At 44.9% G+C, this 140,626-nt stretch overlaps 12 protein-coding genes across 13 annotated transcripts in view; 4 read left to right on the top strand and 8 right to left on the bottom strand.

Annotated features, from left to right (window-relative positions):
- Window positions 1-45,669, top strand: part of LOC128800286 (M1-specific T cell receptor alpha chain-like) — a 226,754-nt gene extending 181,085 nt beyond the window's left edge. The window contains exons 3-7 of the mRNA XM_053965404.1: window positions 21,013-21,074; window positions 41,475-41,738; window positions 42,696-42,743; window positions 44,169-44,278; window positions 44,752-45,669. Of these exons, the coding sequence (XP_053821379.1) occupies window positions 21,013-21,074; window positions 41,475-41,738; window positions 42,696-42,743; window positions 44,169-44,278; window positions 44,752-44,757 (490 nt within the window). The 3' untranslated portion in view covers window positions 44,758-45,669. The remainder of the gene's footprint in view (window positions 1-21,012; window positions 21,075-41,474; window positions 41,739-42,695; window positions 42,744-44,168; window positions 44,279-44,751) is intronic.
- A 6,845-nt stretch (window positions 45,670-52,514) lies between these two features.
- On the bottom strand, window positions 52,515-54,629 carry DAD1 (defender against cell death 1). Its single transcript, XM_053965437.1, has 3 exons — window positions 54,371-54,629; window positions 53,222-53,372; window positions 52,515-52,697 (listed from the first exon to the last, which is right to left on the bottom strand). The coding sequence occupies exons 1-2, from the start codon at window positions 54,579-54,581 to the stop codon at window positions 53,242-53,244; spliced, it is 342 nt and encodes a 113-aa protein (XP_053821412.1). The 5' UTR covers window positions 54,582-54,629; the 3' UTR covers window positions 52,515-52,697; window positions 53,222-53,241.
- A 7,251-nt stretch (window positions 54,630-61,880) lies between these two features.
- On the top strand, window positions 61,881-62,819 carry LOC128800026 (olfactory receptor 49-like). Its single transcript, XM_053964911.1, has one exon. The coding sequence runs from the start codon at window positions 61,881-61,883 to the stop codon at window positions 62,817-62,819; it is 939 nt and encodes a 312-aa protein (XP_053820886.1).
- Window positions 62,820-73,343: 10,524 nt separating this feature from the next.
- Window positions 73,344-75,566, bottom strand: LOC128800289 (cathepsin G-like). The gene is made up of 5 exons (XM_053965407.1): window positions 75,509-75,566; window positions 74,938-75,091; window positions 74,431-74,572; window positions 74,057-74,314; window positions 73,344-73,523 (listed from the first exon to the last, which is right to left on the bottom strand). The coding sequence occupies exons 1-5, from the start codon at window positions 75,564-75,566 to the stop codon at window positions 73,344-73,346; spliced, it is 792 nt and encodes a 263-aa protein (XP_053821382.1).
- Window positions 75,567-79,904: 4,338 nt separating this feature from the next.
- Window positions 79,905-80,887, top strand: LOC128800315 (olfactory receptor 10A5-like). Its single transcript, XM_053965430.1, has one exon. It carries the CDS (start codon window positions 79,937-79,939, stop codon window positions 80,885-80,887), a length of 951 nt encoding a protein of 316 aa, XP_053821405.1. The 5' UTR covers window positions 79,905-79,936.
- Window positions 80,888-83,619: 2,732 nt separating this feature from the next.
- Window positions 83,620-88,139, bottom strand: LOC128800281 (olfactory receptor 4D1-like). The gene is made up of 2 exons (XM_053965396.1): window positions 88,046-88,139; window positions 83,620-86,337 (listed from the first exon to the last, which is right to left on the bottom strand). Exon 2 carries the CDS (start codon window positions 86,327-86,329, stop codon window positions 85,340-85,342), a length of 990 nt encoding a protein of 329 aa, XP_053821371.1. The 5' UTR covers window positions 86,330-86,337; window positions 88,046-88,139; the 3' UTR covers window positions 83,620-85,339.
- A 5,789-nt stretch (window positions 88,140-93,928) lies between these two features.
- SDR39U1 (short chain dehydrogenase/reductase family 39U member 1) lies at window positions 93,929-99,381 on the bottom strand. 2 transcript variants are annotated; one of them, XM_053965401.1, is made up of 6 exons: window positions 99,345-99,381; window positions 98,806-98,912; window positions 98,380-98,462; window positions 97,670-97,791; window positions 96,483-96,626; window positions 93,929-96,281 (listed from the first exon to the last, which is right to left on the bottom strand). In XM_053965401.1, the coding sequence occupies exons 1-6, from the start codon at window positions 99,373-99,375 to the stop codon at window positions 95,866-95,868; spliced, it is 903 nt and encodes a 300-aa protein (XP_053821376.1). In that variant the 5' UTR covers window positions 99,376-99,381; the 3' UTR covers window positions 93,929-95,865. The 2 variants fall into 2 exon arrangements, with proteins under 2 accessions (XP_053821376.1, XP_053821377.1); XM_053965402.1 differs by having other exon boundaries at window positions 96,550-96,626; window positions 97,674-97,791.
- Window positions 99,382-101,563: 2,182 nt separating this feature from the next.
- Window positions 101,564-102,493, bottom strand: LOC128800323 (olfactory receptor 12-like). Its single transcript, XM_053965438.1, has one exon. The coding sequence runs from the start codon at window positions 102,485-102,487 to the stop codon at window positions 101,564-101,566; it is 924 nt and encodes a 307-aa protein (XP_053821413.1). The 5' UTR covers window positions 102,488-102,493.
- A 6,243-nt stretch (window positions 102,494-108,736) lies between these two features.
- LOC128800025 (olfactory receptor 6Y1-like) lies at window positions 108,737-109,684 on the bottom strand. Its single transcript, XM_053964910.1, has one exon. It carries the CDS (start codon window positions 109,682-109,684, stop codon window positions 108,737-108,739), a length of 948 nt encoding a protein of 315 aa, XP_053820885.1.
- Window positions 109,685-113,387: 3,703 nt separating this feature from the next.
- Window positions 113,388-114,347, bottom strand: LOC128800024 (olfactory receptor 6B1-like). The gene has a single exon (XM_053964909.1). It carries the CDS (start codon window positions 114,345-114,347, stop codon window positions 113,388-113,390), a length of 960 nt encoding a protein of 319 aa, XP_053820884.1.
- Window positions 114,348-119,104: 4,757 nt separating this feature from the next.
- LOC128800023 (histo-blood group ABO system transferase 2-like) lies at window positions 119,105-126,451 on the top strand. The gene is made up of 5 exons (XM_053964907.1): window positions 119,105-119,169; window positions 120,207-120,275; window positions 121,712-121,750; window positions 124,299-124,433; window positions 125,731-126,451. Exons 1-5 carry the CDS (start codon window positions 119,105-119,107, stop codon window positions 126,449-126,451), a joined length of 1,029 nt encoding a protein of 342 aa, XP_053820882.1.
- Window positions 126,452-139,395: 12,944 nt separating this feature from the next.
- On the bottom strand, window positions 139,396-140,334 carry LOC128800283 (olfactory receptor 10C1-like). The gene has a single exon (XM_053965400.1). The coding sequence runs from the start codon at window positions 140,332-140,334 to the stop codon at window positions 139,396-139,398; it is 939 nt and encodes a 312-aa protein (XP_053821375.1).
- Between the last annotated feature and the right edge of the window lie 292 nt (window positions 140,335-140,626).

Here is a 140,626-nt window from a genome sequence, read left to right as displayed (position 1 = left end):
AGTAGCCAATAGGAAAGCAAATACTTATAACTGTTGTCACAAACAGGGGTGTTTGAGATCGCTTAAAAAATCTTCATCAAGGGTATGAGCAAAAATCAGATTTAATATTAAGCAACAAGGCAGGGCAAGTTACTACTACTTACAGGACAACTAAGGCACAAGGGAAAACAAGCAACAAAAAACCCAAACAAAATCCATGCAATCAAAACAGAAATTAACTGACAACTCCCTAGGGTTGGGTGTGTGGGGGGCTGTGTGTGTGTGAAAAGACACTGCATGCAAATATAGAAAGGAACATGTCCAAAAAGCTTAATAACAGCACTCAAACTTAACAGTTGTTTGGCTTAACTGATACCTTTAGTCTACTTATTTAACACAGGGAAAGCACTTAACTTATACCCAACTTACCTTAAACTTATTTATAGCTTAACCTTAACCATCTAACAGGGAATAACACTTAACAGCATTTAACCTAACTTATCAATATAACTTCAGTTCAAACTTAGCAACTTAACAAAAGGATGCTTAGCAAAACTTAGCTTATGTTTAAAAACTAAACAAAAGACCGACACTTAGCAGCACTTAAGTAAACTTCTAACTTAACCTTACTTACAGGCCTGAATACTTAGATATCTGAGGTACTTAAATATATAAAAAAGAAGTATTTTTCTCAGATTTATTATAGCAAATGCACCCTGATAGAAACAGTCAGTGCAGCAAGGTACCTGTGAAAATTCCCCTCAAAGGTCAGTGAAATACTCACTTTTGCATCTCTGATGGCTGAAGAATTGGGCCTGGAGGAGTCAGGGTGTTGGCCCAGGACACGTTGTGGTTCCATGATCCTCCAGGTGCAGCAAACTCAAGGGTTTGCTGCTCTGAGAGGCCCCCTCAGGGGGAGACTGCTGCTCACAGCCCACTGCCCAAGAGAGCTCAACAGGCCCCATTGTGGAGCACTGTTTATGGGGTCACAAGAGAGTGGGCTTTAGTCATAACAATGTCTCATCCCGGCCACAGTTTTGCTCGGCACCTTCTTTGAAAATGTGAAAACAAGAATGTTGTGCCACTCAGGCCAGAGAAGTATTTTCCAAGGCTGGTCATAAGGAAACCAGCAGCTTGTTAGCAATTCCTGGGAGCAGACAGCATTTCTGATAATCTTGGAAAGAGCTGAGCCCAGGTGGTGTTTTCAAGGCCAAGGCCTAACAAGCATTTCTCAGATTTCTGCAGCCTGGAAAAGAGTAGGGGGGAGAATGCACCACCACAATTATGTAACTTAGGACCAATGAACATTGAACCAATGGATTGCCATGGGTTTTGACTCTATAAGTGTGTGAAAAATATAGTAAAAACCTTGTGCGATTGAAGGATTTTCTCTGCACACCCTGGCAATGTGTGAATGAAATTATTTATGTTGCACATCCTGGCCAGAACAACATCCTGGCCAGAATAAAGTAATACCTTAATTGTCTAACAGAAAATTGTTGTTGGAGAGTCTTCATTTTTTCCACAGTTTTGGCGACCCACACTAGGAACTTAAATAAAACTTTTGAAGTAATTTTAGGAAAATTTTCACCTTCAACACCTCATATGTATTTTTACTCCCCCTTGGTAAGTCTTTGTTGGGGGTTAGGGCTTTTCATTTTGTTTCTTTCTCTCATGGAATTTTGTCCCATTTGTTTTTAAGAGACAGGAAGGACCTGTATACTTAAGAGAGACAAAAGATGTAGCCAAGGGGAAGGGGGAGGAGTGCAGCTGGCTGCACTGTCTGAGGGGTATTCCCTTGGGAAGGGCAGAGATACCTCAAGATTTTGGGCTGTGGGCAAGGGGCTGGGCACAGCTTCTAGCTCTCTCTTGCTGTTGGCATTGGGGGATAACGGTCGAGCTGTTTCTTGTTGTGGGAAGAATTCACTGCCATTGCCGGAACCCAGCCCTGTACTGCTACTTCCCTACTGTGTGTGAGCTTTTGCTCATAAGAGTAGCTGTTGGACTGGGACATTAGCAACACCCTCCCTCACTAGAAAGGACCCTCACCATCCACGAGGGGTGAGGAGGAGAGGGGAGTACGGGACTCCAAGCCCCCGAGCCACCTCTGAGGGACCTTCTCCTGGCTGTGTTCGGGAGCCAGGCTGCCACTGCCCAGCCCCGATGCTTGTCTGCTGCAGCTCTGGGTTCTTCCCTGCACTGTAACCCCACACCCTGCCCGCCAGGACACCTCGAAGCTCCTGCTACAGTGCAGAGTTTTTGATATATTTTGTTTCCACTCCGCCCAGGGATCTGCTTGCCTCTGCCGTTCCAGCTGCCGCTCCAAGCTTCCTGCTACAGCTCCTTTTGCCATCCAGAAGGGCACCAGGACCACTATGGGCACATTTCGTCACCCATAGTGGCACTGAGACCAGCTGCTCCCTGTGGGTTTTGCAAAGGGAGCCACCTCCCCTCTCCTCCATCGCCTGAGCCGCCATTACCGTGTGAGGGAGACACGGCCGAGCCGCGCCACAGCGCCCCCTGCTGGCGCGGGGGAACCATCACAGCCACATTGCCCGGCCAGGAGCCAGCAGCGCCCCTGCTGGCTGTGACCGGAACTGCACCAAAGGGGAAAGTGCCTGCGGCCAGGAGAGGCTGGGACTGGGTGTCTGGTTCTGTTTGCTGCTGCTGCTGTTTGTTTGCCTTGTTATACACACACATACTAGTAAAGAACTGTTATTCCTTTTCTCATACCTCTGCCAGAAAGCCCCATAATTTCAAAAGTTGTAATAATTTGGAGGGAAGGGTGTAATATTCTCTATTCCAAGGGGGGTTCCACCCTCCTTGGCAGACAGCTGTCTTTCAAACCACGACAGTCTCACACACAGAGTGTGGCATCTGACATCTGTCCTGCTGAGCAAGTCAAAATGGTGAGAGCTCTCTCCTGTGGCAGAAAACATTAAAAGCATCCTGAAAGAACAAACCTCTTTCCAAGTGGTTACATGAGAAAGCAGTGTGAACAACAAGGAAATCTGAATAGCAGGGAGAATATTTTGCTCACTGGCAAACTGAAAACGGTATTTATAGTGAACAGTAAACCATCCATGTGTTATCTATATTATTCTTACACTATATCCAAAACACAGCACTGTTCCAGCTACTAAGAAGAATATTTTTCTCTCAAATTTTTATTTATATCCAGAGAGAGGAGTGTTTATGCTTTCAGTCTACACATTTCTTGCTTCTGCAGATAAGTATGAAAACGACCCAAGCAAGGTTCAATATGTGAAAGGTTTCTGTGCCCAAGACACAAAGGATGGAGCCAGAAAGGCTCTGGCAGCACCAGGCAGGATTCCCAGTCTCATTCCTTCAATGGATTGGCTTTCCCAGAGCCAGCAAGAATGTGACAGAAGGAGAAGTTCAGGACAATATCAACATTTCTTCATTACATGATCCCTTTACAGCTCAGCCCCTTGAATTCACACATATCAAAGACTCAGCCTTGCTCTTGCAGAAATCCTCAGGGTTTTTCCCATGTGGTGCCCCACAGTGTACCAGTGCCAGAATTCCTTACCCTCAGACCCTTGACCCCCTCTGGCCACAGCACAGCAACCTGACCTGGGCTTTATTTAGTACTTTCCTGCCGAAGTGGCACAGGGAAGGGTGCTGCCAGTTGCAGTTCAGGGGATGTCACTGATGCTGCCCCTTTCTTCTTGCTGTAAGGCCAGGCTGGGTGTCAGAGTTCTTCCTGTGCCCACCACTGCAGCTGCTGCAGCCCTGGCTGTAAGGCTTGTGTTAGGGAGGAAGGGTAGGCATGTATTTAAAAGGATACTCAAAGCAAACCTCAAAACTTCTCTGAGTTTTAATTTGCTAGAAGTAATTTAGGTACATGGAATGAGCCCCCCCCTTTTGACTTTTTAAATTGGATTTCCTCATAATATTCTTTTTAATTTCAACATTTTATTTGAGAGGGTAAACCATACTGTGTTTCACTTGCTCTTCACATAAACCTTTAGACATGTTTTGATAAGATGATAAATGCATTCTTTCCTTGTTTTTTACTTAAACAGTATCAAACTCCACAAGAATGGACAATATTAAATAGCTTGTTGTACCACTGAATCCTTCTGTTTTCTTTTATAGCATTAAAAATAAAATGCAATAATCATATTCCCACATCTGCTGGATATATTTTGGCCAGCGTGTTCTGTTTCCCCCAAATACTAAAAAGTTCCTGTTAAAATTAGATCTACTGATGCAAACTGAACTTCTTACCCTGATCTCTCCTGCTACCTTCTGGCCAAAGTGTTTATTGTTCTCACAACACTTTCAAATTCATGAAATCCAGCAAACCGCTCAAACAGGAGAGAAAAAAAAATGAAAAAAAAAAAAAAAACAACCAATCAAAAAAACCACCCAAACCCCACAAGAAGTGTTGTGCCTGCACATGCCACAAATTAAACTTCTCTGCTCTTCATTTGCATTCTGGCCTTGCCAGCAGATGCAGTTGGAAACTCTTGCTAAGTGATACAGAGGCTTTGGAAATCCCAGGATCAGGAAGCTGAAACAGCTGCATTTGAAGGTTCAAACTAAAGCAGAATTACAGCTGGAAGTGATTTGTAACAGAAGAAATGGAGTAGAATTCAGGCAGCACATGCAGCACTGCTTTCAAAAATCCTCAGTATTTCTAGAGGAGTTTTAAACAATAAACTAATCAAGAAACTTGGCGATCAAAATTTCCTGGGCTGGAGGAAAGATGTCTTGATGGGGTTAAGGAATGGCTTTGTGCCCCGAGAAGCTGTTACACCTAAGTAAGGTCTTCCAAAGGTTTGGATGCCTGGCTAAGCAAGCAGCAAGTCTGAACCAGCAAGGAATGCAGCCCAAGCTTCTGGCTTCAGGCAATGAAGAGGCTGATAAGAAAATGAGGGAATATAAGTGTCAAAGTGCCTGGTGCCCAGGATAAGGATATTGTGAGGAAGTTGTTTCCTGCACCTGGGGTGCCCTCAGGAGCTCCAGTGCTTGGATGAGGTATCTGCTGAGAGCTTTTTCACTGAGGCTTCTCACATCCAGTTCTGCTTGTGGACCTGGCTCTTTCTGCCAACAGGTGAGTCTGCTTGCATGGCACAATCCTGTGGATATAATACTACTTTAATCCAGCTGGGAATTTAGGGGGCTGTGCTTTGGAGCTGTGTCCTTTTTAGGCATCCCTGTACCAAGGGTGTGCTTTGAACAGCTGTAAGGGTCTAATGGAACAGGCAAGGAGGGGAGGGTGGTACTCAAAGGACAGCTTCAGACATGGTCACTTGCTGTGGGACTCTGGGAAAATCCAAATTATCCTTTGATGTATAACTCTGTGAAATAGGAGACAGCAATTAAATACCTTAAATCTTGTTCTGTAGCAAAGTGGTGCAGGGACTTGGAAGAGGATGGAATGGCCTGTTCTTGTCTTTAAATTAATTTGAATTAATAGAAGTTTTTCTATCTATTTTATAGACATATATAAAGTTTTCCAATTATATATATTTTAGTAGCATCAGTAGGAGAGTTCCCATTTGTTGAGCGAGTTTGTGTATTTGGAAGTCTGGGTGAGATGTTTAAAACTGTTCAGTGATGTCATCTGCTGCTTTTCAGCTCTTTTTCCTTCCTCATCTTAGCCAGCTTTTAGCTGAAAATATTGGTAGGGATTGCACATAGGGAATGGCTTGGAAAGGTAATGAATTTGTATAGAAATCATTTCTGCATGGGCAAGCCCAAAGGTTTCCCATCACTTAATTTGTAATTTGAACAATAATCATTCCTCCATCCCTCTTCCTTCCTTCCTTCCTTCCTTCCTTCCTTCCTTCCTTCCTTCCTTCCTTCCTTCCTTCCTTCCTTCCTTCCTTCCTTCCTTCCTTCCTTCCTTCCTTCCTTCCTTCCTTCCTTCCTTCCTTCCTTCCTTCCTTCCTTCCTTCCTTCCTTCCTTCCTTCCTTCCTTCCTTCCTTCCTTCCTTCCTTCCTTCCTTCCTTCCTTCCTTCCTTCCTTCCTTCCTTCCTTCCTTCCTTCCTTCCTTCCTTCCTTCCTTCCTTCCTTCCTTCCTTCCTTCCTTCCTTCCTTCCTTCCTTCCTTCCTTCCTTCCTTCCTTCCTTCCTTCCTTCCTTCCTTCCTTCCTTCCTTCCTTCCTTCCTTCCTTCCTTCCTTCCTTCCTTCCTTCCTTCCTTCCTTCCTTCCTTCCTTCCTTCCTTCCTTCCTTCGCCGTACAGTAATTTTGGGAATGGCACTTGGGAAAATTCCAAATGCCAGTTCTGCTGTGGCTGATCTACAGAGAAAAACTCACCTGGACATGGTGAGAAGGGATTATTTTGTGAAGTGCTGTTCCGCTGACACTGGGAGTTACTGCTGAGCAGGAACCACAAACACTTCAATTTACCAGGATAACCCTGAGTAAAGACAAAATCCTGGCTGTTCTTGCCAGCCAAGAAGAAAATATCATCAGCTGCTGGCTCTAATTTTTTCCTTTTTCTTATTAGATGCAAGTAAATGTACTTTGAGACTGTTTGACTGGAGTGGAAGTGATGGACTGAGCTATTCTGGAAGGGATGCCCAGATTTTTTTTCAGCTGATCCTGAATATCCATACAGAATGTTTTTCTCCTATATAGGGTGGGACACAGAAAGAGAGATTGCATTCCAGGGAAAAGTAAAATTTTTGAATTTTCTATTTGCTCTAAGGAAAATCTGCATGTATTCAGTTATTTTAGAAAGCAGCACAGAATTATTGACTTCATCACAATCACATCAGTTAGCATAGTTACCATACCAAGAAAAGTGTGGCAGTTTTTAGAGCTGCTGATATTTTCATGGATCTTACATGGCTTTAAATATTTAATCCCTGCATATAATTCCCAAATCACTTTAAAACAAATATTATCAATACTTCTATGTGATAAGGAATAGTTAAAAATCATCATGTGCAATGGAAACACCTTAAATTTCATGAGAGGAGGGAGGAGGAGTTTTTGTAAAGGGTGGAGCTGCTGTGGGCAAGCTCATTGAGACGCTCCAGTTTGTGACTGGATTTCGTCTGACAGTGGTTTCAGGTGAGCTGCTTCTCTTTGGCTGGAGGAATGTGGGGATGATATTTCCGTTTACTCCCATTTACAATTCCAAAATGGGAAAAAAAAATGACAGAAGCACAAATCATTTCCCTGCCAACTACAGCAGGCAGTTTGGAGAAGTAAAATGAGGATAATCTGTAAAATTCTGCATGCAGCAATTGCTTTCAAAGCTTCAGTCTAATATAGTAATGAGGTATCTTCCCCGGGATATCATTCAGAACAGAAAATGCAGCTGAGTAAGAAAGAGTGGAAAAAACACTGTAAATGGATGGATATAATCAAATTATATCACAATATTCCCTGTGCATTTAGATGAACTTAATACACAGAGATGGTCACACAGAGATTAAATTTTAGTTTAATTTGTATTACTTTATCTTTTATTTTACTTTAATTTTTTATTAATTTTAAAGTGCCTTTTTCTTTTTATTACTTACATTTTATTTTGATTCAAATTCATTGAATTTTTGAAAGCCGGTAGCAACTGAGATCCTTGCTAATAAACCAGATGTTTTCAGTTTGATGTCATTCTGCAAATTCAGACCTGTTTCTGGTTGGACAAACTGGTTGTGGTTGCCTGTCCAGTGTTACATGAGAAAGGGTTGGGAAGCTACTGCCTGATCAGAGACAGAGACACCATGTAGAATTGTTTGTCCTGTGTGGAAGGGTTTGAGGTTACATTTGAGAAAGGAAAGTTGGGATTAAAATCCTACTATACTCTTTCTTTCTATACATCAGCAATTTTAAAAAGATCTAGAAGCAGCGCATGAGATGAAAAATGAATGACATGCATCAGTCTGCTTTGATTAATTTATTTTTTAACTCAATTATTTTACAAACCTTTCTATGGTAGTGAAAACATTTGTGGTAAATACCAGCTTACTTTTTGTCAAGGGATTATAACTCACACTAAAACCCTGTTCTCAGCATAAGAACCTCTGAGCTTGTTTGGGTTTTTTGTGGGTTTTTTGTGTTTTTTTGGGTTTGTTTTTTTTTTTTTTTTGTGGGTTTTTTGTTTGTTTTTGGTTTGTTTTTTTTTTTTTTCTGAAAGGTTATTTCTCCTTAAATATGAGGAATACACAGACCAAGTCCAAATGTGGGAAAACATCTCCATGAAATGTCTTGATTTACAGCTAAACTAGACAGGAGAAAATCAGGTTTTGTCCTCAGCAGTAACTCAGTGTCCCTGAAGCCAAAGTGACCAATTCACACTGCTTTCAGCACAAGTTAGTGGTTTTTCTCTCAGCAGCTCTAGAGCAGCCCCTACAGCCCCGTCGGGTGAAAAACATGTGGTTTTGTAGTTTTATAGTGACATTCTAATGGAGAATTCTGAGAAGGAAAGTGGTTGGAGCAGAAGCGTGTGGTTGTCTCAAACAGCTGCTCTACATGGAGATCTTGGAATTAATACTCAGAAGTGCCTTAAAGAACAGGGTGTTTTACACCAGGCTGAAACAAGTGATTCTTCATGTTCAAGTTGTGAGAACTCAGCAAGTTTTGAGTTCAAATTTTTGCAAAATTTCTTCAGTTTTTGTGAAGTTTCTTACAGTTGTGATATACCACTTCTGAGAAAATAATTTTCTGTCAAGGAAGAGCTTAATAAAAAAATCAAGGAATTCTGAAGAACAGTAAAGAACCTGATAATTTCAGAATAGCTATGAAACAGTAAAAGGTTCCTGGAATTGTATGACTTCCACAGATTTTAAAATCGGAGTTCAGAGTGGCATTTTGAAATGCTCTTGTGATAACTTCCACAGCAGTGGGAATGTTGGAAATGGCAATGCACTCAGCTTTGGGACAAAGACTGCTCTGAAGGTAAATCCAAGTGAGTATAATAGAAGAGGAATAAGGAAAAACCAATGTGAAGGAAAAAGAATTTTCTGTGTATATTTCACTCTTCTGTTTGCATGTAAGTTGTCAGAGTTACTGGCGTGTAGCTGGTCTTGTGTAGGCTAGAAAAAGAAAATACTGAATTTGGGGGCTGCAGTGTCAGTTTCTAGAAATCTCTTTGCATTTGTTGGAATGCAAATAGGGACAGAAATAGAGGAGTTGCTCCATAGATTGCCTGTCTATAATTTTAGTTATACAAGAAGATTATAGAAGTGTTTGTGGTTTTGTTGTTGTTTGGTTTGGTTGGTTTTGGAGTTTACTGTTTCATTGTTTGGGTTTGGGTGTTTTTTCCCCCAAAACTGAAAATGTGAGGACAAAGGCAGATTCATATCTTAGAGAGGAATAAATCCTTAAGGCTTCATCATCATTTTGGTGCTGTTCAGGGAATGGGGACACTTGGATGAGGAGTTTAGACAGTTTTGATGTGAGATGCCTGATGTTGCAGGCTGGTGTAAGCTGCAATAAGACAAGCACCAACTGAGGTGGATGTACAAAGTGCTGTAGGAAAATTTCACTCCTGCCTTGCTTTTTCTTGTTCATCTTCTTGCTCACAATTAATTATTCTGATTTCTATAGTTGCTGCTATCACAGGAGGATGGACCACAATCTGTGATAGATGTGAGCTGGACTGGTGAGATAGGATCCCACAGCTCTGGGATTCACAGTATGGAATTGTCATGAGGATTTTTCCAAGCATTTCAATCACAGAATGGTTTGGGTTGGAAGGGACCTTAAAGACCACCTCACTCCAACCCCCTTCTCCAGAGCTCGTCACCTTCCCTAGGTTAGGTTTTGACCTAGGAAGCTTGAGAAGGAGCACCATGAGAGATCTATGAGCACACATCAAAGCTGAACATCTCCTTTTACTCAGAAGCTGCTGCCAGCAGTTTTGGTAAAGCTCTTTGTCACAGTGAAACTCCGGAGGTAGCTACAAGCTGACTTTGGGAAAAGGCACAAAACTCTCTGTTTATCCAAGTAAGTGCCAGAAAATTATCAAAAACTGAACTTTATAATACTGTCTCGGTTTGAACAAACGGGTGTCTGTTTAAGGAAGGCAGCAGCCTCTCTCTTGGAATGGAAAATTCCTTCATTCTGAATTATTATAATTTTGAAATTAAAAGGCTTTCAGGTAAAGATATGGGAATAGGAATTACAGTTTTTTATTAGGAAAACTAAGAACACAAATATAATGGTACAAACAACAACAACAACAACAAAAAACCCTACTGACAGAGTCAGAATACAACTTGACACCCTGTGGGTGAGGGAGGTGGTAGTAGTCTTATTAAATGGTGGTTGTAGTCTTCTTGGAGTGACAGGTGTGGCTCTGCTGAAGTAGATATCTTGTAGAAGAGTGGCATTTTTCTCTGAAGGTGTGGTGGTGGTGGTCTTTTTTTGGGAATTTAGTGGAGAACAAAGCTGTTCCTCTGGGAATTTAGTGGGAAAAGGCCGTTTCTGGTGTTCTAATCTCAGACTATTTCCGGGTAGGATTTTTTGGCTCTTCTCTTTGGGCAGAGCATCTCCCAATGGGATGATGGAATTTTCTCAGCCATGCAGGGACACTCACTGGCCCATGGACAGAAGAGATCTCCTGGAGGGAGGATTGGTTGTGGAAGAGATAAAGAAAACTGCCCAATGAACAGAGGATAACTGCCCCACCTCTAACAGATGGGAAATAGAATACCCCCAAACCATATTTTACAACCCAGAACAAATATTGAGATGAGCTTTGGCCCTGGCAGTGTTCAAGGCCAGCTTGGATGGGCCTTGAGCAACCCGGTCTAGTGAGTGACATCCCTGCCCATGGCAGGGGGTTGGAGTGAGATGACCTTTAAGGTCCATTTCAACCCAAACCATGCTATGTATCTGTGATTCAGGGGGTTAAAGATAATTTTTTCCCTAAATGGCAATCTTCCCAATACCAAGAGCAAGTGGATGTGTCACCTTTCAGATATAGAATAAGTGAATATTCATCTTGAAACTGTCAGACTTGTGAGTCTGGTTGACTCCCTTTCAGCAAAATATTCAAGGTCAAATCTACCATCCCAAGGGGATTTGGCTATAGTAAAAATGCGGTGAACCCCAGATGGTGGGAAGAAATGACGATGTCTGGCTCCAGATCAGAAGGCTGAAAGATAGCTTTATAAAAAATATACTATATTACATTAATATACTATTTAAAGAGATACTATACTATTTTACATACTTACTTTTTACTTACCTATCTAACTAACTCACAAAACTTGTGACTCTCTGCTGAGAGTCTGAGCCACAGCTGGATCCCACTGGTCACTGACCCCAAACAACTTTCACCAGAATCCAATCCAGCAATCACCTCAGGTGAACAATCTCCACACCACATTCCACATAGGGAAACAAAGGAGCAGAGATAAAGATTGTTTTCTCTTCTTCTCTCTGTGCTTCTCCTGAGAGACAGAATTCTGTCTCTCTGTCCAGAGAATGTGAATGTCACAGATTTGGCTTCCATCTTCTTCAGTGCTTTTTAAGGTGGTTTTTTTCAGAGTTAATATCCCCAAGATGAGACCTGTACTTGAAAAATGTCCATGTTTTCCTATTGGTTATAAGGGACACTAGGATTGTAGTAAATTTAGACAGCTCACAAGTGCGGGTCATGTTTCTGGTCTCTCAAGATACTTCATTTCTGTGAACATGTACTTCAGAAGGTCAGTTTCTTTTCAAATCAAGGTTTTTACAAGTTTTACCTTTAGAAATTGAAAACTGCATTTGATAATTATTCCTTTCTTAATAAGTAGGGATAAAGTCTGTCATAGATCAGAAATTTCCATGGCCAGGATTTTGTAAACATTTGCCAAGGTGTAACTTTGGAGGTGAAAATCAAGGGCTTAAATAAAGTAAAACCAGAAAGAATCATGAGAGGCTGTAGGAAGGAAGTGCCCGTGGTTCTGAGGATTTCAGGCAGGTAGATCTGGGCAAAGATGTCCAGTACTAGCTCCACATGGAGATTAACTGATAATTTGGGAACTTTCTTATTCTGAGTTTCCAGAATGGAAGTGGGGAATGCTATGTGAATACATATATTTCAATATTCCAAGAAATTTGATGTTTAATTTGTATCTAACATAGGCTTTAAAATCCCTGGGATAGCAAAGGCTGTGAAGAATTTTTGCATGTCCTCACCTGACCTTGATCACTGAAATCTATTGATGGAAATTTTCTTGAGTGTCTTCATCTTCCACCAAGTTTCCTAAGGTGTTTTTTTTTTTTTTTTCACAGCCTACAATTTTAGTGTTCAGAAAATATCAGTGTACATAGATTTTCATCCCAAGGTACTCTATCAGACTATCAGTAGGAGCAGGTAAGAACTTAGTGGTTTTAGAAATACCCAATTTTCATTTATCTGCAGGTGAAATAAATGCAAAGCAGCTTTCATTTCATCTAGAGTGGCTCAGTGTTTTGGATGAGACTATTCCTGCCTATGAGATTGGATGTGGTACAACCCTTTAACAGAAGGAGAAGGAAAAATACACTGCTGCAGTGTGTTTTGCCAGTGTTTACCAGGAGCAACTTCTTTTAATTTTAAGCCAGATGTGTTTGCCAGCAAATGAGGGACCAGTAGAAACTGAGTCCATTAAGGTTTTTATTACTGCACACATCATTATTCTAAGTTCTCCCTGCAACTGGTAATTCACCTTCACAAATGGAAATAAGCTACAGAAAAAAAATGGTTTTTTTTCCTCATCACTGATTGCCTTGTAATTGTTTTTATGGCTGAAAGTAGACATACAGTTAAGATGGAGTGATAATTACCAAATGGTGAAAAAAAATCAGTTTCCAGTTTAAAGGAGAAAGAAAAGGAAGGGCTACATACAATTGGGTGTAACAGGTTGATGGTGATGTCTCTAGCTAAGCCATGAGTCTTATTCCATAATAAACTATGGACATTATCATTTCCTACTCCCAATTTTGTTTAGTTGGCTTCTCTTCTAGGAAAGGAGGAGTTAAAAAGGCAAATATATTTCTTTGGATGGTTTTTGCAAAGCACTTTCTGGCTGTGTGAACACAGGAAACTTTGGGAAATTAACTTTTGGACAAGGAACAAGAATTATTGTAAAACCAAGTAAGTGAAGATGGATAATTTAATAATTACACGTCTGTGTTCTTTTTTTCTAAATATTTAATTTGTTTAATTTGAAGGTTTAGGAAATCTTGTCTCTGTTCTGGTGAGTGTCCATAAGACTGAAAACCTTTTCATTATTGGTTTTTCTTAACCCTTCTCAAATGTACTGTATTACCAGGGCAGTGGCATGGAATGATTCAGACTAATCTTTTTTGTTCTTTTATAATTGATATATTGACACAATAATGGTTGCAGAGAAATGTTGAAATACTAAATACTGTCTTTTTGTACCCATGAAATAGCTTAAAAGGGGAAAAAAGTGAAGACTTGTTTGCTTTTACAGACCCAAAATATATACAGAAATGGGCAGAAAAGTATTAAATACTGCCATGTATGATAAGATTTAGTTTAGCAAAATTTTAAGCAACAGAAATAAATTGCTGTGGATATCATCACCAGCAGAGCAAGACATTTTGCTTCCCATTGGCTTCCACAGTGGAACAGAGTCCACAGAATCTGCTCAGTTCATCTGCAGTGGTTTCTATAAAGACCTTTGTCACCGTGTGTCTGCTGGTGACAGGAAAGTCACTTTTGGTGGAGGAACTCATCTCTTTGTGCTTCCAAGTAAGTCTTCCAGAAAAAGCAGTGTTTCAGCATTTGTTTTCACTCAAAAATGGTGTTTTGTCACATGCCAGATCCAGTGAGAGCCCATTCCGTACTACTCCTGAGTACTCAGCAGAGCTGGATGCAGAAATGTTCTTGTGCTCTGCTCCTAGAGATCTTCTCCCAGATCCAGCTGGAATGATGAATTCAGATTCCTCCTAGAGCCTCACAGCAGTATAAACAGACAGGATAACTGCAAGTGTCTGTTCAATTCTGTTCTGCCCTTGCAATTTCTGTGAGGTGCTTTTTATAAAGGAGTTTGTATTCAAGTCTCCAGAGCCAGGTTTTCACCCAAGCCAATATCTGACAAAGTGCAAAGACTTTTTCAGGGGCTAGGACACATTTCCTACCCATTCACAGGTTTTGGCAGTGCAAGTTCAAAATTACTGCATTGTTTGGGCAAGTTCAATCAATATGGAATTGGAAGTCATTAGACTTCCAATCGGAAATTAGCTTGAATATCTAAGCCTCCCTCTGGAGCTCAGATAATCAAGCTAATGAAAAGTCACCTCATTCTACCAGGCTGTATGACTTTGTTGCCCACTGAGTATCTGGGATCAAATGAGCACTCGGGAGGCAGATATACCTGAGAAACAGAAATCAGTAAAGTAAAATGAACTTTCTTTTCACTTTGTAGAAAGAAATCTTGTAGAAACAAAAATCTCCAATTTGCAGTCAAAATTTAAACAAAATACCTGAGAAAGAAAGGAAGAAAACAAATCCAGACAGCATTTCCCATAAAATTTTTGTGTACATCTGACTGGTTGGTTCTAGGTATTTTTCCATTTTGACCTGTGAAAGGCCCAACTTTTTCTTTATAAGGCAGGTCCTGTGGCTCCCCAGTGTGCTTTTAGCTGAGTTCAAACTTCAGAGATTACTTTTGTAGGGAACCCTCAGGCAGTGCAGCTGCAGGAGGGAGAAAGCAGATATTTGGACAGGGGACACAGATAGTTGTGACAACAAGTAAGTGTAGCCTGGTTAAGGAAGCTGCTTTTTTTAACCTGTTTACCTTCCTATTCTGCCAGACACTTTGCAAACGTACTCAGCTCAAATTACTGTTCCATCATGCAGATCCACAGGGTGTAATTCTTCTTCACTTGTGATGATCTCAAATACTGCAGCAGTCTTACACTTGGTTTTGCTGCCTGTATTTTGTAGAGATCAGGCTAAATAATCTTAGTAAGTCCCCATTCCTGACTTGTGATCAGAATGGTGTTTCTGTCAGAATTTGCCTTGGATTCATAGGTGAGAAACTGTGTGTTTGCTGAATTCTGTGATAAGCATTTCTCTTTTCCAAATGCCAGGAAATACTCCCTCCAGGGGAGGAGAATGGTAGTAGTGAAAAGTGATATGTGGAAAATGACAGGAGGAAACCCAAGGCTCACCCAAGTGACACCACAACGTGTAGGTTAATTCAGCTACAGACTTGGTTTGATCCACATCTTAGTCAGGATGCAGTGGGTGATGTGTGCCCTGATTGGGTGCAGGAAGGAGAACTGCATGGGGTTGCATTAATGAAATCTTCATTTTTGCATTTCTGAAAAACTCCCATAAGCTAGTCATCCACTTGAATATGTGTGGAGCAACTCAGATATGCAAGGAAGAGCTGAAATGGGTATATTCATCACAGAAACTCGTTAGGAGGATGGTTAATTACCTGACTGCAAGGGCAAGTTCTCTTTCTCATCTTTATATTTCTGTCACCGTTGAGTCAGGAATGGAAAATAAATGACACAGACTCTAGGTCAGAAGGCTAAGGGGCCAGAAACCCCAACTTTATTGGAACCCCTTCTTTTATACATTGTTCCTATACAGGTGGACCTGATTGGTCATTTAATCAACACATTTCACATGATTGGATAATTAAGAAGGCACCCTTTCGTGAACATCTTATGAGAAAAACAACTTGTTATATACACCACCTGCAGATAGTTTACCATTTGTTTAGCATTCTTCCTCTCTGCCTCCCTAAAACTTCCCAGACCAATTCATGGGAAAGCTTATCTGGCTTTCTCTCTCTCTGACCAGACTGTCATATCCATATATTTCAGTGAGCAGATGTTGTCTGAATTCTTAGTGAGGAACAAGTAATGCAGGCTTGCAGTTAGGATGGAAGTGTTTTCCTGTCCGGGTAGCTTACAGAATGGAAATGTTTTATTGAATGCCAAATATATGCCTAGATTTTCTTTGCCAGGTTCAGTAAGTCTGGGAGGGGATTATCGGAGTTCAATCCTGTCCAGAAGCCATCACAGAGCAGGAGTTTCGTGGTTTGTGTGTATTTGCAGAACAGGAAGGGTTTTTGCAAAGGAATTGAATGATGTGTGAATTCAGGAAGCAACTATGAAAAGTTGCAGTTTGGCAAAGGGACGAGGCTCAGTGTTAAACCAAGTAAGTGCATGACCTGAACAAGAGTGTTTTGAAAAGTATTGGAGAATCAGAGGCTTGGAATTGATGGTATGTAATTACCCTGGGAGAGGAAAGGGTCCTTCCATATCTGCTGCTTCTGGGGCTGAAATGAGTGTAGCTGGAAGATTTAGTGGAAACAGAGCAGCAAGAAGTCTGGGGTTTTGTTGTGAAGTCTGAGAGTTCATGGAGAGTATCTGTTATGAGAGGAGTCCTTCCAGGAATTACAGTAAGTTTCTACTCACACAAAGGATGCACGGACTAAATTCCCAGCAACATGGAAATCATGTACATCAGTGTAGAGTGCCAGACAGATGACAAATCTTTCACCAAACTACTGAGCTGTCTCAATTCTCAAGTTGCTTGATCTTCATGGTATTCCTTGGTAGAAGGAGATACTGCAGACAGTGTAAAAGAATGATTTTCCTTGTGCTTTTCACATTTATCCCTTTTGAAGAGCACCACAAGGTCTCTCCACATGTGGAATTACATGTGCAGGAAAGGAGAAGATGGCTCTTCAGAGAACTGGCAAGTCTCTGTCCTATAAAAAAAAGTGATTTAATATGCGTTAACAGGTATAGAAAAGCCTGCAGAAGTTCTGCTAATGTGAAATACAGAGCCAGGTGTCCTTGACAGATTGTTCCCAGTCACATCTTCTCCTGCAAAACCACTCAGGATGGGGGAGTGCAGAGCTCCTGGGAATGTCTGTCTTGTCGTAGCACAGCTTTCAAAATAAATGGATTTATCAGATAAATAAATCCATTTCTTTCAAAATAAATGGATAAATAAATCCATTAATTATTATTTATTTATTGGATAAATAAATCCATTATTTCAAAACAAATGGGTTTTCAACTCTAGGATTTCTGTAGGGAGGATCTTAATTGATTCCTGACTATGACAAAGCCTCCCACAATTGGGGCACTTCATCATTCTTGACCTGTAAAAAGTATTGATACAAAACCTGCAAGGGGACACAGAAGAGGCACTCCAGCCTTCATTTTTTGGGGATCCCTAATAGGCATTTTGCACAGAGAGTTTTATGTTGATGACAATGGAGTCTCCTGCCCTGGAAGCTGAAATGTGCAGAAGAGCATAGGGGTTTTTGTAAGGGAGTGTTTGACTGTGTGTACTTAGGAAATGCAGACAGACTGACCTTTGGAAGAGGAACCAGGCTGCTGGTAAAGCCCAGTAGGTATCTCCTCACCAAGGGCAGACTGAATCTTTTCAGTTTTTTATTAGAATGCAGCAGGAAAAGCTTCTTTATAATTCGAAGGAAAGAGGGCATGGGGGAGGAGAGCACATTCTGAACAATTAGCTTCTAACTCTTTGCCAGGTTGCTGTGAGTGGAACAGCTCTGAAACTGCTGCTGTGCTAAAATCAGGGAACGTGTTTGTATTGTGGAGCACCTCAGTTAGAGGAACCTCTTGGGGAATGTATTTGAGATGAACATACATGAATAGCCTTTGTTTACTCAGAAGATTAGAGAGAGCTGCTTTCTGAGACTTGGGTTTGCATCCCTTATTGGAGCCATTGTCAACTAAACAAACAGGAAAAATGAGGACCTTAGATTGCTTTTCTCTGGAAGTTTCTGTCTGTTTAATTTTTCTTTGCTTCTTTCTCTAATGGGTCTGGTCCCTCGCTTAGCTTTTGAGATTGACTAACTGGCTGATCTGCCTGACTCCTTTTTTAGACCATGAGAAGTTTGAGAAACAGCTCTGTTAGTTGTTTAAACAAGTGGTTGAAATTTCATCCCCTTCTGAAATGTCAAACAGTGTGTTCTGGCTGTTAAAGGCTGAGGCTTTTCTGCTTTACCATTTTTGTAGAAAGGTTGATTACTGTGGGATAACTGAGTCTTCCTGGAAACTCACCTTTGGGAGAGGCACAAAACTAATTCTGAAATCAGGTACATCTGAAAACAAATAGTTGTTTCACATTATAAGGGCAAGGCTGAGATTCTTCTCTCTCCTGAACATTACAAAAATTGTCCAAGAACTTCAACTACGTTATGCTAATAGGGTTTGGATTTCTCCTGCACTCAGAATTGTTTCTGTCTGGAAAGATCAGAGGTATGCAGCTGACAAAACATCCTAATTTAGATTGAAATGTATGTGGCAAAGGTGGCATCTGTTGTCCCCCTTGATCTCTTTTGGAAAACACACATATGTGTGTGGACCCAAAGCTGTGTGTGGTTTTTGTAAGTGAGTGTGTCACTGTGTGAATTCAGCATCTGGCTGGAAAGTGACCTTTGGAAGTGGGACACAGCTGATAGTGAAACCAGGTAGGTGGAAAACCTGAAGGGAATTATGGATAGGAAAGCCTAATTCCTCTTTCCAGGAAAGTATTGAAACAGTCATTAAAATCCCATTGTTCTTTCCTTCTGAGAGCAACTGAAGTCCACAGCTTGACCTTGCACCAGAGGGAAAAAAATCATTATGAAGTTAAACACCTGCTTGTGGGGCTGGATTTTCCTGTGCCATATGTGTCACTGAGAGCTGTGACATTTTTCAGTCATTTTCTTCACTACTGCCTGTTCCCAGGAACCTCCCAGACCTGCAGACCTCTCATTGTTCTTTTATTTCCATTGTCCGGAACCCAGGCAAGGTCCTCATTAATTCCCAGAGGCTGCAGTTCCTTCTCTGCTGGGAAACCTCTTAGCCTTTGCTCTGTGTCTCCTACTTCTGGCTACAGAGAAGTTTCCATCCAGGTTTGCACTCCTTGACAAACAAACAAACAAAAAAAAAAAAAAAAAAAAAAACAAAAAAAAACAAAAAAACCACAAACCTGGACTGTAATGGAAAGAGGCTGGAACAGACATGGAATTTTTTGTTTAGGGAATCAAGAAATGTGTTTTTAAGCTGTGCAGGAAGGTCCAGGAGGAGAACTCTGCTTTTAATGCTGATCTAATGCTGAAGGAGGAATTTTGCTGTGGGATTTCTTTGCATGAATGAAGGAGAAATCTTTCAGTCAGTGCCATCTCTATCCAAACGGAACAAGACCATAAACTAGGAAAAATCTTTACAGGAAATATAGTTAAAACTTCCAAGGCGTTTACTTGGGTAGACTAAGTTAAAAAGAATGTCATGTAGGACCTAATTAAGTACTGGAGGAAAAAGGGTTTTGTTTTGACAGCAAACACTGTGTGAATAGCTATGGAAACAAATTCACCTTTGGAAGCGGAGTGCAGCTAAGGGTAAAACCAAGTACGGTTTAAACCAGTTTTTGCTCAATATTGTAGATCTAAAGAAGAAAGATTCAAGAAGTCATACTAGTGATATCATTGTCGTTGCTAGAAATGAAGGGATGGCATTTTTTAAGAATGATTTATTGCTTAGATGAACATTAATCTTAGAGGCTGTGAGATTTCAGAGGAGTATTTGGCTATAGTTCAAGAGTAGTCACAAATTTCTTTGTTACAAGGTAATACAGAACTTTCTAAACTAATAGGCAGTTGCCACAGAAATTATTTTACTTTTCTAACCTATTACTTTTACTTACTTTTGTTGTACTGCAGATACTTTTATTTAATGGGTTCTAACTCACATGCACACATTGGCTTCTATTATAGCTTCTAAACTTTTTGTTTACTTTATACAATTACATTACTATACTATAGACTCTTCACTATCTTAATATAGTTTCTCACTTACCTAGGGCACATTCTCACCTAAAACTATAGAAACATAAGTTTATTATTTTTCTGCTTAATTTCTGTGTATTGTATTTTTACATCAATCTAAGCTTCTTCTAAGGCTGCAGATCAAATCCTTCAGTGTCTGTAGAAGTTTCTATTTTTCTGATTCCCACATAAGCTGAAGAAAAGTCTACTAGAGAATGTCCTCAATTACCCTGTCAGTGATCTTTCCCTCCTTTCAGATACCCAGTGTGGAGCCCTGACCACATTTCGTGCCATGGCCATGCCAGCTGGGGTTGCTTTTCTGTCTCAGCTTGTGGATGAGCTTGTGCTCTGGCTGAGCTGAAAAATGCTGTGTGAGCTGTGGCACAAGCTCACATTGGCAGAGGGACACAGCTCCCAGTTTCAGCTGATAAATGCACCAATTTCTTGTTAACTCCTTCAGCATGGGTCAAAACTGCCCCATGCCCAGCGAGAATTTCAGGATACCCTTCCTGGGCAGGAGGTTCTTCAGTTATGGGGTTACATGTCACCTTCCCTTCCCTTCCCTTCCCTTCCCTTCCCTTCCCTTCCCTTCCCTTCCCTTCCCTTCCTCTCCTCTCACAGAAGGAGCAGTGCTCCCAAACAGGATTTGCACCCACAAATCCAAGAGTGCTCTTGACCCCACGGGCAGATCATGGCACTTTTCCCTTCAGGCTGTGGCTGAATCCTCCTGGCATTCAGCCCTGTCTGCTGGGCTGTGGGTTACCAGTGCTGCCAGGAGGTGGGGAAGGTTTTTGTTAGGAGAGGAAATGCTGTGTGAACTCGGCATCAGGTGCTTATGTACCCACCTTTGGCTCTGGAACCAGACTCACTGTTTGGCCACGTAAGTCCAGCCCTGCTGCTGTGCTTTCTGTGCTTTCTGCTGTGCTTGAGCTCATTCCTTGGGTGGCTGAGAGCAGCAGCCTGGCTGGGGTTTGGCCACCTCTGTGTGTCCCTAGCCAGGGGTGACTTTGCTTTCAGGGAGTGTCCAAGCCAGCCTCCTTGCTCTGCCTGTGACTTTGGGAGAACTTTGGGATGCACACAGTGGCCACACGCCTGCTCCTATGGGCACAGCTGCCCTGGCCAGGCTGTGCTGTGCCACTGCAGCCCAGGGAGGCACAGGAGCCAGGGCGAGGCTCTGTGTCCCCTCTGCTGCCCCTCTGAGCCAGGCCATGGCTGGACAAAGGCTGGGGGAGAGGTGCTGCTCTGCAGGGGCTGGCTGGGTTTTTGTTAGGGCAGGAAATGCTGTGTGATTCAGGCTCTGGCTACGGCAAGCTGACCTTTGGCTCAGGGACCAGGCTGTCCATCCAGCCCAGTGAGTGAGCAGCTTTCTGTGTGTCCTTTGTCCAAAGTCCTTGAGTGTCCACTGGAGAGTGTTCTACACGTGCTTGTTGTGTCTAAGCCACCTTTGTTAGGGGAGGGAGATTTCAGCTGTCATTTCATTTACTGCAGATGGTGCACAGGAGTCTCTGAGATGGCAACCAGCATGAGAAACCCACTCCTTTAGCCCAGAGCATGAACAGCAGGCACTCAGACAGGGGCTTGTCCTTGTAGGTCCAACAGTGCCCTTGATGCTGCAATGAGACCATGGCAGCTCTTCCCTTCAGGCTGCGGCTGCATCCTCCTGGCATTCAGCAGTGTCTGCTGGGCTGTGGATGAGCAGTGTGCTGGGAAGGTGGTGGAAGTGTGGTGGGGAAGGTTTTTGTTAGCAGAGGAAATGCTGTGTGACTTTGGATCAGGCTACGACAAGGTGACCTTTGGCTCGGGAACCCGCCTGTCCATCCAGCCCAGTGAGTGAGCAGCTTTCTGGGAAAGCCTTGCCAAGGCTGGGACTTGTCTCTCACAGCTGCTCCAAATTTGGAAAGGCAAAGGGAACTGCTGCTTCTCAGACAGCAGCTGGGGAACAGATGGTGCCTGGTGCAGGGAATGGAGCCTGTTGTGTCAGGGAGCTTTGCTGGTGCCTGCATTTTGCAGGTGCTTTGTGCTTGACATCAGGTGCAGGGCTGGCAGAGGAGTTTTTGCAATGGAATGTGTCAGGGTGTGAATGTGGCTGCCAGAGTCATTTTTGGCAAGGGGACGGTGCTTTCAGTCCTGCCAGGTGAGCGAGCCCTTGTCCTGGGCAGTGGAATTGCTTCATTTCTCTCTTGCCCTTGGTTGTTTGGAGGGGCACAGCTTTGGGAAGCACAATGTTTGCAGCCCTGCCATGGCCCTGGTGTCCCCTGGATTTGGGGTTCCCATGTGGCCCCTGCCCTCTGCTCTGTTCCAGCATCCAGAGCCTTTCTTCAAGGGACTCTGGTGCCTGGGAACATTTCCAGCAGGAGGATTTGCTCTTTAGACAATGAGCTGGGGGCATGGCAATGCCACGCTGACAGTGCCTGGGCCCAAAGGAGCTTTAGGAGAGAGAGACAGATGGAGAAACTTGTGCTCAGAGCCTGTGTGTGCCTGTGCAGGGGCCAGCTCTGGGATTGTGTCACGGGCTCTGCTCTGTGGCAGCAGCTCCAGCTGCCCTTGGGCTCAGGGCTCCAGTGCCCTCTGGCCAAGGCAGGGGCTCAGGGCCCGAGTGCTGCAATCTCTCTCCCCCAGCAATTCTGTCCTGGGGCTGGGCTGGGCTGGGCAATGCCAGGAATGGCCCAGCAGGAATGGAGAGCCGGGCTTTCCCTGCTGGAGCACCTCTGGCACTGCAAAGATGCCTCCTGCAGCTGCAGATCTGGGCTGCTGGGAAGGTGCCCTGTGCCAGGGATCCTGATCCAGGCTGCCTCCAGGGGGTTCTTCCCTTCCCTTTGCCATGGCAGGGTGAGCAGCCTTTGGGGCAGGGATCCCAAACTGCTCCCTGCTAACTGAGGGGGAGCTTCTTCCCACCTCTGACATCTTTGGTGAGCACAGTCCAGTGCTGTTAGCCCCAGGGACTGAGCAGAGAAATGGGGTTTGGGCCAAGAGAGGCCAGAGGAGATCTCTGGAAATCTGTGTGGGTGCTCAGAGCCTCTTGCAGGGGCAGCTCCAGGGCTGAGAGGATCCCAGCCCTGCAGCAGCCCCTGAGGGGCTGGATGGAGAGGCCCATTTTGTAATGAGCTGTCACACTGTGTGACTTATTCAAACTGGGGAAAAGTGACTTGGGGCAGTGGAACCAGACTTCTCGTTGTCCCAGGTGAGTTGTCTCCCCTCTGAGCTAAGCCGGACCCAGCACAGAGTGAGCTGAGCTCCAGCTGCACCAAGAGCAGTGCAGTGGCTTTGGGGAGAAATTTGGATGCAATTTCACCCAACAATTCTGTCTGGGGGCTGTGCTCCAGCAGCTGCAGCCCAGGACCAGCAGCCAGGAGAGGAAAGGTGAGCTGAGCTCGCAGGGAAAGGAAATCTTGGTGTTGAGCTGGAGAAGCCCTGGCCAGAGTGGGTTTCCCAGCAGAGCAAGAGGCAGCCCTTTGAGCACTGTGCTGGGAAGTCTCAGTGCCAGGAAGGGACAGGGATTTTACAAACTGCCTGAGAAAGAAAGTCCTGAGCTTTTTTTCTCTGCCTCCTCTCCGAGCTGCAGTTCCCGAGGCCAGGGGCATCTCCTGTCCAGGGCTCATCCCTGTCCTGCCAGCAGGAGCTCAGAGCAGCTGAGAGGCCACCTGAGCCCTGGGTTCCTCAGGAGTGTCTCACTCTGTGTGCCCCCAACACAGCCAAACTCCAGCTGGGCCAGGGACAAAGCTGCAGCTCCTGCCAAGGACCTTTGCTGCTGCTGCTGCTGCTTCCCTCCAGGCTGTCTCCTCCTGCTGCATTCCTGTATTCTGGTTGAGCCTGAGACAATACAAAGCAACACTCTCCATTTTCAGAAGGCTTCAAACTGGTTTTATTATAGCCTGCACGCTTTTTATACATTCTTACAGAACTCATAAGTTTGCACTTTACTCATTGGTCACCAAAGTGCTGATTGGAATAGGCAGCTGCAGGTTTCTCTTATTTATCCTTCTTTCTTGCTTGGTTTCTGTGTCAACGACCTTGGTAGGAAATTCTTTCAGGGGTAAACATGGATCCTCTTCTCAAACTCCTCTCTGGCTCCCAGAACTCACTGTAAAACCTCTCCCACAGCCCTGCTCCTCTGCACCTTCAGATCATGCAGAGCAGTCAGGGGTGTGGGATAGAGACACAGAGGATTTGTGTTTGCCCAGCTCTGGCTGGACTTTTTAATTATTAACTTAATTCTTGCAATTATTTTTAATTGCAGCAATCTGTTGAAGTATCCAGAACAAATAACCTGGGGATATGTTACTGTGAATTTTCTTCTCTGTTATAGCCAGGCAACTTCCATTGTTAAAATGGCCATTGCTAAAGAGCCCAGCATTTATCAGACATATATAAAACTGAATATATATATTCATATATAAAAATATATAACTAATTATATATAATAAAAATGTAAAATATGAATTATATATTATAAAATAGATAATATCATATATTATAAATATAAAATATATTAAATGCATATAGATAGATATATATATAAAGCTGAATAAATACGTATTTTAAAACTCCATGGCCTGTGCTTTTGAAGCACATGACCTGAATACACAAAACATTCCAAAATTATATATTATAAATATATAATATATTATATGTTATAAATATATAAATCATCTGAAAAAAATATATAAAAAGCTGAATAAATACATATTTTAAAACTCCATGGCCTGTCTAACACTTGACCTGAGAACACAAAACATTCCAAAATTATATATTATAAATATATAATATATTATATGTTATAAATATATAAATCATCTGAAAAAATATAGAAAAAGCTGAATAAATACATATTTTAAAATTCCATGGCCTGTCTAACACTTGCCCTGAGAACGCAAAACATTCCAAAGTCCTGCAGACTAAACTATTGAGGGAGAGCCTGTGGGACTAAGCCTGGGACTAAGGCAGGTTAAGCCTGGGCAGAGCTGCTGCTCTGAGGAGGCTCCTTGGGCTTTTTGTTAGGGCAGGAAATGCTGTGTGAATTCAGGCTACACCAGGGTGACCTTTGGCTCGGGGACCCGCCTGTCCATCCAGCCCAGTGAGTGCTCAGCTTTCCTGTGGCTCCTCTGTCCAAAATCCTTCCCTGTCCCCTGGGGCACCCTGTGGGCTCTGCTCTTGTGTGAATGGCAGAGCAGATTGGAAGGAGAGCAGAGAAGCTTCTTCATTTATTGCTGCTGAGGTGAGCCCTCAGCAGAGCTTCTGAGATGGTGGGAATTCACAGAAGCTCCCCCTTGCACAAGGAGCTGCACTGAAACAAGGGTTCAGCAGCGGATTTTCCCTTCTTCTGGGGACCAGCAGTGCCTGTTCAGTCTGACAGCTGTGCAAGGGCTTTGTCCAAAGGCATTTGCAGGGCTGACAGGGACATTTTGTGATCTAGTCGGTCCAAAATGATGCTGTGCAGAGAAAGCCTCCCTTTCCCTGTGGGAAGGGAGCTGTGCTTTCAGTGGGATCCCATAGTCAGCCAGTGTCTTGGGAAACTGGGGTGAAATCTTAAATGCAGTTTCTCTGTGGGTTGGAAAATTTCCTGGATACTTCATGCTTTGAATCTGTGCAAGGGACTGGACAAACCCAGAGGGAACACAATATGCTTTCCTTGCTTTGAGAATTTACCTTGCTTTTCTTTGGGGTTTATTTTTTCTTTAAATCCTGCAATGATTTTAGGTAATTATTTGATGAGAGGAATGCTGTGGTGCAATGACTGCTCTAGAAAGGCTTGAAAGACTGCCTGGCTTCTCTTTCCTTCCTCTGAACATCCCAGAGTGCAGAGCAGCTGATGCAGAAGTAAAAGCTGGATTAGGCACTGAAACCCCCACAGCCCCCTCTGTCCATTAAGCAAGTTCTGCATTTTGGGCTCTGTGTTCAGTGCCTGGCTCGCACAGCCTGTATTTGTGGATGTGTGGCTGCTGGCCTCCAGGCTGGTTTTTGTTGGCTCCTGTCTCACTGTGTGAATGATGGCTACAAAGTCACCTTTGGAAAAGGGACAAAGCTGCTGGTGAAACCAAGTAAGGAACAGGTTTATTTGTGTTTCCCTCCTTGATGGTGGGTGTGGGTTTGAACAGCAGGAGGGCTTTGAGCCCCATGGCTTGGGAAGCCAAGGAATCAGCCGGGTGAAATGCACCATCCTGACTGAAATTCCTCTAGTCCTTCTTGGGCTGTCTGCTTCTGGTGTGTGGTGGCAGCTGGAGACAACCCTCGGGGCTCTCCAAGGGGCTCTGCTGGCACAGGGGGAAATCTCAGCTGGGGCTCTGTGTGACCACTGCAAAAGTGTCCCCTGTGTCCCCTGGGACTGTCCTTGGCAGCCTCACCAAAGGCTGCCCTGCCACTGCTGCCTGGGGCACCACTGTGTGGATTTTTTGTTTCTTTTTTTCTGCTAAGGTTGGCGTTACACGTGTGAGATGCTATTTCTTGTTTGGACTTAGGTGTTTATTCGTTCTTACCTATATTGTAGTCTCACAAATTGTGAGTTTTATAGTACTTCTCTCTAACAAGTTAAAAATGGAGTTTTATCCCTCTTTCTTCAAGGTCTTTAAAAGATAAACTCTCTAATTAAGAAATGTCATCTAAATGATTTTTATTTTTAACTTCATAACTGACTAGTTGTGTCTTGTAACATGCGGTCCCTGCTGTGGTGCCTTTTGTTCTGGGATCCCCATGGGATCAGGTCCTCTCTTGGAGCTGGGACAAAGCCACTGTGAGACCTTGTGTCTCCTGCCAAAACCAGAGTTTAGCCCTCGAGGGCAGTGCAGAGATGTGCAAGGCAATAATGTGGGTGTCAATGTTGGGAAGCCTTTCTGTCAGCACAGAGAGCCCTGTGTCCCCTCTGTGGCCATGGAAAAGCTGTGAGCTGCTGGGGGAGGAGGGCTCTGGGCAGAAAATTCTCTTTGGCCAGGGGCAGAGCTCAGACACAGAAATCTGTCAGATGATGAGCAGTGCTTGTGCCCTGAGCAGCCCTGGCTGCTCCTGCAGGGCTCCAGGCCCTTGTGGGCAGCTCAGGGTGAGCCTGGGCTGTGGGGCAGGATGGCACAGCTCAGCAATTGCTGCTTTCCCTTCCTTTCACTGCTTCCTCCAGCCTCTGCTGGAGAGCCAATGTCCCTCTCTTCTGGCTCTTTGCTCTCTGCTGGTGCCTCTGGGCTTTTGCTAAAGCTGGCCCTGGCTGTGGCATTTGCAGGGCCAGGCCTGGGCAGACTCAGCTTTGGGGCTGGCAGCAGAGTTTCTGTGAAAGGCACTGACTAGGCCCAGCTTAAGTGTCCCGGGGGCTGAAACACGGGCGAGGAAGAGGGACCTGGGCACCCCTGGCATTGGGGGTGACTCTTTCTCATCTGCCCATGTGGGCACGGGCTTGGGATTCCATCTTCATGGATTTCTTGGTTGATTTTACAATCTGAGAGCTCAGAGCAATGAGACAGGAAGGACTTTGCTCTGTGGGGGCAGAGGCAGGTGACAAGAACACCCCTGGATCTCAGTGGGGAGCCTCGTGCTGTTTTCTGGGGGAGAAGGGGTGTGGGGGTTTGTCAGTGAGCGTGAATTGAGCATCCACTGGAAAATTGCCTCTGGGAATGGCACCAAACTGAAGGTGACACCTGCTAGGTGGAAATGCAGCTTGAAGGCGTGAGGAGAGCAAAGTGCCACCCCTCACCTGGAGAAAACCCCCTGGGTTTGTTGGAAAGGGCTGTGCCCAGGGATGGAGTTGGTGGCTGGGAGGGGTGAGGGACAGAGAGCACCAGGAAAGACATCCTGAGTGTGCAGGGTGTGCAGGAAGGCCCGAGAGAAATTCTCTCATTTGGGGCCAAGGTCCTTGTGCTGAGTGAGGAGCTGTGGTCATCACTGTGCATCCTCTCTGTGTGGGACAAAGATGCTGCCAGGGGTCACCTCTGCCAGGGCTGGAAGGGATGGCCAGCTGGGACTCTGCCAAAGAAATGCCCAGGCAGCAGAGCACAGCTCTCCTGGGAAGCAGCCCAGGAGGAGACTGACAGGGTTTTTGTTGAGAAGGCAAACACTGTGTGGGTTTGGTTATGGCAACAAGGTCACCTTTGGAGGTGGAACTCAGCTGAGAGTCAATCCCAGTAAGTTTGAAAGCTTATTCCTGCTTCACCCTGTGGAACAATTCTGCAGTCCCCAGTCAGTGAGAGGGAGGTGGAGGCAGATGGATTCAATCCGTGGGGAATTTTGCTGTTTTCTCTGGCTACAGAAGGGACCTGGCCTCAGCCAGGCCGTGAATTTCCGACTCCACTCGCCCCTGGCTGCCCCTGCTCTCTCCTTCACCCCAGCAGAGCTCTGAGCCCTCTTGCTCAGGGTGGGCAATTCCTGCAGAGCTCTGGCAATCAGGCTGGGATGCTGATGGCTCTGTCTGGCCCAGCCCAGGGAGCTGCTCCTTGGCCCCCCCAGAGGAAAGGATGAATGAACAATGCTCCTGTTGGCAGAACAATCCCAGCTGCCATCCCTGCTGCGGGAGCCATTCCCCAGAGCCTTCCTCCCCAGGCTGCAGGGATTCTTGGCTCCTGGAGGAGGAAGTGGCAGCAGAGCTGATGGTTTTTGTTGGGCTGTGAAGGACTGTGTGAGCTCAGGGAACTACAGACTGACCCTGGGGCCAGGGACACGCCTGCTTGTGCAGCCCAGTGAGTACAAGAGTTGCCCGGGGGGGAATTCCTGGGCCCTGCTGTCCCTGTCCTCCCTTCCCACCTCCCTGAGCACTTCCCTGGGGCTGACAGGAGCGGGCATCCCCGGGGCAGGAGCAGAATCTGCTGCCTTGGCCCTTCCTGCCCAGCCTGCTCTCCTCTTCCTCAGCCAGGGGATCTGGCTTTGGGCTGCACGAAGTGTGCCCAGCTCCAGGGGCACCCACGGCTCACTGAGCCGAATTGAAACCCCCCACACCCAGAGCTGGGGGTGCCCAGGAGGTCCCTGCACAGGAGCAGGTCCCCCTGGTTGTGGGAAAGCCTTGCCAAGGCTGGGACTTGTCTCTCATGGCTGCTCCAAATTTGGAAAGGCAAAGGGAACTGCTGCTTCTCAGACAGCAGCTGGGGAACAGATGGTGCCTGGTGCAGGGAATGGAGCCTGTTGTGTCAGGGAGCTTTGCTGGTGCCTGCATTTTGCAGGTGCTTTGTGCTTGACATCAGGTGCAGGGCTGGCAAAGGAGTTTTTGCAATGGAATGTGTCAGGGTGTGAATGTGGCTGCCAGAGTCATTTTTGGCAAGGGGACGGTGCTTTCAGTCCTGCCAGGTGAGCGAGCCCTTGTCCTGGGCAGTGGAATTGCTTCATTTCTCTCTTGCCCTTGGTTGTTTGGAGGGGCACAGCTTTGGGAAGCACAATGTTTGCAGCCCTGCCATGGCCCTGGTGTCCCCTGGATTTGGGGTTCCCACGGGGCCCCTGCCCTCTGCTCTGTTCCAGCATCCAGAGCCTTTCTTCAAGGGACTCTGGTGCCTGGGAACATTTCCAGCAGGAGGATTTGCTCTTTAGACAATGAGCTGGGGGCATGGCAATGCCACGCTGACAGTGCCTGGGCCCAAAGGAGCTTTAGGAGAGAGAGACAGATGGAGAAACTTGTGCTCAGAGCCTGTGTGTGCCTGTGCAGGGGACAGCTCTGGGACTGTGTCACGGGCTCTGCTCTGTGGCAGCAGCTCCAGCTGCCCTTGGGCTCAGGGCTCCAGTGCCCTCTGGCCAAGGCAGGGGCTCAGGGCCCGAGTGCTGCAATCTCTCTCCCCCAGCAATTCTGTCCTGGGGCTGGGCTGGGCTGGGCAATGCCAGGAATGGCCCAGCAGGAATGGAGAGCCGGGCTTTCCCTGCTGGAGCACCTCTGGCACTGCAAAGATGCCTCCTGCAGCTGCAGATCTGGGCTGCTGGGAAGGTGCCCTGTGCCAGGGACCCTGATCCAGGCTGCCTCCAGGGGGTTCTTCCCTTCCCTTTGCCATGGCAGGGTGAGCAGCCTTTGGGGCAGGGATCCCAAACTGCTCCCTGCTAACTGAGGGGGAGCTTCTTCCCACCTCTGACATCTTTGGTGAGCACAGTCCAGTGCTGTTAGCCCCAGGGACTGAGCAGAGAAATGGGGTTTGGGCCAAGAGAGGCCAGAGGAGATCTCTGGAAATCTGTGTGGGTGCTCAGATCCTCTTGCAGGGGCAGCTCCAGGGCTGAGAGGATCCCAGCCCTGCAGCAGCCCCTGAGGGGCTGGATGGAGAGGCCCATTTTGTAATGAGCTGTCACACTGTGTGACCTCTTTAGGCTGGGGAAAAGTGACCTGGGGGAGTGGAACCAGACTTCTCGTTGCCCCAGGTGAGTTGTCTCCCCTCTTAGGAGAGACAAGGTGGGCTTGACATAATGTTGAGCTCCAGCTACACCAAGAGCAGTGCAGTAGTTCTGGGGAGAAATTTGGGCTGGTTTTAGTGTTCTGAGGAAAGTGAGACTTTGTGCTTAACCTGTGTGTACTGTAAATGTGTTCATGCTGGGGAAATGAGGTATTGGAGAAATGACAATAAGTGAATTGCGAAAGCAGGGATGTGTAAGACTAAAGAAGATTAAGAAGATTTCTGAGATTTGGGATGCTGAACCCAAAACTTCAGTCCACTCAAAAACAGGGTTAATGTTTTCAAAGGAGGAGCAAAATGCAGTTCAGGCTGTTGCAGGAGCACTAGCAGAGATCTCTGAGTTACTGCTGGGAGCTGTGGAACTGGAGCCACAACCCAGAGAGCAGAAACGGGAGTGACATGAGCTGTGGATCCTTCCTATTCGTTGTGGGGATTGGGAGGATGTGTTTGGACACTCCCTGCTGAATTACACGGTTTAGGGGAGAACATGGCACTGCTGGGGTATGGGTTGGACTTAATGTTCTTGGAGGGCTTTTCCAATCTGAAAAATTCCATGTTGCTAAGATGCCAAGTATGAATCATTACAACATTAAGTGCAGCCTGCAAAGGAGGGTGGACATTGCAAGAGAAGAGAGCAGAAAGATGACACAGCCAGGTGGGACTCTACAGCAACAGTCAGGAGGCTCCAAACACAGCCTGGAGGTTGTGTGTGCACACAGGGATGGGCAGGTGCTGCTGCTGCTGCATGGAGAGAGAGGACAGAATATACAGATGATGAATTAACCAGGCAGAGGAATGGGGCTGAAGGAAATGCCTTTTTGTGCTGAGGTGATAGAGGTTCACCAGTAATGGTGAACATTACTGGATCACCAACCAGTAATGTTAGTGAGCATGTGTGGACCTGCTGGAGGGTGGAGTGGCTCTGCAGAGGGATCTGGACTGGCTGGATAGATGAGCCGAGTCCAACAAGGTGAGGTTTAACAAGGCCAAGTGCTGGGTCCTGCACTTTGGCCACAACAACCCCTGCAGTGCTGGGGACAGAGTGGCTGGACAGCAGCCAGGCACTCTGGGGGCACTGATGGACAGCAGGCTGGACATGAGCCAGCAGTGTGCCCAGGTGGCCAAGAAGGCCAATGGCTCCTGGCCTGGATCAGGAATGGTGTGGCCAGCAGGAGCAGAGCAGTGATTCTTCCCCTATGCTGGGCACTGGTTGGGCAGCACCTCGAGTGCTGTGTCCAGTTCTGGGCCCCCAGTTTAGGAAGGACATGGAGGGGCTGGAGCGTGTCCAGAGAAGGCTGGTGAGGGGTCTGGAACACAAGTCCTGTGAGGAACAGTGGAGGGACTTGTGTTTGTTTAGCCTGGAGAAGAGGAGGCTCAGGGGAGACCTCATCACTCTCTAAAACTCCCTGACAGGAGGGTGCAGCCAGGTGGGGGTCAGGCTCTGCTCCCAGGTGACCACTGACAGAAAGAGAGGACACAGCCTTAAGCTGCACCAGGAGAAGTTTAGGTTGGACATCAAAAGAAAATTCTTCACAGAAAGAGAGATTGGGCACTGGAATTGTCTGCCCAGGGAGGGGTGGAGTCACTGTCCCTGGAGGGTTTAACAAAGCCTGGACGGGCACCCAGTGCCAGGGTTTAGTCCATGAGGAGGTGTTGGGTCGTAGGTTGGACTTGATGATCTCAAAGGTCTTTTCCAACCTAATTTATTCAGTGATTCTGTGAGCTGCTTCCAATACAACCTTGCCCTGCCATGTTCTCCAGCCTTCACCCAGCACACACCCATCCCAGGGCACCATTTTGCAAAGGGCTGTGTCACAGTGCAATTCTGGCAGTTACGGCAAGCTTACCTTTGGAGCTGGAACCAAACTCCTGGTTTCTCCAGGTATGTCTGAATTCAGGTAGAATTCAGGTAGAAGGTAGATTCAGGTAGAAGTTCTTCTTTCAGCTCACAAGTTATTTTGCCTATTTTGCCACTCCCCAATATTTTAGCAACAGGACTGTGAATTTTCAGATGGTATTAAGAGCAAGTGATTTCCATGGCTGCAAGTATATTTTCCTCTCCCTGCTCCTGAGAATGAACATAGCAGAGGTTTTACATGTGCAAGAGGATTTGTCTTGGAAATTCAACAGGAACTGGGCTCCTACATCAATCTCCTCAAGCAGAGGAGAAGCAAAGTGAAATGGTGAAAGCCAGCAAAATGCAGAGGGGTGAAACTGGTTTCATAAAGCTGTATCAGGTAAAAAGGACTTTTCCTTTATGTGGATAGAAATAGTTGGAGATAACCAGACTCACAATTATATGTGGACACCAAAAAATGCACATATTGGGGCAGTGCTGTGGAGATCCATGAGCTGTAACCATGCGGGTGGGTTTCTGTTTATAAACAGAATATTAAAAAATATAATTCTATAAACACAAGGCAGTCAGGGAGCTCAGGGATGACACCAAGTTCATGTCACAGTCAGCTTGTGTTGATTTACCTTGCCCTGCAACATGCAGGTGAAGCTTGGAGCACATTAGAAGTGAGGATCTGGAACTGGTGGAGAACAGCGTGAGCAGCCTTAAAACTGAGGGTGGGAGAAATATTTGGAGAGAGGGGAAATAGGGCAAGAAGCAAAATTAATTACTGAATGGCTTTGGTGGAAGGATGGAAATGTGACCCTTGCCACAAAATATTTTTTCTGAAGAAAAAAGGATGAATAGGAAAGTGTGCTTTGACTGTTGCTGCCACAAATGTATGAAAAAAATCCCCCCAAAATCCTACACCTCTTCTCTTGTTTGAAACCCTTTGTAAAAGGGAAAGTAACACTTGCCAAGATATCAATATTTGTGGTAAATGCATCAAATTTTCCAAATTTCTTTAAAATATATTTAGGATTGTTTAATATCTAAATTGAGTCAGTTTACACCTGAAAAGTAATGTTTCCATTTCTTAAAATAGTAGTGATTCTTAAGATAATTTCAACATTATTTTATTATGAAAGTTAAAAAACAACAACATAGGGAAAGAATTCCTTCTGGAAACCTCTTAGAAAATAATTTTATTTTAAATGACCCCCCTGACCCTCTTCAAAAACACCTGAGAGAAATGAGAATCTCAAGTTTATATGGAGCCATCAGCAAGCTAAAGGAGCTATAAATCAGAGCTCTGAGTTCATGTAGGTATCTCCAGATTTACCATTATGGTAAATTTACCATAGATTTACCATTATTTACCATATCTGTGTGGAGCTGCTCCAGATCTTGCTCTGGTCACACTGGAAGAACATTCCTAACACATCCTGAAACCTCAGGGTTCAGTGGCAGAATGAGCAATGATCTCCCTGCCCCAAAGAAATTGCACACCAAAAAGAGCTTTCTACTCAAAAACTAAATGGCAGCTTGGTTCTGGAATCACTCTGGACTAATTCAGATGGCAAATCCAAGAGAATGGGTTGATGGAGGTTTCACTGCACCATCAATCCCTAGGGACTGATTTACTGCAGTAACAGTAAATAAATTAATTTTTGAGAGAGGAATCTGACTGGCAGAATAAATAAATGAGGAACAAGATGGAGAATAGAAGTTGTGGTGCAGGTGGCTTTCTGGAAACAATGGGACAAGTATGATTGAGGGGAATATTAAGGAGAGTGTATTTGGGAGTGCAAAATGCAAAATACCACATGAAAAGAAAGTCAGTAGTTGGAAGATCCCAGGAAAATGGATCTGTCTGTTCATAGAGAAAAACAGGATTTCTTTTGGTGGATTATTTAATTGCTGAAGGCTCCATTCAATGCTGCTCTGGATATTGTAGAGGCCTGTGCTATTGTGTCGCTCTGGATATAATTACAAATTCACATTTGGATCTGGGACGAGACTTCTGGTTTTGCCAGGTACATTTACCCTTATGTTTGTACTAATTTGCAAGTTGGTTACTACACACCAAGATCTGGGGAATGGCAGCTGCCAAGGGCATTGTAGCCCACCTCAAGCAGTGGCATTTAGCTCAGGGCAGCTGTCCAAGCTGGCAGGCTCAGGCTCCCAGTGCTCCTCCTCTGATCGCCCTCCTGGGATCAGCTGAGACCAAGCCTGGTTCTGCTCTTCTGCAAAGTCAGCCACGTGGATTTGTTCTCTCCTAAAGGGTCTATCCATGCCACTTGCATTGGCCTCAAGAAAACTCATGGATTATACAAGTCAGATGGAAGTGCATTGAGAAGCAAGGGTGTTTATAATATTTACACTGCTGGCCAAGAGCCAGCACCCACAGCCCAGAAAGCCAAATCCATCCTGGGCTGCATCCCCAGCAGCATTGCCCAGGAGACTGAGGGGTTGATTATCCCCCTCTGCTCTGCTCTGGTGAGACCCCACCTGCAGAGCTGTGCCCACCTCTGGGGTTCCAGGAAAGACAGGGACCTGCTGGATGGATTAACAGGAATGCCACAAAAATGCTCAGAGGGATGGAGCAGCTCTCTTGTGGGGACAGGCTGAGAGGGATGGGGTGGCCTAGCCTGGACAAAGCTCCAGAGAGAGACCTTATTTCAGCCTTTCAGAACTTAAAAGTATTTACAGACTTATAAGAAAGATGGATAACAAGTTTTGAAAGCAACCTGTAGTGACAGGACAGAGAGTAATGGTTTTAAGCCAAAAGAGGGTCGATTCAAACTGGAGTTAAAGAAGAATTTTTTTTTTTACTATGAGAGTGGTGAAACACCAGCACAGGTTGCCCAGAGAGGTGGTACATACCCCATTCATGGAAACATTCCAGGTCAGGCTGGATGGGACTCTGAGCAATTCTAGTTGAAGTTGTCCCTGGTCATTGCAGGAGAGTTGACTTCGGTGAGCTTTAAACTTCTCTCCAATCCAAACCACTCTGTGATTTAGAAAATACCCACTTAGGGTGATTATCACCATTTTAGCTGGTCTTTGTATCAGAATACCACTGAGGAGCATTGCACCACAACATTTTTAACATCAGTGTTGGAATGGGGAGTGACTGCTTTTAGCTGGGTTAGCTGATATGTGGACACTGTGTTATCCACAAATACTGCAAGGGCATTCTGCCTGTCACTGGGACTTGCAGCTTTGCTGAGCTGTTGCAGCTCCAGGGCCATTTGTGACACTCCAGGCACCACAGAGCTGAGAGACAGAGTGAGAATTCCCAAGAAATGGAGTTCTCAGACTGCCTGTGAGACCCAGACAGGGGCACAGTGTGCCACTGACACCTGTGAGGACACAGCTGCACCCAAGGCCAGCGGGGTCCTCACAAAAGTGTCCTGGGTCGTGTGAGTTATGGGGATGGAGAGGGAAAAACCTGACATTAGGAAAAAGAACCTTGTTGGTGATCAAGGCACGTGGGAAATGCATTTGTAGGGAATTCTCCAAGCCTGGCAGAAGGCTCACACAGTGTGCATCCGTGTGCAAACCTTGAGATAAGAAATGCTGGCTCAGAAATGCTGTGGAATAGGACAGACATTGCTGAGAGAGAAATGGAACCAGAAACAAGTTTCAAAGGATGGCCTTGCAAAAAAGGTTAGATACTTTGGGGAAATAGAACTAGGAAAGATGCATTGTAGTGGGACCCACGAGGGGTAATTTTAGAGGATTGGCTTTAAGGCATTTACAGCATGGGGTGGCAAAAGCTGATAGGCCAAGGAACACTTAGAGTGTGTTGTAATTAGGGAATAGTTGGCTTCTGATTGTGATGGGAGTGAATTATAACATCTGTATTGTCTCACCCTTCACATGAGACTGAAAAGGGAATAAAAGTTTTTAAAACACCTCTCAGTTTCCCCATTTCTGGGTCAGAAAAGGGATTAATCCAGTAGATAGTAAATACTGAGGAGAAAAGCTGGACTGAAAGGCTGTGGCCCCAACTGCAAGTCTCAGTGATCTGGAATTTTAGGTGATGTTACAGGTGGAAAAGCAGATCATTCCTTGTATTGCCCCAAAATATCTAACACCACACAACTGTTGCCAGTGAAGGAATGAGTAATTTTTAAATTTGATCCCTATGTTTCTGATCCTGATAATTTTCTAGTAGATTTATTTGGTACTTTGGTAGTGTCTTAAGTCAGCATGTTTCATCACTGTTCCCTGAAGTCACCCCTGCTCTGGTCTGCTGACCTGGCTGCCAGGATGCATGGCAAAAACCTGCCCACATTCTTGTAGAGGCTGGCACCAGTGTGCCAACCAGGGATACAACAAACCCACGTTTGGAACTGGGACCCAGCTTGTTGTTACCCCAAGTAAGCTTGAGTTTTCTGTTCCATATGAACACCAGGACTGGTACATCATTTATTTTTTGGGTGGATTGGGCCTTTTGCTCTGGTCCTTGAATTAAGAGCCAGACATGGTTACAGGATAAAAGGGTTTTTATCTCAGTATTTAATGGGGATCCTTAGGTGCAACAGTTCACCAGGGTGGAATACTCTGAAAAGCACACACACGGTAGATTGTGTACACAATTTTATAGACCCTGCCAATTAGCATGTCTGGCAAAGATTCCCCAATGAGAAGCTTAAATGAATGGTGTGACATTTCCCTATTCTAATGTATTCTCCCCAGATGAGCTTAATCTTGGTTTACAGAATGTGTTCTGGAGAGAACCTTGGTTTCCCAAGATAGTGTAGGGTTTTCCAGCTGTGAGGCCTTTGGGATGTTTGGTCTCCTGGCCTAACAGAATACCAGGACTCTGCTAAGCTATCAGGCTTAAAGAACTACAAGTATGCATGCTAAGAGTACTGAGAATACATAAAAGGTATACAAAAAGAAAAGGCAAAAAAAAATCATCATGGCATCAGATGGACCAGGGATTTCATGGAAGAATATTCCAACTTCTTTCCAGCTTCCCTTGGCAGAAGCCACTTGGGGTGGAGATGCTGCCATGGAGTGCCAGGAGGGCTTGGCTGTGGTGTGGCAGTGGTCACTGCAGGACAGAAGCTGGTGATGCCCACCCAGGTTTAATAGCCATGGCATGGTGGCTGGAGGTTCTTCTGACTAAGGGCACTGGGTGTTCTAAGCCTTAGCTTAAGAGAATATGTCATGATCTTTCTATTTTAAAATCCATAAGCATTGTATGATTCTAAGATTTTTTTCTTTCCCTGGAAACAAAATCTCTGCTATACAGAATAGAAAACTTGACCTGGCAATTGAAATTCAGTCTGATTTTGAAAGAAAAAGCATGGAAAAGCATTTTGGGAAAATGACAAAGGTTCTCAGGGGGATCATGAGCAGCCACTTGAAGTCTTTTTGTTTCCAGGAAATTGTCACACAGTTGGGTTAATCCATCTCAGTCACCTGCCAGAGAGTGGATTAGATAAGCAGAATTGCTCCTTCTGTCCCCCAAAAATATTTTCTTGACATTGTTGAAAGGAGCAGCAGAGGACATCACAGCAGTGTTCTCCTGAGGTTTAGGTGGTGCCTGAGTAGATCTGTACATGAACACACAGAGGGTATTGCTTCCCAATGAGAAAAAATTCAGAAAAAAATCATCTCATTTTTTTCTGAATGTGAACACATGCTAAAAGCCCAGGATTTGTCCTGGTTTGGTACTAGGGAAATATTCATTCCATTGAGCCCTTGATTTCTCCTCGCATGCTGGGTATCTTCCTTTATTAATTCACTGTTACTTTTGGTTCAGTGGGAAATCTTCCCCTTAAATGGTTTGTGAGAAGGTTTTGGTGGTTTGACTTCCCCAAGCATAATTACAGAGGGAAAAACAAACACATTTTTTGGAAGGAGACCAGAATCATGCCTGAACTCTGTCAGTGAAGCAGCATATTGATATTTGCAAACACTGAAAGTCTCCTCAGAGTTCTCTGCCCTTTGGATGACATGGGCTGATGCTGGACTAGGGCCTGCTTCTGCTACCTGGGTGTCTCCAGACAGAGTCTAGAAAGTCTAGGAAGGGTTCCAGTCCTAAATGTGTTCATCTGGTCTTGCTGCAGCCACCCCAGCATCCAGCTGGGAACAGAACAGATAAAGAACGTTTATTTCAGTGATAAGGAATATTTTGAGGCCCTTTCTAGACTTTCCCCATGGAAAGAAATTAAAATTTCTTCATCTGGGAGCTAGGCTGCCTTCAGTATTCCTACAATGTGACAGATTTCACAGAGCACCTCTGGCAGACCTTTTGGAACATGCACTGGAGGACAGACAGGAAACATCAAAAAGTGCTTCTTAACCCATTGGAGTTGCTCCTCTGGGGGCAAGATTGGCCTTCAGGAGTGGGCAGGGGGCACAGATGTTCCTGGAGTGGGGCACCAGCTCCAGCTTGACCCCAGCTGTGGAATATCATGTCTCAGGCTGAGGAGTGGTAAGAGCAGCAAAAATTCTGTCACACCAGTTGCAGTCTGACCAGAGATGCAGATGGTTTGCTTTGGAAGGAATGGAGAATGTGATCATTTTCTGCATGATACCAGCTGGGAATTAAACCAGTTCAGGATTTCTACTACAGCTTGTTTGGAAGGGGAAAAAGAAAGGGCCCAGGTCTCAGTGTGATGTTGGAACAGGGTTCAACTCCCTGAAATCAGCCTCTGGTTGGCTGTCTCTGTAGACTGGGCAGGAACAGCATTCCAACAGCTCCTGCTCTTCCACCTGGAAGACATCCTTCAGTAAAGATAAAATTGGGCAGCATGGAAAGCTCAGAGCATCATTATTTACTTCTCATTCTTTCCTGTAAATAGGGGTGATAAATATACAGCATCTCCAGCACAGGCACCAGCTCATCAAGACAGAATAACAGGTCACAGGGCTGTGGTTAGAGTAGCTGTTATTCACCAAAATTATCTCAAACCTTCATAGCAGTGGGCAAACAAACCAAGGAACTTACAGGAACTGAACTGCAGCACCAGAACAGAGGCAGCCACCACTCTGAGTGAGAACAGGAAACTAATATTTTGCAAAACTGCTGAAGCTTCCTGTAAAAAACAGACTTTATTGTTTTATGTGTTCAAGATCAAAGCATTGCACAGATTGAAAAGGAGAAAAACACCCTAATTTGGAGTGAGGCAGATATTTATCTCTTCAGAAAGAACAGTGCTGGTGATGAGAGAGAAGCTTGAGCAGCTTGACAAATTCCTCCTCTTCTCTTTCATCTCCATGTAGCTCATGGCAGTGGTCTATCCTGGCTCATCTGTATTTTATACAGGGATCTAACATCAAGCTTTTCCCAGCTCCTGCCTTCCTCTCCCTAACAAACAATCACTAACTGGGAGCAGGGGAGGTGGGGCAGTCCCAGCAGACATCAGGCTGTATTTCTGCATGGTTTACAAAGAGCCTCATCAGGGCCTTCAAAGCCAGGGCAAAGCTAGAATGGATGAATCACAATTCAGGAGATGGGTCAGAGAATGAACCCTTGGGCTTTGTGGATTTTTTCTTTTTTCTGAGATGGTACTAGCAGAGAAGTGTGGCTATTTCTCTGAGATAGCAACAGCTGGGAGCAGAACAGATGAAGAACATTTATTCCAGTGATAAAGAAGATTTTGAGACACTTTTCCCATGGGAAGAAATGAAAATTTCTTCATCTGGGAGCTAAGATGTCTTCAGTATTTCTACAATATTTATCAGTGAGGCATGTGAACAGGGAGAAGGCAAAGATTAAACTCAACTCTCAATCCTACACAGTAACACTTCATCAGTTTATAAATGTGAACTGCAGCTCTCATTGAAATCTGTGAAGGCCAATGGAAAATGCAGCCACAGGGCTGCTGAGAGCTCCAAACATGCATGGTGGCTACAGAATGTCTGAAATATTTCATTTAGTCATCATGAGAGCACTGCAGTGTCTGGAACATTTTACTGTGAGCCATGAGCAAGGATTTAGGAATTCATCTTCTCATAGAGCCAGATGAAATGTATGCTTAGAGGAGAAGTTTATAAAGCTAAATACACAAAAAAGGGTTTAACCACAGGCTGTGTTTCGATATGTGTGGAAAATCCCAGTATGACTGACTGGCTTAGCAGGGTTTGAAACAAGGAAAGAGTAAAGAGCTGTGAGCAGGGTTGGAGGAGAGCTGGCTGCTGGACTGGGCAGCAGCTCCCAGCTCCACTGTGGTCCTGTGGGAAATGGATTTGTAGGGAATTCTCCAAGCCTGGCAGAAGGCTCACACAGTGTGCATCTGTGTGCAAACCTTGAGATAAGAAATGCTGGCTCAGAAATGCTGTGGAATAGGACAGACATTGCTGAGAGGGAAATGGAACCAGAAACAAGTTTCAAAGGATGGCCTTGCAAAAAAGGTTAGATACTTTGGGGAAATAAAACTATGAGAGATGTATTGGAGTAGGACCTATGAGAGGTAATTTCAGATGATTGGCTTTAGAGCATTTACAGCATGGGGTGGCAAAAGCTGATAGGCCAAGGAACACTTAGAGTGTGTTGTAATTAGGGAATAGTTGGCTTCTGATTGTGATGAAGTGAATTATAACATCTGCAGTCTCACCCTTCACATGAGACTGAAAATGGAATAAAAGTTTAAAACACCTCTCAGTTTCCCCATCTCTGGGTCAGAAAAAGGCTTAATCTGACAAATGGTCCCACAAGACAGAGCAATGTTGCCCTGCTACCTCTGTTTTCTCTCTCCTTCCTCCTTAGTGGAAACAGGATTAAGGGTCAGTAGACTGGTGCAGAGAGATCTTAAATCAAGTGTCTTCTATCTGCAGCTTTTTGTGCCTCAAACTCCTGTCTGCAGGGTAAAATTTTGTAAAGAAATTTGGTACAAGAGGTGGAACATGATGAAACATTTGTTTGTTTCCCCCTTTTGTCCCTGAATGCAGCCCCGTGTTCCCACTTTGCAGTGGCTTTTTGAGCTCTCTGCTGTGGCAGCACCATCAGCAGACTGCTGGTAAATGTGGACACCTTGAAAGTTTAGTGGGTCATTCACTGCCCTCGGGACACAAGGAGGAAGTGGGATTTTTGCATTTGGTGAATTTGACCAAACATTTGGAGAAAAAGCAGAATGGGCCTGTGTTGTTTCAAGAATCACAAAAATCACAGAATAGTTTGGCTTGGGAGGGACCCAAAAGACCATGTTCCAGCCATGGGCAGGGACACCTGCTGCTGCCCAGGCTGCTCAGATGCTGTCTCCAGCCCTCACACATCTCTGGCTGCACCCAGCCATGGTGCCAGAGTCCAGCCAGTTGTCCCTGAGAGGAATGGCCAAGTCATGTATGGACACCAGGGTGTGGATGTCCACGAGCCTCTTCAGGTGCTCCAGGGATTCTGCCTGTGTCTCCCACACAACAGAAGTTAACAGAAGTAGCTTCTGCATCATCTGCTGTAGATGCTTTAGTTTTCTAAAAGTGTCCCGGCACAAGATCCCAATGACCAGGCAACTTCCCACTGGAATAATGGAGAAACCTGCATTTCCAAGTGGCTGTATGTAAGACTGAAGGAACTATGGATGTGTAATCTGACCTAAATCTTCTTTTCTCCACTTTGCAGAAGTTACTCCATCTCCCTCAGTCTACAGGCTAACCTCCAAAGATGACCAGGGTCTGGAAATGTGCCTTATCACAGATTACTCTCCTGAGAAGCTCACTCTGAACACGGCTGAGCAGCACACGTCTGCTGTTGTGGAGGTGGCAACCATGGAGAACAGCCAGGAGTCCAGCTACCTGTCCACCTACTGGGCCAAGAGAGATGAGCTGCACTGTGGTGCCAGCCACGAGGGCTTTGGAGAGCTGGAGGGCGAGGACCCTGAGAGTGGTAATGGCATTTCTGGGGCTGTGGGCAGGGTTGGGGGTGCTCTGGGTGCTGTTGGTGTGAGCAGGACTGGGCTGCAGCTCCCAGCCCTGCAGGCAGTGCTCCACTACAGTCCTGCAAGACAGAGAAATGTTGCCTCAGTCTTCTTGTCAGATTAATCCCTTTTCTGACCCAGACATGGGGCAACTGAGAGGTGTTTTAAAAGCTTTTATTCCATTTTCAGTCTCATGAGAAGGGTGAGACAATACAGATATTATAATTCAATCCAATAATTCAGAAGCCAACTATTCCCTAATTACAACACACTATAAGTGTTCCTTGGCCTATCAGCTTTTGCCACCCCATGCTGTAAATACCTTAAAGTCAATCATCTAAAATTACCCCTCGTGGGTCCTACTCCAATACATCTTTCATAGTTTTATTTCCCCAAAGTATCTAGTGTTATTTGCAAGGCCATCCTTTGAAACTTGTTTCTGGCTCCATTTCTCTCTCAGCAATGTCTGTTCTATTCAATGGCATTTCTGAGCCAGCATTTCTTATCTCAAGGTTTGCACACAGATGCACACTGTGTGAGCCTTCTGCCAGGCTTGGAGAATTCCCTACAAATCCATTTCCTACATTTCCCCCTCTCTCTTGAACAGAATAAACTTTTTTGATGGTTTTGTTTATTGTCTCTCCTTCCTCCTTGGTGGAAACAGGATTAAGGGTCAGTAGACTGGTACAGTCATAGCAGAACACACTGTGGGGGGATAGAAAGCTTGAAATTCCTTTATCCAAAGGGACACTGAAGTTTAATTAGATCATGTTTTATGCTTGCCCTGAGAAAAGGAGAAAAGAATGTTTGTGGGAGGGTTTGTTGGCCAGAAATCCTAATTTAATCCTTCTAAGCAGAGATATCTTCATAAACCTCTGAATAAGTAAATTATTGTTATTAATCAAATTTATTGTCACTCTCTGCAGGTGCCAGCGCTGTCTGTGTCACAGGGCTGTCCCTACACTTCAGGACAGGTATGTAACACAGCATTTTAGGAGAAAAGTTTGCCCTGACTAATGTAAATGTCTTCCCAAGTTTTTGCTGCTTGCAGAATTCTTTTTGAGGCAGCAAAAAGACAGAAAACTTCCAAAAGGGCTTCCACAGGCTTTAAACATCAAGGCTGAAAGGTGTGGTGTTAATGCAGCCTTCCTGATGCAAGCTGACAGTTTTCTGCAGTGCCCACATGCTCTTGCTCTGACTCAGCAGCGAGCTGCTGCCCACCCCCAGGTACTGCTGTGAGTCAGCACTGCTGCACTTCAGCCTGCAGAGGAGTTGGGTTATTTGGGGTGCACAAACACCTAATGGAACAGCAGCTAAGCAGGTGGTTTCTGTGCTCAGGGATCACTGCAGCTGGGGTGTGTGGATGCAACAGTCTGGTCAGAGAGAGAAAGCCAGATAAACTTTCCCAGGAATTGTTCTGGGGAGTTTTGAGAAGGCTGAAAGAATTAAAACAATCTTGCAGCCGGTGTTTTGAACAGTTGTTTTGTCAGAAGGTGTTTACCAATATGTGTCTTCTTAATTAGCAATGGTGTGAAGGGAGGTTGATTAAATGACCAAGCAGGTCCACCTGTATCCAGCTGTCCACCGTATACATCTTTTATACAGTGTATAAAAGAATGGGTTTCTAATGAAGAATGTATAAAAGAATGGATTTCTAATAAAACTCAATTCAGCCTTCTGATGAGACCCAGAGTCTGTGTTGCCTCACCCCATTCCTGACTCCACGCTGACAGGGGTGCACCTCAGCCAGCTCTGCCCCAGCTCTCTGGGGAGGGGTCAGGGCAGGGCTGCAGTGCAGGGATCTGCTGCTCTGCCACTTGAAAGAGCAGAGCCTGTGCCTGCCCTGCTCAGAGCAGCTGTGCTCTTGCAAATCTTTCCAAAACACCAGTTCAGGAAAATACTCAGCAGCAAACACGATCAGCCTTTCAGCTCTCTGAAAGGTTCTCAATATTAAACATGCAGTGAGTTTTTGCTGACAGCTCCCTCCTTCTCCATGATAGATCAATGTATTTTCAAATGCTAATTGCTTTGTAACTTCAGATTAATATAAAATTCAAATAAACTTATGTTCTATGATTAAAATCAAAATTGCTTTCCCCCTGCCCATCTTCAAAAACATTTAGGAGAGAGGAAGGAGGGCTGCCTCCAGCATCCTGGGTTCACAGCACACAGTATGTAAAAGCAGTCAGGGGGCTGGCAGACTGGCATACTGGATAATTAAGTGGTTATTGAGTGGAAGAAATTAAAGTCTCTGAGTCCTACTCCCTATCTCATTTCCTGCCTTACCAGCTGATTCCATGACACAATGGAGCAAATTTGCTAAAAAGGGCTTTGCAGTCTGAATGGGGCACGAGGATGTCTCAGTGCTCTTGTGACTCTCATTTTCTGTTTTTTTCCAGATGAACACTTGAACACAATGTCTTTGTCACAGCTGGGCCTCAAAATCGTTCTAATGAAAGCAATCATTTTTAATGTGCTGATGACGATGCTTATGTGGAAGAAAAAAAAGGTGAGGATGCTTGGGGGGGGTCTGAAAACATCTCGATTGGTTCTTCAGCTATGAATGCTCCTTCTCTCTGGAACAGCTGTTTATGCAGCCTATCCAGACCTCTTTTGTCTGCCAACAGTAAAACCCCTCCAGACCTCTTTTGTCTGCCAACAGTAAAATCCCTCCTTTCCTCTGGCCATACCATTTTCACCCACCTCTCAAGTGCTCTTCCTGGTCCATAAGAAAATTTTTTCCTTTCATGACATTTCACCCTTCTACATCCCTTCCCTTGCCTGCATTCATCCATCAGATTTCTCCCCTCACCTGTCTCCAGCTGGGAAAGTTTGATGGTTATTGACTTTAATATCAATCCTAATATATTCACTTATGCCCAGTGTCTGTTTCTTCTCTTTCTCTTCCCTGGACACTTCAGCTCTACAATTGTGCAGCTGTAACCCAAATAATGATTTAGCACACCTTTGTTTTTGTTGCAGGACTGAGAGTAACCAGGTGGTGCAGTCCAAACCCATCTGCTTTGAGAGATCATCGTGAGCAAGAGGGAGCTCAGGGATTATTCTTTGTGCAAGGGACATCCCTTGCTGCTCTTACACACCACACCAGCCATTATAGTCTAAATTGCTTTATTTGCATTGCTATAAAACTCCTCAAAATGAAACATTTCCAGCATTCTGCCCTCCAGATGTCTGGGCCATTTACCATACAGTGTCTCTTTTGCATGAAGCAGACTTTGCTATAATTATACATTGCCAAGTTGTTACTTGCATTAAAATGACAACTTCTGCCTGGAGCAGTGCTGTGTGTTAAAAACTGCCAGCTAAATATCATCTGAATGGGAATTTTTCCTATTTTGGTAGCTTTAGGGTATTCATATCTCTTAGGGTGCACCCCCAGAAACCTTTTCAGGTGCAAATGAAACACTTTGAAAAGCAAAGGGAGTCTGACTCAAGATGCACTGTCCTGCCACCCTTTGCTAGATTAGAGCAAGATATCCCATTTTTTCCCTAAAGGATGAGCTGCATGTCTCCCAGAAGTCCCAAATTCAGTGAAATTCTCACTTCAATATCACATAAAATAAATATAAAAAAAAAAATTTAAGTCTATCTGACCATAACACCTTCTTAATTTAAACCAGTTTAAGATTTGGTTTTGTGTTTAGTAAAAATACAAACCACTTTTGTTCTTTTTGTTTACTTCTAACAACCTGAGATCTCCCAAGTTCTTTTTTGTAACAATTGCATAAAAATGTACTGAAATATTTACCTGTCCATGTGTGCCCACCTTGGAAAAGTGCTTGCCTGTGGCATCTGCATGCTGCTAATTCATGAACTGTGCTGCCACCCCCAAGATGTCTTGGCATTTCTTTAGGCTGTTATTAAACAATTCTTACAAAAAATGGGAAACCTGTTTGTCTCTTGTATTTGTTGTTTGAGGCATTGCTTCACCCTTTCAGCTGAGCTTTGGGGTGCAGGGGGGAGGGGTTGGATCCACCATGGAGGGAGGGAACAAAGTCCTGCAGGACATCTGTGCTGTGTGAGGAGAGTAGGGAGAGAGAAGGGAGAGCCCCTCTGCCCCAAGGACAGACTGTGCTGGGTGGAGACAACAAAAACATGGCTTGGCCACACTCAGGGGACTGGCCACGGGCTCCTGGAGGCAGATTGCTGCTGCTGTGGGTACACAGGACCCTGCGGTGTGCTGTCCCCAAGCCCCCCACTCCTGAGTGTGACAGCAGCACAGGGCACCTGCTTTGCAGTGCTGACACCAATGGATCCCCTTTGCCTCCAGGTTCTGTCTGTCCCTGGCAAGTCTGGAAGGGAAATGTTCTCCCTTTGTGACATCAATTTCTCTAACATCTTCTGATGCCCCAGTGATGCCTTTCTGGGACAACCTAAAAACAGAGGCCAGACAAAATTAAGGGAATAAAAAGTGATTATATTTATTGAAGGGCCTTCAGGTACATTTTGGGCAAAACAAAAGCCTCCCCCAGGTGCTACACCCAAAAATGGACCACAGGTCACAGGTTTTCATACTTATATAAGTTTGGTCCAATTGCATATTGGGGGTTAATCTTCTAATTACAGCTTCAGGTAATGAAGTCATTTACCCCCAGTTTGTTCCCCACAAGTCACTTTTGTTTACATTTTTTGGGGCCTGAGGCAGTGAGGTGTCCTTGATTGCCAGGCCTGGAGAGGAATTGTTGTGTCTGACCAGAATGGGAAAGCAGCAGCTCCCACTGTATTTGGAGTTTAGAGTTATACACTAAAGAACTGCAGGATTACAAATAGATGAAAAATATACAAAAGCTAAAATCCTAAGGTAAGACAACACAAAGCAACACTCTTCATTTTCAGAAGGCTTCAAACTGGTTTTATTATAGCCTGCATGCTTTTTATATATTCTTACAGAACTTGTAATTTTGCACTTTACTCATTGGTCAAGAAAGACAAACTAAGTGCTGATTGGAATAGGCAGCTGCAGGTTTCTCTTATTTATCCCTCTTTCTTTCTTGGTTTCTGTGTCAACAACCTTGGTAGGAAATTCTTTCAGGGGTAAACATGGATCTTCTTATCCAGCTTCTCTGTGGCTCACAGAAGTTGCTGTAAAACCTCTTCCACACTGAGGCATCACCGGAGGTTCCTCTGTGGGGGTGAAATGAGAAGTGTGCTCTGACAGAAACCCGCTCTCCCTGCAAAGCTTGAACCTTGCCCGTACCTCCCAGCAGTTCCCAGAGTGGCAGGAAAAGCCTCTCTGGACCACTGGGGGTGGCTGTCCCTCACCCAGCTGGGCACACCCTGCACAAGGAGCTGGTTTTGGAAAGGGTCACAATTCAAACACTTTCAGGCAAAAGCCCTGCTGCTTCCTGCAGGAGGGCCATGCCAGGATCTGACCCCACTCTGCTGGGCAGCAACATGACACAGCCTCCCTGGGCTCCTGCCTTGGTCCCCTGCAGGTGCCAGGGCAGGTGACCTGTCACAGGGTGACAGAGCTACTGACCCCTCCTGACAAAGAGCAACTTTAAACCTTCCCTGTCTATTGCCCTGATTATTTTACAGTACACATGTTCAGGGACTTGTTCTTGTCTCTCCCTTGACTCAAGCATCATTCTCATCTCTCCAGCTGGAGGAAGTCCATGGTTGATTAAGTGCTGGATTCAGGCAGCTCTTGGAGCCTACATTCCACTCATGATGAAATCTGCTGTGTCACTGGGAAACAGCCTGAAGAAGCTGCCTAAAGTGTATTTGAACTATAAAGCAAGTCATAAGTCATTGCATTTCACAGATTTCCAACTGATTAACCTCATTCCAGAAACTTTCAGGGATGTGAAAGAAAACTTCCCATACTCATTTACCTTTAGCATCACTTTTTAAAATTAATAACCATCATAATTTTTTATGTTGCACTTCAAACTCACTCCCAGATGAAAGGGCAAGAGTTAAGGACTGTGCTGCTTCTGTTTTCACACCTGAGTCTTTCCTCTTCCAGGTTAAACTGACCCCAGGGGCAGGATTTGCCGAGTGGGAGATGAGTTAAATGTTTTGACTAAAATGGCTCCTGGCATGTGACCTGCAAAGCGCTGAATTTGCAAGGTCTGCTTCAAAGACTTTCAGATATCAGGCTGCCAATCTCCCACCACCACAATGTGCCCCCCTTTCCCTGCATTTTCTTGTTTATTTCGAGATACAAAAACCACAGAGCAAAGCAAAGCCAGGAAATAACACAGCAGGACAGGAGGTGGGAAGGGGCTCGTGGCCCAGCTGGGGCAGGAAGAGGCCACAGCACAAGTTCCATGACGCCACAATCGAGATCTGGGTCACCACTGATGCTTGTCTACACCTGCCCACAAAAACCACTTCCTCTGGAAAGTGCAGCACAAAGGGGGCAGGGGTGGCACGTGGCAGGAGGGGGAGAGGCTGTGGAAAAGAACAGCAGACGTTAGACCACAAGCCAAAGGGGAATGAGGTTAAGGTGTCCTCCCCTCCCAACCCTCACCACAGGCTGCACTTGGGGAGTTGTTTTGGGTACAGCAGGAAGGATTGAGCTATGTATAGAAGTGGGCAGGGAAAGGAGGGCAGAAATGCATTATAAACTGTGGTGGGGATGATGCCTCAGGTTTGAGCTTTTCTATTTTTCAGGTTCTGTGCTGCTTTAGTGGGTGGGTCTGGGCTTCATATGAGGGGATGGTGAGCTCTGCACAGAGTAGGGAGACAAAACAATTCCTTCTCCAGTTGGGGACCAAGGACAAATGATCCAAATCTCAGGCCCAAGAGCACAAACAGCATGGGCTGAAGAGAGAAAAACAAGCAGGATGGGACTGCATGGGCTGGAGCTGGAATTGGACAATGAACTCCAATGTGCAAATGGAGCAGAGCTTATAAAAGTGTGAGACCCTGTGACCTGTGGGGCATTTTGTGACCATTTTGGGTTCACCTGGGGTGTAGCCCTGGCTGGGCTCTGGTGCTGCCCAAGGTGGATCCATTGAGGCCTCCTAATAAATCCCTACTTTATTCTTTAGCTCCTCCAGTCTCTGTTCTAGGGCAGCCTTCACAAGGCAGCAGGGAGAGCTCCTAGAATTGTGTCAGATTTCTGAATTTGCTGATAGGTCTCTTCACAATTTTTACAGATTGAAAAATCCTTCCATTTCTCCTGACCCAGATGAGAAGGAAGATTGAAGGAACAGGCCAGGGTCCTCTCACACTGTCAGGGAAGGAGGTTTTGCATGGTCCACCTTTAGCATCCTCTTTGCTATGTTACCTCCTGTCCTGCTAGGGGTAGGAGATGGATTTGTGTGTTTTCTTGGGGTTTTGTTGGAGAAAATATCCTGGCCAATATTTGTCACCTCTCATCAAACATGGCCCTGTGCACAAACCATTCTCTCTTATTTTCATCCTCCTCCTTGTGTGACCAGAGACCTGAGTGTGGACTTTACAAGGACCAGAACTTGAATGTGTCAGTGGATTTGTTGAAGCTCATTCCAATGCAGGAAAAACTCTGACAGGACTTGGAAGGGACTTTAAAGATCACCCAGTCCCACCCCCTGCCATGACAGGGACACCTTCCACTATCCCAGGGTGCTCCAAGCCCTGTCCAGCCTGGCCTTGGACACTTCCAGGGATCCAGGGGCAGTCACAGCTTCTCTGGGCACCTCTGCCAGGGCCCTCCCACCCTCACAGGGTTCCCAATGTTATAGATACATATTGTACTATTGGCTTTTCACAAATATTAAAATGGATTTTATATGTGTGGTGTTCAAGTCACTTTGTTATAAAGATATAGTTTTTAATTGTTGTTAATGAAGCTTAGACATAGTAGTGAAATAGCTGATTTCAGTGTGCTTGTGTTAAAATGCCTGCTGGGATGGGATAACATCCAATGGACACAGGATGAGGACACCTGTACAGATCTGCCAGCCATCAGCACTCACTGTCTGAACAGAGTGTGCACCAAAGCTCAAAAACTGGAAGTGATGATAAAAAAGGACTAAAAGCACAACCCAGGAATGTGCCCGCTCTAAAAAGGTGAAACCGAGGAGGAGCCAGGCTAAACAATTCTTGGAACATGTAAAGTAGTGCGGGGATAAAGTTTACTATGCATAAGGGTATATGAATATGCAACAGGCTGATGTAATTAAAAGGTATTTAAGGGGCATCCCCGAAGATAAGCGTGCTCCTGGATGAGTGCCAAGAGGCACTCGGCCATAATAACCTTTGCTCTGTGCTCCTTGTCTCCTATTGTCCTTTATTAATTTTTTTTTTTACATTTTCACAGGAGAGTGAACGTGTTTTTCACACCAGTATCTCATCCAAGCTTGCCCTCTGGCAGTTTTAAACCATTCCACCTTTCCCTGTCACTACTTTGTGAAAAGTCCCTCTGGAATTCTACTTTCCCTCAAGAATTCTACTGTCCAGTTAATGGCGACTGGAGGAATCATAAGCAGGTAAGAAGGAGGAAAAAGGGGGAAAAAGAAAAACCTCCACAGCAAAGCCTCGCGTCTCCTCTGGCTCAGCCCCTGTGCAGTTCCGAGCAGCGGCCAGGGGAGGGCCGGGCCCGGCAGCGGCTCTGTGCCTGAGCTGAGCATCATCCCCATGGATGTGCTGCTGCTGCTGCTGCTGCTGCTGCTGCTGCTGCTGCTGCTGCTGCTGCTGCTGCTGCTGCTGCTGCTGCTGCTGCTGCTGCCCGGGCACGGCTCGGGGCCCTTCTCGCGGCAGCAGAGCAGCAGGGGTCAGCCAGCACCCCTGCAGCCCCTGAGTCCCTGCAGGCACACCGTCCGTGGTGACTGGGAGTGGGGCTGGCCCAGCCTCATCCCCACGGGTCCAGCTGTGAGAAGCAGGTGAGCAGCACTGACAGCAATGAGCCGTGGAGTGCCCAGGTGTGCTGAGCAACCACACAGGGACAGAGGGCACACAGGGGCACTGCATGAACAGGAGGGGATCAAAGACTGGGCTAAAGAATAAGAAGGGTCAACGTTTGAAGCCTTCTGAAGTGCTATGGTGTCACTCTGATGCTTTCTGATACTTTACCCTGATACTCTGTATCATGGCCATCTCAACTGTCACAATGTGCTGTGACAAGTCCCTGCCTGCTCTCCCAGCACTGCTCCATTGCAAACAACTCCAGGACTGCTGGTGCCCGAGCTGGCACGAGTTCTTTGTCCCTACACAGAGCCAGACCCATCATCCAGGACAGTGAAAACCCTGACCCCTCACACCTCACAGCCCGTGTCAGGCAAGAGATTTGGGAGCTCCAGGTTTCAGACTTTTACAGGCTTAATGGCTGCAGCACAGCTGGAAATGTTAAAAAGGTGATAAACAGGAGCCAGAATAGAATTCTGAGAGGGTCTGAAGCCATCAGAGAACCACAGTTCCATCTCTTCAGTGCAGCACACAAACATTTCCATGCCACGGAGTCTCAAGGCTCTCGAGGTTTTACCTCCCCAGCATTTCAGCTGCAGAGCAAACCAAACGAGCACGAAGCAGGATCAGCGTGAGGACAGAACCTCATGAAGGTTCTAGAGAGATCTGAACAGACTCGATCAGTGGGCAAAGCTCAAGGGCATGAGGTTCGAGTGCTGGTCCTGCACTGGGGTCACAGCAGCCCCCTGCAGCTCCAGGCTGGGGGAGGAGTGGCTCAAGAGCTGTTCAGCAGGAAAGGACCCGGCAGTGCTGGTTGCCAGCTGGCTCAATGTGAGCCAAGAGCGTGCCCAAGTGGCCAAGAAGGCCAATAGCACCCTGGCTTCTATCAAGGGTAGTGCAGTGATCACCCCTGTACTCGGTGTTGGTGAGGCTGCAGCTCCAGTGCTGCATTCAGTTCTGGACTCCTCACTTTAAAAAGGACTTTGAGGGGCTGGAGTGTGTCCAGTGAAAGAGCAACAAGGCTCACAAAAGGACTTAGAAAATATTTCTCTTCTGGGGAATGGCTGAGGGAGCTGGGGTTGTTCCGTGTGGAGAAGAGGTGGCTCAGAGGGGGTCACATCACACCTGAAAGGCTCTAGTGAGGTGGGGCCGGTCTCTTGTGCTGTGCCTGCAGTGAGAGGACCAGGGAATGGCCTTGAGCTGAGACAGGGGAGATTCAGATTAGACCAGGGTGCTCAGGCCTTGGAAGGAGCCACCACCCCTGGGGTGTTCAGGAGGTGTCAGGATCTGGCGCTGGGTGATGAGGTTTAATTACAGTGGCAGTGCTGGGTGGATGGCTGGACTGGACAATCTTCCAGCCTTGATTCTGAGGGGGGAGCTTCTCCCTGGCCCCAGAGCAGCTCCAGTGGCACTCCGAGGCCCTGCCAGCTGGGCAGTCCACCCCAACAGCCCTGCTGCCACCATGCATCACCCACAGGCCCCAGGGAGCCTCTAAGTCCAGCTGGGACATTCAGGTGTGGCCCCTGTGTCTCTGAGAGGTGTGGGAGGCTCTGGGGAACTGGGTACACCTGAGGATGTGCTGGAGGACACCTCCTTCCCTGTGTGACCACTAACCATAGCCTCACCTGAATTTTCCACAGCTTTGAAGCCCAGGGGCACATTGACAACAGACCCTGGGAGATCAAAAGGCAGGAAAGAGGAAGATGAAAAGGGTGGATGACAACTGAGTTTCCATGATCACTTGTTTCCTGCTCCACTCCAAAACTGGGGCACAGAAAAAAAGCCTGCTGAGTAGAAAGGAAGGGAGAAAGGTAAAACCATGGAGTCATGCCTGAGAGGGAACCTGGATGCAGGAGAAGCTCTGTATTTGTCACCAATATGGAAAAGGCTGCAGTGTCATAAAGGGTTTTATTGATGGAAAGGATCACAGTTACACAATGAGGCTGCAGACCCCTCCACAAGACACTCTGCGGGGGGAAATATTGAGCCCTGTGTCACCTTCCTCACAGGAAGGTGAGAGTGTGCTGGGCATTTCCCTGTGCCAGGCTTTGCCATCAGGAGCAGTTCAAGACCTGGAAAGAGAGCAGGCAACATCAGCAATGTTACTGCAGAGCAGAGGGGACAGAGCTCCCCCAAGCCCCAGCAATCCTGTGGCACCTTGCAAGAGTAACAACAGGGCATGTCCCCACTCCCCAACACCCAACTGCCCCTGTCCTCTGCTGCCCCATCTGCAAAGAACTCCAGACTTGAACCCCAGCCATGCCTCAGCCTCACAGAGCCCAGGGCCTGGAGCTCCCAAAGCTTCTCCTGCAAAGAAGAACGGGGAATCTCTCTCATAAAAGAGGAATGTGGGTAGGTTTCTGTAGCAGTCCTAGTTAATCTCTTTAATTATAAAAGCCAAAAAAGATAGGCTCAAAATCAGAAAGCCATAAATCCTCACTCTGTGCTAACCCAGACGACAACAGCTCAGCTATGCTAGGCCAGGAGGAGAAAGCTGGGAGCTCAGGGCACTCCTGGAATCACTCTCATTCTAGTTCTCCCCAACAGGAGAGCAGTCCTGTGGTTGCCCCTTTTGTGACCCCACACAGACCAGTACCTGTCAGCCTCTCCCAGAGCTCAGCCAACAAAATTGATGACGACGAGATGGAGAATGGTGTTGGCAAAGAGGAAATCAGCAAACGCCCGCTCCGGGGAAATGCCCTGGAACTCGCCCTTGTTCTGGGGGTTGATCTGGATCCGGAGGCAAACTGCACAGCAGAGCAAGAAGGAGCCATCAGTGAGCACAGGAGGAAGTCATGGTGGAAAGCACAGCCTTCCTGGGGCAGCCCAGCCCAGGACAGGTCACTGCTCCCCCAGGGAGAAGTTACTCCATCCTTACTACAGAGGAGCAGGACGCTGCCAGGGAATTTGGACAGGGCTGTCATGGAGTCAGTGCTCCCACAGCACCACACACACCACAGGGTGCCAGAGTCCCGAGGGGAACAGGCTCAGAGCAGGACTGGACTCACACAGAAGCATGGATATTCCTCTGTCCTCCACTGGGTGTGTCAGAAACACAGAATGATTTGGGCTGGAAGGGACCTTAGAGATCGTCTCACTCCAATCCCAGGGACACCTTCCACTATCCCAGGGCGCCCCAAGCCCCATCTAAACTCACCCGGGACATTTCCAGGAACTAGGGCAGTCTGGGCAACCTGGGCCAGGGCGTCCCCACCCTCACAGGGAACAATTCCTTCCCAATATCCCATTATCCCATCCATCCCTGCCCTCTGGCAGTGAGAAGCCATTCCCCCTTGTCCTGTCACTCCAGGCCCTTATCCAAAATCCCTCTCCAGCTTTCTTGGAGCCCCTCTAGGCCCTGGAAGGGGTTCTCAGGTCTCATTGCAACCTTCTCCCCTGAACACCCCTGCCCAGCAGCCCCTGTGCTGAGGAGGGCTGCACACACACAGGGCGCTTTGGGGTATTCCGGGGAGCAGAATACCCACAGGGCCGGCGGGACTCTCGCTCCCAGCGAGCTGCAAGGACAGCCGGGGGGACACGGCTGCGGGCCGGCCCCGCAGCTGCAGAGCTGCGGAACGGGGAGCTCGGCACAGGGCGGGGGGTCCCGGGGCTGCTGATTCCTGAGGGGGTCCCGGGGCTGCTGATTCCTGAGGCTGCCCCGGAACGCCCGCGGCCTCCCGGCGGAGGCGCAGGGAAAGCCCGACCCGCGCCACGGCTGTGAGGGCACGGCGGGGCCGGCACTGACCGCCCAGGATGAAGCTGCCGACGGCCGAGATGAAGCCGCTGAGGAAGGAGTTGAAGGGGAAGGTGCCAACGCCGAGGCAGTATCCGAACTGCAGCGCGCCCGTGAGCAGCACGTAGAGCAGGAAGGCGTCCAGCGCCTTGAGGCGCCCGGCGGTGCCGCCGCCGTACTCGGACAGGAAGCGCCGCGCCACGGCCCGCACCGAGCCCGCCATGGCCGCCGCCGCACCGCGCACGCGCCGCGCCGCAACGACGTGGCGGTGAGCGACAGGGGAAACCGCGCCTTCGGCCCGCGCATGCGCCGAGGGCTCCGCGGAGTCCGCACCCCTGGTGCTTGCCAAGAGCCAATAAGAGCGCAGAGCTGGCTGTTGCTGGGCAGATTAGAGAGCTGTTCCTTCCGATGGCCAATCAGAGCCCGGCGCCGCTGCTGGGGGCGGGGCCGTGCATGAGGCGGCTCGGCTGAGGGAGTGTCCGGGGTAATGGCCGAAGGAGCGTGAGGGGGCTCCTGGCCGAAGGGGTGGCCGAGGGTTTATGGCCGAAGGAGCGTGAGGGGGCTCCTGGCCGAAGGAGTGTCCAGGGGGTTTGTGGCTGAAGGAGTGTCCGGGATCTACCACGAAGGTGGTGAAGAACAGACCTGCGTCGCCCTGCTTGGGGCTGGGGAAAGGCAAACCATTGCTTTCCCTTTTTTATTTTTTTTTTCCCCTCAAAAACGATCATGGTGTCAACCTCATGGAGCCTTAACTGAGCAAAACAGCTGAGACCAAACCAGCTCTGCTGCTTTTGGGTTTCTGAAGCAGGGAGCGACTTTTCAATGAACCAGAGGAGAACTTTTCTCTGTACGCTCCTTCTGTTTAAATCATTCCAGCCTTCCCATCTCTCCAAACGGGAATGTGGGCAGTGCATCTCCCACTCAGGCTGTGCCGTGAGGGAAGGGCATTTTCCTATCATGGGCTGGTTTGGCTTGGAAGGGTTGTTACCCTCACCTTCTGCAGCCCAGTTTCTTGCTAATAGAGCCTTTAGGGTGGTTTAGAGTGAGATGACTCTGAAGGATGGGTGTTTGTAAATATACACATGTAGATTTATTTTAGAACAGTTTGGTTGCACAGAAAAAATGAGTATGTAGCCATTTTGGTAGTCATTTATAGTAATATGGCTTTTTATTGTAGTAGCCTAGTAATATATAATATTGTAGTATAGTAATATAGGAATATGTCATTTATAGCAATATGGTATAAAATCATAAAGATGTCACTTAAGAAAATGTATAAGAAAGGAAAGGATAAGGGAAGAAACAGTAAACATGAGGCAAATAATCACAGGGTGTGATTAGATCAGGTATTAACAACAGGACAAATGTAAACAATGCAGCAAAGAACTCTCCAGTCCTGTTGCTACTTCATATGGCCACATCATCTTTTTATGGAATACCTGTAAGAGAAGAAAACAATGTCCTATGTGGGACAGTTTTAAAAAGAAGGAAATATCAATTTTTACAATTCCTTTTCTTGTCTGGCATAATGCCAGTAAAGCAGCAATAATGGAGATGTGTGAAACATGTTTTCTCTAAATAAACAACAAACCTAAAGCATGCTGGAGCTCTTTACACTCCCCAGTATCTTTACTTGCTCTAGAGTGGTCAAGGTTTCAGAGGGAGCACACAGTGATCCTCCTTTCCAGCATATCCCCAGGAATTTAACCTTGGAGGAAGGAAGTTGTACTGATGCCTTGGAGTGGCTACTTGGAATGGAGGCTAGATAAGGTTGAAAGAATAAATATTTATTTATATTTATAATTTTTAAATTTTAATTTTATTTATAATTTTTTTTAAAATTATATTTATAAGTTTCTTAAAGGCCTTCAATAGACATACCTTGGGCAGTCAAAGGTGGACAATGGTCACAAGTTTTTCAGACAATTATAGGTTTGGTCCATTTACAAATCATGGGTTAATACTCCAATTACAGTTTCAGCTACTGAAGTAATTTACCCCCAGTTTGCTCCCCTCAACTCACTTTTGTTTATACTTTTTGGGTGTCCTTGAATTTCAGGCCTGGAGGGATTATTTTGTCTGCCCAAAATGGGAAGACAGTTAACACTCTATATGGAGTTTAGAGTTATACACAATGCAGTATTGGAAAATATAAAATACAGGATTTTATATACAGGATTTGAAAAATGTAAAAACTACGATCCTAAGGCACCAGCACCTTCTCTGTGGGGAGTCCCAGGCTCTCCAGGTGGGTGAAAATATTTGTCTGAGTGTGGCCCAGCGTGGTGAGATCGGAGCTGCCGATCAGTGTGTGATCAATATGTGGATATTCCTCAGATATTCCTCTCCAGGGGCGGTCTGTGGTGGGCTGGGGTCACGGAGGGTCGGTGTTCTTGAGGTGAGTGAGGAGACACTGATTTCCCTCCGGGGTAAAAGCAAAATGATCCCAGTCTGCCTCCTGCTGTTGGAAAACGATACAGAATTTAGAATGTTTTGTAACTGTAGTCTGGTTTGCCTTTGTCTCTGGGAAAAGGAGTTGAAGTTTGTTTTCAAAGGATCAACACTCAAGGTGTGATGAGCTTAACATCGCAGCAGACTGGGAGCAGCACAGAAAAGACACAAAAGATAACGACCATTAATGAACATCAACTCAAACATCACCCCCAGCATGGTCTGAGACACCTGGTCTGAGAAAAAGTTGAGGGAACCAAGGAATGAGGACCTAAATTAACACCGGAGCCCAAGAGATCCATAACCAATAGAAAACCAAATGCTAAGAGCTGTGTAACTTGAAACCAATGAACATTGAACAAAGAATTTCTATAGGTTTTTACCACATAAGAATCTGAAAAATCGAGTAAAGAGTGATGTGTGATGGAAGGAATTTCTCTGCACACCCAGGCAATGTGTTGTTGAGATGCTGGGACACAAGACAGATGATGGACTTTGGAGCTGGTTAGCACAAGAGATTTGATAACAGGATGCCTTGGCAAGAGCAAACACAACATTGAGGATTAAAAGAAGATTCAATCAGAGAGGTTTACCGGAAAAAGAAGATTTAATTAAACTCTGCAAGCAAAAGATGTTATAATATGCATGTTTGTGTATGTGATTTTAACCTAGTCTTCCTAAACCAGTAAATAAGCATTAGTAGTCCACAATAAATTTGGATTCTGATCACCGAATCAGTCTTCCCCATCTCTCTTCATTGCCAACAATGTGTGGATAAAATTATCTCTGTTGCAAATCCTGGTTACAACTTCCTGGCCAGAATAAAATAATGCATTCATTCTCTAACACTAAATATGTTGTTGGAGGGATTTGCTTTTCCCGTAGTTTCAGTGACACTGCAAGGGAACCATAAAAAACATGTCTTTGATACCAGCAGTCACAGGGATCTGATGGGCCCAGGCTGGGTTGTGGCAATCAGTCTGGCTGTGTGAGACACAGCAGCTCTTCCAGGCCAGTGTCAGCTCTGAGGCCTTGGTAATCCACTGTCAGCCACTGCTCCCTGCTGGGTTTATGCCAGATTAATCCCTTTATTGACCCAGGGATGGGGTAACTGAGAGGTGTTTTAAACTTTTATTCCATTTTCAGTCTCATGTGAAGGGTAAGACAGTACAGACGTTATAATTCACTCCATCACAATCAGAAGCCAACCATTTCCTAATTACAACACACTGTAAGTGTTCCTTGGCCTATCAGCTTTTGCCACCCCATGCTGTAAATGCTCTAAAGCCAATAATCTAAAATTACCTCTCATAGGTCCTACTCCAATACATCTCTCATAGTTTTATTTCCCCAAAGTATCTAGTGTTATTTGCAAGGCCATCCTTTGAAACTTGTTTCTGGCTCCATTTCTCTCTCAGCAATGTCTGTTCTATTCCATGGCATTTCTGAGCCAGCATTTCTTATCTCAAGGTTTGCACACAGATGCACACTGTGTGAGCCTTTTGCCAGGCTTGGAGAATTCCCTACAAATCCATTTCCCACAGGTTTACAGACAGGCCACCAGAGAGAATTGTACCACTGCCCCACGCTCCTGCAATCCTGCAGTTATTGCAGCAATTCCTGCACGAATTCCCAAGGGCCATGGGTTGGGTTTCACGTTTTTTATTTTGAAAGGAGGCAGACTTGGAGCGGTTTGCAACAGATGGAGAAAGGGAGATGGGAGACCAAACACCATCCCCTGCCTCTGGCATCTGTTCCGATATCACATCTTCCTTCGCTGCGACCCCTTGTTCGGCTTGGCTGTGGGGAGCTGGTGAAATAAGGGATGGGAATGATGGTCTTGCCCCAAAAATAAAGACTTTAATAACAAAATAACAAACGTGGAAAACCACAGAGTACAGGGCAAGATCCAAACACCTGGGGGCGTGGCAAATGCCACAGGCTATAGGGGTCCTCTGAGGGCAAGGGTGTCACTGTTGAGATGGTCACAACACACAGAAGAGCACCATGCCTTTCAGGAGGCTTCTCTCTGTTTATTTTAACAGCATCCTGGTTTTCATGCCTTTCCAAAAAGTTTATACCTATTCATTGGCCACAACAAACCAGCACAGTGCTCATTGGCCCTGAGCAATCTACACCATTGTGCAAACATCCAACTAAGCAGGCCCCCTCGTTTATCTTCTCTTCTTCTCAGTTTCCATGCCAACGACCTTGACAGAATTCCTCTCCGGGGTAAATGGGACTCCTAGCACCCCCTTCTCCAACTAACTCTCTCTGGCTCACAGACCAGCTGTCAGCCCCTTCCACACAAGGGTCCAATCACAAATGTGAACTCAGAACATGACCTTATTTGTATCAGGTGCCAAACCAACAGAGAGCAAGAACCAGAAACCTGACCAAATATAGGATAGTTCTAGTAACATATTGACTCCCATGACCCCACTCTTCTCACCACAACCTGACTAGATGTCCCTTTTCCAGTATCCTGTAACTCTAGGACACCCATGGTATCAGGTCATGACACAGCTTTGACTCAACTGGCCAATCAATCCAAACAACCATCACCGGTGTCCAATTAACAAATCACTTTCAGTAAACAATCTCCATAACACATTCCACATGTGCCAAACAAGAGGCGCAGCAAATAGAGATAAGAATTGTTTTCTTCTTTCTCTGAGCTTTCTCACTGCGTCTCACAACTTCCCAGGAAAAATCCTGGGAGAGAGAATCGTGTCTTTCTCTGTTCAGAGAATGTGAATTCCACAAGACTGTACTGGGACAGCTGTGCTCAGTACAAAAAAACCCAAAGATTTTGTCAGAATGGTGTGAGTGCAGTGGAGGACAAGAGAGTTTATCAGAGAACTGGGGCACATAACATCTGAGGAAGAGCAGAGAGAAGACAAAGTTGAATGGAGGGATCTGCCTGAACTGTCCACTGAGGGAGAGTCAGAGACAAGTTAGAGCCAGACCTCTCAGAAAGGTGTAGGTCATGGCTTAAAGTAAATCTTTTCTGCACAGAAGGAAATAAATATTCACAATGAGAACACAAGGGAAGTTGTGGCACTGCAGGGAAGTTGATACATCCCATTTGGAGATACTCACACTTACTGAGAGAAGGTCATGAGCAACCTTGTCTTGCTTTGCTTTTAGCAAGGATTGGACCTCCAGAGGTCCTTCCCAATCTCATTTTCTCCGTGGTTTGATTATACTCTTGCTGTTCTTCCACAAGTGTTTTCCCACAAGGTGTTTTTTCAGATTTTGATACCTAATTGGTCCCTGAGGTTTGACACAGTGAGGAAACACAGGACTGTAATACAGTGCCACTATTATATAAAGGAGCTGAAGAAAGAGGATTTTTTTTTTTCCAGAAATCAGTTGTCAAACTAAGTTAAGGAGAAACAGAATCAGACTCAGAATACTCTTTGTAGCATCCTGGATTGTTGTGGATATACTAGTAACTACCTGGAGCATTTCTTAGAGTTTGGGTGTAGTTTTCTGAAGAATAGGGAAAGTTTAAAGGAACATAGACTTGGAAAAAGGAGCTTTTAATCTTCAAACTAAAGTAAAAGCCTTTAGCTGTTACTGAGGGAGTTTCTTGGTTTAGGGGACCACTCTCAGCTTCCAGATAATATCACTCCATCTGTGGTATTGAAAAGTATGTCCTATATTTAGTATGGTTTGTGAGAGGGAAGTTTTGTATTGGTGTTTTTTGAGAAACAACCATAAGATTATGCCAATAATCTCCTGTATTTTGCTTGGAAAACAGCTCTAAGGGGAAAGATTTGATGGGAATAGAGTATTAAGAAGGGTTGTACCATCCCAGTTTATAGCTATCTTTTTGTTGAACATTTCAAGAGGGAAATTTGAGTGTCTTGTTTGATATGGGTTATCAGCTAAATAAGATGGGCTTGCTTTTCCTGGAAATTCATTGTGTTGTTGTTTACTTCAGTCATTCAGAAATATCTGAAATTAGTCTGAAGTGAATCTAAAACCAGATTAAAATATCCACATAACATAATAGATAAAACCTGGGAAACATGAGTGCAGAACAAGACAGGTCTCTTTTTAGGGCAAGGAGGGGTGGTATCTGGGAGGAAGAGGAAGGGGAATGCAGTTGAAAAACCACAGATGGGAGCTGGCAGGTTTGCAAGAAAAGACTGTGATTGAAGGGCATCAGACAGAGTTTTCGGGTTTCACTTCAGGAGGTGATGGTGTGGTGGAGTAGTGCAGCAGTGCCACAGACAGGGTCACTGGACAGAAAACACTGAGCTGGGTGGGGGGCTGTGAGAGGGAGGGATGCTTGGACACAGGGGCTCTGTCCATCAGCATCAGAGTTGATCCACTGGAGCTGTAGAGCTGAGGGTAAACAAACAGACAATTTCCTCACAGTTTTTTCCATTCCCTCTCTCCCACTGGTGTTTGCTGTAGCGTCCAGCACTGCTCTGTGCATTTTGCCTTTTCTCAGTGGTAGCCAGAAGCCTTAACTTTGCAGCACTGCTGTCTTTCTGTCTGGCCTCTTCTCTGAAGAGTCTCTACCTCTCTGTCTTTCCCTGTCTCCTTTTAACTGCAGCAACTTTATCTTTTACAATATTAATGTTTCCTTGAACCAATCTAGCATGCTTCAGAGTGAGTCTGTGGTGTAATTGCATTCCTCTGCCTGGTAAGTCTCTGGACACAGCAAGGTTCTCACTCTGGGCACTTGGCTTTTTTTTGGTTTGTTGGAGTGTGGATGTTGTCAGATCATTCAGAGAGACCCAGAGTCTATAACAGCTTCTGCACCTCTCTCAAGTGTGCCATGAGGGAACTGTAGGAATTGTTTTGACTGGATTGAGGACTCAATCTTACAAATGAAGCTTGGGGCTCCTATTTCATGACCAGGGTTTTTAATATGTGGTTACTGTGGCTGCTTCAGTCTTTTACAAGAGGTTTGTTGTTGGTATTTGTCGCCCTGGTTATCATTTGGTGACAGGTATTGCCCTGTAATGTTAGCAAAGCCAAACTGACACATGTTCAGCTGTTTTCCAACAGTTCCCAAAACAGGTCTTTTCTTTTTTCTGCCAGTAATGACATCTCAATGAACCACACAACTGTAGTGGAATTTGTCCTCTTGGGACTGACTGAGAGCCGCCGTTGGGAGATCACTCTCTTTCTGTTCCTTGGCATTGCCTATCTCTTGATCCTGCTTGGAAACATTTCTGTCATCAGCATCACTCTTACCAATAACTTCCTTCAGACCCCCATGTACTACTTCCTCAGGAATTTTGCCCTTTTGGAAATCACTTTCACCTCCACATTCCTTCCCAGCACCCTGTACAGCCTCCTGACAGAGAGGAAGACAATTTCCCTGCCTGGCTGTTTCCTCCAGATGCTGTTTTTCTACTGCCTGGGTACCTGCACGCTTTTCCACATGGCAGTGATGTCCTTGGACCGCTACGTTGCCATTTGCCGCCCTTTGCACTACACAGCCATCATGAACAGCAGGCTTTGCCTGCAGCTGATCCTGGGCTGCTGGGCAGTGAGTTTTCTCCTGATGTTTCCCCCCACCATCATGACAGTGCAGTTGCCATTCTGTGGTCCCAATGTCATGAACCACTTTTACTGTGACGCTTCCCTGTTGTTGCAACTGTCCTGCACAGAGACAGGCTTCATCGAAGAGCTGATGTTCATCATACTCATTATCATCCTCCCTGGTACCTTGGTAGTAACTGCTGTTTCTTATGGCTGCATTATTGTCACCATCTTGCGTATACCATCATCTGCAGGTAGGAGGAAGGCATTTTCCACTTGCTCAGCTCACCTCATCGTGGTGATGGTGTTTTACAGCACGTGTATTTACAGGTACATCCGCCCAGCACAGCGAGGTGGGCAGGACTCTGACAAAGTTCTGTCTTTGTTCTTCTCTGTGCTGACTCAGACACTCAACCCGTACATCTACTCGCTGAGGAACAGGCAAGTCAAGCAAGCTTTAAAGGAGAGAATTCTGAAGTTTTCTGGCTCCCTGAGGCAGATGTGAATGGTGGAGTAGCCCATCCAAGTGTCTGAATTGTTTCCTAGATGCAACATCTGTATTGTGAATTAAAGATGCTGATTTCAAATGGTTTATGCTTTCTAGATGTTATGTAATTCCTTCTGTTGGCAATGAAAATAGGCCAGCACAGAAAGGATTTTCTAATCTTCTGTTACCTAGTGTCAGCTTTGCCTCAACATTCTCCCCCTTGCTGGGATGGGTTAGCCTTAGTGAATAACCAAATTGCCACTCACACCTTCCACCCCACAGTGGGACAGAGCAGAGGCAGAAAAGAGGAAAAACAGAAACAAAGACTCTCATAGATTGACATAAAGACAGAGAGATGGTTTGCCAATTTCTACCAGGAGTGAAACATAGTGGATTTGGGGAAAACCAAGGTAATTTATTGCCAACTAAGATAGTTTAGATTGTGAGAAACAGAATTAAATACTAAACACCTGTACTTCCCCTTCTCTGTGCAGAAGTTCATTCATTCCAGACTCCAGCACTGTCCCCAGCACACGTGGGGTGGGCAGGGTTATGGTCAGTGCATGGGGTTTCCGCTCTGCTGCTTCTTTCCTCTCACACTTTTCCTCTGCTCCAGTGTGGGTTCTCCACAGGCTGCAGAGAACACATTGAGCTGCCATGCTACAAAGCAAGTACAGAAATACCATTCTTATTAATATTTTTGTTTTTAGAACTTCAGCTTCCACAAAGCTGTGTTTACAATCACTACCATACACACTGTACCCATCAACAGAATTCCTTGTCCTCCCTCTAATTCAATACCGGATAATCCTTGATCCCAAGTACAATTCATGGAATATTTTGTTTCAGTCTTAGCTGTAAAGGCATTTCCAGGTTTGGGGCTGGCTTTGGCTATGTATAGTGAATCCAAGAATCCCCACCAGTAATTTTTACAGCTGTGTGGATGGTCAGGAGAACTTGGAATGGTCCTCTCTACTTTTGCTTGAGTGGTTCTTTGCTCCAAGTCTGGACATATCCCCAGTCTCCTAGACAGTGAGAGTGTGGTTGAACATCCAAGGTCACTGATTATGCTAAAACAATAAACCTATGCAAAGATGAGAGTGTTTTTTTCCCAAAGTTTCCCAAATTGCCTCAAAGTGTGATTCCTTACTGTGTGTTTTTCCCTGGGTATGACAGCTTGACATTATTTCCCATAAAGGATTTCATGTGGAATTACCTTCTCCTTGGAGCTTGGCTGAATTCTAATTCTCAGCAATGCCAGGAGAAGAGCCTCTCATCACTTAAGTGATGCCTCCTGTCCAATTTGGCCAGTGGTCTTGTTGAGCCTCATGGTGTTGGTCCTTTGGACACTGACTGTTCCCACTGACTGTGGCAGGTGTGAGTGTCTGCACAGAGGCTGTTTGTGTGTGCAAAAATATTTAATGTAACAAGTGACACCAGGTCTCTGGAAGATCACTTTTCCTAAACAAATGATAGACAACAGAGTGCCAATCCCTAAAAGGAAAAAATAAACAAACCCTACAAAAATAATAAGAGACAGGAGAGAAGAGGGAGAGGGAAAGAAGAGAAATGTATAGTTATAATTATTAACGTTGCCTTGAAATAAAAAAATTAAAAACATTTCTTCTCATTATTTCCTTCAGTACTTGTTGTATTTTCTAGTTTGTTCTGGCTTTAACCCCAGCTGGTAAATAAGCACCATGCTCACTCACTCCCCCAGGGTGAGTGGGAGCAGAATTGGAAAAAGGTGAAACAGGGCTTGAGATAAGAACAGTTTAATAATTGAAATAAATTAAAATATAATACTAATAATAACAATGATAATAATGAAACAGAGAGGAAATAATAAAACCAAAGGAATCAAGGGGTGCACAGCACAATTGCTGTCCTGACCAATGGCCAGTCCATCCCTGAGCAGTGAGTGGTGCCTCCCCTCCAGCCCTGCCAGGTTCATGTACTGGGAATGGGTTCTGGGATGTGGAAGATCCCTTTGGTTAGTTCAGGCCAGCTGTCCTGGCCCTGCTCCCCCCTGGCTTCTCGTTCCCCTGCTCACGGGCAGAGCCTGGCAAACTGAAAGCTTAATTTGAGTGAACACTAAACCATCCATGTGTTATCAATATTATTCCTGTACTAAATCCAAAACACAGCACTGCTGCAGCTACTAAGAGGAAAATGATCTCTGTGCCAGCTGAAACCAGGGCAGTGTAACATTTCATGATGAAATGGTCACCCACTCAAGAATTCCCCTCTCTTCCTTTCTTCTTTAGATTGAAGATTTCTAAATCATAGCTTCTGTCTGTTGGCCAGAGTATCAACACTCTCTGACCCTGCAGGTTTCAAAAAAATATTGCCAAGGGAGATAAGTCATACCATTCCTTATTTTCCTCAATGTTTTTCTGGATATTTCAGATTTTTATAAAGTTTGGTATCCAGAAACATTCATCAATCTTTACAATTCTTAGAAAATTTATATTACCGTGTTCCTCTGGTGGTATTGGTCTGGTGTGGTTGCAATATGTGGTTGTCAAAACATCCTGCTGCAATTCTGTGCGATGCTTTCCAAAACCAAGGAAATTATTTTGTAACAAAATTCGCAGAAGGCAAAATGAAAAATACCCAATGATCTCTCTCACTTATTATTGTCTGGAGAATGTTCAAGAACTGCTTAAAAAGGAAATAAACAGTACAACCAGGCAATGGTAACGGTGTCATCTTTCTTCTGTAATCGCTCAGTGATGATGGATCAATGAGTAAATGTAGTTCTTGATGCTTTACAAGTTGTGATGCATTTCTTCTTGACTTGATACATGGCAAATGGGGAATGGAGAAATAGAACAGTCATCACAGCATTTCTGACCCTGGAATTTGGGAACATCCCTGAAATGCCATCTTTTCTCTTCCTCCTTTCCTTGTTTTTCCTCCTGCTTTTCCCACCTCACTGTTACTACACTTTTTTATGGAAGCTTACTAAGTGTCCTACCAACAACTAGGACTCTCAAAGCACTGAATAATCGTCTCAATTTTTTACACTGTTGTGACTCCATTGCTCATCTACAGTCTGACAAATAGAGACGTGAAGGATACTCTGAGCAAACTGGTCAAGAAATGTGAATATTGCCTAAAGGTTAGGGAACTGTAAGCATTTTTTCCCCTAGAAGACAATGAAAGAAAATAATGTATTTGAGGAAAGTTTCTCATTAAATTTTTAGCCCTCAGAGCCTGTGACACTTACCTTTGACTTTTTACTATCAAATTGGCTAATCTGAGTGATTTTAACTGCCCAAAGTGAGGACGAGGCACTTTTCTGTGGAAAAGGGTTCTCTCTTTATGAATTGCACCAGTTGCCTGGGTGTCCAGTTCAGATTTCATCTAAACAGTGATTCTCCAAATCAGCTGATTGCAATCTCCTCTGCACAGTGTCCCATTTCACTTTGTCAGAGTTGTTAAGGACAGTTGAATCTTTAGATTTAAGGAATAATTTTTTTAGACAGATAAAGATAGATCTAAAGATGAATTATTCAAATTCAGAGGGAACAATCCAACCTCTTGTTTAAAGTAACTATACCAACATGACTACAATTGTCTCAGTGGAGGTGAATGCTGCACAGCTGCAAGTGGGAGTAGTTTTTCAAAAATTAAATTACATGTGGTAACTCTTAACTGGTTCCACACTTTTAGTAATTTCATATTCATATTAGTTTGTAATTGTCATCTCAGCTCTTTTCAGCCATTTATGTGAACTTCAAAGCTTTTCTTTTCTAGGCCAAACACTGATGGCAAAAGTTAACACGAGTTCTACAGTCAAGCCTTACCCAGCCTCCTCTTTAAGGTTTATCTCACTGAGCAGAGCAGAATGTGCTAAAGGTCTGAAGGAACAGAGGACAGGGCCTGGGTGCTACATTTAAACCTGGACGTTTGAATGCAGGGCTCACCCAGACCGGGTGGAGGGAGGGAGCTGGGAGTTGGGCTGGCTGCTGGGTCCTGAAGGGGCTGGCAGCATGTGTTGCAGTCACTGTGTGTGTTGCAGTGTTGCAGTCACTCTGTTGCAGTCAGTCTGCATTGCATTGAGTGTTTCAGTTTGCTGTATATTGCAGTGACAGTGTTGCAGTGACAGTGTTGCAGTCACAATGTTGCAGTGACAGTGTTGCAGTCACTGTTGCAGTGACAATGTTGCAGTCACACTGGTGCAGTCACTGATGCAGTGACAGTGTTGCAGTCACTGTTGCAGTGACACTGTGGCAGTGACACTGTTGCAGTGACAGTGTTGCAGTCACTCTGTTGCAGTCACTGATGCAGTGACAGTGTTGCAGTCACTGATGCAGTGACAGTGTTGCAGTCACACTGTTGCAGTCACAATGTTGCAGTCACTCTGTTGCAGGGACAGTTCTGGGCTGAGCCCTGCAGCTGATGCCTGCAGAGCAGGCTCTGTGCCTTTGCCAGTGCTTTGGAAGAGCAGCTTTGGGTCCGTGGCATTTCCTTTGCACCTGCCCTGGGCGAGGATTGCTGGCCAAAAGCACCACCTTGGCACTGCCTGGGCACTGCTGTTTGGCTTCTGAGAGGGAAGATTGGTGCAGGAGAAGTTTGAGGCATCCTGAACTGTCTGTAATCAAAGTCTGTGAGTTTGTGCTCTAATGAGCCCTGCTGGGAACACTTTGTCCAACTCTGTTTCTGGTCTCTCACCTCGCACTGGGCTCTATTAAAGCTCCCAGTAAGTTTGTTCCTGCTTCTGCCTTGTCATTCTCTCAAGGCACCTTGCCAGATTGTGCCACAGCCACGAGGAACTGGGAGGTGGTACCACAGTCCTGCAGGGGCTCATTAAAAGCCTGACGGCCATAATGAGCTCTGTGGTTGTTCTTGTGCTGGAAGCATTGTGTGGTTAATTAGGGAGATCCCAGCTGTGTTTCAGTGAATACCTAGAGCTTAATTTCTGTTTGTCTTTTGTTCTAATTATGTGTGACAGGGAGAATGGAAATGGAAACATTTTAATAGGGAATTAGTCCACCTTATACCCTGGTGGGAATCAGGCACAAAGAGGAAAATATCTTTGTGACCAAGCAGGGAGAGACCTGAGTCAAAGTTTAATTCATGTGCTGGCAATAAGACAATTCTTATTCCAGCCTCTTCTGTTACTGCAACCCACAGCAGTGCCAAAGGCTTTGTTTGCAAAGCCCTTCTCTGCTCTAATTAGCACTACCTTTACCTGCTGTACTAATTATACACAGAGACAGAAGGAATGTTCATCACCATTGCAAAAGGCTTGCAAGGCCTTTTTTAATGATTGAAAGAAAAAAAATCTTAATTAACAAATAATGTCATGTATTTTACTCTGATTCCCCCGTGCTCCAGTTTTCCCAGGACATGAACCCTGAAAAGAACTGGCTCAGTGGGGAGATGGGCAGGTGATAGATTTTTTTCAGGCACAATTAGAATAAGAAATATTTAAACAACAAATTAGGAAAAACTGAATATCTACCTGGAGATCATGATGAGTCGTGTCACTCAGATGTCTGTGCTGAGGCCTGTGGCAATACTGCAAGGCTAATAGTTTTAAATGAAAAGACAATAGATAAACCACTTAGTTATTAGAATAGATATAAGGAAGAAGATTAGCATTTAATTATTAGAATAGATATAAGAAAGAATTTTTTTATGATGAGGGTGTCAAAACAATTGAATGGGCTGCCCAGAGAGCTTTAGGTGCCCCATCCCTGGAAGCATTCAAGGTCAGGTTGGAGGGGGCTCTGAGTAACTTGGTCCAGCAGAAGGTGTCCCTGCTCATTGCATAGGGGTTGAATTAGGTGATCCCTTACTACCCAGATTATTCTAGGATTCTATGAGGGATTCCAGTACCTTGAGGGATGTGATCCTTCCCCTCTACTCAGTACTAGTGAGGTGGCACCTGGAGTACTGTGGGCAGTTCTGAGCTCCCAGTAAAAGAGAGACCCAGGTGTGCTGGGGAGAGTTCAACAAAGTGGCCTGGAGATGATGGAGGGACTGGAACATCTCTCCTGTGGGGAACGCCGGGTACAGCTGTGAGTTTTTACCCTGGAAAGAGCAGGTTGTGGTGGGATATTATCCATGGATGTAAGCCGCTGAAGGTACGATATAAGTGGGAGACATACACGTTCTTTTCACAGTGGTGTGCAGTGACAGGACAAGAGCCAATGGGCACAAACTGAAACATGAGAGGCTCTGTCTGAGCATCAGCTAACACATTTATCTGTGAAGGTGACCAAGCACTGGTACAGGTTGGCCAGGGAGGTTGTGGTGCCTCCATGCTTGGAGATGTTCCAAAAACACCTGGAACTGGTCCTCAGCAACTGGTGCTTTAGGTGGCCATGCTTGAGCTGGGGCATTGGAACAAACAACTGAAGGTCCCTTCCCACCTCGACCATTTTGTGTGACTCTAGGGCAGTGTCAGTGTGCAGCAGAGTAGAAAACAGCTCCAATTCATGCTCTGGTGACCATCTGCATCCAGGGTTTCCTGTCCGTGATCAGTGGTTTGCAGATAGTGTCTTCAGGGTGGGCAAGGCTACGCAGGTTGCAGCACAAAGGTTTGGGTGATACCACCAGAGCAGGAAAGGGATGTGGTGATGAGCAGGGGTGTGGTGGTGAGCAGGGGTGTGGTGGTGAGCAGGGGTGTGGTGGTGAGCAGGGGTGTGGTGATGAGCAGGGGTGTGGTGGTGAGCAGGGGTGTGGTGGTGAGCAGGGGTGTGGTGTTCAGCACGGTGGCCTCCATGAGAACAGACCAGGGGCTGCCTTCACACTGCTCTGACACCAGACACAGACAGTTCCACAGGGCTTAACTATGGACCCACCTCGGGCCAGGGTTAAGCCAATCAACGAAGCTGGTGGTGTCTCTCCAAAAAAAATATTTGTAAAAGGGCAAAATGCTGCATGGCAGTGAGGAGTGAGGCAAAACACAGTGTGAGAAACAATCCTGTGAACAGCAAATCACCAAAGGAGAGGGTAATGCTCCAGGTGCCAGAGCAGATATTCCCCTGCTGTCTTTGGGAGAGACCATGGTGGAGCACCGATTTGCATTTGAGCTCTGCCCAAATCTGCAGGACCACAGTGAGATGGAAAGGAAAAATTACATTGTCATATGTTGGGAAGGATGAAAGTTTGACAGGAAAGTTTAACACATATGTATGCTTGGCAGAAAGCTCTATTAATGTAGAACCTGAGAATGAAATAGAGATGGAAGCAAGTTTTGATATAGAAGAATAATAGATGTGTAAATTGAGGTTTGCTGAGCAAAGGTAATGTTGAGTTGGAAAGAGATTTTATGACTTAGAGCAAAGGATAAGCTGACCACAAACAAAAAGATGTTTTTTACCAAGCAGAAAGATACCACAGGCAAACAAGACGTGTGGCAAGTAGAAAAAAGGTCTAAGAATTTTCCACTGCAAGAAAACTGAAAAGCAACTTTAAGCTTAAACTGTAATATACCAACTCGTGTGTTTGGATAGTATTAACCATAATATGGTAATGATAGTAGTTATGATGTGCTATAGGTAAAAGTAAAGGTGTTGATTGGTTGTTATGTATTAAGATGCTCAGCAAAGAAAAGTATATAGTGCATTGTAACCAAAGTTAAACGCTTCAGGCTTGTCTGCAGCTGGAGCTGACAGCTGTAGGCACAGGCTCTGCCACCCATGACCCTGGACTGCTCCAACATCTTGGATACAATAAACTGCATTTTGAAGAGCTGCCTGAAGTCCCGCAGCTCTTGTCTCAGGCTCTTGCTGTCATGCATCTGACAGTTAAAACCCATGAAAGAACACTTTTGATTTTCCTAATTTCTCATGTCTTTACCTAGGCAGGCAGCTCTGCTGTGTCCCACATCCACTGGTGAGCGCAACCCCGGGACTGGGTCAGCCGGGAGTGTGGAATAGATAAAATAAGGGACAGGTGTGACTGGAGTGCCAAAAATCAAAGTTTAATAAAGGAAAAATAAAAGGCACACTAACAATAAATACATGACAAAAACATAACTCCCTGCACGCTGGAGGGAGCTACTCCAGAAGACAATGAAATGAAGCAAACACAAACTTATATAGAGGGCAGGGAACCAATGAACAAAGAGAAACAGAAACCATACCTTATATAGAACACAAGACTAACCAATCAGAAAGCAGGGTTCATAACATAACCTTATATGGAATAACTTAATCTGCATAACTGCTCCCATCATTCCTTTCTTCCCACCGTAACTTGGGAATGCCCCGAGCCTGTGGTGTACCCATCCAGGGGATGGCCCTGGTGGGCTCGCGGGCCTCCACACAGCTCCTTGGTTCTTGCCTCGTTAGTCTCTCCACCCTCACCATCTGACACTGTGCCAGACCTTGCTGGTTCTGCCTCAGCCTCAGAATCCGTGTGGACATGGAGCACCTGGAGAGGAACACAGGAACGTGCCCTGGGAGACCCTGTTCATCTTCCACATGGTCCCTGATGCTGCTGACTCCTCCTCTCCTGCTCACATGGCTGATGCCTTGGAGTGGCTACCTCGAACAGAGGCTAGACAAGGTTAAGAGAATAAAGTGGGTATTTATGAGAGGCCTTCAATAGACACACCTTGGGCAGTCACAGCCTCCCAGAGGCTGCACCCAAGGTGGACGAATGTCACAAGATTTTTCAGACAATTATAGGTTTGGTCTATTTACATATCAGGGGTTAATCCTCCAATTACAGTTTCAGGTAATGAAGTCATTTACCCCCAGTTTGCTCCCCACAACTCACTTTTGTTTATACTTTTTGGGTGTCCTTGAGTTTCAGGACTGGAGGGATTGTTTTGTCTGCCCAAAATGTGAACGCAGTTAACACTCTATATGGAGTTTAGAGTTATACACAATGCAGTACAGGATTTGAAAAATATAAAACTAAAATCCTAAGGCATCATGGCACACATTGGCTACATGACAGAGAAGAAAGTGGTACCTAGAGAGGGGTATTATGGGGTGGAATTTGGGTGGAAAGGGCTTTTGTGGGGTGGCAGATCAAAGCCAATGTGGTGCAGGACTGGATGGAAAGCGTGGAGTGGGCATGTGCCAGACTGTGGGCATCCCTTGGTCCTTTCTGGCCATGTGCCCCTCCTCTTGAGGGGGATATTTCCTCTGAAATATAATACCTCTGAGATATTTATATGCATTTATGAGATGCCCTCTCATTCTTCCCTTCCTAGACTGAACAGGCCCAGCTCCCTCATCAGGAGCTTTCCTCATCAGAGATGCTCCATTAATCATCTTGCAGTCTCTGCTGGACCCTCTCCAGGAGCTCCTTTTCTTTCCTGTTCTGAGAGACCGGCCTGGACACAGTTCCCCAGGTGTGCCTCACCAGGGCTGAGTAGAGGGGCACAATCCCCTCCTGGACCCTCTGGCCACACTCTTCCTGATGCACCTGAGGATCCTTTTGGCCCTCCTGGCCCCAGGGGCACACTGCCAGCTCATGGGCAACTTGTCACCCACCAAAACCCCCAGGTCCTTCTCTGCAGAGCTGTTCTCTGGTAGGCCAGCCCCCAGCCTGGTGCCTGGGGTTATTCCTCTCCCCATGCAGGACCCTGCACTTGTCCTTGTTGAACCTCTTTAGATTTCCCTCTGCCCAACTCTCCAGCCTGTCAAGATCCCACTGAAAGACAGAACAGCTTTCTGGTGTATCCCACCAGTTCTGCATCATCAGCAAACTTGCTGAGGGTACATTCTATGCCTTCTTAGATAAATGATCAGAAAAAAAAAAAAAAGCCTGAAAGAAAAGCAACTCTTCCTCTCACAAGTGATCAGGTTTTTCTCTGCAATACTGCCTTTGCCTTGTCTCTGCAATACTGCTTTTGCCTCAGCCATATTTGACATTTTCTATCCCATACCATACCACAAGGGCACCTCCTGGCCCAGTCAGGTCTGATCAGCTGATCCAGTGGGAGAAAGTTTCCATTTCAACCCACAGGCATTTTACAGGTGTAAAGAAAATGCTTCATCTGGGGTTCAAGGAGATTGAAGGGGAGACAGGGTGTAAACAGGCTGGCTGGTCTTTAGTCTGTCTAAGCATCCTAAGAGGGTTTCAGGTTGGTACTAGAAACCCACATGATCTCCCCTTGCATGTGGAGATGCCTCTGTTTCTGAAAGGCCGGGTAAATGTTCTGTACAGGCTGTACCTGCTGGCTGGACTGCAAGGGGCTGATGGAGACAAGGGGAGCATTTGCAGCATTTGGGGACTGAGACCTGTCCTGCATGTCCCACCCATGCTCAGGTTCTCCCAGAGTGTCATCTCCTCATTCTCACACTCAGGGTTTGCACCCAGCTCCCAAGAAGGCTGCAGACACAAGTGAGTTTGAACATGCTTTTATTGATGGCCAGAAGCAGAGGGAGCAATGGGAAGCCGTGTGTTCTTGGCACCTGCATTTGTACCTTGCCACGGAGACTCTCCTTGGAGCAAAAACCTGTGCCTGCACCACAGGGGCTTCTCTGACTCCCGTTCAGCTGCCCCTGGGAGCTTCTGAGCACCCGCAGGTGTTTGATGCATTGTGGAGAAGGGGCACTGAGCATTTTAGTCAGAGGATGGAGAGCCAGGCAGCTCTTGGAGTGCAAACCTCCTCAGCTGCTCACGTATCCAGGGCTCAAAGTACGAGATTCTAGTGAATACCTCAGGGAAGAGGCGGTGTTTATATCCGTGAGAAACAATGCCATGAGCCTTCTTATTGCAGACTAATGGGCCACCAGAATCACCCTGTGTCATGAAAGGAGTGAGAGGGGTCAGACATGCCACAGCACAGCTCTCCCTGCCTTAAGGAGCAAGTTTCCTCTTCCCTCCATGTGAAGAACGCCCTCTTCCAACCACCTCCCTCCCTCCAGACCCAGCTCTCAGGGTTTGTAGCTGTCTCACTACTCCTCTAAGCCCACCCATGAAACAATTCAGGCCTGGAGACTCTTTGAGATTCAAAAACTCAAAAAAAAGTATATCTGCTTTAGACAGTGGGAAATATCTAAGCCATCAAGGATATCACAAGGAAATTACACACTGAAGCACTGGTTCGGCTGGGTAGAACATCCCCAAGTAAGTAAAAAAGCAAATGTTGCTGATAGTTAGGAAAATGCTCCCAATTCAGGGGGCACGTCAGCTCCAGAGCTTCTGTGAGGACCCTCAGCTCATCATTCTGAAGGTCCTGGTTCGTTCTGGTGTTGTTTTACTTTCACCTGAGAACCAAGCTGACTGTCCAGTCCCAACCTCCTCCCAAGCTTGCAGCCCAAAACAACACTTACATGGTAAATTGCTTTTTTGCTGTATTCATCACCAACACAGATCATAGACTGACGCTGGTAGTTATGGGAAAGGTGCTGACATATTTTCTCATTTTGCACCTTCAGTTTCACCTCCCTCATCACATTAGTCCTGTTCCCTGTGTCAGATGTCCAGCCCCAGCCAGACACCCTACATTCAACTCCTGCTCCCACATGATCGTTTCTCCTGGGAAAGGAGATAAATTTCACATTCTCATTGATCCTGGCCCTTGGCTTCAGCTGTCAGGCAGAGAGAACATGGGGTTAGAGCCAGTGAAGGATTAGGAGCAAGTTCAGAGTTTGGGGAGGTGAGCAGGGGCAGATCCTTCGGGCAGGAAGGATGTGTTGGGCCATACCTTCAGCAGCACGATGTCATTTTTGAAGCCAGCACGGGAATATTTGGGATGGATGACCCATTGTCCAACACGGGTCCTCTGCTGGCTCTGTTCTCGGCCGGTTATGTTGTGGGCTCCCAGAATCACAGTGACCCTCACTGTCCTGCAGGAAACACCAACACGCTCCAGCTGCACTGGCCACGGGAGCACAGCCCCCAGGGCAGGTGGCTGGAGGAGCTGGCGGCTGATAAACCCCCCCAGAGCAGCTCTCAGCAAGTTGTCCTGTGTAAGCTGGGTTCCTTCCACAGCCCAGCTGGGGATCCCTCGCCCCACCCTGGCACAGGTGGGAGCTGCCCCATGCTGAGGATGAAGGGAAGCAGAGCAGGGGAGACACTGGACCCCTTCTCCAGCAGCAGCTCTAAGCCATGGGAGGAACCATGGGAGTTTCAGCCCAGAGCAGGGCTGAGGCTCTCTGGGACTATGTGAGACTGGAAAAAAATCACTTGTACAAGAACCATAGAGTCTTACCCTTTTTTATCCAGACAGTGAGCTGCTGAGAGCACTGCGTCTGGACGAATCAGGAACCCTCCACAGTAAGCAGTTTGTGAGCCAGTTTGAATTTTTAAATAAGCCATGTAGGGTCTGGAGTGGGCCTTAACTTCCCATCCACCAATGATCCTTCCTGGAAGAGAGATGGGAAATGTTAATATGACGTGTGCTGCTATTTCCTGTCAAGTTTGGGGCTGCATGAAGGGAGAGGGTCATCCTCTAATGCCATGTGCCAGTGATACCAACAACTCTCCTTCCTGGGGCTGTCCAAGGCATTGCTGGTGCACAATGGAGAGAAAGACAAGCGGCACTGTCTGGGTCTGACCACCCCTGGCTCTGGATGACTCAAAGGCCATCAAAGGCACAGCTCCAGTGCCTCTAATGCCTCACTGGTCTCAGGCACTGTCTGAGCTGGGAGATGAGAGGAGAGAGGAAAGTAGGAGAGCGGAGATAGGAGAGAAGGCAAGGCAGGAACCTTGCCTGAGACTGACTACTCAGTGTCCATCTGTGCCCTTGCATGTTCTTGTCTGTCCCATCTCTGTGTACTCACCAGCCCCAGCCCAGGGCAGAAGGACAAAGGCACTTGTGAGCAGAAGGAGAAGCAGCATCTCCCACCACTGTCCCGATGAGCCAAACCAGTAGCTGTGGCCAGGCAGGAGACAGGTACAGAATGGCAACCTCTATATATGTCATGTGGAGCTGAAACAGGAAACCTCAGCCTGCCTGTGGCCATGTCATTTACTGCTTTTGTTCTCACAACCCCCAGACTGTGGCTTGGTGAGGGGCTCATGACACGTTCTCTGCATTTTTGTCACAATCTTCTCAAAAAGATGGAGAGATCTGGGCTTGTTCAGAGCACCCACAGTGCACAGGAAGAAGAATGGAGTGTCTGTTGAGTGCATATTGCATCAGAGACCTCTGGAGAGCCCCTGGGATCCTGCACGTGGGCTGGATTTTTTTATTTTTGTTTTTTGTTTCCCCCTTTATCCTCTGATAGCAATGGGGAGAGCTGGCCAGGGCCAGGCAAAGATCCTGTTTTTTATCAGAGGGGCTGACTGCCATCAGAGATGTCCTTGGGAAATCAGAGATCACCAATCAGAGTCACTGAGGGACAAGGCCAGTGGGAGCCTCACGGCCTCAGCCCTGGGGTTCTAGAGGATCTGACAAGTCCATGGTGAAGAAAGTCTGAGGTCCAGCTGGGAAGTCATTCTGTGGGCCCAGTCCAGATCAGCAGGGGCCCTGGGCAGGTGCAGGGCTGGCTGAGACACAGCTGGAGCTCAGGTGAGGACCAGGCTCAGCGTGTCCCCATGAGAAGGGGAGCAGCCCTGCCCGAGGCCTCTCTGAGCCCTCCCTGGCAGCTCTGGCTCCAGTGTTACAACCTGGAAGGGACTCAGCCCCTGTTTCCCTGACCCTCCTTTGGCCATGAGCCCAGCCAGTGAAACCTCCAGGATGTTCCCAATTTTACATGCCTTTGGTCTAGAGAAAGCCCACAAATAAATCCTCTAGAGCACACTGGCATTGCCCCTTACCCTGTCTTCTAAAAAGACCATGGACTGTAGTACATGTCCTGGGGATCCTCCTGAACCTGTTTGGTGGAAGGTACAATTTCAGAAGTAATGGGAGATCTGGAAAATTCACATGAATTCCATCCTTAGAGTTTTTTCCCTCTCTGCTGACCACACAGGGACATTGGCTCAGAAGAAACCAACATTTGCCTGCCATCAGATGGCTACAGAAATGAAATCTCTGTTTGCTAACCTCTCCTGTATGGATAAGAAGCAAATTCTGTGAAATTAAAAGATTCAGTCATTGAATGAAGAAACTTCATTTCCCTTCTCACTTCAATCTCCAATTTTTATTGAACTCTTTGCCTTTGATGCAGATTTGGTCTTCATTCTCTGGTTCTCTTATCAGTCTTTTCCCAGACCAGGTGTCTCTGACCACATCAGGGGTGATGCTGCACAGAGCTCTGAGCAGGTTGGTACTGGGTGCAGATTTAATTCCTGCAATTCCAATCAAATCTGATTTTTGTTTGATTGGATCTCTTTTCCAACTGTAAGAAGAAGGGAAGGGGAAGGGGAAGGGGAAGGGGAAGGGGAAGGGGAAGGGGAAGGGGAAGGGGAAGGGGAAGGGGAAGGGGAAGGGGAAGGGAAGGGGAAGGGAAGGGGAAGGGAAGGGAAGGGAAGGGAAGGGAAGGGAAGGGAAGGGAAGGGAAGGGAAGGGAAGGGAAGGGAAGGGAAGGGGGAGAGGGGGGAAGGGGGGAAGGATTCACAGCTGATGAGTAGTCACTAAAAATTGAAGAATGAAATGTGAGTGGCTGGAGTTGAATGAAAACTCTCCTACCAGAGACAGCACTGCCCCTAAAGACACGAGTCCAATTAAACAAAGGCAGCATCAGGCTAATTCTGCCCGTGGAGTCACACATCCCTTGATATTTCCATCTGCTGCTCAGACTTTTCATGTTAAGTCAGTCCCCAGCTGGTGAGGATGCAGAGTTCTCGGCCTTAGGCATGTAAGAGATGAGATGCCTGTGTCTGGAGGAGTCCCTCTGCTCCCACTTTCCATACAGTGGGGGAGGGCTCCATCCAGCATTTCAGTGCTGGTATAAGGATGTTTGCTACATCCCCTTGCCCACAGAGGGAGCACAGCTCTGAACAACCATCTCTGACAGCTCTGAAATGAGATTCAATCAATGCCACCTCTAGGGGATTCAGGGATTTCAAGAGAATCTACTTAAGGCAGGTGTCAGAGGCAGCTCAGCTGTTCCCTTCATGGGCAAAAAATAGAGATGCATTGAGGCTCTACCTTTTCAGCTGCAGCCTGGGCTGCAGCTCTACCTTTTCAGCTTTCAACTGAGTTTAAACAAATCTAACAAATTCCTTTTCTTCCTCTCTATGAGACAAGTCCTTCGCTGACTTTCTATGGTATATGCCATGTGCTAATTTCAACATATTATTACAGCTGTGGCAGAAGATCATCTGTATTTAAAATATAATTTTTAATCTGCAGTGTAAGCTGACAGTAGGAATCACCAGCCCAACACCATTCCTAATGTAAGAAAACAAGGGAAATACTTCTATCAAAATTTGAATTACCCATTTTGGAGGCACTGGATGGCAGAATTGCTGGAGGTAGGACACTTTGTTTCAAAATGGCTATTGTGAATGTATAAAGAAAATCCAAGGAAGAACTAAGGCCAAAACTTACTTAAAGGGCCTCAGAGCCCTTTAAATACACACAAATTACATAAATTGAGGGTTGTTTGTGAGAGGTGTTCTGAATTAGAAGATGAACTGTCAGTAAAACAGTGGCTGCTGTGTGTGCTGTTGACTTTAATAAAGAGCTAGTGATCACAGCAATAGTCTAAAACTTTCATATGGGCTTGGAGGGTAGAATTAGGTTGTTTCCACTTCAGCTACATGGTTCTAACAAGATAAAACCAGTGTGAATGTGTGCTGTTAGAGACTGCAGGGAGTTTTTCATGTCATTCTCTATCTGTCATGCACAGGCTGTATTGAGATACCACTCAAAAGTGTCCTTTCATTGCTATGTTAAAGGAAACAGCCAAACCCAGAAAGATCCTCCTTAAATACCTCAGAGACCAAATATCTGAGAATATTGGGAGTTGCTTGTGTGTTAAAGTCATCTGTGGCTCCAGGGTCCCCAGCTTTCACCTTTGTGTTCGGGTCATAAAACGCAGAGACAGAAGATGTCCTGTGTGGGTCACAGAGGCAGCCCGAGGGTGGCTGGTGATGGCAGAGCTGGGTGACTGCTCTGGCTTTGAGCTCTGTCCTTCTCTGTGTGCCAGCTCTGCTGACGTGGTCCTTGAGTGTACAGAGCCAAAGGTGCTTCCCCCTCTGTTCATGGATACATTTCTGATGCCAAAATGCATTTTGCGCCTTGAGATTTGCTACTGTAGGGCAGTGGCTGGTGGCCCCTTTGGTGAGAGATGCTGAGTCTGAAGGACACAGAATTAACCACCCTTTTCTCCTCTGTAGCTCTTCTCTTTCAGTGCCTCAGTTTCCCATCCTGGGCAGGGAGAAAACAGAGCTGGTCCAGCACTTTGTGAACATCCCACATACAGCAACCCTCCTCAGGGGAACGAGGCCATGTGAGTCATGAATAAATGGTCCTGAGCTTCATCCTCTGCACTTCCTCATCATTCCCTGTGGGTACCTCTGCCTCAAATTGTTCCTTCTTCCTTTGCCTGCCTACAGACAGGATTTTTTGTTTGGTTTACTTTGGTGCTGATTTCTTTGGTCTGTGGGTGTTTAGGTGGACAGCAGTTGGCTTAGGTTTTCCCTTCACAGCTTCTGCTTGCTCCATTTGGGAGTGCTTTCTCCAAAGTTGGGCTCTTGGATGTATTTCTGTCCCCCTGACAGCTGTGGATTGATGTGAATATGAGCCAAAGCCTCCCGCAGCCTGAACTTCCCTGGCTGCCATCTGAAGTTGAGTTGCTCTGAACTTCAGCTGTCTTGGAGGAAGGCTGCCTGCCCTGTCAGCCCACTCAGGAGGAAAAACAGAGTGCAAGGAGCAATACCCACTGCTCCCTAAGGTAGCACAAGGGTTTTTCTTTCTTTCTTTGGTTTGTGGGTGTCTCAGTTGTCACCTGCGCTTTCCCCTGACTGCAGGAAGCGCCTGTAGGACCAGCTGGGAGCACAGACCTGACATCAGGGTGGAGAGCATATCCTCAGCAGGTAACCCTGCACCCATGATGGAGCTACCCCTTCAATGCCAGCTCCTCTTGGTCAAAGGCTTGGTGACACCACCAAACAATGACACTTGGAGGGCACTGGCACCACGCACTCCCAGCCACTGCCTTGTCAATGAGCTCAGCCCAGCCTGCTCTAGACTTACACCCTTTGACCCAGCAGCTCTCCAGGCATTCCCAAGAGACTCCTGGTTTGAGTAACTGGCTGAAGCCCTGTGATCTTGGCACAGTGACTACGGCTCTGACAGTCTGTCTGATTCCTCCCAGATGGAGCCAGCGGAGGAACAAGATGCAGGAAACCGCACCCTGCTGACTGAATTCATCCTCTCTGGATTTTCCAGCCGCCCAGAACTCCAGCACTTGCTGTTCTTCACAATCTGCTTCATTTACAGCATGACTCTCATCGGGAACCTTCTCATCTGCATGGTCACAGTTCACCCCAGCCTCCACACGCCCATGTACTTCTTCCTCCGCGTCCTGTCCTTCCTGGATATTTCCACAGCATCAGTGGTTGTCCCCAAGATGCTGGTAAATATCCTGTCAGAGGACAGGAGCATCTCCTACCTGGGCTGTGTCACACAGCTCTACTGCGTGGTTTTCTTAGCGGCCACTGAGTGGTACCTGCTGGCAGCCATGGCCTACGACCGCTACGTGGCCGTGTGCTGCCCGCTGAGGTACCCTGCCATCATGAGAACCAGGGCTTGCCTCTCCCTGGTGCTGCTCTCCTGCTGCAGTGGCAAGGTTGTGTCGGTGGTGCAGACAGCCTGGGTGTTCAACCTGTCCTTGTGTGGGCCCAGGAGGATCAACTACTTCTTCTGTGACATCCCCCCGCTGGTCCTGCTCTCCTGCACGGACACGTCGCGCTACGAGAGGCAGCTCATCTCAGCCACGGTGCTCGTCATCTTCACGCCCTTCTGCCTCATCCTGCTGTCCTACGCCTGCATCATCTCCAGCATCCTGAGGATTTCCTCTGCAGAGAGCAGACACAGGACCTTCTCCACCTGCTCCTCACACCTTACTGTGGTGACGTTGTACTGTGCAAGTGGGACTTTGATTTACTTACAGCCAAAATCCAGTAATTCACAAGACACTAAGAAAATCCTTGCTCTCATATACACAACTGTAATTCCTGCTTTAAACCCCCTGATTTACAGCCTGAGGAATAAGGAAGTGAAAGAAGTACTAATCAGAGTGATGGCTGTCTTGATGAAGAAATAAAGATTTTCTTGTCCATTAATGTGTGGATTAAAAACCTTATTTCCATTTTTGGTGAGTTCTAATGGTTTACTAGCTCAGGGGAAACTACAGGCACAAAGATCTGTTTCCCAATTGTAAATATTTTGTCTTTATTGTTTGCTTCAGAAGCAAATTATTTAGAACTTCTATCTCCATTTCTTCCTTAGGAGTACAATTTATATACCAGACATTTCTTCTAAAGCAGAGCACTTCCCATGTCTAATTCAGGTATCCGGGCTGCAGCTCCTCACTTCCATTGCAGGAGCTCACCCTCTCACTGAAGAAATATTCTTTTACAGTGAACTTTCCAGGCTAAGCATACAGTAATTGATAGGGACTACGTGTTTTGCTCTGCCTTTTTTTTCCCCTTGTTTTCCATTCCCCTTGTTTTTTCCCCTATATGTTTTCCATTCCTTCCAGCAGAAAAGAGGTCCACTGAATGAAAGTGATAAGGAAATCAGTTCACTTCTTTCAGAGCCCTGTGTTTTTCATTTGAGGTGTGGGGAAAGTAAAGGAAAGGAAGATTAACTAATGGTCATTCCTTATTTCCAGCAAGAACTCAGCATTTAATACAGTGCAGTGCCCACACCCTCCAAGCACTGGGAGTCTGAGTCATGGGATAAGAGCATTCTGCAAGTCCCAGCTGGAGAAATTCATCCAGGCATGAAAAGAAGAGTTTCCAGAGGATTAGCTGGCATCTACAAGGGCACACAGAGAAAAAGGCTGCTACAACCTGGGAGTATTTATTTGGGAGGGTTTTGCAGTTTATTCTGGATAGAACAGGTGCTCTGGCTTGGTGAATAGCCTGGGCCAGAGCCTGCAACATTCAAACTGTACTTTCTATCTTTCTATATTGAGGTCAAGCAAAAGAAATCTTCATTACCAATGTGGCCATGCTGACCTGTGCAGTCTCTCTGTTTCATCTGACTTAGTCACCTGGCCATAAAGGCAGTAAAGGGCAGTAAAATTAAGTTGTTTTTTTTTTTTTAATGGTATTTTTTTTTGTTTAGTTTGCTTGTAAAAGAGGAAGTCATCTCAGGATGAAGTCATTGCCTGACTTCAGAAACCTCATAACAACAAATTAATGACAAAGTGGTTAATTGCATTTGGCAATGTTGTTTGCTTAGACTCCTCTAGGGAACTTAACTTGTCTCTGTATTGTTGAAACCCTTTTTTCTTCATAATTAGAATACTGGAGAATGAGCTAAAGAAACTTCATTTACATTTCTACAGGCTGCTTCTGGGAGCTGATCTACTTTTACCTCTGTAAAAACAGAGAACCTTTTTCTTGTTTTATTACTTGAAAAGATAATACTGAAAAAAACATTTCTTAAAATAAAAACTTTATTACTCTAGTATAATAAGAGTAGTGTTAATCACTTTAAGGAACATTGCATTCCAAATGGTTAATGCTTTTAATTTGCCTCTTTTAATGATGTTTCAGACTCTGATCCAAGGAGAAAGAGACATCCAAAATCACTCATCCATTTGGAATAAACTTCTTTTATACCTGCTGCAGTGCCCTCCCACCAAACACTATCAGGAACTTTCGGTTTTTCCTGAATTCGTCTCTTCTGTTTCCTGTTTCCACACGTGCATGAAGGATACCCCAGACAGAAACTGAAGCTGTAGGAAACAAGGCAGGTTTTTAGCTGGTGTAAATCAGAATTTCACCTCTAGCAAGGAGCACTGAGTTTTGGTTCCCAAGAATCACAGCCATGGGTTTTACTAGAGGTGAGCTCACACTTACACCATCCTGTCTCCTCTATAAAAAAGGGAAAATCTGGTTAAATTATGTCATTCAGTGGATCACAGATTCACAAATAGACCAGGGCAGAAGTTTGTGCCTGGATTCATCTCCCCAACCCCAATATGTGAACTATTGATTCTAGCATTTTTATGGGAGAATGCATTTTAAAAAATCATATATTTTAACATTTTAATTTCTTTCTATGAATTATTTTCAGAAGTCTGTGTGAAGTGGTATTTAGTAACTAATTAATTCACTTTTTCTGGCAAAAATTGGTACTGATTTAGATGTCTGTCTTGATATGGGCTGCTGAGCTCAACATGCTGCCACAGTTTATGGCTCTGTCAGATCACCTCCTGTCATGGGTGCATTTGATCTCCTTAAGGAAGGTCCAAGAAAACAGATAAATTAGTTATTAATTAAGTGTTGCTGGTGCAGTACTTGATTCTTCACTTTAGAACCACATAAAGAAGTTTTAGCATTGTTGGAATGCACTACTTTAATTCAGCTTATGACATTAAAGGTCAGTGTTGAGTTTAATTTTTTATTAGCATTACAAGGGGTTTCTTAATATACATATATCTGTGTATCTATGTAGTATAGAATGAAAGGGAGAGAGAGAGAAAGAAAGGAAGGAAGAAGGAAGAAAAGAGAAAGAGAGAAAGAGAGAGAGAGAAAGAAAAAGAAAGAGAGAAAGAGAGAGAGAAAGAAAGAAAAAGAAAGAGAGAAAGAGAGAGAGAGAAAGAAAGAAAGAAAGAAGAAAGAAAGAAAGAAAGAAAGAAGAAAGAAAGAGAGAGAAAGAAGAAAGAAAGAAAGAAAGAAAGAAAGAAAGAAAGAAAGAAAGAAAGAAAGAAAGAAAGAAAGAAAGAAAGAAAGAAAGAAAGAAAGAAAGAAAGAAAGAAAGAAAGAAAGAAAGAAAGAAAGAAAGAAAGAAAGAAAGAAAAGAGAGAGAGAAAGAAAGAAAAGAGAGAGAGAGAAAAAAAAGGTTTGATTTATTGAATTAGGAAGTGATCTGGAGAATTCTAGACAATGGCTTCTAGAGGTCACATGGTTCAGGAATTATATAAGTTACAAGAAATAATAAATACAATAAATTATTACAAATAAATTAATGCATTTTAGAGCTTTAACTAAGACTCCATGGCACCTGAGTTAGCACTCCAGAACCACAGCTGATGCCACAATTCTATAATTATCACCCCTGGAGCCAGAAACAGCCAGCACACTGAAGAGACAGAGGAAACTTTATCTAAAGGATGCAGAGACAAACCCTTCCCCAGTCTCTGGCACAAATATTCACCCTCTTCCAGCAGGCAGGGAGTGCAGCAGCTCAGACCAGAGGCAGTCTGGGTGCAGCCTCTGCTGTCAGTGCTGACATTTGGGCAGGCAGATGGATCAGAATTTGCAGTTAGAGAAATAAATATCACTCCATTTACACACACAGCCAGCACAAAGAGCCCTTCAGCTCTCCATGGAAGGAAGGAAGAATGGAGAAAATAAAGAATATTGAGAAATGTTTTGATTTCAAGACATGACATGAAATTTTGACCTTTGACAAAGCATCAGAAAGTGACATAAGGAAGTTTTTCCTCTTGTTTGCTTTTATTGCTTCCTTTTCTCTTTTTTTCCTTTTATTATTCTGAGCTCTACTTCCTCTTATCAGTTTCTCTCCCCATCAGATTTTTGTTTCTACTGTCAAAAGGGATTTAATTTCTCACTTGTCTCTCTAAGGGAATTAAACCTAAATAATCCTTACAGGTCTAAGAATTTTCTCCCACTAAAGCATTTTCAGAATTTTTTTTTTCTCTATCTCAACATTGCTGGTGAAGTTACTAATGCAGGAATGTGCAGATGCCATCGTGCTGATGCCAAATTGATTTTGTGCCTTTTTTCTTTCATATATTCTCTCTATTCTTTGTACATATATTTATATCCCTGCAGCCTATCATTGTATTAGAGTTAGTTTTCCCAGTACTTTCCCTGCCCTAACAGGCAGAATGACAAAACACATTCCAAGACTCCTAACCTATCTTGGTTCTCCCTAGGAACCTGCTCTTCCAGACTTATTTTTATAAACAAAGTTTAGTTTCTATCTGAGGGGGGAGGATTCAGAGGAAGTTGAAATGGGGAAAATTGCATCACCTCTTGTGCTCCTAATTGGTGATTTTTGTCAATTATGCTTATTTGCTAAACTTATAAACTCTGTGGGGCGTAAGCATTTTGTGGACATTTTCCATGTCTGCCCCTGCAGGCCTCCAATAAAGACCAACCTTTATATTCCCCCCCATACAAATATTATCTCCAAAGTGTGTTATTTGCAGGTTCAGTAAGGCATCAGTGCTAGCTTAGAGATGAAACTACAGAGGAGTGCTGAAGAGAAGTGAGATGCTGGAGTGCAAGGCTCAGCTGTGGTTTCCAGAGCAGAGAACTTGGCTGTGGGAAGGGCCCCTTGCATGGTCAGTGCCAGGGTATTTGTCCTGGTTTAGGGTTTGGTGTGTCATGGAGATGTCTTTGCAGGTGATCTATTGCAAATTTTTATTAGGCCCTAGACATTCCACCATGCTGCACACCCCATGTGACTGACCTTCCTAAATGGACGGGAGGTGAATGTTGTCCCCACCTCACATCTAGGAAGTTGCTCACTTATTGAAGGAGCAGGAATATCAGGGATGATCACAGTTTTGTCATGGGAACACCAGATTTGATGTCTTTGGATCTACTGTCTGCTCTGGTTTCTGTATTCCTGCTGACAGAAATATTTTCCCCAGTGTTCTCCTGATGGCCTTTTTCATCTCAGTGTTCCTCAGTGTGTAGATCATTGGGTTTAGCATTGGAGTGACCACAGTGTAAACAATTGAGGCCACCTTGTCCATAGGGTATTTCTTATAAATCTGGGCATAGGTGAAGATGCAGGGGATGAATATTAAGCTCACAACAGTTATCTGTGTTCCACAGGTAGACAGAGCTTTTCGCTTCCCTTCTGTGATGCACGTCCTTATCTTAAGCAAGATGACAACGTAAGAAATAATCAAGATTACAAAAAGGCTGATGAGGATCAGTCCACTGTTAAACACCATCTGGAGCTCAGCTGAGCGAGTGCCAGTGCAGGCCAGTTTGATGACTTGAGGGACGTCACAGTAGAAATTGTCCAGTACATTTGGGCCACAGAATGGCAGCTGGAGAAGAAAACCAGTTTGTGTAATAGAATGAAGAAATCCACCCAGCCATGCAGCTGCCACCAGTGCTGTGCAGGTGTTCCAGTTCATGATGGACAGGTAGCGCAGTGGCTCACAGATGGCCACGTACCGATCCACCGTCATCCCCAGGAGCAAAAACGACATTGCACCCGCAATGAAATGGAAGAAGAACATCTGCAGGAAACACTGATTGAAGGAGATGATTGTGTGCTGGGTGAGGAGGCCTGACAGCAGTCTGGGAGTATTGACTGAGGAGTCACTGACGTCAAGGAAAGCAAGGTTGGCCAGGAGAAAGTACATGGGGGTGTGGAGCTGGTGATCCACAGCCACAGTGGCAATGATGGTGAAGTTCAGCAGCCAGGTTATTACATAGATGAGAAAGAAGGTCACAAAGAGACAATACTGCAGCTTGTAGTTCTGTGTCAGGCCTAACAGGACAAATTCTGTCACAGTGGTGGTGATGTTCATTGATTCCATTCTTTATCCTGCACAAACAAGAGCAATAAAGATGACAATAAATGTGTATCTAGAATTAATTGTACTATAGAATTAATAAAACATAGAATCATAGAATAATTTATGTTGGGAGGGATTTCTGGAAGTCATCAAGTCTCACAAACTCTGTGGACTGTTCAAGTATATAACCAGTCCAATAGGGAAAAAAACAAAACAAAAACAAAGCAAAACAAAAAAAGAAAAACCAAAACAAATTCCCTTACATTTAGTGAGAACTTAAGATGTTCCAATTAATGTCTGTTGCCTTTCACCTTATTGTTGTACACCTCCAGGAAGGCTGTTCTGTATGGGTGAATAAACCCAGTTCTCTCAGCCTCTCCTTGAATGTCATGTGATCCAGCCCAGTGATTCATTTGGAGGCCCTCCAAGGAAGTCAGTCCAGTGTATGTATCTCTGTCTTTCTTGTCCTGGAGTGCTGTGGTCTTGACTCAGTCCTGCACTGAGGAGGGGTGGGATCAGTTCCCTGCACCAGCTGACCAGACTGTTGCTAGCAGAGCTGAAGCTGTCTGCCACCTTCTGTGTCAGAGGAACACATTCCCATCTCCTATTCAGCTGTTTTCTACCAGGGTCATTATCTACAAAGCTGCTTCCTGGCCCCTAGCCTCTGCTGATTGCACAGGCATGCCCTTTCCCAGATGCAAGATGACATACTTATTTATGTCAGACTTTATAATGTTAGTACCAACCTATTTCTGCAAACTGTCCCTACAAATACCAGTCCTGCCATCCAGTGTACTGACTATTTTCCCCATTTTGCTGTCCTCAACAACTCCTATCACCACATGAGTTTGTGTAAAGTCCCTCTCTATTTCTCTTGTAGGCCACTTCCTGGTACTGGAAGGCTGCTGAAAGGTTTCCCCAGAGCTTTCTCTTCTCTCCATACATTAAATAACTCCAGCTCTCTCAGCCTGTTCTCACAGGGGAGGTACTCCAGCCTCTTGACTGTATCTGTGGCCCTCCTTGGATCAGGAGCTCCACAGTCCATTTGTGCAGGTCCATGTGCTCCTTTAGCTTGGGGCCCCAGAACTGGACACCATTCTGCAGGTGGGGTCGCAGGAGAGGGGAATTTTTGGGCAGAATTATCTCCCTGGACTTGCTGGCCATGCTGCTTTTGATGCAGCCCAGGGTGTGGTTGGTTTCTGGGCTGTGAGTGGACATGGACAGGACATACCGAGTTTTTCATGCACCAAACATCCTCAGGTCCTTCTCTACAGGGCTACTCTCAATCCATGCACTGCCCAGCCTCGGGATTGGCCTCACCCATGTGCAGGACCCTGTGCTTGGCCTTGTTGAACTTTCTGAGGTTTGCCCCAGCCCACTTCTGTCCTGTCAAGGTTCCTCTGTATGGCATCCCTTCCCTCTAGAACACCAACCACACCACTCAGCTTGGGGAGCTGCACCTCTGCCTGGAATGCACCTCACCTAAAGCAAGGACTTGGCAGTTAGGCTGAGCTGAAGCTTATCCATGGAGCTGCAGGGGCTCTCTGTGTAGATATAGACAAAAGAGTCACCCACACCTGCTTTCCCTAATCCTTAACTCCAAGTGTTGAGGCTGGCTGGACATGTCAGTCCACACTAGGCCAGGTGATCTGTGCACTAAAAAATAAGTTAGGACAGGGGAGGTGGCTGTCTCAGCTCCCATCAGAGTCAAGAAGACTGCAGAGAGAATGTGCTCACCCTAAAGTCAACATCACTGTGGCCAGGCTACTCCTCCTTGGCTCCATGGACAGCTCAGTCTCAACCCCAATTTCTTCCCAGCTTCTGGTCTTCCCTTAGGTTAGATTATTACAAAGATCTCTGCATCACAGTCCTTTTCCAAACTTCTTTTCAGTCAGGTAAATGGCATGAGTTAAAAATCACAGCGTCTCAAGTTCTAGAAAAATAATGTTGTCATATTCAGTGAATTTGGAGACACTGTGGGGAAGTTCTAAGAGAAGATGGCAGCTGCTCATCAGCACCCACAGCCCAAGATTATGAGCCATTTCCCTGTTGGCAAATTATTTCCTCTATTTGGCTGCTGAAACAAAAATCTAATTTCTTACAGGAAAAAGCTACATGTAGAATAAACCACGACTTTTGTTTATTTCCCCCTATAAACTATTAAACTATTCCCAAAATGGAATTTCAGAGAATTGTAGAAATGAGAACTTTCTGCACATTTCAATTGCGTCTGGTGAATACTCTGCAGGGATACTGTAATTTTTTCCCATAACAGTTTCCTCCTTAGTGTCAGTGAATAATTCCATTTTAAATTGTTATATACTTAATCCTATTTTCTGCTTGAAAATTGCAGATTTTTTTCCACAGATCCAAAAAGGAAAGCCACTTTTGGTAGGAAATCACATTTTCTAGCAATCCACAGTTTATACTGTGAATTCTTTATTTTGATTTCCCATTAAAAAATAGTAAATTCACAGAAGCCTGGGGGACAGAAAAAGCAATTTGCTTTCAAATGTAATCCAACTTTTCTCCTTTGCCTCAGTAATTTCTCTAACATAAAAGTAAGATTGAGCTCCAGCAAAAACCTGAAATACAGAAATGCTGAGACAGGTATGATTCATGCCTGCCTTCTCTCAGACCTCTCCCAACACATGGGGAGTGTCCCTGAAGCTGACTCTGTTAAATAAGATTATATATTAAAAGTGATAAACAAGCATTTTCAGGTGATTTTCACAGTATTATCACTGCCACTGGCAGCATGTGGAATTATTCATCCTTCCAGTATTTTTGGCAGAGAGAGCAAATACCTTCAGCAAACTCCTGCTTCTGTGATCCAGCTTCACACAAGCTACAAGATGTCATCCTCAAGTTACAAGATAAAACAGCACAGCTCTACTCAGAGGAGCAGGGGATGCAAACCTACCTCCAAGAGAAGACTCCAACAACCTTCCCTTATAGAATTTCTGATGCCTTTGTTAAGAGAAATGATGGGATTCAAGAAGAAAGCAAATTCCCAAATCACCTTGCACTTCTGGTCATTCAAAAAAGAATAACAATAATATAATTAGCAAAACTAGATTTTGTCACCGTGGGGCTAATTAAAAAGTTCTTGCAGTGTTTCACATCATGTGGATCAGGACCACGTGCAGATGAAGGAACCTTGTGATAATTGGAGCAGAACTAAAATGGGAATTTTCATGGCAGTGTAGTCACTTCTCCCCTTTGCAAGATGAAAAAAAATGCAAATTACAACTCTCCCAACCACAGACTTGCTGCTCTGGAGCTTGTGTTCAACTGTGCTTTGAAATAAAAGTTCAGTCATTGCTACAGGATTGTTCTATCAGTAAAGCCTTCAAGGTAGTGATTCTAAAACACTTCTCTGCTCCTTTACAAAGTGATTTTTTCTGGTTATACAATAAAAACTTGGTCTACGCAAACACAAAGGGGCACAGATGCCCACCAGCAGTACCAGAGCCACCACAGTAACCTAAGCAGAGAAATGGACACTGATCCACCTCTTCCAAGGGCTGCCCCAGGAGATCCAGCAGCCCCAGGGCTGGGTGTGCTACCTATTCCAATGAGTCAGTGGGAACAGCTGGGTCAGCTCACAGACTGAGGCAGAGTTAATGCCCAGGAGATAAAGGACCCATTATGGAATGGAGGGAGAAAGTCATCTCAGATGGTTCCAAGATTTACTAGGGATGTTTAGGGGATGAGCCACACTTGTCTGGCCATGCCCTGCTCCTGCTCAGTGCAGTCAGGATTTCCTGTCTGGGTGGGGGATCTCTATTCTGTGTGCCCATGTGTGCTGCAGCTGGAGTCACAGTGCCCATGTGTCCATGGTGCCAGGTGCCATTGACCTGCTTGGCCACCTGGGCACACATGAGCTCATCTTGAGCCCCTGTCAACCAGCACACCCCCGTCCTTCCAGCTTTCCAGGCCCTCTTCCCTAAGCCTGCAGCACTGCACGGGCCTGTTGTGACCCAGGTGCAGGACCCAGCACTTGGCCCTGATGAGCCTCCTACCACTGGCCTTGCCCCATGGACGCAGCCAGAGACCCCTCTGCAAAGCCTTCCCACCCTCCCAAAACTACCATCCAAGCTGGTGTCTGCCAACTTACTAAGAGTGCACTCAATGCCCCCATCCAGATCACTGATAAAAGATACTAAAAAGGACTGGTTCCAGTACTGAGCCCTGGGGAACAGCAGTTGTGATGGGCCACCAGCTGCATTTAAGTCCCTTCCCCACCACACCTGCCCAGACTGGTTTGTAGCCAGTGGAGAGTATGCCCATCCAGGCCATGAGCAGCCAGTGTCTCCAGGAGAGCACTGTGGAAAATTGAGTCCAAGGCTTTACTGAAGTCCATGGTTCAGCAGAAATTAAGGGGCAGAAGGAAGGAAAATACCAACTTTAATTAGGAAATGAGTGTCTTACAGTTTGTGAAAGAATGTGTAGAGCAGACTAACAATACAAAGGGTGCAGAACTATGACTGAAAACTCTGAATTAAGCCTTGCTGTCTTTAATACTGTGTTGCAACTTTGCAGTCAGCCCAGAGGTAACTCCAAAGCAAGGCACCAGTGCAGATCACTCCCCCCTGTCAGAATGAGACCAAAACCCAAAGTGTCCCTCAGACACTCTTGGATGTTCCGGGCCCAGGTCAGAAGCATTTGAGACCCTGGCAAGCAGCCAGAAAACCCTGTGGCTTTGAATCTGATCAATGGAACAATTTACCAACCTTGCAGGAAGAACAATAAATCACAGAAGTTTTAGATATTATAGTAGAAGTAGTCACAAAGTGAAAGGAAGGATTTTTGAGTGCTGTACAGGGGGGTTTAGGCCTTGTACAGAGGGGTCTGAGTTTTGTACATGGGGGTCAGTTCTAAGATGGAGGGATTTGGGCGTGCCCTGTCCTTCTTTCTCCTTCTTAACCTTCATGTTCATGGGAATGTTGGCACTCCCAGATTGGTTTAGAGCAGGAAGTCACCATTCAATATAGGTAATAGGCACTGGGGAAAAACTATAAACATTTAACACATAATGTATGATATAAAAGATGGCACCAGCCCCCTGGGCAGTCAGAGGGAGTCAGAGACAGTGTCAGTGTGTGTGTGTGCCTCTGTCTGACCTGCTGAATGGACCACAGCAGTTCAGGAAGAAAATCTTTTAGATAACATACAATAAACTACCTTGAGACCGGACGACTGAAGACTACTGAGTCTTTCTTTGAAAGCACGGGTTGGAGGAGAGACTTTTCCACCTCTCGGGGTCACCCCAATCTGGAGGTGAGCCCCGTCACAGGATCAGCCTGGTCACAGGTGTCACATGCCCTGGTGCCTGAAGAGATGTGGCTATCACAGCCAGACACTGGGCTTGCCTGTACAAACTGACACAGAGGTGTTATTGATCTTAGAGTGCCTCAGTGTGTTCCTGCCTATTGCCTCTGCTGGGGGAGCAGTGACTGCAGCCCCTGTTGGCACACACAGCCCCTTCCATGCCCAGAGGGGTCACTGCCCCGTGAGTAAAGGCCATGAGGAGCCCCATTCAGGCCCCAGGGGAGTGAAGAGTGAAGAGTGAAGAGTGAAGAGTGAAGAGTGAAGAGTGAAGAGTGAAGAGTGAAGCCTCTGTCGAGCCCTGCAGCAGGGCAGTGTCAGGGGATGTGAAAGGAGCATGTCAGCTAATTTAGGGGTATCTGGTCAAAGGAGCCATAAAAGGCAGAGATAAACCAGACATGTGATGGGGAGGCTGTAATGAGAACAAACCTGATCAGCCACCCAAAGGGGTAAGGATGTGTGAGGCTGAGAACATTATTTTTTACAGTAGGGAAGTAATGGGAGACACAGCCATAAAACCTGACCAATTAGCATTAACAAGACAAATTACCAGAAACAAATGGCATCACTCACACCAGCTGATGAGCTCTCAAGAAGCCATAGGCAGCCTAGGACTTTGCAAGTGAGAATCAGGATGCAAAGCTCAGTGTCCAGGATGTTGGATGAAGACAGTGGGATGTCGGCTGTTGAGGAACTACACATGGACAGGGAGCAACCAAGAGAGGTTAGACAGAAAAAGGTTCTAAGAGGCTGGTTGGGTGTAAACCTGCACTGGTCAGTGCTGGTCTGGCTGTGCTGTACACTTGACCACCACAGTCCTCACTTATTTAATCCTTCTGTAACTTTCTGTGCAGCCTCCCAGGGTCCCATCTGTGCACTGCAAGGACCAAGTGCCAGCTGCTGGGCAGCCAGCATGTGTGGATTTGGGGCCAGCTCCTGAAGTCAGACAGGGGGACAGGGAGAGCAGAGACCCAGCCTGTGGTAGCAGCTCCTGGAGCCAGTGGGAACTCACCCTACAGCCCCTGAGGCAGGAGTACTGTGTCCACAAGAGCAGCTGCTGGAGGGCAAGCATGAGCAAGGGGAGCGAGGGGCTGCATGCCAGCAGCTGGGAGTAGGACAGCCACTCACAGCATGTCTGCTGGTTCTGGGGGAGGCAACTCTGGGTACATCCCACAAGCCAGGTGTGTATCCAGCAGCAGTAATTCAGAGCAGCTGGCAAGGAGGGGACTCCAGGTATGGGCAGGGTAATCAGGAGGGCAAGGGATCCATGCTGGTACCTGGAAATACCTGCAAGTGTGGTGTGCCTTTGGGATGAGCATCTGAGTGATGCTGAGTCTTTGGTGTGTCAAGCTGGAGGAGCTGGCAAGGAGAGGACCTGTGGGATGGGTCAGGAGGTCATGGTCCTGTGGGATCCTGTGGACCATGCTGGAGTGCTGCGTGGACAGAGGGGTCATGCTAGTGCTCTAAGCATTTGTGAGTGTGCACATCCTTGTGAACCCTGAGGGCGTCACCTGAGTCTGCCAGCCCCATCATGCATGGTGCCTGTGTGTCACCTGTGTCCTGTGTGGGGGTGCTGTGTGTCATTGTCCACATGTCTGTGTGTGACAGCAGCTCAGCATCAGGGCTGGCTGACCCTGCAAATAGAAAAGAACAGCTTGGACAGAAACCCTGGGTACCAGGCCCCCAGGCTGGGATGTCAGTGGCCACACAGGAGGGTCCTGGGCCCCCAGGCTGGGATGTCAGTGGCCACACAGGAGGGTCCTGGGCCCCCAGGCTGGGATGTCAGTGGCCACACAGGAGGGTCCTGGGCCCCCAGGCTGGGATGTCAGTGGCCACACAGGAGGGTCATGGGCCCCCAGGCTGGGATGTCAGTGGCCACACAGGAGGGTCCCCAGCCACAGCTGAAGGCAGCAGCTGCTTCTCATACAGTTTAACAAAAGCATTCACCTCTAAAGGAACAGAAACACCTGGCCCGAAGCAGAGGGGCACAGCATTAGCTCAGACATGCCTGCAGAAACACTCTGCTAGGCCTGAGCACTGCAATGCCAGCACGCCTGTACTCAGGATCACAAGGCCTTGCAGCCTGGGGACCAGGGCTTCCTTAAGGTCACCAAAACTAGACACATCCAATCGAGATTTCAGCCTCCTGTCACCCAAACATGCACCTTTTCTGGCTCTACTGCAGAGAAAGGGGCACGGGGCTGTGTGGATTTATCATGATGGAAAGTCTTAACTGCACTCAGAAGACAGTGCTTCCACATCCCATGTACAGATTCACATGACAGAAGCTCATTTAAACCTGTGATGTATTTAAGCCCAACACCATGCAGAGGCAACTTTTCAAACGTCCTGAGTCCCACATCCAGGCAGTGAGTCCAAGGCCTGAGAGCTCTGCTTAGTGGCAGTCCTCTGTGGGATACAAATATCTCTTTCAGAAGAGCTTCTCCAGCCATACCTGTTGTCATTTCCAATCACAACCCAAAGCCATTGCAATCATCAAGGTTTATACAAGTATAGCAATTAACTGGGCTGGCTAACCAACCTGGCTGACAGAAGGATGCTGCAGACCACAACATCTGGGGGAGCTCTGAAGCCTGAGGCCCTAAAAGCTCAGCTGAAGTAACTAAAGCAGCACTGCTGACTGTCCCCATTGTACTGGCCCACAAGGAACTGGGTCTGTATTTCAGAGTATGCCAGCCTACTCTCACAGACAGGAAACTGAAGCTCTTGTGAAGAGGAAGAAAGCTGCACCTAACTTAGAGGCAGCAAAGACAAAATCCAAGCAACCCACATCTATCTCAAACCATGTTGCTTTCATGACTATTCCCAAAGTCCCATTTCACCTGGCTGTGCTGACACTAACTGCAGGGACTATCTTCAGTGCCATCTGCAGTCCCACTCTAATTTCCCTGCCTGGAAAGCCAGCAGATTGCCATCCTGTCTCCAGTTGTACTGAGCAAAGAGTCAGGAGAGTGGGGCATCTGGACTTCACCAAGATTGATCCTTCAGCTACTCTGACTACAGCATGGCATAAACCAGAAATACGTGGACTGCTGTTGCTCTGGATGGTCCTTATCTGCCTGAAGTGCCTTTTAATAGAATTTTCTAGCCCCAACTTACATCACACTGGAGTATTTCTCCAGAAGTACTGCTATAATAAACTTCACTGCTTTGTGGACTTCACACACTGCAACCTGCTTTAGGATATGGAAGTGGGTCAAGGGAAGCACATGGATATATTTTCTGTCACTGTGAGATGATGAAATTGCAATCTGCTTTACAAGGGAAGAGGTACTGCTTCCCAAGGCAGACCAGGCACCTTGGATATCTTCAGTGCCCAGTCAGGGGGAACACCCTGAACACAAGCACCATCTCATGGGATCAATATAAGAAAACCACCCTGGTCTGAGGTAAGCACAATGAAGGCAATAGCTGAAATGCTCCTTTAGATTAAAGCTGTGACCTGCACTGCCTCACAGTCATGTACCACCCAGCTTTCCTGAGCTCAGACTTAGACATAATGGGCACTCAGCCAAGGCAAAGCAGTCCAGGGGCACAGTCTTGATTGTCACCCTTTGCCCTACAGGCTGGCAAAGCAGGGTTCTCCCTCATCCCTGCCACAGCACAAGGGGTATGGAACCCTGGAAGGGTGTAACTCTTCAGACTAGATTCAGCTGAAGGTACTGACACATCAACTTGGTACCAGCCACAAGAAAAGAGAGGGCAGTCTCCAAGCAATCTGTACTCAGCACCCTAAGCTGTATCTTCTCCCACAACCAGCAAGACCAAGAAAGAGAATTATGCTCTTCTGCTTCTCTTGTCATCATGGGGAAAAACAAGAAGGGCAACTTCCACTACCATGGAGGAATTATAACAGCATTAGGATGATTTTCCTGCTGCACATCTCTCAGGGGAGAAGACATTACACCCCCAGCTGCTTTGCCAGCTGTTCACCCACTATGCAGAAGGGAAGATGGGCAATTCCACAGTGACAGTCCTTTGAGGGGCTCATGCCCTTCCCCAAATGCAGGTAATGTTAAGATTCAGGTGACAGTAAGAGGGATGATTCCTAAACTGGGGATGCACACAGGGAGATACAGGGGGAAAGGATCGCTCACCCCTTCTGTATGTGGATGGGGAAGTGCCAAGGGGCATGGCTCCCCTCTTTGATGGGAAGGCATGTGAGCTCACACAAACAGGGCCCAGCCCAGCCCAACTGGGGAGCCTTAAGCCACAATGTCCTTCAGGGCTGCAGGCAGCTCAGGGAAGATGAAGCGGTAGCCGCTCTCCAGGGTGCGTTTGGGCAGCACCCTCTGTCCCTCCAGCAGCATGACCGCCCGCTCTGCCCCAAAGACAGCCCGCACGGCCCAGGCGGGCACCGGCAGCAGCGCCGGGCGCCCCAGGGCTGCCGCCAGCTCCTGGGCAAAGGTGCCATTGGAGGTGCCAGGGGAGGATGGGGCAACGCCGTTGAGGATGCCTTGCACAGACTCCTTCTCCAGGGCATGGCACACAATCCCAGACAGGTCCTGAATGTGGATCCACGGGAAGGGCTGGAGTCCAGAGCCCATGGGACCTCCAAGTCCCAGACGGAAAGGCAAGAGCATCTGAGAGATTGCACCGCCATCTCGACCCAGCACTACACCTGTGGGGAGAACAGAGTGAGACCAAAGAGCAAAAGCCCCTTCACACCCAGACCTACAAGCAGGAGAATCCTTAGAGGGCTGGCCTGGAACAGGACCCCAGCAAGGAGAGACAGAAGAACTGATGGCCTTTACCCACCTCTTCCCCCTCTTGCCCCAGCAGTAAAGCAGTCACCATTACTAAGCATGATGCCCCATCTCACCTGGTCTCACCACAACACCACGAGTTGGGCTCCCAGGGATGACAGCTGCAGCCTCCCACGAACTCACCAGGCGTGAGAAGAAGTCAAAATCCCCTCCTGGACTGTCTTCAGTGTACTCAGCTGTGGGGCTGGGGCGGTAAAAACCTGCAGGGTGACAGCAGAAAGGGGGTCAGGGTTGAATGATGACACCAACCCCCCCTTCCCCATTAGACCATCTTCTCTGCCTCCAGGAGCCCAGAACCCCCGTGAGGAAAGGCTGAGAGAACTGGGATTGTTCAGCCTGGAAAAGAGACCTAATTGCAACCTTTCAGTACCTGAAGGGAGCGTACAAGAAAGCTGCAGAGAGACTAAAAGGGCTTGGAGTGCCAGGAGAAGGGGAAATTGCTTCAAAATTGAAAGTCAGTCTAGGAAAAAAATCTTCCCTGTGAGGGTGGGGAGGCCCTGGCACCATGTGCCCAGAGCAGCTGTGGCTGCCCCTGGAAGTGTCCAAGGCCAGGTTGGACAGGGCTTGGAGCAACCTGGGATAGTGCAAGGTGTCCCTATCATGGCAGGAGTGGCACTGGATGGGCTTTAAGGCCCCTTCCAACCCAGACCATTCTGGGATTCTGTGAGCTCAACCATTCCACCAGGGACATCCTCACATGAACAGCACAGGGTCTCTGATGGCAATGCTGACAAGTTTTTGAACTACCAATGTGCTCTACAGGTTCAGTAGTATGCACTACCACTCAGGCAGCCTCAAAACCCAAACAGGCCTGCAAGGAACACACTGAGCTGACTGGAAAGTTCCTACTTTAATATTGGGCATCACAGAGGATAAACCATGGCAGCTCTAAAGATAAACCTCAGCTTTAAAGACTGCAGCAAGCAGGAAGTAGGAGATAACACAGAAGGCTTCAGCTGAGGCTTTACTGACACAAACTGATTCTACGGGATTCCTAAAGGCTTTCACAGGAAAACACAGAACAGCTTCTGCCCTAGTGACACCAAGACAAAGCACAGGGACCCAAATTCCTCTCCAGCAGCACTAAAAGCTTAGCAAGGCTTGCCTAAACGCAGTGGCACTGATGGCAATAAAGCTGACATTTCAAGGCAAGACAGGTGCTCCTGAGGAACTGTGTTTCTGTCTGCAGGTAAAGCCTCTCCAGGTCAGCATGAGCGCTGTCTTGGCCAGGCCCAACCAATACCTACGCCAGTGACGAGGACCCAGGCACGGGGAGGCTGCTCAGCAGCAGCAATGGCTTTGGCCAAGGCCTTCGTGGTCTCCACCCGGCTGCTGATGACCTCCCTGCAGAAGGCATCACCCCACCTGGGAAAGGGAGAGCCAGGGATTAAACACCTCACAAGGACACCCCAGGAAACACTGCCACCAAGGGGGACCCCAGCCAACACCAGCTCACAAGCACAGGAGAGGTCACAGGAACTCCCCTCACCCCAGAGCAAAGGGAGGATGTGACATCTTTCAGCACCAAGGCAGGGGAACTTTGGAAGATGGTGGCTCTTCACTTCCCTTACAAGATTGTAGGGTTTGGACTCCCTTCAGACAAATTCAGCAAAGGAGCTAGACACCAAAGCTGGTGATCCTCCTAGAAGTCAAACTTTGGTTCTGATTTTGCATTAACAAATGTAGGCACGGCACCCAATGTCTTTTTGGAAATGTGGAACCCATGTTTCTGGCCTCCAGCTGTAGATCCGGGAGGGAACCTTTCTTCCAAAGGTCTCTCAGAACCTACCAGGCCCACAGAAATGTTCTGGGTACTTGAGGATGCAAATGTCAACAGTTGGTTAATTCAAGAGCTTCCTGATCATGCTGTTTCCTCCCTTTCCACATTCTCTGACAACTCTGGCCTGTCTTAGCTCCACCTTGTCCCAACAGCACTATGGAACATCGAGTTACCTGCGCAAAGGGTTGAGGAGGTTTTCACCAGCCAAGTTGACCACAGCATCACACAGGGGCAGCCCGGAGCGGGACAGCTCCTCCTAGGCAGGAGTGACAGAGACATCACACATCAGGCCTCCCCTCTGCTCGAGCCTTCCCTGCAAATAAGCAGAGCAGGCTCCCAAGAACTTCAGCCAGTTTCTTCCTGACATTTGCAGAGACAAGCACAAATGGATAAGGGTTTGCTTCTTGGAGATACAGCAGGACCCATTCCAATGACTGCAACCCATGGAGCAGCCAGCAAAAGAACATCCAGAGGAGCCAGACCTCCCTTGGCAGGGTCCCTCTATGCCATGGAAAGCCAGGGCACGCAGCCTGGTTTCTCAGCCCTGTCACATTCCCCTTGCTGTGACCTCTGCTCTCCCCCCTGCTCTCATCTCATACCCAGGTGATCCGATCCTTGCCCCCTTGTCGCGACACATGGGTCACTTGGTGTCCTCGGCTCCGCAGCAGCTGGGTCAGGGCTCTGCCCACGAAGCCTGTCCCACCACCTGGTGAGAGAGACGGACAGACGGTCAGGGCTGTATCCCTGGGCCATCACCCGCCGGCAGCAGAGGCGGCCCGAGCCTGGGGCTGCATCAGCGCAGCCCCAGCAGCACCGCCCGCGCACACGGCCAGCCCCACTCCCGGGGGAAGAGGCGGCCTGGCGGCAACGCAGCGAGCAGCACCCGCAATCCAGGCCCGCCTGCCCCTTCTCCTAAACTGCGTTCCGCTCGCCACTCCCGCACCCTCAGGCCCCGCTCCCTCACGGGCCCCGCTCCCTCAGGCCCCCGTTCTCTCACGGGCCCCGCACCTTCAGACTGCCTCTCCTTCACGTGCCCTGCTCTCTCACGGCCCGGCTCCCTCACGGGCGCGGCTCCCTCAGACCGCCGCCCCCTCAGACCCTCGCCCTCACGGCCCCGCTCCCTCAGGCCCGCACTCACCCACCACCACCCGCATTGCCGCGCCGCGCATGCGCCGAGCAGCGCCCACCGCGCGTGCGCCCCCGCCGCTCACAGCGCCCCCCAGCGGCGGGGAGGCCCTTAAAGGGCCAGCGCGCCCCAGCGGCGGTACCGCGCTCGGCAATGGGCGGCGAACCGGGCCGGAACCGGGCTGGGGACACGGGGAGCGGCCCGGGGCCCAGGGGACACTCCCTCCCTCCATCCACTCTATCCATCCATCCATCCATCCATCCATCCATCCATCATCCATCCATCCTCCATCCATCCATCCATCCATCCATCCATCATCCATCCATCCATCCATCATCCATCCATCCATCCATCCATCCATCCATCCATCCATCCATCCATCCATCATCATCCATCCATTCATCATCCATCCATCCATCCATCCATCCATCCATCCATCCATCCATCCATCATCCATCCATCCATCCATCCATCCATCCATCCATCCATCCATCATCATCCATCCATCCATCCATCCCATCCATCCATCCATCCATCCATCCATCCATCCATCATCATCATCCATCCATCCATCCATCCATCCATCATCCTCCATCCATCCATCATCCATCCATCATCCATCATCCATCCATCCATCCATCCATCCATCCATCCATCCATCCATCCATCCATCCATCCATCCATCCATCATCATCCATCCATCCATCCATCCATCCATCCATCATCCATCCATCATCCATCCATCCATCCATCATCCATCCATCATCCATCCATCCATCCATCCATCCATCCATCCATCCATCATCCATCCATCCATCCCATCCATCATCCATCCATCCATCCATCCATCCATCATCCATCCATCCATCCATCTCCATCCATCCATCCATCCATCCATCCATCCATCATCCATCCATCCATCCATCATCATCCATCCATCATCCATCCATCCATCCATCCATCATCCATCATCCATCCATCATCCATCCATCCATCATCCATCCATCATCCATCCATCCATCATCCATCCATCCATCCATCCATCCATCCATCATCCATCCATCCATCATCCATCCATCATCCATCCATCCATCCATCCATCATCCATCCATCCATCATCCATCCATCCATCCATCATCCATCCATCCATCCATCCATCCATCCATCCATCCATCCATCCATCCATCCATCCATCATCCTTCCCCCAGCCCCAGTCTGTCACTGAGTCACAGAACCATCAAGGTTGGAAAAGACCTCCAGGATCGTTGTGTTTGACTGAACTCCACCATGTGAGCTAAATCATGGCACCAAGTGCCGTGTCCAGTCTCCTTTTGAACACTTCCAGGAGTGGTGTCTCCCTTGCTCACTAGGCAACCACAGCTCTCCTTATCCCTCTGGCCACCAGCTCTATGAAAGTGCCATGTCCTGGGGTTAAGCAAGGAAGAAATGGGTTTTCTACAAGGAGCCAGCTTGGAAATTTGACACTTAAGAGTTATTTGCACAGGAAAATGCATCTCTGTCTTCACTCTTGTCTGACTTAATTTAGCTGTGATGTGCAGAGTGAGAATGCCTCCACCTGAACTGGCTGTGTTCCAACGCACAGAAATAAGGTGCTGCCAGAATCTGAGCTTGTGTCCTATTTTACATGTTCAGTACACTTAGGTACTCTTCAAATTGTTCAATCCAATAGTGTTAAATATGGCTTTAAAATGCTGGTATAAGAGGCCTCTAAATTACAAGTCAGATGGATTGCAAATGTCTAATTATGGTTAAATGAAACCTCACTTTCATCTGCTCTAAAAAAGGAATAAAGCTAGCCAGAGAAGAATAAGAAAAAAGAGATGCTTTTGTCCACAATAATGTAAAAGAAGATGTCAGAATTGTAGTCAGCCATTTAACAGGTTTACTTAATTGACCTTACTTTTAAATTCTTGTTTTTATTCTGGTTTTATGTGTAAGCATCAATAATTTAAGTGTAATAGATGTAAACCTATGAAATAATTTCATAAAAATCAAACATTGTCCATTGAAGGATATCCTACATCCTATCAAAAATTGTTTAGTTGAAATAACAACTACTAGATTCTCATCGATTTTTTATGTTTCCTGCTTTTACTGACCATCTAGAGACACAAAAGACTTCAAAGCAGGTCCTGATGCCCTTTTTTTTATATTCTGTCCTTTATTTTACAAATTTGACACTGTGTTCATTCTCAGCTTCAGGAAAGGTGCTAAAAAAACCTTTTCAACTGTTTTTTCAGAGCCCCTTTCACCTCCCTGTTTCGGAGGGTGTAAATGAAAGGGTTCAGCATGGGAATTACAATAGTGTAGAAGATGGAGATGGTGTTGCTTTTGCTGGGTGAGGACGCAGCTCCAGGCTGAGCATACATGAAGAACACTGTCCCAAAGAACAAGCAGATTGTCATCATGTGAGAAGAGCAGGTGGAGAAGGCCTTGTGCCTGCTTTCAGCTGAAGGCATTTGGATGATTGTGATGGTTATATAACCATAGGAGACAAAAACCACCAGGGCAGTGCCCACAATTATTGGCCCACACACAGCCAGCATTACGAGTTCATTGACGAGGGTGTCGGAACAGGAGGCGTGGATCACTGCGGCAACTTCACAGAAGAAGTGGTTTATCTCTCTGTGCCCACAGAAGGACAGACTGAACGTGAAGCCTGTCTGGATGGTGCAGTTGATGCAGCCTGACAGATAAGAGCCCATCACCATGAGCACACAAAGCCTTCTGCTCATAATGACCTGATAGAGCAGCGGGTTGCAGATGGCAGTGAAGCGATCGTAAGCCATCACAGCCAGGAAGAAGGCTTCCGTTGTGCCAAAGAGAGAGAAGAAGAACATCTGTGAAGCACAGCCAGTGTAGGAAATGCTCCTTCTGCCCAGCAAGAATGCCAGTGCTGCCCTGGGAGTGATGACAGAGGAATAACAGATGTCCAAGGTGGACAAGTTCTCCAGGAAGAAGTACATTGGGGTGTGCAGGTTGGGGTCCCTCCTGATGATGAGCAGCATGCAGGCATTTCCCACTACAGTGACAACGTACATTGTGGAGAAGAGAGCAGAGAGCAGGACCTGTGATCCTGGCTGGGATTGGAACCCCACCAAAATGAACTCGCTCATCCTGGTGTGGTTTTCCATCTTTGCTTTCAGATGATGTTCCAAAAGGAAATTAGGATGCAGTAGATTGCAGATAGTTTGCCTGGAGAAGCATTTATAGAAGAATAAGAAAAACAATGAGATATATGAAACATAAGAAATATAAATTAATAAAATTAATTATATTATAAATTATATGTATGAATTATATAAAATAATATAAATAATAGAAAATATTAACATATTTTAAAATAACAATATAATAGAATAATATATAATAATAAATAATAGAACAATATAATAGAATAATAATATAATATATAATAAAAGAATATAATAAAATAAATAATAATAAAATAATATAATATAATAATATATAATATATAACCATATAATAGAGTAATATATAATTCAAAATAATACATAATATAAATAATAATAAATTTGAATATAAGTAATTAAAATAATATATAATCTAATTATATAAATATAATATAATGCTATGTTATAGTATATTAATTATTAATTAATAAAATTAAATATATATAGAGATAGAAAAAAGTATAAAATTTATTGACATATCATATCTTCAGATTTTTGTCATCTATTACAGGGTAATTTGTAAACTAAAAATCCTGTAACATTATTTTCAGTATAAAGAAACATTCTGCATGCAGCTTATCCAACCTATTTTAATTTAATAAACTTTATAACCAAGTAGAAACAGACATTTCATTCTACAGTTGAAGACCTATTACAGATGTAACTGGCAGAAAAAAATCTCATACTAAGATTGCAACCAACCCAAAAAAGAGTGCTCTCCCCTAAACAAAAGAACAAGGGAACATGCTTCTTCAGATGATGCAAAACAATTGAAAATATATATGAGCCAAGAAATGTATTCATGCGGATAATTGTTTTAAGCAAAACTAAGTGTATTATTTAAAAAAAAACTTGCATTTTTTCATGTGAGAAACTGACATTTTTCTTTTATAAAAGTACTTGAAGAAAACCCCTTCAAACATTGAGATTTCTGAAATAAGTTTTCTCTACTCAAATGTTAATTCACACAATATGTTAAAAATTGACTAATTGACAGAATGTTTCAAGTAATTCCTTTTCAATTCTATTAAGTAATTTTATTTTCATAAGCTAGTTGTCCTCTCACCTAGGCTTCAATATATTCTGTGGGTTGATGCCTACATTAGAACTCATAGTTTGGATGCCTTTAAATTCAGTGGCCAGAGATAAACACTCCAGCTTTAGAATATTTACTGTAGAAAGTATGAATCATATTTTAAGATTTTCTGGTTTTCTCCATTGATCCAATGGGAAGTGCAGCTGTTGTGTCTGTGAAAAGATGGGTGTAGATGTAAAAAGCTGAGTGACAGAAATAGTATTTTGTTTGGTTTGCTGTCATTTTCATTAGACAATTTCTCTTAACCAGCATGTACCTGATCTTTTAAAAGCATTGAATTAATTTTTAACACATTTCTCCAGCTATCCCTCCATGGTCCTTGAAATGTAACCTCACCTCTAGGTACCCTCAGAAGGTATTTAATATATTTAATCCTTTGTTCTATTTAATCCTTTGTTCTTATTTACCCATGAGTCTTGGGAAAGGGAAATAAATTTGGAGAAAGAATTTCTCTTCGCCTAACCTTGCTCATCAAATATTTTGGATTTGTGTGCAGAGAGCTCAGGTTTAGGCAGTCAAGGTCAAGTATCCAGTCAAAGCTTGTTGTCTACAACTCTCAAAATTCCTAAATTCCACAATTGTCAAAGGGAGAAATAGATGCATCCACAGTGTCATTCTTTTAGTCTCACCCTACCTGTTCAAAACAGGGGAAAAACAGTCTCTTAGAAGTAGCTGTCTTTGTTAGAAAAGGAATAAAGCCAGCCAGAAGATAATAAGAAAAAAAGAGATACTTTTGTCCACAATAATGTAAAAGAAAACCTCAAAATCATGTGTCATTATGGTCAGCCATTTAACAGCTGTGAGGTCTTGGCTTATGTATTTGACCTTATTTTTAAATTCTTATTTTTGTTCTGTTTCATGGGTGTCAATTATTTAAGTGTAATAGATGTAAACTTATTAAATAATTTCATGATAATCAAACATACTGTCCATTGAAGGATATCCTACATCCTATTCAAAATTGTTTCATTGAAATAAAAATTACTACTGCTTTAAGCAAATGGCTTTTTGAAGAGGCTAACAAAAACCTCAGCTAACAATGAAGATACTGGAGATACTTTTTTAGCCAGTGAGAAGGGAAGATTTTTGATTCACCTGAGAAGTCTCTGGAACTGTCTGTCTCTTGGTTGATCAAACAGAAAGTCTAGAATGCAGACACATTAAATATTGGCTTCCTGTTAATGTAGTTCATTTCCAGAAGAACTAACTGTATCCATAAGCCCTAATTACTGCATTCTATGGAATGAAAAAAAGAGAAAACAGCAACTTTTAGTCCAGTTCTGTCACTTCATTTAACAAAGCAAAGCTCAGATTTCACACACCACAATACACATACCTTGTAACACAGTTATTAAAGCCAGGTTTGGTTTTTTTGGAATTCAGGTTTCTTGAACACATTGCCAAAAAAATACTGAACATTTTTTCTACTCAGCTGATTTTTCTGTAGTTTCTTGTGATCAATACATCACTGGCCTTTCCTCTGACTGCTTCTAAGGGCATTCTCCTTAGCATGTTGCTTATATATACTTTAATAGGTGTACATAAGAACCACCAGGGATTCAGTTTCCAGAGTCCTGGACCTTCACAGCAGACATCTGAAATCTCAAATGAGATATTTTTCCCTTGTGTCATTTTTCTTTGCCTGCAAAAGAAGAAAAATATAAGGAATAGAAGGAATAAAATAACAAACCCAAACAATAAAGTGTAAAGCTGTTTCTGTGTGTCTTCTACCCCTACTTTTTTTCACTGCTTCTTATGCAGAACCCTTCCAGCCCCTTGTCGATTTTTTTTTCTGCTAAACAAAACACTGTGGACCTAATCAAGACCTCATTAGCCATTAGAATCTGCTTCCTTCTGTCGTGGTTGAGCCTGAGAAAGCACAAAACAACACACTCCATTTTCAGAAGGCTTCAAACTGTTTTTATTATAGCCTGCATGCTTTTTGTAAATTCTTACAAAACTCATAAGTTTGCACTTTACTCATTGGTCACCAGGGACAAACAAAGTGCTCATTGGAATAGGCAGCTGCAGGTTTCTCTTATTTATCCTTCTTTCTTTCTTGTTTTCTGTGTCAACAACCTTGGTAGGAAATTCTTTCAGGGGTAAACATGGATCCTCTTATCAAACTTCTCTCTGGCTCACAGAATTCACTGTAAAACCTCTTCCATATCCTTCCAGATTCTCAAAAAAGAACAGACACCCTTGCCTTCTCCCCAAGCAATAAAGCTTCTCTAAACAAAAGCAAGTTTTCACCAATTGTGTTGTCTTCTCTGACTCCAGGAGTGCACTCACCTCTGAAACTTAGAAATGTGGTTCAGGTGAGGGCCTAGCCTCTAAGGGAACACTGCTCTGGAGTGCAGCAACCACTCCAGGAAGGGAAAAGCATCTCACACAAGTCCTGTTTGGCTATCTCAGACACCCTAGGACACGGCTGATTTTCAAAAAGCAAGCTTGCATTCTTCTCAGCACAGGAGTGTCACATTTAGCTACAGCAGGCTGTATTAAATTTTCTTTGTTTTGGCATGGGGTTTTAAATAAATCTGCATGAAATAGATGTTTCTGTTCTTGATATAATGGGTTCCCAAATTTTATGCCTGACAATTGATCAATATCTTCTAAACCCAGACTATCTTAACATTTGCATACATTCTTATCAGCTCCTGGAGGCAGAGAGTGAGATTAAGAGAGAAGGAAAGTTTCTCAAAAGCTAAGATTGGACTTAGTCTTACCTTTTTTACTTCTGGGTAGTGACTTATTTACAGTACTTTAAAGGTACTTGACTTTGTGGAAGTGTTTATTAGGAAAACTTCCAGAAATAAGCTTAGATGCAAGAGGGAGCTTGCATTCTCAAAATGTTTGTGTTTATGTAAGACTTTTCTGTGTTCTCTCCTTCCCTAAGGAACCCCTGTTGAATAGGTTATGAATTGTTTCAGGTTATCTAACAATATTATTATTAGTGTACATAAACCCCATAATAATTGGATGATAATCCTCTTTGAAGGATTTTCCTGACATTATTTCAAAACAATCACTTCAGGTCAGTGCTTTAAAACCAGACGTGTGTAGCCAAATCACTGCATTAAAGGAACTTCACATTTGCAAAACTTCAATGAAAAATTCACTAAGGAGTACTGAAATGCTGTGGTTTGCACTTTATCTATGAAAAACTGAGATAAAAGAAGAAATAGATAGGTGATTATTGGTGTGTCAGTACTTTAATATGTTGCAATAAGAATGAAGCAAGCCTGATGCTGTACTGATTTTGTCTTGGATAGAGTTAAATTACTTCCCTGCAGCTTGTATGGGGCTAAAATCTGGATTTATGATGAAAACCATATTGAGAACAGAGGAATGTTTCAGTTGTTGCTGAACAGTGCTGGCACAGGCTGGGAGGGACAGGAAGCTGTGAGGGACCCAGCTGGGCCAGCTGACTCCAGCTGACCAGAGAGACATTGCAGACCATTGGCATCATGCTCAGCAATAAAAACTGCAGGAAAAAGGAGAAAGGGATGTCCCTTCAAAGTAACCCTTAGGTGTGGTCCCCATTTTCTTGGAGATGGCTGAACATAAAAGCCTATATTATAGATAAATAACGTATTTATAGGGTGATAATCTAAATCCATGTGTAGTAAAGGAGCTGAGGGGAGTTTGCTTAGATGTCTAAATAGATATGTCCAAACTTTAGGTATTTTTAGAAGAATTCATATCTCCTGTATCTGTGGCTCTTGATTTTTAATGCAAATCTAAAGAACTACTGGATTTTTTTTGTTGCTGTTTTTGTTCCTTTACAATGGTTCATATTGTAACGTATATTTATTTTGTGTTAATTACCTATTTTCTCATAGCAGATTTTCTGCTAATACCTGGATTACAGCCAGCACCCTGCATTTCTGGTGAGAGCTCCCCAGCTCCCCACTATGGTTCACTTCAAGCTGTTCTGACATCTTTCCTTAATTGTGTTAAAGTCCTGAAAAAGGTCTTGCTTGAAACATTTGGCAATACATGGCACGGTATGCACAGACAAGTTTCTTCCAGGTTTTTTCCCTGGAAATCTGAGTGTTTCATCTGCCAAACTAGAGAAGTCAGTATTTTGCTAGTACAGAGCACAGAATATCAGATACCATGGTCTCAGTCATCAACTCAAACCCAGATTTAATATGGTCACATGGAGATGCACTCTGCTGACAGATTTATTTATTTGTTTGTTTATTACAGAATATGAAAAGTTCTGAAGCACTGTGATAGTCTGAACACGGAGCAGTTCAGGCACCATTTTATTTCTAATGGATAATCAGATTTTCTCCAAGACAGTCCATGTTTAGCTCAGTTTCACCAGCTGTGTTTCTGGACTCCTGCATGAGATCATTACTCCTGATGAACTGCTGCATTCAAGGCTCGTGCAGCCTGAAGGAGATACTGAAGTGATTTATCCTTTGTCTGAATTTCTTCATGGAAGACATTATTTGGTGTGCAATGAGGTTATTTAGGGTACCTTGGTACCCATTGTGGAGCTGAGACAGAGGCCAAGTGACAATGCAGCTGTACCATGTGAATACCATGAGCTACTCACATTATACCTTCTTAATGCCATATTTGAAAAATGTTCTTCTTCAGAGGATGGTTCCTTTTATCCTACACCAGGTATCTAAGAATGTTACAATTACCCATCCTTTTCTGCTGCCTGTTTCTCTCAAGGGACAATAACAAAATCTTGGACTAAATAAATCACACATAGCTGATTTTCACATGCATTTTACAATGTTTTCTGGACTCTATTCCATCCAGGACAAACAAATCTGGGGTTCATTTTCTAGCATTTCCAAACATCTTTAAAAACAGAGCAGTCATTCAGCTGGAAACTTTTAAGAAAGGGTGACAGCATAGATTCTTAGGGGAACAACAAGCAAAAAACCCCCAAACCCACACATCTCGAGTCAAAACCATAGTATATACATAGATCCAACTTAGATATACCAAGGTCTAGCTCAATACACATGAGTGGTGTTTGCATGGATTAAGGTTTGGACCTCCTGACTTCAGCTCCTCGGCGCTGCCAGTTGATTTCAAGAGCAAAGCCCCTTCTCTGGGACTCTTCAGTTGATTTCTTTGGCGATTCCTCTGCAAGTAAAAGTCTTTCTCATGGCAACCCTGACTTCTTTGTTTCTAAGGCAATATATGAGAGGATTCAGAAGCGGCACAACCACCGTGTACAGGACTGACACCAGCTTGTTAGCACGAAAGGTGTACATGAGCTTAGGGTGGGCGTAGGTGAAAAGAGTGGTGGAGTAGAACAAAGTCACCACGGTCAGGTGGGAGCTGCAGGTGGAAAAGGCCTTTTGCCTCCCCTGGGAAGAAGGAATCTTCAACACAGTGAACAGGATGCAGATATAGGAGGCCACCACAGTGCACAGAGGCACCACGATGACCAGCAGAGCCAAGGTGAAGTCCACGAGCTCAGCCAAAGAGGAATCGCTGCAGGAGATGTTCAGGAGGGGTGAAATGTCACAGAAATAATGATTGATTTTGTCCACATCACAGAATGAGAGCCGGGCTATAAAGCTCAGCTTGATGGAAGAGGTGGTCAAACCACACATCCAGCAGCCAGCCAACAGCTGAGCACAGAACTTGTGGCTCATGATGAGGGGGTACCTGAGGGGTTTGCAGATGGCCACAAAGCGGTCGTAGGCCATCACAGCCAGCAGAACATACTCAGTGCAAACAAAAGTCACAAAGAAATGCAGCTGTGCCATGCACCCCTGGAATGAGATCCTCTTGTCATGAGACAGGACATCTATGATCATCTTTGGCTCAATGACAGAAACATACCAGATCTCTAAGAAAGACAGATTCCCCAGGAAGAAATACATGGGGTTTTGCAGGCTGGTGTTATTTTGGATGATGAGAATGATAAGGAAGTTTTCTAACACAGTTAATAAATAAGCCAGAAGTAAAGCAGAGAAGAGAAGCAGCTTCAGTTCACCAGTGGTGGGAAAACCCAGGAGAATGAAATACATGACTTTGGTTTCATTCCTCCCACCCATTCTGTAGAAGAAAGATGAACCTTATCAACCTGCAATAAATTAATAAAATGACACCTAACTACCAGGCTTAAATTCATAGCCATAAGTTACACCACCACTTAAAAACTGTAAAAGCTCAAATATTTTTTTGCTGGGTTTTTAGAAATGAACTTTGTGAAATTTATCTGCTCAGTTCAGAACTTTTTAAGTTTTAAAATTAAAGCATGCTTTTAAATTTACATTTCACGGAGATAAATATACATTACAAATCTTGTCTCACCTTAGACAAATGATGACTGATGTCAATATATTATTCATCCAGTATAAAGAAGTGACAGTTTATAGATAGACATTCACATTTCCAATGCTTTAGTTTCTACATCTAAACATTTCTAAAGTTATATCATATATATTCCATGAACTCTACAAGAAATATGAAGCACCACAAGGATATATTCATTTTGGTAATAAAAAACTCTTCCAATCACATCTGAAGGAGCCCACTAGAGGTTTCTGTATCTGGCTCTGAGCACACTTACATCTACACAAAGTCTATTGAGATGGTACACAGAGCATCTCAGATACAGCAGAAGTGCAAGCAAATTATAATTCTGAGTCTGGTTTGTTTGCAGCTAACTCAGATTAATCCTTCAAAAATAAGAATGGCTCAGCCTGTGCTGTTAAAAACAAAACTGTTCTCAACCTTCTGTAGTGGGAATCCACTGCCTTAGCTGGTCCTGCAGAATATGATCAGATGAAGTGTGGACTGATATGTCAGTGCTGTGATTTATACCAGCATTTATACCAGATATTTTCTCAGCACAGAGAAATCAACACTTTATTTACCTGAGGTGTCTCATGAGGTCTGATTCAGAAATTGTAGCTAGCCTCCCAATGGAAGCAATCACAGAAAGAGGAGGGATGTTATTGTTTCCTCTGTGAATCCATGCAGAGTAGAAGAAACTCTGAAGATTTTTTTTCTGTGACACTGAACAATGAAAGAATACCAGGTAGTGTCTACTGATTTTTATAGGGCAGAGGAAAGTAAAAACATACCCTGAGGCACAGGATATGGCAGTCTTTTACTGAAAGGTTATCTAGAAAAATATTTTAGTGCCCTAATCTAAATCAGTAACCTTTTGGTTTTTGGAGTGAATGATTTTGGTAAGTGTACTTATACCCACACTGGAGTTATGTGAACAATCTTCAGAGACACAAATAGCCAAGCTATGCATTTTCTGAATTTTATAATACAGTGCAAATGTGTTCAGAGCAAAAGGAAGATCAGAAATAACATTGATCTGTCACCTGATGAGGTCAGTGGCCTCCCAAATAGAGCTGAGGAGCTGCTGCAGGATTCTGTAGCATGAAGAGTACAAAACCTGATGTGGTCCCCTCCATGCTGCCTGGTGGGAGCAGCCCCTGAATCAGCTGTTTGTAAAATCTCCTTCCAGTTGGTCTCATGTGAATCAGATATCTTACTTAAGCCAGAGACATGGCTAAAATTACATTCATACACTGAGAATAATGGGAGTTTAGCATCTAGGAGAGCTGGAATTACAGAAGTTATTTGGCTGTTGGGGCACACAGTCTGATTTATTTTGCAAATATGTAAGAATCTAGTGACATTTGACATGCCTTATGGTATGTTGAATTCTATGCCTTATGCTGTTGAATTCTAACTTCTGGCCAAAGCCACATGTGCATGCTCAGGAATGTAAGGGCATCTCATGAAGAAGACAACTTTAAAATAATGTCAGTGCATGGAGAAGGGAGAGTAATGTTAGTTCTTACCTCATTTCTGTTAGGCTGGTGAGGGTCCAAATACCATGGACCAATTTTGGGATCCCTGAAATTCAAGGAAAATGTGGATAAACTAGAGAGGTGCTTCCTAAGGCCTGCTAAGATGTGAAGATATGACTCAGGGTACATCCACCATGAAAAGAAGTTAATGAGTTTGCTCAGTATGGGGTATTGGAGGCTGTGCTGTGGTCTAACAGTGACAAGCTATAAAAAAGGACAAAGATGATTTGCAACTCAGTAGCTGCTATTTAGGCCATTAGATGTGAGGTCAGAGCAGTGCTTAAACAGCTTCCCTGAGAGATTTGAGTACCTCTGACATTTTCAGCTCTCAGCTAGACCAAGGCACAGCTGATGTAAACAGAGACATGGGCAGAGTTGTGCTATAAAAGGGAACTAAAATTATAAATATATTCTCAGCTGGAGTACTGCACCCAGCTCTTGGCTCCCCAGTGGAAGAGTGATGTGGATTATCTGGAGAGCATCCATTCCCTGGATGGAATTGAACGTATTGCTCCGTGTTGAAATCTACTCTGTGGGCACCTACAGCCAGATTCACTTCCCTAAACATCAATTTCTGTTGCAGTTTGAGGTGCCATAGGCTTTTCCATTTGACATCCACACCAAAGAATCATACAAAAACTTGGGTTGGAAAGACAGAACTTTACTTCCAGAGTATTTTAACTCACTCTGCAGTACCAAACATATTTCAGGGTGGTCAGGTTTTTCAGGGACTTGTCAGGTCAAGCTTTGCAAAGCTCAAAGGAGATTTCATGACCTTTCTGGGACTGTGTTGTGGTACTTCATCACTCTGATTGATTTTGTTTGATTTTTTTTTCTTTTTTTGGACTATCTTATCTGAATATAATTTGTTGGAACAAGTTCCTGTTGCTTTTGTCTTTTCAGGCATGCCCAATTAAGAGTTTCCTCTATCTCCTCTGTAATACTCTTCAGGTGGTGGCAGACTGCAGCTAAACACCTCCTCAACATTCTCTTTTCCAGACTTAAACAACTGCTCCCATTTGTCTCTGTGTGCTGTGTGCTCCCACCCTTCTGTCATTTGGTAGCTCTCTGCTGGACTGTCCATTTTGTCCTTCTTGTAGTGGGAAGTGCCAAACTGGACACAGTAATGTTCTGTAGTCCTGGGTAACAAACAGAGTCCAAAATCATTTATCATCAGGCCTGCTGGTGCAAGATTTTGTATCTGTGTGTTAAATTACCCTAAAGTTCTTCCTGACCCTCTCCTTTGAATGTTACTTTAGGAAAGCTCTGTGTTTAGACAACTGATTCTTCTCTTACTGCTTATATCTCCTCATGTAATGTAGAAGGACCACGGGAAAATAACATTTAAAAATCAGGAGGTTCATTTAATATTTAAAATGGAAATTAAACTGTGCAAATTAACCCTCTTCCCCAAAAGCAAAGGTTTGTTTTCTGAATCTGAGCCACTTCCCAAAGTTATATTTGAAGGAAGAAACTTCTCAGTGGTGGTTCATGGTCTCCTATCACAGCTATCTAAAATTACTCTTATTATCTGAATTACTGAAGTTCCCATCTGCATTCCTGTGAAGAAAGCTGACATAACTATTTATCTAGGGCCTCAAGTTCTTGAATCCTAGTTTCATGTTAAGTTAGATCAAAGTCAGAATGCAATTTTGTCCTTTGGTGCATACCAAAAAAACACATTAAGAGAAGGCAATTATGTTTATTGCCTTTTCCACTCCTCGGGAATGATGTGCAATGTGTTCAGTTAGAAAAACATTTTACATTCACATAGATTCATAGATTTTAGCTGAACATGCAGATTGACTAGGGAGAAGGAATTGTTAAGCACCAATAACCATTTCTGTCAAAGTAAAAATCTTATTAGACATTCATAGGACTCAGACACATTCAGTTGGAAGATTATCTCCCAAGCATTAAATTAGGGGTCAGATGCAGAAACTTTGGAGGGAGCAGCCCTGCTACAGAAGACCTTCAATAAAGTGTCCTTTACTTCCTGGTTCCTGAGGCAGTAAATGCATGGGTTTAGCATTGGAGTGACTATGGTGTAAATTATGGAAACCAGCTTGTTGAGATCCCTGGAGTTTATACTCCTGGGCCGAGCGTACATGAAGAGCGTGGCTGAGAAGAAAACTATGACCACAGCCAGGTGAGAAGCACAGGTGGAAAAGGCTTTCTTCCTGCTCTGGGCCTTGGGAATGAGCAAAATAGTTCTGATTATGCAGGTGTAAGAAATTATGATGACAGAGAGAGGGATCAACAAAGTAAACAAGGCCGAGATGAAATCCACCATCTCAGCAAATCGCCGCTGGGCGCACGAGAGGTTGAGCAGCGGGCTGATGTCACAGAAGAAGTGGTTGATGACCCCGGGGCCGCAGAAGGAGAGCTGGGAAATGAAGAAGACCTTGAGCACAGCTATGAGAAAGCCAAGCAGCCAGGAGCCCGCGGCCAGCTGCAGGCAGGCCCTGCGGCCCATGGTGAGCGTGTAGTGCAGCGGGGTGCAGATGGCCACGTAGCGGTCGTAGGCCATGGCGGCCAGCAGGACACACTCCGTGCACACCAGGGCGATGAAAAAGTACAGCTGGGCAAAGCAGCTGGTGAAGGAGATGTTCTTGTTCTTCACCACGAAGGTGACCAGCAGCTTGGGAACGGTGACTGAAATGTAGCAGGCCTCTAGGAAAGCCAGGTGGCCCAGGAAAAAGTACATGGGCTTGTGGAGCTGGGGATTGGTTATGACCAAAGTGATGATAACCATGTTCTCGGTGACAGTCAGCAAATACATAGCAAGGAAAATTACAAACAGCAGAGCCTGGAGCTCTGTGCTGGTAGGGAATCCCAGGAGGATGAACTCATGGATGTGGGTATCATTTTCTTGTACCATGATGACCTTGAAGACCTGGAATGTATGAGGAGCAAAAAGGAAAGAAATAAGGGAATATTTTGTATTATCCCCCCAAGCACCCTCTTCATACTGGACTTGCAAATACACTGTTTAAGTAGAAATTCCACACCAGCTGTTTAATTGACATTCCTTATTATTTAACCACTTCTGATTTTTTTTTTTTTTTTGTGTCCTACAGCAGGATTGGTTATTTGGTTCCTGGCTCCAAGAAAATATTTGGGCTTCACTGATTTCTTCACAGACCTTCTTACCCCTGTCTTCACTTAAAACACAGTCAGAGGGGAAGAGACAACATTATTAAATGTGTGTTTGATCTCAGTCCTGAGCTACCCCCCAGACAGAAGCACAGTCCTGCTGAGTGACTGCACTCATGCACAGCAAACTTGAGCTGGTTTATGTCTCCCTTACTCCTGAATATTGCAGAAGAAAATAAGTGTTTATTCTCTCACACAGAGTACTTTAATTAAGTTTGCTAGGGTTAAAGGATATGTGCCTTTGGGTTTTTCTTTCAAAATTGGAAAGGGCCTGTGCAGCTGAAAATTTCTCTCATTTTCAATGGATTGACTAAAATAGGCCACTTGCCCCCCAGTAACAGTTTTTACATAGAGTCTTGGACTACAATAATTACAGTAGCCATCCATCATTTTTCTTTTGCATTAATTGATAGAATGACTCTTGATTTTTCACAAAATACCTAAAGTTTGATGTTTGTGCCTCTTATTTCCACTTATTAGGGAAGATTTCAAACAACATTTTTTCCATATTCCTGCACATTCCTATCCAAAACTCAACTGACTTTCTAGAATGATATACAGTATTTGTTATTCACATAATATTTTTTTCATATAAAACATTAAGAAAAAATCCATTAATGTTCTGAATAAAAGGAAATATATTTTTTGTGATATCATTATTTATTTGTCTTTGAGTTTCAAAATATTTATTTCAAATTAGATTTTTCTCTTGCATATGGATAATCTGTGTAGGATCAATCTGATTGGATAACTTACATATTTCATTACAAGTACATCATTGCTGCCAAATAATAAAGTGACAGAATACTAAATACAACTTCATTTCTAAGGATGGTTTTCACATCTCCCAGCCTTCCATGAGATTTAGGCTGTGGTAAATACTGAAAGGAAAGGCAGGTAACTCATTTTCCAGTATAGCTAGTAGAGATTCAAGCAGTACAAGGAAAAAACCTAGTTTAAGGGATTTAGCATGCTATAGAATACAAATCATAATTGAAAAGTGCCTGAATGAAAAGGATATCAAAAAAAGAGAGAAAAATTATGGCTCCCCATTCCATTACAGGCTTTAAAAATTACAGATCTGCCTTATAGTACCTTAGAATATTGACTGGCGCAGCTTAAATTTTAAAAGGGTGATTAATTGGAGCATTTCAGGTGCCTGCCCCCAACTAACAGATCATTCTCAGGTGGCACATAAAGATAACTTCCATATTTCAAGAATTAAGCTTTTCAATGTAAAAATAATGATGAAAGTTTTTTACATTCTAGTCCACTGAAAGTAGAACACAAATGCCTTTTTTACCACATAAACATGCTCAGAAGCATGGCCATTGCATAGAAAACACAGAGACAGAGTGAGGGAAAGGTTATATTTAACTAATACTCTCAACAGAGGTCATAAGATTTTTAAAAGCACATAAAGTACAATAAGAAATTTCCATATTTCTAGTCTTTTAATCTGTTACATCTGCTTTCCTTTCTAAGCAATCCCTCTCTCTTCTCTCACACTTTGAAAACTCTCTTGAAAACTGCTCACAGCATCACAGAATCCCAGACTGGTTTGGGTTGGAAGAATTTTAAAGCCCACCCAGTGCCACCCCTGCCATGGCAGGGACACCTTCCACTGTCCCAGGCTGCTCCAAGCCCTGCCCAGCCTGGCCTTGGGCACTGCCAGGGATCCAGGGGCAGCCACAGCTGCTCTGGGTGCCCTGTGCCAGGGCCTGCCCACCCTCCCAGGGAAGAAGTTCTTTCCAATATCTGATCTAAACTTACTCCTTTTCCATTTGAAGCTGTTCCCCTTTGTCCTGTTGCTCCAGTTCCTGATAAGAACTGGGAATGCCATTTCCAAGACACTCAAAATTTATGTTGGAATTCTCAGAGCTCAGATGAGATCAGATGAGAAGAAACACCTCTAAAAAAACCTAAAGAAAAATAAATTAAAGGCATTTTGTCTAACTGATCTAAGAGATCAGTATCTACGCTTTTCTCTCTTCCATTTAGCCAATCCTTACCCCTGTGCTGTTCTGTTTCTCTCCAGTGGCTGGAAGCTGTCTGTTGGTGGCTGCTTTGTTAAAAGCTGTGAGCACAAACACTTCCTGCAGGCTCCTGGCGCTTCAGCTGAGCAGGAGATTTCCCAGGATGGTAAAATATCTCTCAGTACATTATACTTCAAAGCCCAAGAGGACCAGGAACAGAATTAGAGGGAATAATTTCCCCTCTTTTTTCTAAACCTCACGGAAGGTGTTGCTCTGCTGCTGGTTTGTTGTTTGCTTGTTAGTTTTTTTTTATGTGCTAACTACTGTAGCACTATTCATAATTTATTTTTTCCTTCTCCCAGGTCACTGCTGTCTGTGTGACAAGGCATCAGACCAGAACTCAAGACATTTGTACTTTGCTGGTGGCTCATGATGGGTAGCTCTGACCAGTAAAACTCTTCATTTCTCACTGCTTTATTTTCTCCATACATTAAATTGTGGAAGAGGTTTTACAGTGAGTTCTGTGAGCCAGAGAGGAGTTTGATAAGAGGATCCATGTTTACCCCTGAAAGAATTTCCTACCAAAGTTGCTGACATAGAAACCAAGAAAGAAAGAAGTATAAATAAGAGAAACCTGCAGCTGCCTATTCCAATGAGCACTTTGTTTGTCTTTCATGACCAATGAGTAAAGTGCAAACTTATGAGTTTTGTAAGAATTTACAAAAAGCATGCAGGCTATAATAAAAACAGTTTGAAACTTCTGAAAATGGAGTGTGTTGCTTTGTATTGCCTCCATCTCAACTATATCATTAAATAATTATTGCACTGGTCTTGAGTATTACTTGAGGTTCCACAGAGACAGTAGTTCCCAAGCATTAAGCATCAATCATATTTTAGGTGTGAAATACTCCATTCAGACGGGAAATCCAACTCCCTGCACGTGTCTACAGCTTAGAGTGAGATACAGCCCAGAGAGGAGACACCCAAATATTCAATGCACACCCATATTCAATAAATAGAACCACTTTTTATCCCCTTAATTTTGTCTGGCCTCTGCTTTTAGGTAACCCATAAAGGCTGCAGGGTTAGGGAATAACTGGCTGCTGCAGGTTTCTTGTTGTTTCCCCATTGCTCAGGTGACAGCACTCCCACAAAAGGTGAGCATTTGGGTGGAGGTTCCTCCTGGCCCTGAGCCCAGGGCTGACACACACACAAGGATCTGTGAGCTGGTTCTGGTTCAGCAGGGCTGTGAGCAGCAGAGAACAGCAGCTGCTGAGGTGTGAGCACTGACAGAACCACGGGTGAGTGCTGTGGCTGGGTGCTGGAATCCTGGGTGCTGGGAATTTCAGACTTTCTGTGCTGCCAGGCACTGACCCCCAGGAGAACTCTGCATCTGACCTGAGGCAGTGGAGAGAGCTTCCAAAATGGAATGATAGAACTGGGATTGTGGGTCTGGAGTTTGGATAGAAGTGTGTGATATCACAGGGTGGAAAACTTAGAGTTTAAGTTTTTAGAAAATAATAATATATATAAAGCGAGATGGACGTTTTAGAGCAGTGGCTGGTCCTTCTTTTCTTTCTTCTTCACCTTCTTCTCCATGGGTTTGGGTGGTTTTGTGTAATTGGACAGAAAAGTCCGTGTTGCAGGGCACAGGTGGTTGGTTATTGTGTTAAAAGTAAAAATAATTTAGGTGTCATTTCTTAATTGGATGGGTTTTTTTCCCTAAAAGACCAAGTAGAGAGAGATACAGGGCCATTTTGTAGCTTGTTAGTGAAATGCTGTAGGACTCATGACTTTAAGACTGTAATATAATAAGAAATGAGTTGGGCTGAGAAAGGATCCCAGCAGGAGGAGATGCTGAAGAGCAGCTGAAAGCAGGGGATGGTCAATACTGACAAACAGAATGCCCCAGAGAGTCTTTTCAGAAGGCTGGCACAAAGGAAGATGGGGCTGAACCACGGTTGTGAGCAGCCCCAGAAAGGATGGAGAAGCTGACCCAGAGAAAAGGAGTGTGACCTCAACTTTGAAAGAAAGAGAACTGCAGCAGTGAGGGACAGAGTAGGAAGCCCAAGGAAGCAAGGTCAAAAAGAGAGCTAGGAAAAAAAAAAGAGAAAGAGAAAGAAAACAGAGAAGAGGAGAGAGAGGAAGAAAGACAAAGAGCAGAGAGGGCATTGGCTGGGGAAAAAAATAAAACCTGATTCAGAGAAAATCTGAAATGAGAATTATTGGTTTGAACAATTAAAAATTATTTACTATACTATTGTAAAATGAGAGCTCAGTGTGTAGCATAGTGTGTAAAGATGTAGTGTGTATTATAAATACCTAGATGTAAGACTTTCTATCTAGAAAATCAAATTTTTCTCTGTATTATGTCCAAACCTGAAGTGCAAAACAAAAGACTTATTCAGTATTTAATAACAACAGTTATTAAATTTTGTGGGTTTGAGGTTTTTTTCCACGTTGCTGTCAATCCAGAGTTCACAATCTTTTTTGCAGCACTAAGAAGATGAGAATCACAAAATTACATGGACTGGCTATTCTAGTGACAGCAGGAATCACTGGTGCAATCTGGTGGGTGTTCAACCTTTGATAATTATCCTCAACTAGCATTTCTTTCTATTGCCCAGACTGAGACAGGTTTCTTCTAACTAATGCAGATAACAATGTAAGCATTTACACAAAGCTAAATTCAAAATCCCCTTTTACATTCAAAAGATGAAAATAAGCAAGGTGTGGACACTTTTAAACTCTTCTGTGAAATTCTAAAAGTGTGATTAATTGTCTCTGTGTATTCCTGTGAGCCCAAGTGTGTGTTTTCATGTTTGCATCCCACACCTCTGTGCTCCAGACCAGCACAAGGATCCTCGCACAGAGCTGGAACTCTGTGGGGTAGATTGAGCTGTGTTTGATTTAGCTTTTAATATTTATTTAGCTGCACCATGGTTGGTTTGTCTTCCTGAGTTCTCATGTCTGCCACAGTCAGGCTTTCATGGTGTGTATTCAGTGCTCTGGAGCCTGAAATCAGAGCAGGTGGGGTTAATTCAGAGTTGGCTGGAACAATATTGAAGATCTGCTCCAGATGGAGGAATTAGGACAAGTTTTCAGCCCCACACTTTCTCTGCAGCAGAGCATCCATCACAAATGCTCACATTTTTGTGTGAAATGGCAGTCAGGCTCACTTCAGAGGAGAGCCCACAGACTGGCCAGAGCAGAGTGATGCTGTGAGCACCTGGCTTCAAGAGGCAGCTGCACAGCCAGTTCCAGCATCAGCTGAGACCAAGCTCTGCTCTAAAGCACTGCTGTAAAAACAGCTTTTTACATGCTGTAAAAACCAAGCTCTGCTGTAAAGCACACACATTTCTTTTGGTGCAAGTAGTCTGGGGCAAATTAAATCATTCACAGATCCTCAGAGTTAATTGGTCTTCAGATAACTTTAGGCTAAACTCGTGTCTTGAAACAGCTGAGATTTGCAAATCCTCATCACCATACTGACCCCACAAATGTGTGTTCTGTTAGCTTTGTTTTATAGTTTCAGTCACACGGGCAGTAGAAGGAGAGGTTGATTTTTGTTTCCATCATTGACTCATTGCTTTCTTATCCTGTCCAAGGTACCACCACCCTTTCTCCCCAGCCAGAGCCCAGGAACACGAAGCCTCCCCTGGAGAGGATTCAGTCCTGTAAGTTCATTCTGCATGCAAACCAAAACAAAATTAAAAAAAGTAATAAAAGAGGTATGGATGTAGTGGAGAGAGTTTACCAAAGGATCATTCCAGGCCATGAGGACAACACTTATCTGAAAAGACTCAGGCACCAGATCCAGGCCCTAGAAGTGCTAATTTCCATTTTGATATGAGCCATCCTGCAGGGCCCAGCAGGCTCAGATTCCTGACACTTCATATGGGCAAATGTGAATCCATTGATGCAGCTGCCCCAAAATCATGCAGTGAAAAGGCAGCTTAATCCCACCTGCCTTGGACACCTGGAAGCTGCTGTCTCTGTACCAGGAACTCATTCAGGCTTCCTCTGTATTCACTAAAAAAATTGGGCCCTTTGGCATATTGTCTACTCCCTCTGGTTTAGTGTTGTCCACAAACTTGATGAGAACTAACAGATTCTGGATATGGAATCAAGAAAGAGTTTAACCTGGTAGTTTGCCAGACTGAAACTTCCTGGGTTTTTAATGGTTAGTTTCACTTAGCTGAACCATATTTTACTATTTTCTCTTTTATTTTTTCTTATGGATTACACTTCTCTTATCCCCAGTGCCTTTTTTACTTCAGTTTGCCCTCTTCATCACTTCTTTTATAACACACACAGTTGTGTAATTCTCTGGAAATGCTGCTCTGAGGAGTCTAGCATATATGACATGGGGAGAAATAAACTTTAATGCCAATAAAGCAATATGACAAAAACAATGCATTCTTCTTGTCATTAATTTGAAACTTAAAAGACTGCAGTATGAAAACATTTTCATACCACCACCACTCGCCCACCCCAAAAAAAGTTTATATGGCTAGATATCTTTCTGGATTTGTGTATATGTGATCCTTTTAATTTCCCTCTATTAGCCTGTTTAATCTGTTACTTTTAGTAAGTGTTTCCACTTGACAGAACCTGTTTTTCCTGGTGGAAAATCTAGGAATCAACACTGGTGAGTTCCCATTCAATGACCCATCCACAGGAGCCTGCACAAGCAATGAGAATGGAGAGCAGTGACCTCTGCTCTGTGTCCTGTGGACATAAACCTGCCAGAAAAATACAAACTTTGTGCAAGGTCTTTGGCCTTACTGGACCAGGCTCTCACTGGGTAGAAGTAGAACTGAGTTTTCTAAAGATGCACCACAGAAACAGACACATCGAAAATAATTTTAAAACTGATTAATTTTCATTCAAATTCTCTACTTACACCAGCTGAGTAGTCTGTTAAATGTAGTTCACACGACATGAACTCATATAAATAATAAAATAGTGTTTGTGATGGAGTCTGGCTGGATGCTCACTGACATTGAACCACACAAAGATCTCTTGTGGGGCTCATCTCTCAGAAAAAGAAAATCTGAAACTTCTGTGCCGTGATGCATTTATGTATCTTTTATTTCTCCCTCATTTGCAGAAAATCAGACCTACATGAAATATCTCTGATGTTCCCATGGTAAGTGTATACGTGTACCTCCTCTGGCTTCATTACCATGATATCCCATTGTTCTCAGAAACACAGACTGTGACTGGCACAGACAGGTCAGGACAGCTGAGAGCCAAGAATGAATGAATAGCAAAGGATACCTGACTAGAAAAGCAACTCTTCCAGAAACCATCAGAAATGCACAGGTGAAGAATCTTTCATTTGCTACTTTCAGAAAGGAAAGCGAGAAATGATGGTGAATGTTGAAAATATTTTGGTTTAATTTTATCTTAATTCATTTCTTTTGCATCCTCTGTCACCATTCAGAAGCTAAAAAACAAGAGGCCTTGGCTGATACTATTTCTAGTGATAGCAGTAAGCATCATACATGATGTGTAAATGCCTGTGGAATTAACATTTTAGGTCATTGGGATGAATTATTTTCTGGAATTGCCTATTACAGAGCCATTTGCACTAGGAAAAAAAAAATAGGTATGGACATACTGGAGAGAGTTTACCAAAGGATCATGAAGGGGCTGGAGCTTGTCTTCTATGAGAGAAGGCTGAGAGAGCTGGGACTGTTCAGCACAAAGCAGAGCAATCCCTCCCATCTGCCCTGGAAATTAACCTGGCTGACAGTGGGAATAGAAAAACAGAAACCTCCACAGACACTGAAGGATTTGATCTGCAGCCTTGCAAGAAGCTTGGATTGATGTAAAAATACAATACACAGACATTAAGCAGAAAAATCATAAACTTATGTTTCCATAGTTGTAGGTGAGAATATGCCTTCAGTAGGTGCCAAACTGCACTGGTGAGGTGGTGAAGGGTTACAGTGTAAGGGTGTGGCTGTATGGAATAAGCTGAGAGTTCACAAGTTATAACAGAAGCCAATGTGTGCACGTGAGCTCGAAGCCCATTGGACAAAAGTACCCGCAGTGCAGCAGAAGTGAGTAAAGGTGATGGGTTAGAAAAGCAAAATACACCCTGTGGCAACTGTCCATTGGGTTAGAAAGTTCTGCATTGCCTTGAAACAGAGAAACTTGTGACTGCTCTTGGGCTGTGGCCACATGCTTGCTCCTCTAGAATCTCACAGCCCCTGAGACTGATGTTTGTCTGAGCAATAAATCATCCTGAGCTTGAAAACAGCCCCATCCCTTCATTTCTAGCAGCAGTAGCTGACCTTATTAGCAGAGCTCTGAACCCCATTCCTTGTGGGAAGGGGATGTTGTTCAGAGTGTCAGAGATAAACCAGTAAACAGCACCCTAGGAAGCATCAGGGAAATACCTGTCCATCATCCCATAGGAATTAGGGAGCAAATTAGGGATCTCCTCCTCCTCCTCTTTCCAAAGGAGGAGATCAACAGCCCAGCTGAAGAGCCTCCATCAATACACAGGTAAGGAGCAGAAATCTGTGCTGCAATCAGAAATCTGTGATGAATTGGATGTGAAGATGTGAATTATGATGGCAGAAAGTGAGCAACCATGAAGTCCTTCAGCCAGTTTCCTTAAGAGGGATATTTCTCAGAAAGAAAATAGGAGTCTGCCTACCTAATGTGATACAAGCAGTGGATGAATTTAAGTTTCTTGAGAAATAGCCTGAATGGTCACATGAATGAAACTTTTCCTGCCTTTACATATCTGTTAAATGGTGATTTTTACACAACATAAATTCTTTTTTGGGTATCTTTAGTCTTGGATGCTTAAGAATTATTAATAATTATTATTATCACAGTGGAGAGCTGCAAATGTGGGGCACTGCAGCTGAGGGCTGAGAGATTTCCAGGAGAGACAGGCTGGGAACAATGGGAGCATGTGCTGTGCTCTGTGTTAAGGGATGGATGGATGGATGGATTGTGAAAAGCTGCCTCTGAGTGACAGCCACCAACAGCTTGGGAGCTGGGGGGGTGAAAATCAAGGATAAACACCTATTGCAGGTGTGTGCTCCAGGATTAGGTGGCTTGATGTTGCAGTAAGGTAGAAAAATTAAAAATAAAGGCCCCTTGTCAAGATAACAATTTGGAAGTTCCCATGTAAAGGCAATCCTGGTGTGAGCAGTTCATTAACATAACAATCTATTCCTGGGTAAAAACAACTAGCACCTGCATAAACATTAAATCTATCTCATGAGAATCAGTGAAGAAAATATATGAACAACTGAAGAGTAGAGAGTTTTGATAGACAAGTAAAATACCTTTTACAAAACAATAAAGTAACAAGTAAGCTACTTTTAAGTAGCTTAGTAGTAACTACTACTTGTTACTTGTAAGTAGCTTGGTAGTAACAAGTAAGCTACCATATAAAGTAGCAAGAAAGCTGCTGACCAACTGGAGTCACACACGAGGTCTGTAAAACGGTGTAAAAACGAGTAATGTGGATAAAAAATGGGCTTTTTCCACCATGAGGAAAATGGAGTCTGGTGGGATTTATTCTGATGTCTCAGATTTTGCTGACTTTCTCGACCCCTAGTGATTTCAAAGGGAGGCTGGAATGATTAACTCAGTGGTAGACATCTGTGTTTGTGTTCCTGAAGTTCCTGGGCCATCTAAACCCTGCCCTCATTCTCAACCCCTTGCAGGAGGCGGGATGTGCTGGTGTTGACACCATGGCTGGCTCCAATTGTCTGGGAAGGCACATTCAGCAGAGACATCCTGAATGCTCAATATCTGCAGAAGAACGTGGTCACTGGAGTGGTCACTTTTGCTGTTGAAAAGTATTGGTTTGCCTTTTATTTCTTGTTAAATAGTTAAACCTCTCTGCAATACTGCTCATGGAGCACAAGTGAGAAACATTCCAAAGACTGAAAGTGAGCAGCTCTAGACTGGGAGAAATGTGGCATGTCAGTGTCACCTTCCAAAGTAAGGCAGCTGACTAGGACATTGATTTGAACAGTGGAAAAAAAAATATCCTTGGAAATATAACTAGCATTTTGACCTATTGAAATAAAAATTCTAGCTCCTGCTACATTTCTAATAACAAGCTTTCCCTCTATCCTGCACTAAAAAATAGAAAAATTCTGTGAAGTTGAGATTTTATTGGGTTTCTGTAAGAGTTTAAAGGTAAAATATTAGCTCTAGTAAAAATATTAATCATGCTGTTACAGCTTGTATGTTCTTGGGGAGGTTCTGTTTCGAGTTTCTGAGTAAAGAGCTATATTCTATCTCTATCCCCTCTATTTCCACTGGCATCTTAGGGTTACACAGCAACTTCAGGCATTTTAAGGCAATCAAAACTGTTTAATTGATAATTTTCACCCTCTCCTATGAAAACAGTCTGAGAGAGTTGGGGTTGTTGAACCTGGAGAAGACAAAGCTCCAGGAAGGCTTTAGAGCCCTCTTGTACCTAAAGGGGCCTACAGGAAAGGGGAGAGGGATTTTTTACAAAGCTGGGTAGAGACAGAATGGGGGAGAATGACTTTACACAGAAAGAGGGTACATTTAGATCAGATATGAGGAAGAAATTCCTCACTGTGAGGGTGAGAGGTCCTGGCACAGGCACCCAGAGAAGCTGTGGCTGCCCCTGGATCCCTGGCAGTGTCCAAGGCCAGGTTGAACAGGGCTTGGAGCAACCTTGAATAGTGGAAGGTGTCCCTGCCCATGGCAGGGGGTGGAATGAAATGGTCTTTAAGGTCCCTCCCAACACAAACCATCCCATGATTCTCTGTTGATTCTATGATCCTCTCTTATGAAGTTAAAATATTCCACTGCACAAAGAGTGCCAGGGAGCAGGTAGAAGGGAGGGATGAGAGGATTTACGTTATGGAGTGATATCAGAGAGCAGCACTGGGTGGAAGGCACGTGTTCTGTGAAAAGCTAAAACGTGAATTTAGTGAAAGCTAAAATGTGCAGCAGCATGGGGGAGGTTTGAAGGGCAGCAGCTGTGTTAAATAAAGAGCACTAACATTGTGAGAAGTAGCAACAGATAGAAAAAGACAAAGAAAGTGAAGTTGAAAAGCTGTTGTTCTTCAGCAGGAGGAGCCTCTCCATTCTTTTCCTTTCCATGTCTCTTAGATATGTCCAGTTCATAGAAGGGTTCATGAGCTCTGCCAACAAGTACTTCCTTGCTGGGCACCCCGTGAATTTCTACTTGTTCACAGACAATCCCGAGAAGATCTCTCACCTTCAAATGGCCCCTGAGAACCACCTGGTTGTCATCCCTGTCCAGACTGACCCCAGGTGGCAGGACATCTCCAGGAGCCGTATGGACATCATCAGCTCCTACATCCAGAGCCAGTTCCAGCACGAGGTGGACTATCTGTACTTCATGGACATCAATGTCCAGCTCCTGGCACACATCGGCGTGGAGATCATCGATGCCCTGGTGGCCACCATCAGCTCCTGGCAGGTCACCCCACAGCACGAGAACAAAGCCTCTGAGGCACACCCCGAGTCACAATCTGCCATCCCTGAGGGACAAGGGGAGTTCTACTACACAGCAAGCTTCTACGGGGGCAGCGTGTCCGAGGTCTACAAACTGACCCGAGCCTGCTCTGCAGGGCTGATGGAGGACACAGAAAACGGCATTGAGGCTCCCTGGCACCACGAGAGGCACCTCAACAGATACCTGCTGCAGCACAGGCCCACACGCCTGCTGTCCCCAGAGTACTACTGGGACCCAGAGCTGAGCTCCAGCACCATCCAGGTGAAGAGGATGTGCCCCGTGCGCCAGCACAGCCAGAGGAGAGCTCCTGAAACAAAGAATGTGAGCCTTTCCTCTTCACAGCCCCACTAAACTGAGGGTAAGGGGCAAAGGAAGTTGCCCTCTGTTTCTAGGACTGCACACATTTTCTCACATAAAGTGGATCTCCTTAGCTAGAGACTGTTAAACCCAGAAATTTCTTTTATTAGCAACTTCTTTTTCAACTTTTTGCTTTTCAGCTGTTCTTTCTGCATGTTTACAAGCACAAGCTTCTTGCCATCCTGAGAACATAGCAAAATTGATAAGGACATGCTCAAAAACAGTATTTAGGCATCTGAATAAAGTCAGTTTGCAAATTTGCAAATGGCCCCCATAGATTATACTTGTCCCCTCTGCAATTATATTTGTCTTCTGCTGTCTTATATAATTTGCTGAAAAGATGTCCTAACAATATGATAATTTAAGAATTTGAACGAGGCATTACCAGCAAGCTTCAATAATTTACTCCTTAATTTCTGACAAAATGAAAGCGCCTTCCTCATTGTTAAAGTTACAGAACTATCTGATTAATTAAAAACATGTGTGATTCTACAAATCCTAAATGTATGTGGACTATCAAAAGAAAATTAAATAATACTTGGAAAATCATAATCATTAAATCATACTTACTTTCTCAGCTTTCCTTTTTCAGTATTAGCTGTATCTTCAGATACAGCAATATTTTAACAATGGAATCATTAGTTGAATGACTTCATTAAAGCTTTCTATTGCTCTCAATGGAAATGATAATAGACAAATAACTGAAAATTATGTACACTGGGGCAACCTAATTCTGTCACACAGCTGCAGTCACAACCCTGTGCTGCTGTGGGCCGTGAGAAGGCCACAGGAGCAAGAGCAAGTCCATCTGTTTTATTCTTGCTTACTCCTGCCATGAAGGGGTAACTCAGATTGTCCAAAGAACCTCTGACAAAGGGATTGGGGAAAGTGCTTCCATGGAAACATGATGTTGTAAAAATGCAACTTAACTGATGCCTTGAGAAGGCTGCCCTAGAACAGAGACTGCAGGAGCTAAAGAATAAAGCAGGGATTTATTACGAGGCCTCAATGGATCCACCTTGGGCCCCACCAGAGCCCAGCCAGGGCTGCACCCCAGGTGAACCAAAATGGTCACAAAATGCCCCACAGGTCATGGGGTCTCTCACTTTTATAAGCTCTGCTCCATTTGCATGTTGGAGTTCATTGTCCAATTCCAGCTCCAGCCCATGCAGTCCCATCCTCCTTGTTTCTCTCTCTCCAGCCCTAGTTGTTTGTGCTCTTGGGCCTGAGATCTGGATCATTTGTCCTTGGTCCCCAGTTAGAGAAGGAATTGTTTTGTCTCCCTGCTCTGTGCAGAGAGCTCACCATTCCCTAATATGAAGCTCAGACCCACCCACTAAAGCAGCACAGACCCTGAAAAATAGAAAAGCTCAAACCTGAGACATCAAACAAAGTTAAGCACAAATTAAACAGGAGGCAGAGTGGCTGGCCCACACTTAGAACACATGAACAAGCCAGGCTCTGCAGGAGGTTGACGTGGACCTCTCATTTGTCTGGGTTATACATTTGTCATAATATCTGCCATGAAGGTGCTGTTCTTTGCTTCATATATCTTGTTTGGTCCTTTAATGGTGTTACCTGCTTTATTGCAATTGTATTCCTTCAGAGCAGTTTCCCAGATTTGAAAACAGAACAAGAAGATAACATCATGCTCAAACGTGGTTTGTCCAAAGACTGGACAGTAAAAGGTTACTGAAAAAGGGCCAGACAAGAGGAATCTGTGTGATACGAAGAGTTTTCAGATAAAGATTGGTGTGAAAGCTCAGCTGAAGCATTCTGGGGAATTGAGTTAGCATTCTTAGGTGAAAGTAGTCAAATAATTTTAGATTAATGGAACGGGACACAGATTTAGTTGTAAGATTCAGAGAAAGTCAATTCTGGTATGAACCAGCCCTTTTGAATCACTTCAGAAAGCATAGCTGATGATGGTCCCATGAAATCAGAGTGCTGAATTAGGTGAGGGGGTAAGTTAATATTCTTTTTGCAGCATTTCCCCTCCGCCAAGCTTAATCCTCTGTTGCTATCTGATTTCTCAGTCACTCTCTGCCACTGCCAAACGGGTTTATCCTGTGAAACTTGACTCCTTGGGAGACAGGACCCTGCAAGGGTCCCACTCCCACTTCCCAGTGCAGAACAAAGACCTCCACAGGTTCTACAGCCCCACTCCCCTGGAACATCCTGAGGACTGGAAGATCCTTCTTATCCATGGAGCCCAATGCCTCTGGAAAATGGAATCAGGTTTCCCAGCACCTTCACAGACAGGAGTGAACACACAATGCACAGAGAAGAGCTGAGTTGGGAACTGTGAGTAAGGACTACCAAATTGTCTGCCTTAGTAGCCCTCATCTTATCAAGGTAAGAAAATTTGGCTGATCCTCACACTGTGCAAATTCCTGCCTTGTGCTGGGGTCAAACCTGGCCAGGAAGGAGGGTTAATGGGGTGGGCCATGGCAAAATGTACTGCAACTGCATGAATGGAACAAACTTCAGCAGAGTTCTGTACTTGGCCCAGAGCAACACTATGCAGCAGGACAGATTAGGCCAGAGTAAATGTAATTTTCTATTATTTCCATTCAGTCAAACACCTGGCTGCAAGGGAGGGTATAACAGAGTCTGCGCTGAGTTGCAATTTAACTTTTAAGAGAATATAAAGATTTGTTGTGAGATTTAGCCTTACTAGCTTCCAAAATCTAGTCCTACTGGTAATAAGAAATCAGTCTGTAAAGGCTAACAAATGCCTCCTGGACAACCTGACACACATCATCAGGTCAGCTGCAATGCCAAGGCCTTCCATTATCAGAGGTGGAATGGGTTGTGGATTGTTGGATTAAGCCTTTTTCTGACCCAGACATGGGGAAACTCAGAGGTGTTTTAAACTTTTATTCCATTTTCAGTCTCATGTGAAGGGTGAGACAGTACAGATGTTATAATTCACACCATCACAATCAGAAGCCAACCATTTCCTAATTACAACACACTGTAAGTGTTCCTTGGCCTATCAGCTTTTGCCACCCCATGCTGTAAATGCCTTAAAGCCAATAATCTAAAATTACCTCTCGTGGGTCCTACTCCAGTGCATCTTTCCTAGTTCTGTTTCTCCAAAGTATCTAATCTTTTTTGCAAGGCCATCCTTTGAAACTTGTTTCTGGTTCCATTTCTCTCTCAGCAATGTCTGTTCTATTCCATGGCATTTCTGAGCCAGCATTTCTTATCTCAAGGTTTGCACACAGATGCACACTGTGTGAGCCTTCTGCCAGGCTTGGAGAATTCCCTACAAATGCATTTCCCACAGTGGATGTTGTAACTCACTCCTGTGGTATTTCCTCGCTCTTGTACAGGAAGAGCTGCAAGGACCCAGTAATGAGGATGTGTACAGGTGACAGTGAGTGCTTCTGCTTGAGAGGAAGGAGCAAAGGACTGACACAATCTGTCAGGCCAGGCAGTGAGCTGGGGTGTCCCTGACTTACACTGAGATCATGGGGGAGAACGAACCCAGAACAGAGAGTCACAACAGTGCACAAAGTTTCCATGGCTCCTTGTGGGAATCAGAAAAACAGAAACTTCCACAGACACTGAAGGATTTGATCTGCAGCCTTGCAAGAAGCTTGGATTGATGTAAAAATACAATACACTGACATTAAGCAGAAAAATCATAAACTTATGTTTCTACAGTTGTAGGTGAGAATATGCCTTCAGTAGGTGCCAAACTGCACTGGTGAGGTGGTGAAGGGTTACAGTGTAAGGGTGTGGCTGTATGGAATAAGCTGAGAGTTCACAAGTTATAACAGAAGCCAATGTGTGCACGTGAGCTCGAAGCCCATTGGACAAAAGTACCCGCAGTGCAGCAGAAGTGAGTAAAGGTGATGGGTTAGAAAAGCAAAATACACCCTGTGGCAACTGTCCATTGGGTTAGAAAGTTCTGCATTGCCTTGAAACAGAGCAACTTGTGACTGCTCTTGGGCTGTGGCCACATGCTTGCTCCTCTAAAATCTCACAGCCCCTGAGACTGATGTTTGTCTGAGCAATAAATCATCCTGAGCTTGAAAACAGCCCCATCCCTTCATTTCTAGCAGCTCCTAACCCAGGAGTAAAGCTGAACCTGGATGCCTTTCAGAGCTTAAAAGAGAATTGAAAAGGAAAAATGGAACTGGTCATTTCCTTATGTTCCTTAGTAGGCCACATCACCTAGAAAAAACGTCCAGGATCTTTTCAGCTCCACGTGCTTGTCCACATAGACTCTGCAAAGGAAAAAATGTGCATCCAGATTTCCAGTTTTGTCATTTTGTTAAACTGAATGGACTCGGGCAAGGCATAAGAAAAGTCATGGTCCATGCTCTCCATGGGAATAATTTATTTTCTGCTTGTTTGTCTTCCTATTAAAAGTCATTGCACCTTCAGAAACCCTTGTCTTTAAACAACTGGCACTAACAGAGTATTGGCACTGTAAGACAAAGGCTCATGAAGCCTTAGAATTTCTGGAAGGAGAATGAAGATGTAAACTGTTCCTCATAGCAAAATAAATCTTAAAATTGGTGCATTGAATTGGTGCTGTTTCATCCATAAGGTTGTACACTCTGCTTAGAGCCTTTACAGATCTAAAAAAAAATCCATTACAAACTTCTTTTTACTTGCAGGAATGTGAAATAGAGGTGGATTTGTAGTCAGGGAACCCAAGACAGGAATCATGGCCTGTTGCCTTCAGAAGTCAGGTTCACTCCCTGGCAGACTCTGTCATGCAAGTGTTTGAAGGAAATTCAGAGTGATGCATCCAAAAGAATTCCCGAGAATGAGTTTTCTCACTGAGGGAACAGGGGGCTGTGCATTTTAATTGGCACCTGGAGGAGGAGAAGGCACGTAGCTGAACCTGTCCAGGGCAGTGGAACACTGACAGAGCAGAGCAGCAGGTGAATGCAGGAGGACTGGCTGTGGGTGGGACAGGCCAAGTGCCAAGCTGATAAGGTGGAGCAGGCCAGGAAGTCAGAGATGAATCAGGTCGGGTCAGTCAGTGAAAAATGCCAATCACTTGTTTTTTAAAATCTTAAAAGTTTATTAGTAGTAAAATAGTTATAAAAGTAGTAATAAAATTAGAGTAATAAAAATTTGGACAATTGGGATTAGGGCACTACGAGACAATAAAAAGCAAAGAATTACAGATGTCCGGATGTTTTTGGGCACTAAGCTGCCAAATCATGCCTTGTGAACAAAGGAATAACGCTTAAAAGCAACAGCCTGCTGCATATTCATATATCTCATACATGATGCATAAAGTCCTTGCAAATTAAGAATTTTTCTGGTTTATGTCAACTTCTTCCCCTTAATCCTTAATATTTAAACCCCTTAAAGACAGAGAGAAGGTGGAAGGATGTTTGTCTTTTCCAATAAGGAGGCTGTAACTCTTTATGTGCCCTGTCGCTGTTATCTCTGTGCAAAGAGTTTCTTGATTATCTCATCTCTTGCTTGAGCTAGTTAAAAAAATATCTTACATTGCAGAGTTTCTATTTTAACACTATGTTATAACCTAAAACTATATTTAACACACTACTTAAGAGAATTAATACAGCATAACTTTCTAACATAACTCATATAATATTAATTTTAATATTTGTGAAAAGCCAAGCATAAAATGCACATTTTTCACAATGACACAGCCTCTAGCATGGTAAATCACTGGCTCAGCATGGAAGTTATGGCCTCTAAATAGAGATTCATGCTGTGGGTCAGGTTTGACAGGACCAGGGCACAGCAAATCCAGGCTTCTAAAAAAATTGTTATGGACATGGCTAAATAATGAGTGGAAATGGATGTACCAGAATAGGGTAGCAGTCTTTAGATTGGTGTAATGGGCAAATTATGGGGCCAGAGCAGGTTGTGATGCAGAAGTGAATATAACTAAGGAGACAGAGGTCAGCCTTACCACACTATTCTCCACTGCCAGTGAATTTTGCAGCTGTACAAAGGCATCTCCAGAAATGCCTCCAGCAGTGCTTGTGACACAGTTCTGCAACTCTGCTGAACCACCCCCACACAGCCTCCCCCACCTCCTCCTTGCACAGCAGCAGCTCCAGGAGCTGGCATTCCTGTCTCTCCAGGTGGTGCCTGCAGCACAAATCCAGCACACCCGGGCTGCTGCTCCCATCTGCTGCCCGCAGTGTTCACTGCAAGCCTCTCCCTGCCTGCGAGCCAGCAGCAACAGCAGCAGCTTGAAACGATCTTCAGGGGTACTCAGCACAAAGGAGAGCTTCAGCAGAAGTTACACTAAGGATGTACCAGATCCAGGATGTTTCCCTGCTGTCAGACAACAGGAAACTCTTGGTGACAGCAGGTGAGTGAATGAGCCTGAGGAGCAGGCTTGGCATGAAGTAATGTAGAAACACCTCCCTCGACCTGCTGGCTGTCAGATTAATCCCTTTTCTGACTCAGAGATGGGGCAGCTGAGAGGTGTTTTAAAAACTTTTATTCCATTTTCAGTCTCATGTGAAGGGTGAGACAATACAGATGTTATAATTCACACCATCACAATCAGAAGCCAACCATTTCCTAATTACAACACACTGTAAGTGTTCCTTGGCCTATCAGCTTTTGCCACCCCATGCTGTAAATGTCCTAAAGCCAATCATCTAAAATTACCCCTCGTGGGTCCTCCTCCAATGTATCTTTCATAGTTCCATTTCTCTAAAGTATCTAGTCTCATTTGCAAGGCCACAGCTGGCATTGTTTTTATCCAGACCAGGATGAAATTGGCCTTGTGGGCTGCAAGGATGCATTGCCAGGTCACGCTGAGCTTCCCCATCCCCAAAGCCCCACACCTTTCTCCTCAGGGTTAGTGTCAGTTCATTGTTCCTCAGACTCTTCTTGTGCTGGGGATGCCCTGACCCACGTGTGGGACCTTGCACGTGGCCTTGTTGGTCACGAGATTGGCACGGGCCCATCTCTGAAGCCTGCCCAGGTCCCTCTGATGCCTTGTGAAGGCTGCCCTAGAACAGAGACTGCAGGAGCTAAAGAATAAAGTAGGCATTTATTAGGAGGCCTCAATGGATCCACCTTGGGCACCACCAGAGCCCAGCCAGGGCTATACCCCAGGTGAACCCAAAATGGTCACAAAATGCCCCACAGATCACAGGGTCTCACATTTTTATAAGTTCTGCTCCATTTGCACATTGGAGTTCATTGTCCAATTCCAGCCCCAGCCCATGCAGTCCCATCCTGCTTGTTTTTCTCTCTCCAGCCCACGCTGTTTGTGCTCTTGGGCCTGAGATCTGGATCATTTGTCCTTGGTGCCCAGCTGGAGAAGGAATTGTTTTGTCTCCCTGCTCTGTGAACAGAACTCACCATCCCATAATACGAAGCCCAGACCCACCCACTAAAGCAGCACAGACCCTGAAAAATAGAAAAGCTCAAACCTGAGGCATCACCTCTGTATGAATTAAGGCTGAGCTCAGCCCAGCAGGGGCACAAGTGCCTGGCACTGGGGAGCCCAGAACTGAGCCCGGCGCTCCAGGCGTGCCCTCAGAGTGCTGAGCTGAGGGCAAGGATCACTCTCCTGACCTGGTCTCCAGCTGGACAATGAACTATTGGCCACGATGCTTTGGGTGTGTCCATCCAGCCAGTTCCTCACACTCAAGTGATCCGAGTGCTCCATCCATCTCCAGTTTAGAGACAAAGATGTCAGATGTTCTGCCCAAGCCCAGGATGCTGATCCCTGTTGCCCTCTCCTGGTTCACCATTTCTGTCACCCCCTCGCAGAGGGCTACTGTGAGAAATGCATTTGTAGGGAATTCTCCAAGCCTGGCAGAAGGCTCACACAGTGTGCATCTGTGTGCAAACCTTGAGATAAGAAATGCTGGCTCAGAAATGCCATGGAATAGAACAGACATTGCTGAGAGAGAAATGGAACCAGAAACGAGTTTCAAAGGATGGCCTTGCAAAAAAGATTAGATACTTTGGAGAAACAGAACTAGGAAAGATGCATTTTAGTAGGACCCATGAGGGGTAATTTTAGATAATTGGCTTTAAGGCATTTACAGCATGGGGTGGCAAAAGCTGAGCAATAGCTTTGGTTAAAGGGATTTACACCAGCCAGGAATAGTACCTATGATCTGTCTCTTGCTGGAAAGTGATTCTTGCTTCCCTTTGGTCCTTGTTCCTGGGATTTGTTAATCTCTGGGCAGACGTAAACCAGGCCTCTTAGGAGGCAGGTGCATGTTGGCCTCATGAACACAATGCAATGTCCTGACAGCCCCTGGAGCTGTTCTGAAGTTTGCAAAGACTCCTAACTCTCTCCAGCTCTGATGTTACAAGGGTGTAGCACCAAAGGAGAGCAGTATTCCTAGTCTCATCTAAATTTGTGTTGATGTGATCCTGCCATTCCCTCAGAAAAGGAAATATTTGTGTTTGGTAAAAAGCTAAGAGCAATTAGCTGGAGCTAACAAGGACTTCTGCAATTAGACTCACTCCTGAGATTCAGAACTTTCCTAGCTGGTGATTGGGTCTCTCCCCAATTCTCTACAGCCCAGTAACTCCCCTGGGGAGGGACCCAGCTGAACACAAAGGCCTAGTTAAAACTTGGTGAAACTCTAATGCCTTGGGACGTCTGCACTCAGAGTCTTGGAAAGAAACTTCATCGAGAAGAGGGAATAGGCAGCCAGGGATGTGAGCAAGGGCACAGGGGAAGAGCTGGAGAAACTGAAAACCAGAGGTAAACTCAAGATATTGATACTATCAATGACTGCAGGCAGACGTGCTGCAGTGAGCTCCTGATTTGTCCCAATTTAAGGCCAAAATAATCTGCTCATTAACACAAGAGTAATTGTCTTGTTTCAGAGCAGGTTTGCTGTGAGACCCGAGGCATCACACCCGTTATGTCCAGGGCTGGTGACAGGAGGTCAGCTCTGTGAGGACCTTGGCAAATGGGCTGTCAGCAAGGCAGATCTGCAAGGTCTCAGAACCACAGAAACTCCTGAGCTGGAAGGGACCTGTCAGGACCATCCAGTCCAGCTCCTGGCCCTGCACAGGACACCCCAAGAGTCACATCATCTGTCTGACAGCATTGTCCAGACACTTCTGGAGCTCAGATGGACTTTGTGCTGAGCCTACTCCCCTGGGGAGGCTCTTCCAATGCTCAGCTACCCTCTGGGTGAAAAAGATTTTGTTGATATCCAGCCTAAACCTCCCCTTAGTCAGCTCCAGCCATTTCCTCAAGTCCTGTCACTGTCATGAGAGTGAAGAGATGGCCACCTGCCCCTCACTGCCCCTCAGGCAGAGGGTGCAGACCACAGCCAGGTCTGACCTCAGGGTCCTCTCCTCCAGGCCTACAGAGCTCTACAATTTCAAGAAACTTCTCCATATGAGTAGCACACACAACACACATGATCACAATTGTCATTGTCTCGTGGAGGGCTTTGAAGATGATGAGAATCCCTCTTGTGAGGCCAGGCTGAGGTAGCTGGGCCTGGTCAGCCTCGAGAGGTCTGAGAGGGACCTTACCCCATGTAAAAGTATCTGCAGGGAGGTTGTCAGTGATGAGGAGAGATGGGGAAGACTGATTTGGTGATCAGAATCCAATTTATTGTGGGACACAAACACTTACATACTATTTTAGGGAGGCTAATATGTTTTACTACAGTGATTGGGTTAATATTCACATAAACAAACTTATATATTTTAAACATCTCTAGCTTGCAGAACTCTGATGTCATTTTCTTTTTCCAGTCAATCTGTCTGATTTGATCTTCTTGCAATCTTGATTTAATTCTCAAAGTTCTGTTTGCTCTTGCCAAGGCATCTGTCATCAAATCCCTTGTGCTAACCAAAGTCCATCATCTGTTTTCTGTCCCCCAGCATCCCAACAGGACGTGGTGTGGCAGGGCATTCCCCCCACAGGAGCTCCTCTCTTGTTTGTCACACGGGCAGATAACTCAAGCAGGACAAGCTCTCCTGTAGAGAGGTACTTTGGGCCCATGGTTATTGGTTATTTTGGGGTTAATACTGGTCTGGCATCTCCCAGCTGCCCAAAAACACTTTGCTGTTGGAGTGAGATCTGGAAGACCAGGTGGATTTCTGACAGACAGGCACATCACTTTACAAACTTTATAAAAGCCACAGCAAACCTTCACAAAGCAGAAATCTTCTGGACATCCCATGGAAATGTGTGGAGTGGCTCCCATGAGTAGGGGCACTGCTTTGTGGTTTCTCCCGTGGGGTTAAGTGAAGGGATCTGTACATTATCATCATCTCAGTGCTAAGTTCCATTTGATTCCCAATTAATTCCATTTCTTTTGCCATCTTTAGTACAGCTACCTCGATATAGTGCACTGTTTTATGTTATGTTGTAATCTACTAGTAATTCTTTAGGTTTATACTGTGTAGTAAGTAAATCTGGTTAAGATCTTTCATCTGCTATCTCCCGTCTGTTTAATAAATGATTAATTTTTATGAACAGACCTGATTTGCCATCATTAAAAGCTGCAAGCCAGAGTGATTCCTTGAATTTAAACTGTTCCCAAAATGTGAGGCTGAGGCAGGGCTCGTTGAAGCTCCCACTCACCCTGTGGCAGGGGGTCAGTGTCACTGGTCACTTTTTTTTAAAAAGGTATAAAGAAAATTTTATTTTAAAAAATAAATAGCAAAACATATATCAAATCATAAAATTAAATAAAATAATAATAAAAATCCTATTATAATTATAATAAAAATTCAAACATAAACATCAATATTTTTATTTCTATTTAATTCAATAACTTTTATTATTCTAAATAAAAATTATATATAGACTATAATTTTAATAATATTTTAACATATATATTTCACAAAACCAAAAAAGAAAATAGAATAATTTTACCTAAAAAACATCTACAAACATAATATAAAAACTTTTACATAACTAACAATCTATAAAACCACTAAAAAATTATACAGAGGTCTATAAAAAACACATATTAAAAACAAAAAATCCCAAAAAAAACCTCTCTTTTCTTTCCAACCTAAAACAAACAACAAAACCAACCTAACCACTGCCTCAACCAAACAAAACCAAACAACTCCTACCACAATCCCAAACTTTTTTTTTTGCTCTGCTCAGCCAAAAGGTGAAAGGCACTGGGCAGAAACTGCTGCACAGGAAATTCCACCTGAATATCAGGAATATTTCCGAGCATGTTTGAGATGTTAACACAAGTCTGCCTTAGGCTGAGTCAAGCCTGGCAAAGGAGATCCCGAGCTTTGTGCATGTGTGGTTTATCTTTATGCTGTGGCAGTTTGGGCACATAAATATCAATAATTTGGAGTGTGATTTGACCCCAGACCGTGTTTGCAGGGTCTGAATTCCCACCACAGTCAAATCCAATCAAAAGTTAATGGAGTCTGGTGACCAAATCTGCTGAAAAATGTAGCTGGCATCTCCATGCCACAGTGACAACTTCAAATGTGGACATTTGGTTAATCTAATGCCTAAAATATTATTTCATATTATTAAATATTATTTATTTAATGATAAATTAAATTTTTAGCATAACTGTACATGTCCAGAAGTGCTGTACCTGCCTTACAAATGCCATCCCAAAATAATGAGTGCCTCTTACAGCAGTTGTGGCTCCCAGGTGTATGTCAGAAATGTCATTCCTAATTATTAGGAATCCATGCTAAAGACTTGATAGATGTCAAAACCATCATTCACAGAGTACATGTGGTAAGTCCAAGGTGAAATAAATTGTTCCTGAACAACAGAATTTCTACATTTTTCTTACATCTGTCCAACCTTTAACAGTTACCACTGAAGCACTGCTCCTTATCTTTGGTACAGGGAAAGTAAAGATATAATTAAAACATCAATCCTGCCCTCCATTAGAAGAAAAAAATAAACATTGCGTCAGTATAAATCCTCCAAGTCATATGGTACATTATTTTCTAATTACATCAACAGTGATGGAAAATATGTCTCAAATATGCTTTTATATTTTAAATCAGTGATGAGATTTGAAAACATGATGAATTAAATCTCCTATTGGTGGCTCATTTTCTTTTTTAATTAATGCTGAAAAATATTCTATATTTTTCTGGTTTAATTTTTTTTGGTAGAAAATAAGATGTGATTAAAAACAAACATGTCAAGCTTCTGCAGAGAGTTATATCTTATAATTTTTCTGTGGAATTACAAACTCTCATAATAAAAATTCATAAGACATCAAATTAAGAACACTGTACTTTTATGATATTTCTATTTACAATTATTTCCAACAATGATTTAAGGAATAATTAATGTCCTTAACTTTCCAACATCATTTAAGTTTTGAGGATTTAATATAAAGAATTTTATTAACAGTCACAGAGCTTTACAGTGGTTAGGTTATTCAAATGCATAGACTTGGTCTAACATGTTTAAAACAATTACTCTAAAATTAAAGACATGTCTTGAGGCACTGGAGCAGGAATGCAATTTTGCACTTTTTTTTTTTTTTTCCTATAACATCCTAAAATGAATAATCAGTACTCATTAATTTCCTGGGCTCCACATTATAGCGTGAATTATGTGCTCTTCTTTCCCCAAAGAAATTTACTAAACATTTTCAGAAAATAAATGCAAACGGATGAAAATTTATTCTTCTCAGTTCTTTCAGTAAAATCAGACTCCTGAATATTCCTCTTCTGTTCAAAAAGTCAGAAGTATGTAAAACACTATTTTAAAGTTTCTGAAAAATAGCAAGGAAAAGAAAATGAAAAAAAAAAAAGTTTATTTATTTAAGAATTTCTTAAGTATGTGGAAGAAGTTTCTTTCCAAAATGTTAACATAGCTTCTAACACTCCCTCTTACTGCTGAAAATCTCCACTCTTCTCCCTCTTTCCTACCCAAAAGCTGAAGTGTATCTGGAAATTAATTCTACTGAACAAGAATTTAGAGTGAAAAATACCAATACAAACACCTGAAACACCCCAAATATTCCATTTCATTTCCACACTAAATTAGTTTTTCTCCATCTTTTCTTCAGGGCTTCTTTCACCTCTTTATTCCTCAAACTGTAAATGATGGGATTCAATAAAGGAGTGACCAGAGAATAAGAAAGTGAGAGGAATTTATCCACAGATGCACAGTAGGTGTATTTTGGCCGCAGATACACGGAGCCTGCAGTGCCATAAAACAGAGCCACGACCAAGAGGTGTGAGGAGCAAGTGGAAAACGCTCTCTGCTGGCTCTCAGCCGATGCCATGTGAAGAATTGTGGAAATGATACGAATGTAGGAGTAAAGGATCAGGAGGAAAGGGCTCAGAATAGCAAAGACAGCCACCACAATGACCTGCAGCTCTCTTGGGAAGGTGTTGCCACAGAGCAGGTCCAGCAGGGGCTGAATCTCACAGAAGAAGTGGTCGATGGCAGAGCCACACAAGGGTGAGCTGAATGTTATGAGGGTGTGAATTAAACCCACAGCAGCCCCACAAATGTAACTCCCAGCAACCAGGCTTCTGCAGACCCTGCTGCTCACGATAATTGTGTAGTGCAAGGGGTAGCAAATTGCAAAATAACGATCAAGGGACATGGCAGCCAAGAGAAAACATTCAGCAACTCCAAAGAGAAGGAAGAAAAACATTTGCATTGCACATCTTGTCTTGGAAATACTTACTGTTCCCACCATCAGGGTCTCGAGAATGGTTGGGATAACGACTGATAAATAGCAGACGTCCAAACAGGAGAGCTGGGTGAGGAAGAAATACATCGGGGTGTGAAGGGTGCTATCACTGTTTATTGTGAAAGCTATCACAATGTTAGCCATCAAGGTGAGAATATAAAGAGATAATAAAACTACAAAGAGCAAAGAGTGCAAATGAGAGATTTCAGAAAAACCCAGGAGTCTGAATTCACTAAATCCACTGAAGTTCCCAAAGATCATCCTTCTTGGGTGCCTTGTAGAACTCTCCTTGTTTCAGATGAAGCTTCAAACAGCCAGGCAAATCTGCAAACAAAATACAACTGCCTGCTTGAACAGACAAAAGGATTACTAGAATTTAGAAACTATACAGATTTTGAAAAGATCTTCTGAACAGATCTGAAAGTTTCTAAAGAAAATAAGGCAGTCTTATGCATTTATTTTTGTCTCTATTTTTGACAGATTCTTCTTTCATAGCATTGCCTTCAAAATTTGCATATTCACTACTGTCTTCAAATGCTCAGCTACCATTTTT

This window comes from Vidua chalybeata, chromosome 26, assembly GCF_026979565.1.
Source record: "Vidua chalybeata isolate OUT-0048 chromosome 26, bVidCha1 merged haplotype, whole genome shotgun sequence".
Lineage (NCBI taxonomy): Eukaryota > Metazoa > Chordata > Aves > Passeriformes > Viduidae > Vidua > Vidua chalybeata.
This window is presented reverse-complemented; position numbering and strand designations above follow the sequence as displayed.

Coding starts and splice junctions, on each gene's coding strand:
- LOC128800025 (XM_053964910.1), bottom strand. CDS start 109,684: ATGGGTGGGAGGAATGAAACCAAAGTCATGTATTTCATTCTCCTGGGT.
- LOC128800315 (XM_053965430.1), top strand. CDS start 79,937: ATGGAGCCAGCGGAGGAACAAGATGCAGGAAACCGCACCCTGCTGACT.
- LOC128800281 (XM_053965396.1), bottom strand. CDS start 86,329: ATGGAATCAATGAACATCACCACCACTGTGACAGAATTTGTCCTGTTA.
- DAD1 (XM_053965437.1), bottom strand. CDS start 54,581: ATGGCGGGCTCGGTGCGGGCCGTGGCGCGGCGCTTCCTGTCCGAGTAC. Junction 53,373..54,370: donor CGGCAGCTTCATCCTGGGCG/GTCAGTGCCGGC, acceptor TCTGCTGTGCAG/TTTGCCTCCGGATCCAGATC.
- LOC128800024 (XM_053964909.1), bottom strand. CDS start 114,347: ATGGTACAAGAAAATGATACCCACATCCATGAGTTCATCCTCCTGGGA.
- SDR39U1 (XM_053965401.1), bottom strand. CDS start 99,375: ATGCGCGGCGCGGCAATGCGGGTGGTGGTGG. Junction 97,792..98,379: donor CTCCTCAACCCTTTGCGCAG/GTAACTCGATGT, acceptor TCCCTTTCCCAG/GTGGGGTGATGCCTTCTGCA. Junction 96,627..97,669: donor GGTCCTCGTCACTGGCGTAG/GTATTGGTTGGG, acceptor GTCACCCTGCAG/GTTTTTACCGCCCCAGCCCC.
- LOC128800289 (XM_053965407.1), bottom strand. CDS start 75,566: ATGCTGCTTCTCCTTCTGCTCACAAGTGCCTTTGTCCTTCTGCCCTGG. Junction 75,092..75,508: donor TCTGCCCTGGGCTGGGGCTG/GTGAGTACACAG, acceptor TCTCTCTTCCAG/GAAGGATCATTGGTGGATGG. Junction 73,524..74,056: donor GCAAAAAAGCAATTTACCAT/GTAAGTGTTGTT, acceptor TTCATGACACAG/GGTGATTCTGGTGGCCCATT.
- LOC128800023 (XM_053964907.1), top strand. CDS start 119,105: ATGAGAATCACAAAATTACATGGACTGGCTATTCTAGTGACAGCAGGA. Junction 120,276..121,711: donor CCTGGAGAGGATTCAGTCCT/GTAAGTTCATTC, acceptor CCTCATTTGCAG/AAAATCAGACCTACATGAAA. Junction 124,434..125,730: donor GTCACTTTTGCTGTTGAAAA/GTATTGGTTTGC, acceptor CATGTCTCTTAG/ATATGTCCAGTTCATAGAAG.
- LOC128800026 (XM_053964911.1), top strand. CDS start 61,881: ATGAACCACACAACTGTAGTGGAATTTGTCCTCTTGGGACTGACTGAG.
- LOC128800283 (XM_053965400.1), bottom strand. CDS start 140,334: ATGATCTTTGGGAACTTCAGTGGATTTAGTGAATTCAGACTCCTGGGT.
- LOC128800323 (XM_053965438.1), bottom strand. CDS start 102,487: ATGGAAAACCACACCAGGATGAGCGAGTTCATTTTGGTGGGGTTCCAA.